Genomic DNA, 116,735 nt, shown 5'->3' with positions numbered 1-116,735 from the left:
TTCCAGACTTGATCAGGGCTTGCCACCCTGTTCCAGATGAACCACGTGTCCTCCCAGGGGAGTTCTGAGCTGGTTAACACACACGTGCCCCGTGAGGCACCAGCCAGGCTCATGCCGTTCTGCAGATCCCCTTGCAGAATCCCACGGAAATTCCTCTGGCCTAGAACGTAGCAAGAGGTACATCGTTGTTCCTGGTGTGGATTATAGAAGACAACCGAGTCTCAAGGCCGCGTTCCCCCCACCCCGGACAATCCCATTGTTACTATTTTATAAGGGCGCCCAGAGAAAAGCATTGGAGCAAATGTGGGAGCTTTTAGAGCAGGACTTCAACCTCCTCAACAAATAGGATTCTTTGTACCCTTCATAAAACCTAAGGTCTTGATTCATGGTCACCCTAGTGATCTGAGTGCCGTGGGTTGCGATACTCTCTCATTTAGATCCCGCTGACTCACAGCCGAGACCCCGGCACCGAACCCCAGTTGGACACACGCTTCTCTCCATCGGCAGGGAGAGGTGCTTAAATACTACTTGCTTCGAGGCTCCCTCGGGGAGAAACGATCTGCAGCCACTTGTCACGGTGTCGGCTTGGAGCGGCAGCCTTCGGTAGCTTGCAGGGGTGTTCCTGAGATGACCTTTCCTCAGATACTACCACTTGATCCACAGCTTTGGGTAACTTCCGGTCAGCTGGAGCATCTTGTTCAGCCTGTGCAAATCCCTACAACCCAAGAACTTGCTCTGTAACTGAACCAAGGGCCTTAAAAGGGACTCAGACGTGACTTCTAATATCCCACAACGCAAACTCCATCCAAAAGGTGCCGTTTAACTCGTAGACTCTGTGGAGGTCACAGGAACTAGTTTCCTCATAAAATACACATGGGGACAAGACAGGAAGAAGTACGCGGGTAAAGGTGTATCCTACCCTAAGAAGCCAGCAGGCTTCAATATCATGCTAACTAAGGGTATCCTCCTGCTTTAGATCCTATTTTCTTCTTTTTCTTAAAGAAGTTCCTTCTACTAAGAATCAAGACCTGTCCACTCATCCACTTGGAGTACTAACTAATCACAAAGAGTAGCTAGTTTTTAATAGTTTCCCCCTTTTGGAAAAGGCATTCTAAGCACCAGATGAGCTGTTTAGGGATTTTGCAAAGTAGGCTCTTGGCTCAGGTATCTCCAAATACTGCTTTGAATAGCAGGCAGATAATCAATTTTTTCCCTTTTTTCTGGTTGTTGTTTTCTAAACTTCTAACAGGTTCCTAGCAGCTTGGAGGTCAGGTATCCTGGTCCAGAAGTTTGTTTTCTGCTAAAATATGGTAGATTTTAAAATTCAGAATCTCTTCTTAATACCATCTTGTTTTGGGGGCGGGCGCCTGGGTGGCTCAGATGGTTAAACGTCTGACTTCCGTTCAGGTTATGGTCTCACAGGGCATTGGGCTCTGTACTGACAGCTCGGAGCCTGGAGCCTGCTTGGGATTCTGTGTCTCCCTCCCTCCCTCCCTCCCTCTCTCTCTCTCTCTCTCTCTCTCTCTCCCTCTTTTGCTGCTCTTCCCCTGCTCATGCTCTCTCTCTCCTACAGAAAAATAAATGTTAAAAAAAAAAAATGAAAAAAAAAATACCACCTAGTTTTGCCCATGCCTCTATTCTGCACCTGTTTTCAACAGTGACCGTATTATGTTGGCTGTGTTTACGCTCAGGAAGTTATCAATTTTACATAGTTTTTTGTATCCAGATAATATGGCCAAAAATACTCCATGTGTGATGCGGAAAAACTGCAGTAAGTGATATCATGGAATTCAATTTCAATTTCATTTCTAATTAATTAGATTTTTAATTGAAAAAGACAAACCTTTACGAAGTTTCTTGTGATCAGTGACACAGAGCAACTCCGTGTCCAAAGAGTAAAGCGAGACGACACGCGGCCGGTTCCCCACAGCACACAAATTTACCTGGCAAGCCAGACTTACAAAACTGAATATAAAGCTAACATAACCTGTGGTTCCCAGGACAGGGATGGCTGGCTGTTCTCGCAGAAGGTAAGGAGACGTGATGGGGTCCTTGGGGAGGACCTCAGCTGACAGGATAGCGGCCGCGGGCACTGAACAGGACTCACAGGTCTACTGACCACTCCCGAGGTCATCACGTAGGCTTACTAGTTACTGTTCTTTCTTTCTCTGGAAAACCATTTTTCTGTTCACCAGCTAAGCAATTCACTTACTGGCATATTTTACTGTAGTTCTGGGTCTATCTTAAAAAAAAAAAAAAGTAAATTACTGCACATCAGGTTCTCAGTTAAGACACCGAACCCTTCCCCAAACACTTAGAAGGCACACCCTTGCTCTCCCTAGAGGCTCTTCTTCCCACATCCAAATTAATATATTCCTGAGTATTGTGCCACACACACTCACTAAACCAACTATTTAAAGATTGTACAATTAGGACCCACGGGATGCAGAGTGAGGGCAGCACTCCTATCACTGGGCTTCCAGCTGTCCGGCAAGTGCATGGCCTCTCAGAGCAGCCCCAGGGGGGCCAGGCCACGCTACACACACGAGGCTCGATTCTGAACCGAGAGGCACAACCACGACACGTTGGACAAGATAAGGGGAAAGCTAAGGTTCCAGGGCCACAAAATTAGGATTCCTCCACTGTAAAGAAATTACACATAACAGAAGATGAAGTTTTCAGATTTCCCTCCACAATACTGATGTGTGACAGTTTAACTGAAAGATATTACTACATACACAAGCACAGAAAGAAATCATTTTCAAGGACAATCACATCTACTTCTTATTCAAAGCGCAGGACCTACCACCTAAATTTGTGAATGTTATTATTTATAAAACAGTAACTAATAATTTTCATTAACCTAAGTTTTAAATTTTGGAGACCATGAGAAAATACCGTGGAGAAAGAAAAACCAAAGGCTATTTTGAAAGACTGCATAAAGCTCCTTTCAGTTTCTTCTGAACACCACCAACAATGGCCGTGGTCCACGTGAAGAGCACACAACATCAAAGAATTACGTCCGGGGGCGCTTGGGTGGCTCAGTTAGTTAAGCGTCCGACTTCGGCTCAGGTCATGATCTCGCAGTTTGTGAGTTCGAGCCCCGTGTCGGGCTCTGTGCTGACAGCTCGGAGCCTGGAGCCTGCTTCGGATTCTGTGTCTCCCTCTCTCTCTGCCCCTCCCCTGCTCACGCTCTGTCTCTCTTGCTCTCAAAAATAAATGAAACATTAAAAAAAATTAAACAAAAACCCAAAGAATGACATCCACGCTTCAAAAGGTCCAAAAGCCAAACCAGCCTTAAGTTTAACGTGTCTACTGGTCACAAGTATAATCACTTTATATTTCCTTGTCGTTAGGACTTGCTCTATTGGAAGACCAGTAAGAAGCCAAAAGGTCTTAAATATATTAATTGTTAAAAACACCAAAGAAGAGTTTAAGGAAAGAATATATTTGAACCACATAAACAAAAAAGTATTACATAAGAAAAATGTAACAATTTATGTAAGTACCTAACATTTGAGCATGCTCTTACATCTAAAACAGATAACAAAAAGGTAATGGGTACTATATATGTACATTTCACAAGTGTGCGTTAAAGAATTCTCTAATATAAAACATTTAAATTGTGGAGAATACTTTTCATGATACAGAAGACAACTGTTAAGATAGGCACACCCACAACCCTTACAAAAACATGCTTACCGGAGATAAAATACATCTGAGTACTCACTTCTCAGATGTGAACACTCCGCACTTGTCAGTCATTGGACACCGCTTCTCGCTTTTGCACTGTGAGTGTCAACACTGGTGTGGGTTATGAATTACAATCAATTACTGTTATTTTTCAATGTTTCTGCCAAACTCCCAATAAAATGCACCTATTTAATATGAATACTTGAAACAATATTATTTGTATATAAAGTCACTTCCTTAATGCTTTTTTTTCTTTTTTAAAAAAAGACACTATATTTATTAGAAAATAGTTATGACCACACATAGTGCTTTGGAAAATCTGAAACCCCAAATCAACACGTTCCATCAAATGTGAGTAGCTCTAAGAAGCCCTAACTGAAAAGAACACAGAATGTAAAAAGCTGATAAATTTAAAGATTATAAAATTGGTTTATTGTGAAAGCAATTCAAGAATACCCAGTTAAAATCTTATCCCAACGCTACCCGATACAACCAGGAAGCACTTAAACACTTTTACGTTAGGAACGAGGACATACAACAAGAAAGGCCACATCAACGCTGTGATCAGAGGAAGGACTCCTAGGTCTCTGTCAGGTCATCAGTACAGAGGGTATAACAAGGTCAAATATGGCGGCCGTCAGGTGCCTCGGCACCAAGGTGTAACCAGGCGAGCTAAAGTCGAGGCGACAAGAACTCCTATTCCTGTTTTGTGGCTGTACTGAAGTGACTGAAACTTTAGGAACAACCACCTTTAATGACAGCGAGTTGCAGGACCAGTCTTTATGGAAGAAAAAGAAATTCATCAAGTCCTCTACCAAGGTCCCACTGAGTCCTCGAGACCCCTGCCATGCCCCCCCCCCCCCGCCCCCCGCCCCCGGGCCTAAGCCTACTCTGTGGCTGTTTCAGATGCAGCTTACTGGCAAACTGGGAGTGCCTTCCGAGTAGCTCTGACCTTCAGCACAAGAGAAAAAACAACATGCTGGATCGTCCATTTACTCAATTATGCATCCTAGGTACAATTTCATTATTGCTCTTAAAAAAAAAAAAAAATCAGTGAATCTGCACAGTGGCCATTTCCCCTCAGGTAAGTCAAGATTTACTCTTTCTGTTGTTTTCTTAATAAAACCCTTAGAACCAGTAATTGCAAATGATCAACCTAAGGATCATTATGTACAGCACAGCGACTGCATGTTTGAGCACTGGAGGTACTTAATCTAAAATGTCTCACTCCTGACTTCTGCTCTCCTCTAAACTGAAGGGTCAAAATACTCTGATTTTGTAATTAAAAAAAAAAAAAAAATCTATCTTCCCAAGCATATCTTCCATTAACAGTTTTAGCCAGGAAAATAGATTTCTATGTCTGTCATGAGCCCTTGAAAATAAGGGCTTATTCTAGAAACAACGAAAGACCCTTAATCACAGAGGCGCTAGCTGGTGCCACTATAATTCACAACCAACTATTACCTTCATAGCTTATACTGAAGAGTTGATTCATGCTCATTTTGTTCCTTTAAAAAATACTCTTTGGAAACCATTATGACTCCTGTAGACACATACTCTAGTTATATCTCTTCCTGTAAAAATAAAAGTATAATCAGGATTATCTCTATTTCTTTGCTAAACTCAACTACCGATATACATTTCTTAAATCTGATCACTTTACCAGCTAACTCACAACCTCGACAGAATTCTATGTACTGTCCAGGGTCAGTTCTCAGCATACAGAAGTAGGAGCAAGTCTTTTAAGAACTATCTTGTAGGCAATATTTCCATGTAGTCTTTAATGTGTTTGTTACAAATGAGAACTAAGGTACTAGAATTTACTCCCAAAACTAGGGCGAAGGTAAATTTCCAAAGCTAAAGGAAGGAAAACCACTATGTAAAGCTTACCTCTGTCACGTATATTATGAACCTATTCAGTGATTTCCCATCAAAGCTTAAAATTAGTCCCAGGGATTATCAAGGGGAAAATAAAGCCCTATCTTGTTTTCTTCTTTCAAATTCATCAGACAATACTGTGTGCCAGAGGGCAGACTGTGCTCCTCTCAACACTCTACGTAAAAACAGCCCTTTCTAGAATACTAAACTACCCAAATGTCTGCAGACTGCCCCAACCAGGTTTAAACTACCTCTGAAATATAAACTACTAGTCATGTATTCTAAATGCATACATTCACAACTACCATTTTAAAATAAATTGGAAAGTAGGGAAACCTTAAAAAAAAAGATACATTCTGCTATCACACTATTACAAAGATTATAAGTGTGTGTGTGTGGGTATATATAGAGAGAGCAGATAATCATGATTTAAATAAGATGTTAAAAAAATCAGGAAATGTAGATTTTTACCAAAGGCACTACAATAGCCGCCCCGAGATACAACTATAAACAGATTCTTCGCTACTATGGTAATTTGTCTAGGTTGGGGGGTGGGGGTGGGGGCAAAAACAAAAACAAAACAAAACAAAAACACAACCCAACCAATCAAAACGGAAACAAACAAACAAGAAGCAAACCCACAATAAACCCACCCAAACCTATACTAGAGTATGTGGCAATAATTAATATATTTCTATGGAAAAAACTCTCTCATGCCTTATAAGCTCCTAAAATAAAATCAAGGTCACTATGTGACTAACGAGAACACTAGGAGGGAAAAAAAAACACTGAAAGTAAAACAGTCTTCAGCCTCGGTTTCAGCTAGCTCATCAAATCTGCGCGAAGTACGTAACATCAGACCCGACATTCCTGGCCTGGCAGACGAGCCAGTTGTGGTTTTCCACTGGCCACACCACACGCAGCTGAAGAAACAACTGCCCGACAGAGTAAATGCTGTGACACGAAGCATCCAAGTTCCAAGTCTGAGTATTCGGTTAGGGTGATGGGCGAGTGTCTAACTGGGCAAAAGGAAAGGCGTCCATCGTCCAAACAGGCTCACTTCCCCCAGCCCCCAAAACGAACAGTAGTTATAGTAGCAAAAGAAACAACAAAAGTCTCGAGTCTTTAGGGCCAACTAGGATAGAGGTCAGCAATATATTAACAGCAGCAACGGACAAGGAAGAGCGAGACAGTGGGTGAGAGAATCTTGCTGGACGTCTGTTCATCGTTCTCTGTATCAGCCACAAGACTGCGACCGGCTATGCCTGGAAATTTCGGGCACATCTCCTCAGATCCTTCACAGGTTTGGAATTCGGTCTACCTGAGGGCTCTATAGCCATGTGAGAAAGCTTTCTTTGTCGAGCTTGGTGGCGGCCAGCACGGACTCCATGTCGTTGAGGATGTCTGAGCTCAGGGCTTCCTGCAGACTAGGCATCAGCTCTTCCCCCTCTATGTTCATCCCGTCCCCCTCCAGCGTCCCGAGGTCCACGTTCGTCCCAGGAATGGCTTCTAGGTAGTCTGGGAAGCGGTTCTGCTGAGAGGGGAGGGTGCTTTGGTTGATAGTGTCGCCTAATTGGGACGGAGAGGAGAGAGTCGGGTTTGAAAAAGCGGACATCAGAGCTGTGCGACGTGAGCCTTCAGACACGCCGGACTCAGCCCCGAACCGATGCCCAGAGTTTATTTCAGGCTGAACAACTCACCGAAGACAAAATAATGCCAAGTTTACTTTTGCTTCAACATGGGTTCAGATACTAAAGCCGCAGCTTGACTGCTTGTTACTATGTACTGAGCACTGAAGGGGGTCACGGGAAAAACCGAAATCCCTTGAAAAACTATCTCCAGTAAGAGAAAGAACATGTACATCACACACGTGCATCGCTACTGGATGCTCTTCTAGAGAGGAACCACTAAGTGAGATAAATGTAAAAGTGATAAATGTGGAGTGAATTTAGGCACACTTTACGGCAGGTTGAAATTGATGTTTTCCCGGTTTTACAACAGCGTGGACAGCTTAAGCGCTCTTTGACCAAAACTGGTAAGGTGACTTATTTCAGCACTTAAAATACTGAGTTAGCTGGCAAGGCACTTGAGGACCCTCTCCAATGACTTGTAATCTTAAACCTGGAGAGAGACTTCTCTCTGCGATCCTCCTGTTGTATGGGATTCGGTGTTACACCCTGGGGAGCACTAGTGTAAAAGGACTGGATGAAAACTCTATTCCGGCCTTGGAGATTCCCGTTCCTCACGGCAAAACAAGTCTCCCGGAAGCCCGTGAATAAATAACCCTCCCTTGCCTTCCCTCTAAGGGTTCCCTGATTTACCTGGCCAGGAAACCTTTTTTGGAGCATGACCACTTTCGCATTCCTTAGAGCTCCCGGGCACATACCTCCCGGGAAAGCAGCACAGAGCATGGAGGGCACAGGGGTTTGGAGAAGAGCAAAGGGGGAGGGGGAGGGGCAGGGGAAGCGTGCTGGGCATGAGATGGGTCTCAAGCGTGGGCACGGGAAGGGGGGCCAGAGTCTGAGGGAAGCAAAGAAGGTGGCAGGGCGCACTCTCAGGAGCACTGAAGCCGTGAGCTGCATGAGCGACCCGCCAGCAAGGGAACCGGCTGCTGGAGCCGCCGGGGGGCCGCTCCGTCTCTCGGCCAGTGCATGCCCTGCGCTCGCTGCCAACTCCAGGGCCATCGGTGCTCGCCAGTTCCCTGATTACCCTTCTCGGCTCCTGCAAGATGCCCCGCAGCTATTCTGACAGTAAGCAGGTGAGCCCCACAGCCTCGTCTTTCCCCCTGGTTTTTCCAACACCTAAGTTGGAGCAGAACCCTCAGGGAAGGGGCAGGCGCACACCGAGTCGCATTCGATAGAGGGCGAGCAGATCGCAGACAGAAGTCTCTCTCCAAGATTAAGAACACGAGCCATCAGGACGCCAGGAGGCTCAGTCAGTTGAGCGTCCGACTTCAGCTCAGCTCATGATCTCACAGTTCGTGGGTTTGAGACCCGCTTCCGATTCTGTGTCTCCCTCTCTGCCCCTCCTCCCTTGCTCATGCTCTGTGTCTCAAAAATGAATAAATGTTTAAAAAAAAAAAGTTTTTTAAAGGAAGGGAGGGGAGGAAAGGAAAAAAAAAGACAAGAGAAGGAAAGAAATACACTGAGTCATCAGAGAGGGTCCTCAAAGGCCTTGCCAGCTAAACTCAATATGTAAGTGCTAAGATAGGTCACATCACCAGTCGTCATCAGAGCTAAGTCGTCCAGGATATTTGAAAACTGGGAAACAGATTACAAAGTGCCATGGAGAAACAAAGCAGGCTTGACCTGAATCAAGTTTTCAGGATTTTAGCTGGTTTTACTTTTTTAAGGATATTTACTTATTTTGAGAGAGAGAACACGAGCTCTGGAGGGACAGACAGAGTGGGAGAGAGAATCCCCAGCAGACTCCATGCTGCTGGCACACAGCCCGATTCGGGGCTTGAACCCGTGAACCACGAAACCACGGCCTGAGCTGAAGTGAGATGTTACCTGACTGAGCCCCGCAGGTGCCCCTTAACCGGTTTTCTTCCGAACTGAACTGCCTTTGCTCCACAGCAGCTTGACAGAACTGCCGTGTCTTGCTGACGGATCGCTAAGAATGAAGCACACCCACCTGTGTCCATCTCATCAACACTGTTCAAGAAGTCGTCGGGGGTTCGAGGGACGCTGTAGCTGCTCATGCTCAGTCCGCTGTCTGTACTCTCATCGCGGGAGTGGTAGGTGCCACTACAAAACAGGACAGTTACAGAGCAACACGAGGGTTTCCAATGATTTCCAGGTAAACATGGAACGCCTGCTGAGGACCAACACGGTTCTCCAAGATGACGAGTAACCATCCCTGCAGCATAAGAAACGAGCCCCTCCTCCTTTGGGATCTTACACAGCCCTGGAGGGAAGGGAGGCAGACCAGTGCATCCTTTTCTTTCAAAGTCTGTTTATTTATTTGAGAGAGAGAGAGAGAGAGAGAGAGAGAGAGAGAGAGAGAGAGAGAGAGAGAAATTTCATGTGTGAGCACAAGTAGGGGAGGGACAGAGAGAATCCCAAGCAGACTGCACTACCATCAGCACACAGCCTGACATGGGGCTCAAACTCATGAACGGTGACATCATGACCTGAGCCTAAAGCAACAGTTGGATGCTCAACTGAGCCACCCAGGTGCCCCAGACAAGTTAACCCTGACTGAAGCTGGCAGCTCTAAGGAACCCAAACCACTCTGAAGGTCCTGGGTCAGGTGGCAAGAAAAGAAAAGAAGAGGGTGCCTGGTTGGTTCAGTCGGTTGAACATCCGACTTCAGTTCAGGCCATGATCCCACGGTTCGTGGGTTTGAGTCCTGCGTCAGGCTCTGTGCCGAAAGTGCCAAGTCTGCTTGGGATTCTCTCTTCCTCTCTCTCTGCCCCTCCTCTGCTCTCTTTCTCTATCTCAAAATTAAATAAGCATTAAGGAAAAGAAAAGAAAAAAACATACAGCCACAGTTTTCCTAGATGACAGAAATTCTCTGTGTAGGTATGCTCTCTGCAACACCATCTCTGTCTGGGGGGGGGGGGGGGGTGGAGTGGGTGCACACAGTCTGCTTATTTCAAGGTCTCAATCTCCCAGGTGGGACAGCACAGGCATCGAGTCAAAATGCAACTCCAGGTACTGGCGAGACAGGTTGGCACTACACTCAGATCCCCAGCCCGTGCAGAGTTCAAGCGAAGGAAACACCAACCCAAGACAAAGAACCAGAACTCCTTTTGGACTGGGCCAAAACACACGGAGTCACCGCCGACAAGGTGAGAATTTCCTTAACCAAATCTCCTTGCTTCTGTGTAGGGGAAAAAACCCCAAACACCTCAGCTTAAGACAGGAACCCTTATCGTTCCAGCTAAAGGGCTGGAAAACAACTACAGGGCACACACCCTGGGGAAAAACAAAAACATGAATCAAGATTTTAACTTTAGGCTAATGAAGTTAAACACAGTCAGTCTTCATTGCCCACATGAACACACGATCTCCCCTTACTGCCCGCATGAGCACACAGTCTAGCCTAAATATCCTCAGTGCCTGTGTGAGCACACAGTAGGAGATCTCACTGCCTGCTTGAGCACACAGTACGGTAGATCTCCTCACTGGCTGCGTGAACAGAACATCGTCCTGAGCTCGTGGCACTCCCAGCAGCTGGCATGGACAGTAAAATCTGGGACTACTAATTTTTAAAAATCTATGGTAAAGTGGGGTTCCTGATGGTCTCTGACAGGGATGCGAACCGTAACTTTTCTCAACGCCTGGACACTTGGGCAGCTCTTTAGCTCACACAAAAGTACACCAAAAAACCCACCTAAAGCTATAAAAACCAGCTTTCACAGTCACTCGGGGTTGAAAACCCAATCTCCCCACATTTCCTCCCTTATTACCTGATGCAGGTGCTCTGTCCTCCCCCCAACCCTGCACCCCCCGAAACTGCTGGATTACTCCGACGCTTCTGCCAGATTCTGGCAAGACGCGAAAGCCTCACAAAGATACAAGAAAGCACAGATGAGCGTCTGAGACCGTCTGTGTAAGATACAGCTGCCTTGGAGCAGGCCTCCCTCAGGATATGCTCGGTTTCCCTTCCACCAAAAGCGCGCGCACGCACGCACCACGCACAGGGCACTCGGGGGCAAAGGGCTGACTCACGGGGCCATGCACAACTCTTCCCGAGGAGCCCGCACTCCTGGGGCCTGCAGCCCACCACCTCACACATGCTCCCTGGGCACCTGCTCCCACGGGATGGGCCTGAGCCCAGGCCCCGAAGACAGAGAGGGAACAACAAAAACCTACGAATGATGCTTTCTGAGAGGCTCACGACATCAAGGAGGGAAGTGAACAAACACGGTGACGAATCACACTCCGGCGTTAAGTGAGCAAAGTGTTTTTAGAGCGAAGAAAGGGGTGTGGAAAAGTCTATGGAGCGGACACGAACCTGACCTCCGAGGGTGTCAGGGCAGAGGGGACACGGGATGCCACACGAGGAACAAGAGTCAGCATGGTGGCAAGGTGGGGTCCCAAGTGTTTGGAGCTAAGATACGTTTGAATTGAACACTAGACAACAGGGAAGCCATCCAGTTTCTGTAAGAGAAATGCTACAGTGAGACGGGCTTTAGAAGCTGGGGTACTTCACCGAGTGGAGAAAGGACTGCCCCCACAACAGCAGCATGGATGATCGGACACCCCGTGACCTTTACCAGGAAAGTCTCAAACTACAGCCCAGCCTTCAGTGAAGTTCTAAGAGAATCTTCACGAACAGCTGCCAGAAGGGCATGCCGTCCACCTGCATCCCTACGGTCCAATTGTACCCCGGGGCCAACACAGGTCTCCAAATGGGCCCTGGATTCTACCGATCTGGATTTTCCTTGTGGGGAAAAAACAAAGTTCTGGCTTCAACCTTTCCAAATTAACCTCGTTTAAGTTCACAACTGCAATCTTGTGTAAATACACTCAACTTCTGGCCCAACTTTAAACTGGATGTGTCAAAGGAGCCAATACAAACTTGAAATACATTCTCGATGGCCTTCGAAATCAAGCCTGGGAAGCAGGGCACCAGTGCCAATCTTACCACCAAGCAAACCATGGGATTTCTACGGTACTAAGTATTTTGGTCACATGAGAGAAATTTTGTTTTTCTAAGATCATGAAGTTTTCAGCTTAGCTGGTGCTAACTGGAAGCACGGTACAATAGCTTTCCTAAACCAAAGCATTTTTTAAATGGTTTAAAAAGTGCATTGCTTCGAACTGGTTAAACACACACACACACACACACACACACACACACACACACAAAACCAAAAGTAAAAGTACACAGACAAGACAGCGTTTGTTCCTTATTTTTAAAAACCGAAATTCCATAAATACCTTGCAACCCAGAAGAACGAACTGTAGTCAAGCCTTAGTTGTAAACGGTTTTCCTGGCACTGAGTGTGACCTGCTTTCATACACGGCACCGACATTTCTGCCGGAAACCCATCTGGGTGAACTCACTGAAAAGGACCTGTGGGCTGCGTGAGTTTGAAGCAGTATCTTTGATAGCTGTGTGTTTTTACAAAAGGCACAACCTTACGTTTCATGTCCTTGAACTTCCTGTAGCGAAAGCGCAGGGCCCACACTCATGTGGGAAACTCCTGCCCAGGATCCTTCAAACGCAGGCCTGAGTACGTTTAGGACCACGTTCGTCTGCTTTTGTGGAAGGGCACGCACGTGCCCGCCAACTCTGTGGTGTTAAGTCACCATCAGTCAACAGACAGAAGCCAACACGTGACTGGGAATGTGTCCCCAGGTCCCCACGGGCCATGTCCTCCCACGGGAGCCGGCTCTGAACCTGGAGTTCCACTGTCCTCACCATTTACAGCAATGCTGTTTGGCGTCCCCCCCGACGCTCCTGAAGCTGCTCCCCTTCTCAGTGGCCGGGAACAGCCCTCACCCACCTGTTAAGAAAGGGATCGGAGCTAGTGGTCGTCATTGTCCTCAGCTCCTGAGACATCCCAGGCGAAGGCACTGGGTTCTGAGTCCCACCTTCCTGGTCCAGTGTTGGTAACTGGCTACGAAGAGCTAATTCCTAGAGGAAAAAAAACAAACAGAATTAGTCTACTGACAACAGATGTACTGTTCGAATGAAAGGAATAAAACGCACACTAGGGGGCCAAGTACATACAAAGTTCAAGTGTTAAACTGTCTACTTCAAAGCTAACAGTTTTCCTGGTCAGAAAGACCAAGTTCTCACATGCATTTCCAATGACTAAAAATTAAGTTGCATAAATTCAAAGTTGATCTAGTCTTATTATCCCCCAAATGTACACACTTTCCTACCTAACTTCATTTTGTTATTTTTTCTTACTCTGGCAGACACTCCCAAGCCCGCCCTACCGGGCACGACGGCAACTCTGGTCTCCCGAAAAAGAATTCTTCAAGTTTACTTCTACGCGCCAACTGTCCTCTGAGTCTGCACCAGGAATAAAGTCAGAAACACGCCATCGGAGGGTTTCTGAGCAGCCGCTATTGTCTCTCTGCTGGACTTGGGGTTGCACCTGCGCACCCAGACAAGCCCGGCCGAGGCCACGCACCTCTCTCTGCTGCTCTGTCCTTTCTCCTCTACTCCCCTTGGGTCCCCGCCCTGCCTCTCAAGCTCTCCTAAAGCTCAGGTGTGCAGCTTCCTCTCTCTTGGCTTTCTGGTTTGACTTGAAATGTGGCTTTTGACTCCAAAGGACGCCGCCCCCGCAGAGCGCACCCTCCTCCCTCCTCTGCAGTCTGAGCCTGCACCACCTCCCACTGGACCAGGGCTACGCCTGCTGAATACAACAGCCTACGAACGGGGGTTTCTTAACCGGAAGATCATGACAGAATGCAGAGGGTATGTGAACTTGGGTGAAGAAAAGAAAATGCCACCTTTATTTTTCACCAACTTTCAACTGCAATTTAGCATTTTCTTCAGTTACAAATACAGGCAACTAAACAGCAGTATTTGTTATACCCTCTGACTTTCCATCAATGGAAAACATGTTCATATCATAATGTAGTTGCAAATATCTTAAATTACCACTCATGCTCATCACTACTTCAGTGCTACGTAGTTATAAGACACGCTGTTATGTCTGGTTACTTACACGTCAATTACCAAGTGAATGATTCGCTCAACAGGACTGCTCCTCAATCTTCCAGATTCCAATGACCCACACCCACCTCCGTCACCCACTTGTACAGCTGAGACTGTGTGGGTTAAGACCAAACCTACCTCTAAAACCTCGAGTCACGTTTGGGACAGTGATCACTGTGTCACTTCAGTGCACTGGCTCACCCTGGGTCACACCTGTGCACAACGCCTACCTAATCATCTGTCACCAAACTCTTGGATCTCTGAATTGCAGTAAAAGTGACCACCACTGTACTTCAACCCCTAAACCCCTCTGCATCACCCCGGAGCAGGCACGGACAGTCCTCCCTCAGAAATCTCACACACACCCCTCCTGCCTTCTGGGACCACAAGTGCTCTGCCCACCAGCTTCCTGTGTGACCTCCACCCACCTCCCCTCTCCTCCTGTTCCAGTTGAGTGGCTTCCCCTTTTTTTTCCCATTAAAAAAATCCCTCAGGTGTAAGTAACACACGACATTAATCTCCAGTGTGTAACATAAAGACTCAGCATTAGTACACATTGTGAAGTGACCCCCACAATCACCTGAGTAGATACCATCCCTAAACAGCTATGTTTTTTTTTTTCTTGTGATGAGGACGTTTAATATTTATTCTTTTAGCAACTTTTAAATATGCGATTATTATCCCGTTACTTATTAACTGTAGTCACCATGACCTATTTTATACCTGGAAGTTTGTACCTTTTGGTCCCCATCCCCCAACCCCCAATGTGTTCCCTTTATCTACAAACTTGGCTTTTGTTTTGGTTTTTAGATTCCACTTCGTAAGGAGACCATGCGGTATTTGTCTCTCTGACTGACTTCTCTCACTTAGCACAACACTTTGCAGGTGCATCCGTGCTGTCACCAATGGCAGGATTCACACACACACACACACACACACACACACACACACACACACACCCCTTCATCCACTCAACTATCAAAGGACACTCAGGTTGGCAAGTGGTGGACAGCTAAATGGACACTTCGACAGATCTCAGGTCTTGGCCACCGTGAGTAATGACGCAGGGATACAAGCCCGAGCTCTGAGCCGATCGTCTGAAATACCCAAGAGGCCCCCTCACAGCAAACTGCCACCGTGAGTACCACACACGCGCTTCCTTCATTTCCACAACAGGATTGCTAAGAAATGCCAGAGAAACACACAACTGTCCAGACTAATCTAAATCGATGGGGTCTCTGGCCTTGAACGGCCACAGTCCCACTCTGTGATGTTCTGTTTTCTCACGTCCCCACCGTCACTGCCCCACACCCGGCACACGCTCTCAAGCCCGACGCAGTCAAGGTCATCCAAACGTCGGTCCCACATCAGTAGGAACGCACAGGCCGTCCAGGCGTCTGGCTTTCTGCCTCCTCCTCTCGCAAAGCTCTCCCCAGTCGCACTCCTCTTCTTAACTCATCCCCGAGTCTCCCCTGTCCCTGCCGAAGGCCAAGCCACTCTCCCAGCAGCCTCTGGGGACTCGGTGCATCTGACTCCTGTCCATGCTCTCCACCCTCGCCAACCCCTCCCGCTGAGTGACCAGAACTTCAGAACTGCGAGGGTCTGTAGCACGGCCCTGCTGTCCACACCCGCCTTTCAACTAGAGCGCTTTGCTCTCTTCCCTGTTATCTAAGACTCTGTTCCCTTCCCCGGGGAGGGGAGCTCTCTGCCATGATCCCATCTCCATCTTCGGACAGACTGGACAGAGAGAGGTTACGTCTGTAACAGTTTGAGCACAGGTATAACATGATCTTAACACTTATCACACAATATTGTAGTTCCTCCCTCCCTCCCACCTTCCTTCCTTCCTTCCTTTCTCCTCTGTTCCTTGAGGGCACACTGAATGAATGAACGAATGGACGGTTTGGGAGCATAATACCTTAACTTCTGAGGCTCTGAAGAATTTATGCTGCCATTAAAACATGAGGATGTAAATAGGAAGAACTTTGAAAACGACTAGTATTGTAAGCTCTAGATGAAGCTGATGCTTAGAGTTCTGTGAGGGAGGGAGCTGTAGATCTGTCAGAACACGGCAGGACCTTGCAAATATTGTAAAGAGAGCCTCATTTGCTTTCTACTTCCTATCAAAGAAGGCAGGCACCAGTTTCTGCATAGCAAACACAGGACATGACACTACTCCGACTCGTTACTAAAATCATAGTGTTAACCAATTTTTATTTTACTTTTGTTTATGAAGTTCCCACTTTTTCGACAACGTTTTATGAAGCTAAAGCTAACTGTCAGGCACAGATTCTCCATGTTTTTGCTACTCTGGATTTTACCACTTTGCCGAATCTCGTCGGCTGCGGTCTCTGACAGCTGAACTGCTGTTGTCAGCGGCCACCACAGACCCGCCACCAACACTCGCAAAGAAGTTCATCTGGAGATGTGCCTGAAGCCGCCTGAGGGCTACAAGGGACCACGGAGATGCGCTTCTCATCCAATCTGGGCGGGAGCCGTGACAGGGGCCGTGTCGGGTTCATGTGAAGCGAGTCCGAGAGGCTCAGGAGAAAATGCCATTTTACTGCACTGGTGTCGGTGGGGTGGGGGCGTCAGCATTGCCAGCGGCATGAAAACAAACATAACGTGCTAAGGCCAGTGACACATATACACACAGATCACAGAAACCAAAGCAAGGTAGGAATATTCAGCCCAGTTTTGAAACTTCTAGACATAGCAAAAAGAACAGACTTGATTAAATGCCCTACGTAATTTCTGAACAGTTTTACTGAGGATAAATGATGTATAAGTACTTATACACATATTACCCAAAAATGGATAATCTTAACACAGCCTAGTATTTGCTGAAGACAAAACTGCTTTAAGTAATTAAAGTCAACTTGGTAGCCCCCTCCTCAAGTCATTAATTCTCAATGTTTGTGTTTCCATCTGCTGTTAATATAATTTATTCCACTGGGTTCAGTAAGGAAGATGGAAAAATTTTGTTGATATTTGAAACAAACTGTCAAAAACAGGGGAAGGAAACCAAACGCATTTACGCATTCACGCAGGGTAGCAGACCAACTTATTTCCCCCTTAACTTATGACTGGAGCTCAACTGAACGCAAAGAGAACAACCTATGTGCTTCCCGCACAAACACACGTGCACGCACCACACACCCACACAGAGAGTCCTGTGAAGGCAGGCCTCAGAGGTGACACGGAAATTTGGGGAAGTGGTTGACTCCAAGCTCTGCCTCGTCAGATTCTGGAGGAAAGGGCCTGTGGAGTCAGCGGGGACTGATAAATCCTGGCTTTTCACTGAAAGCAAGCTTACAACTGCTTGTACCCTTGGCCAAGAAATGGAAATGTGAAAGTGAACCAACTTAAGTAAAATTAAGAATTTTAGCGGTACAATACTGAACTGTGTTTCAGAGCCATATAGACCTTTTGCAAGTGACTTCAGAGAAAAATAATTATAACTGGATAGGTATGAAAAAAGCTACATAAGCTGAATGTTTTAGTCACAAAATATATTCCACAGAAACCTTTTGTCCATTATACGGCATTTAAAACTACGCCTGCATGCATCGATACGAACCTGTATAGAGTAAGCCTACTCTAGTGCAATAAAGTGGTTTTAGCAGAACTCACTCTGGACAAATATGGACAGTGAATCTGGCATAGACGTTTCAAAACAAGTTTGGGGACATAACTGGATCGTCTATAAAAACTGATTTCAGTTGAAACACTTCATGTTGAAAGTTATGTCTATCTCTAAGGAGTCTTTTACTGTGAACAAATGCCTAAAATTAGAATACTAAGCTAAAAATACAAGTTTGTTAAGCTTCTCTTTTTCCCAAAGGTAGTTAGAATAAATAGTTTGACAGACTTTCAAAAACGGAGAAACAAGTTATAGGAAATTTGGCCAAAATTTAATCATGCTTCTGTATTTCAAAGGTCAAAAAGTTCTTTTAGAGCATTTGACTTTTTCTAAATGAAGCAAGTATTTTTAGCTCTTTTTCTTCTGTAATAATAAAAAAATGCGGCAGCTTTTCCCAGCGAGCTTCTAAATCTTAGCTAATGTGGCACAGACACATTGGGAGTCACAGCTATCTACACTGTGAGTAACACGCATGGTCCCAGCTTGGTCCAAAGGGAACTTTCCGGGGTGGCTTGTGAGGGCAAACTCAAGTTGGCCCTCGTGACGTCGTGGACTTTTATGGACTTGGGGTCTCGCCAGAAGCCACTGGCCCTTTTTACATTTCCCTCCAGTCGCTTAAATAGCAGTATCCTTCCCCACAGGGTGAAAAAGACACTTTAAGATAATATATATCTGGTAGTTAAAGTATTTTTCCCCCATAAAAAATGAGTACTTTGCTTCACGTCATTTAGAAAAATAAGGAGAAAGGCAGCAGAAGCAGTCATCAGTCCGGAAACATTTAGAACATTTCTGGGTTACTGAATTCTTAGGGTATCCAAGAAAAATGAAAGCACATGTCTACACAAAGTCGAAATTTGGCACAACCCAAATGTCCATCAAAAAGTGAAAAGAGAAACAATCATAGGATAGCCCTACCATGGAATACTAGTTAGCAATAAAAAGAAAGAAGACAGAGGTGCCTGGGTGGCTCAGTCAGTTAAGCAACCGACTCTTGGTTTTTGGCTCAGGTCATGACCTCACAGTTCATGGGAGAGAGTCCTGTGTAAGGCTCTTCACTGACATCGCGGAACCTGCTTGGGATTCTCTCCCTCCCTCTCTCTCTGCCCCTTCCCCACTCACTCCCTCTCAAAATAAATACGTACACTTAAAAAAGTACGGACACAACATGAGTGAATCTCAAAATAATCACAGGTGAAAGGTTATGATTCCACTTAGAGAAAATTCTATAAAATATAATGTCAACTTCAATCACTTTTTTAAATCAAGTCTGTCTTTAGCAAGCAAGCACTGAGCTGTGTTAATAGTGCATCCACTTTAGGGTAACACATGGTGTGTGACTGAAGGCGTGTTTTTTTCAGGGTAATCAACTTGTTTAAGGAAGGTTAGTTTAGTGAACCAGAAACCCAAACTTAGAAATGGAGAGTAACTCTAAAAATATACATCTTATAATAGTTTGTCTTAGTGATAGCAGGTTATGTCCATAATTTTAAAAACAGAGGGTAAAAAAAGGCCATTTCTTCCACTGTTCCAGAGACCTTGCCAGACCCCGCTTCCCAACCCAGCTATAAACACAGAATATTTCCTTACATTTTAAGTGATGAAAACATTCAGTCAATGATTAGAATGCTTTTGGTGTTTTAGTATGTGTGCCATTCACCAAATTATCTTTAGCTGCAGAACATTTTTTACTAAAAAACTGTACACATGGATCTGGGGCAGTTTTGAGAACGACAGTATGATAAAAATCTGAAAGGGGTTGTCCAAAAGAGATTTGTAGTCTGGTGTTCCCAGCATTCTCCTGAGATTCAACACTTTTTCTGAAAGATCTCCAGAATTAGGTCTTCAATAATTTGTTAATTATGGTGTCAATTCAAGTAATACACATTATTTTAACATTCTTCAAATAACAGAAACCTCAGGGCGCCTGGGTGGCTCAGTTACTTAAGAAGCATCCAACTTCAGCCCAGGTCATGATCTCACGGGTCACGGGTTTGAGCCCTGAGTTGGGCCCTGTGCTGACAGCTCAGAGCCTGGAGCTTGTTTCAGATTCTGTGTCTACCGCTCCTTCCGACCCTCCCCTGCTCGCACTCTGTCTCTTTCTCTCTCTCAAAAATAAATAAACGTTAAAAAAAAAATTAAGAAAAATTATAGAGACCTTAATGAATAACACAAATGAGATAACATGTTAGAATACGCAGGTGTGAAGTATATCAGAATTTTCAACACGCTTATTAAAAATACAATCTAAAAATTGATGAGGAAACACCTAAATGAATTTGTGGTTTATTCAGTACTAGGACTTCAAAAAGAAGAGAGATCATCTTGGGCAAAGTCAACTCTGAAACAGCTTTAACAAGAAAGACAACTTGGAGAAACAAAAAGCCCAATTCTTTACCGTTCTTAAATTCTAGGAAAAAAAGACGGCCATTGTTTTCACGTGACCCTGAGCAGTGGTATTACGTTGCTCCGTGTGGCTAAAACTAGGGACATCCAACCCTCTTCACCACTGCAGGCGACCAGTGTGGCGTCACGTCCTCCACACGGACACCGTGGGTCTCACCCTCGGGTGCATCTAGCACTACCCGCAAGAAACGGCAAGTACGCCAAGTCATTAGCGGCAAACTACTTACAGCTATCATTTCTATGAAGACTGAAGCAGCTATGTGCTCAGAAATAAAGCTAAGATACCTATGCACAGCTGTCTTGTTTCCATTTCTTGAATGGTCTCGAGGACTCTGAGAAGGCCACGTAGAACGGGTTTTGACGTCCAGGCCTCGAAGAGGAACCGGACAGTCTCACCGGGCAAGAGGGAAGGGGGATCGCTCATGAGCGGGATCAGGGCCACCGGACGCAAGAGTGCACGCAGCCAGCGGGGCGGGAGTCAACGGGAGAAGGCAAAAGCGTCCACACTCGGGGCACGATCTTTCTCAAAATATGTCTTTCAAAAGACCCCGAAACAGAAATGGAACTGAAAACCACAGACAGCGCACACGGCACCGACCCTCTCGGAAGGTCTCCAACTGATGGACGAGAAAGAGACGCGGCCAGAAAAGTGAGCGTTACAGGCTCAGCCTCAGGAGCGGACGTGACGTTTGTAGTTGCAAAAAGTGTTTTCTGAGGATACAAATAGCTTTTCCAACATAAAAATAGTGGACAATCCAAATGAAATTAAAATTTTTAAGTGCTCTGAAGACCACTTTTTCCAAAATTCTGCAATCAAATCCTAAAAAATTAAGGTGGTTATTTCCCATCTTTAACTAAGATCTACCAATCCTTTTAAAGTTATCTTACTTTTTCAGAATTCTGCATTAACCTCACGCATACTGTCGTCAGTTTACACGACCAGAGAACCCTGCTGTCCAGATCTGTTTAGTTAATCCTATTTGGAAAAAATGAAAGACAGCAACACTGTGAAGTTTGGTACCTTCCCACATCCCACAGCGTCTGAACGTAGTATATGATCGTATGTAAAATTATAAAATAATGACACTGACTTCCTGTTGCTTGGGAACTCATCTGCACTTAATCTCTATTAGAAAAGTAAAAGAAAACTGTGAACAGTGACTGGCACTGAACTACTGAATAACCTGTCGCCTTTCCTCCACTATTCCTTTACAGGTCCGGTTCCTCTAGACTGGAAAGGTCTTCCTGGCTTTCTTGATCGTCCTGGAAACCCTGCAGGAAGCCATCCGCACTTAAGACAAGGCTCCTCTTTGTGAGCTTGTTCCTTGGCTCTATCAGGTCATCTAGAAAACACGCAAGAACGCACACGCCTGCCTGACACAAACACTACCATGTTCTGTGTGTTCTGAGCTATTTCAAATTTAACCCCGTGCCAAATTTCCTAACATTTATTGACATTTCCACGACTGTCAGGGAAACACAGTGACCAAAACTCCTGTAACAAATCCTGTTTGATCCTCCAGCATATCCGAGGTTGATTTTAAAACACCTCTTCCAGGTTTCTTGTTCTGGCTTAAATAAATCTCAGGCATCAGCTGGCCTTCTTTCATAAACACTCCGGAGAAAAAGCAAGGGCACGGATCTTCTCCTTTTAAAGGTCCACAACCGTGGCCTCCAGGCGCACGCGCGAGCAGCGGCTCTCCGGGCAGGATCGTGCTCCGCTGTCGAAGCAAATGTCCTGACTTACCCGCCTCACACAATCTCCTGATTCAAGAAGACATTTGTGGGCTAAGGAACCGCTTTCCCTCTCACATAGTTATCTAGTCTCTGGGAGGGTGGTATCCCACGGTCAAGGTGACAACATCCAAACCAAGAGGGGCCCTGCCAAAGCCCGCTTCTGCTGCTAATGCTGACGCAGCGGCCACACGGCGCCTCCTGGTTGCTTCTGCCCACCTGAGACACAAGCCGCGTCCCCTAGGCTTCAGTCCTTCCAACCTTGTGAACCCTGAGCACAGAGGTCTATCTTCCATGAATCAAACAAGTGCTTGCAGTCAAAGGGACACAGGGCCACAGTCCTGCCGTCCCCGTAAGATGCCTTCTCAACCAGTGCTCTCTGGGGTTCATCAGGGAGAAATGTGGATAACGTCAACAAAGAAACCCAAAACACTACCCCAGCAGACCCTCCTCTCTTCTGAGAATCGTGATCTTCTTCCTATGAAACGCCCTGCAAAAACGGTTTCTGCTAAGAGCACCATTATGACTCTTGAGATTTCTTCCAGTGGCCTAACCAGGGAAATAATCTGTGTCACCCTGTTGCTGTTCTAATGATTAATTCCTATAAATCCTAAATCATCATAAATACTATTTTAAGCTATGCGAATGAAAATCAGGCACACCTGAAGGCTGATGGGATGTGCAACTGAGACATAATACGCTTCAAATGTGGAATAAAACAAGACTTCCATGGAATGAAAATGAGAACTAGCAGCTTCCTGGGGGGAGTGAGCGGGAAGCAGGCAGCACAGACTTTCCGGGAGCGGCAATATGAACCTAAGTTATTTTGGGAGAAAGATGGCTCAAAAGTTATACCTGAGCTAACGTTCAGTGTGGACAGGCCCCTTGAGCACAAGGATCTCACTTTCCTAATTTAGTATCTTTTTTTTCTTTTTTTCAATGCTAAAACATCAGTAAGAGCCTACCTGACATTTTGGAGAATTTGCTGAGCTGGGATTGATATTCCGCATTGCCTAAGAGTAAAAGATAAGATGGATAAAAATTACTTTGAGCCGCATGGTTTGGCTGTGTAGGCTGACTTACAAATTTCATCCAGACACATGACCACAGCACAGGATTCCCAAGCCAGCCCAGGAAGCAGCAGACCGAGGAAGACAGGAGCCGACGGAGTCACAAGAAACCAAAACCTCCCCGAGGACTCAACAGCAAGGACAGGACAGCAAGGCTTGAGGTGTCAGGACCCAAATAAAATGCGAATTGGTCAGGTCGATTGTTTGCTTCTGAGAATCAGAAGCAGGAAAAAAAATATAATTTAATGTTTCAGTGATAACAGAAACTAACAAATTCATAGGAAGCCCAAAGACTTAAGACATAATGAATTTATACTGATTGCCAAAAAACAAAACCAAAAAATCCTAACAAACAGACTATTAGTATAAGAATAGAGGAGATCTGTCACTTCCACATTAAGAAAAGACAACAACACAGTCAGTAGTAAAGAAGAAACAAAGAAATTACCCATAAAGGAAGCTAAGCTATGTTGGCCAGGACCCATCACCCACAGGAAGAGTGAGAGAGAGACTTGGAAAAACTCTTTGGGAGGAAGAGTTTTATAAACAGCAGCATCGCCCATCACAAAAAAAAAAAAACAAGACAATACAACAGACAAACAAAAAGCCCAGGCTGATCTACGGAATGCAACATAATGATGGACGGCCCATTTCTAGACTTTAAAAAACTCAGGACACTTTAAAATAGTTAAGACTTTGACACTGGCAATTAACTAATTGTTCTTAGTGAGATTTCTCAGTTTTGATGGTTTTCACCCCGTGTGTGAAACTGAGCTCCGTCCTTCCTTAGACCACCTAGGACCGATCAGTGATGGAGTGAAACGCTGCGTTCTTTCTTCTAACAGAGACATAATTACATCCTTGATGGTATTCCCTTGTTCTGAGGATAAAGTTTAATTTAAAGGAAAATTATTTTCCCTTTCCAGTAATTTGTTGGAAAGAGACACAGTGAACTGCGTCGGCTTCCTTTCTGCACCCTCTCGAGGGCAGGTAAGCACTCCGTCCGTCACGACGGCTCCCTGACACCAGCCCTGGCACAGCCCTTGCCATCAGGACCCGCTGTGGGCGCCAAGCACGCTCGAGTTACACGACAGGTCGCGGGCAGCACGGCCTCAAGCTGAGTCTGTCTGGGACTTCCCCGGCTTAGGTTCCTTCCCCAGGGCTCCAGTTTCTCAAATCACGGTTTCCAGGAACACTGTGAGCGCACGGCCCTCAGAAGCGCCCGCACCCGGGTCGATGCGGTCACTTCCACACGTGGCACACTGCAACTGCGAGACAAGTAGCGGACGCACGTGTTTCACGTCTGTGAACACAGAGGATGTGTCTGGAAACACAGAATGAGAAACTGGTGGTGACTGACGCCCGAGAAGAGAACTCAGGACACAGAGGAGGAGGAGGAGGAGGAGGAGGAGGCTTTGTCTTCGCGGACCCTCGCCTCCCGCACTTCCAGAATCGGCACTCCCTGTCGTGTGGACTGTCACAACAGTTGACGTGAAACTTCAACAGTAAGTGACTCTAAGACCGCATCCCCGGTGTCTGAACCCTGTGGCCTCAGCTCGCCTTCCGGAACAAGGCGGGGGCCCAGCGCATCCTGAGGGGACGGACCGTCTGCCCCGGTGGAATACGAAGACCTGCGGCACTTTCTTAAGGGAAACTCCGGGGACAGGTCCTGACAGGTTCCCAGCCATCCAGGGGGAGGCCGCACCCGGGCCAACCTGAGAAAGCCCCCAGCGCAGGGACCTTCTCAACTGGGGGCAACGCGTATTACGTTTTAAGGCAAACACCCTGGATTCAGCCACGCCGAATCCCACGTGTCCTCTGAGAAACGCCTTAGTGACCTATCACCCCCGAGGGACTTCCGTCTCCGGGAAAAGGGGTCTCCCGAGGGACACGCCAGGGTCCCGAGGGCAAAACGGTCCGAGCCGCGCCGTCTACGGCTCCGCAGGCCAGGGGGGACAGGCGCCCACCCGCGATGGGGGCCGGGTCGGGGAAGCAGGACCAGAACGGAGCCGGCGCGTCGTCTGCGTCACCCCGGCCGTGACAGAGCGCCGAGCCCCCCGCCCCACGCGCGGCAAGCGAAGCCCGAAAAGCGAAGGCTGGCCTCTAACCTGGGGCCTCACCTGCCGGAGCAGCTCCTGCTGCTTCAGACGCAGCCTCTCCTTCTCCATCTGCAGCTGCTGCAGCCGCATCTGCTGGTTGGAGCCGCCGCTGCCAAGGACGCCCCCCGGTGGGCTCTGCGGGGCCAGGGGCGGGGGCTGCTTCGCCGGGGCGCTCTGCCCGACCCTCTGGTTCACGGCTAAAACGAAACAAAACATCGGTCCTAAAAATCTAATCGCAAATGCAAAGGACAGGTTTTCAAAAGCATCTGGGCACAGTCAGTGTAGCAGGAAAGCCACCCACAGGATGACGGTTAGGTTAATTTACTGTTCTCGCTGTCACCCCTGCTGCCGTTACAAGATGCCAGCCAGGTGAGAGCCCGAAACAAGAGGACGCTCTCACCTGCAGCGACAGGGGCAGAAGACATGCCACGTAAAAGCAAAGCATGTCACAGGAAGCACAGGACGCGTTACACGCACATCCAGAGAGGATCGAGCGCAGGCTGGGGACCTGTCATGTCCGCTGCCTCTAGAGCTGGGAGGCTGACAAAGGACTGAGCGGCAGGGACGTCTGTGGTGACTTCTGGAGTGTGAATGACGTGAGCACAGGGTTTATGACAAATATAAAGACGCAAGTCCCACAAAATGACACTCAGCATTCAGAGCAGCAAAGCCCGTTAAAATGATCAACCCTTAACACACAAGCAGATTTCCACGACGGGAGGCTCGCTCGTGATCGAACAAGCCCACGAGATCTGGACAGCAGAGGCTCATCTCCAGCAACACCGCTGTGTCCCCTCACACAGCCCAGGGAGACTCAGGAGCTGGTTCCTAGTTGAACCTGTAACCATGTGACAATCAGAAACGGGTGGATCCTTATTCTACTGGATTTCCCGAGGAGGGAAGTTTTATTATGTGAAAATGGGAAGGACACATCCCCTTTTCAGACACGTGTAGAACGGTTCAAGGTGAGATTTTGGGTCCCTGCTTCTACCAAATCGTTAATACACACTGACCAACAAAACCTCAGGCCCAAACAACTTCACAAATGTTGAATGAGAACACCAATCTCACACCACCTTCTCCAGACAACAGCAAACAAGACACACTTCACACAGCATTCACGAGGCCAACACAATCCTGACACAGGGCATTCGAAGAAAGGAACATTCAGACCAACCTCTCTTGTGACCCTCACCACCAAAACCCGACCTAACGTACGCGGACAGCTCCTGCGACCCACTGCTGCCCCGGGCAGGTACCCAACTCCTCATGACAGTTTCTCATGCATCCTCGGCTGTGCCACAGAGGCCGCCTGGTAAGTGCCAACTCTGGGAGATCTGAGGGAACTGCCCGGCATTTCGCAGCATCCACGATGCGCTAAGACCCTCGTCCCTCCAGGCGCCGGCACAGGAATGGCCTATGTATCCTCGGGGCTCTGCAGCATCTAGAACAAGGTCAGTGCTGAAAAAAACTCGAGTTGAGTATTCACTGAGGCAGAAATGTAAGTAGTGAAGACAGACAATGTGTAACTCGAGCAAATTCCACCGAAGACTGGCCACCTCTGCTGTGGCACCACGTGTGTTGATACGGAGCTGAGGACATCGCAGGAAAGACCGTTACAGGCCAAACTCATGCACAACGGCCTCGTTCAGTCCGGCCTACTGGGTGGGCAGTGTGCAGGTGATGAGGCTCCGGCCTTTTCTCTCCAGGCTTTCTCCAGTTCTTCTAACTTCTTGACTTGAAGTCGTTTAGTTTAAATCTTTTCTTGGAGGATTTAAATCAACAAATGTACCCTTAAGTCATGCTTTTCCCGAGTGTCCTACATCTTCAAATAGTGTAATTTATGACTGTTCCATTCCCAATACTTGTAGTTTCTACTGAGATTTCCATCTAACTCACGAGCTATTTACTACACTGCAATGCTTCCGAACAGGTTTCAAAGTTTCCAAATAATTTCCACAGAGAGAGAAGTAGAAAAAACACAGATGACAGATCTTCACGTGCTCATCAGGCAGCATCCTAATCCATGCACGTGGAGTCCCTTCTATCCTGCTGTCTCCCCGATTATTCTGAAGCAAACATCATAGCCTTTCATCCAGACGTAATCTCAGTACCTACCATTCGGGGTGTTTACTTGGATTCTTTGATCTTCTAAGCATTTTCTCTTATGCTGAAAAACCTGGTTCTAACAACATTAGTAGGTATTGCCCTCTCCAGACTGTTAAACGTATGCCCAACAAAATGATTATTACAAGTTTCTAATTTGTCACTGTTGACTCAAAACATTCATTAGGTACATACGGTCACATCACTGTGGGTTAGTTACCTAAGAGTCCCTCTCCCTGTCACATGGCCACCAACTCAATTTACAGATTCGCTTGGGACACCGTGCTCTTGAACTGGAGAAACCTGCCTTACTTCCCCCACCCTGACCAGCTCACAGCCAACAGTCACCAGTGTTTGCAAAATCCACGCAACCACACGCACGCTTCGTAGACACAGGGCAGCACGTACGCTAAGGCTACTTTTCTACTCGTCTCCACTTCGCCTTTTTTGTTATTTACTCACAACAACATATCCCTGGGACCACTCCAAAGCAGGATATAGGGGTTTTCTCTCATTTTCTTTTTAAAATAGCTTATTAGTATCCCGTTCAACCAATTTCCTGTTAAGTTTTCACTATCCTAGAATCAGCTCATACGCACATTATTTTGTCTCTTTGTTACTGTATCTTGGGGTGGAGCCCTAGCTGGGAGAGGTGGCTGACTTCACGTTGAAAGTGAGTACTTTTGCCAAGTCTCCCTGCGTCTTCCCTCCCACACCAGGGTTGTACCTGGCTGTATCCCTACCAGTGATGTAGGACAGTCTTTTTTCCCCATGAAATCCTTGCCAAACTTCTGGATTTCTGCCAATCTGGAAAGTGAGAAATGGTTGGTCAATGTAATTTTACTTTGCTACGTTTTATTTCAAAACTTTGATCAATTTCCCTATTTTAAAGGGCCATTTGCATTTTTCATGCCAATTGTGTCTGTACCTTTTCCAAGAGACTTGCTAGTCTTTCTTTACGTTCTCTATTTTAGATAATCTTTATATATGAGGGGGAGACAGCTGTGGTCACATATATGTTACAAATAATCTCCCTCAGTTTACCATCTCTCTTTTTAGTTTGCTTTTTCCACATAATTGTATTTTTTAAGCAGTCAAATTTATCAGTCTTTTCGAAATTTGGGCTATGTTTTCCCCACTCCCTGATGACAAAGCAATTCATCAACTTTTAATTCAAAAGCTATTCACTTTCTTTTTATGTATTTATTTGGCAATTCAATCCACTCCACTTGGAATTTATCCTGGAATATGGAGTGAATAAATCTAATTTTATATTTTCATGCCTATTTGCCCAACACCACCCACATAAAGTATATCCTTCCCCCAAAGACATCTTTATCAGACTAAATTGCCACATTACGTTGCTTCTGGACTTTCTATTCATTAATCTTATACCAGATGCCACAATTTTAATCCCAACATTAATGATATGTGTTAATGGCTGGGAGGGCACACCATATACATTTTTCGAAGCTGACTTTTTTTATCGGGACTATTTTTTTTTTTTTTTTAACACGTTCATTTATTTTTGAGAAGGGGGGTAGGGGAAGAGAGCGAGGGAGACACAGAATCTGACGCAGGCTCCAGGCTCTGAGCTGTCGGCACAGAGCCTGAGGCGGGGCTTGAACTCACAAGCCCGGAGATCATGACCTGAGCTGAAGTCGGACGCTAAACCTAGTGGACGCTAAACCTAGTGAGCCTAGGCGCCCCATAGGAATCTAATTTAACTGCACTGTAGTTAAAAGAACAGGGTCTGTGTACGGATTGCTGAGATTTGTACTTGATGCGTGGTGAGTCCTCCTCTTGGACTAGGCCAGGCCCACAGCTGTCCTGTCTCCCTTGTCCGTAACACTCTGAGCTCCTGACATCCTCAGGACCCGAGGCCCCTAAACCTGCCTGCCCTTGCTCACTGTATTATGTGGATTTTACCTTCTGACCCACAGAGATTATTTTCCCCAATTTGTGACCCTAGTCATGTCTTTCTGGTGATCTCTTTTTGGTATTCTGTCTGGCAGAGCAGAGACGGGACGTCAAAACAGGACCATGCTGTTCAAAGCCGGATTAGTTGTCTTATACTGCCCAACAAAAATCACATTTATTTATGATCTGTCTTTAGAAAGAATAAATGGCTTAAAGTTTCATAATCACGGTTGTAGTTTAGTGTTTTGTAGGGGAATGGATACAAAAAAATAAGCCCGAAATTTTAAGTGCTAAGATCTGCCACAATCTGTATTGTGATTTCCATTTAAATCATAGGCTCTTCAGGACACCGTTATGCTTCCAAACACGTTTAAGTCTGGAATCAACAATCTCATTTAATACAACTGCTTACATCTACTTGTCACCAACAGGTATTGTCACAATACCAAACACATTGCCTTTGTAGTCAAACCAACCCCACAATTCAGTCATTCCTCTAATCCTCAGCTTCTTCAACTGTGTCTGGGGATACTGTATGTCCCTTTCGGAGACACTGTGGAGATTAATCTATGCAGAGCACACACTCTGGCCCTGGGGACAAGAGGTGCTGCATAAATGCTACCTTGTTCCTTCCCTGGGGCACTTCTTCCTAAACTTTAAGATTCCTAGTCCTACAGATAATTATGCTGCCCTCTGCCTTCTCCCACTTTACCAGGCCACTCCCGGTTTGTCAGTACACTACAATTCAGAGATACGAATATTTATCTTTCCAGTAAGATCTAAGTGGAAAAATTGGGTAGTGGAGTCTTAACCCTGAGACATCCTTCTCCTTTAGTGAAACACACTCCTGGCATTCCAGTACAATACTCAGTACTCGATATATTCCCCTCAGAAATGTTCTATACATTTGCTATTTCAGTGTGGAGGAGTTGAGGGGATGATCTGAGAACCTATCACATGCAGTGAACACCTCATAAAGTGCAACTTAGAACAAACAGCTATTGGGGAAAATATGTTTTTGGTTCCAAGCAATTAAATAATTTAAACAAGAAACTGCTACGAAATAGCCCATTAATAACTTGACTGATTGCAAAACTGACTCTCGAGCTATACACTTACATATTTCATCTAGTAAGAAGCATCTGAAAATTCAGCTTTCCCCACTGGACTTTTAAGAAATACAACATTTAACAAGTTAATATAAATATGTACTGTTGTGAAAATGGACAATAACAAATTGCTTGAAAATAAAGAGGGAAGGATCCTGTGCTTCCCTTCAGTTTTCCAGAATTAAATACTGTTAGCGGTGATCATCAAGGACAGTGAGGGCTGCTGAAGGCTCCTGAATTGGTTGGTAGGATCTTTTTCAGATCTAAGCTTATTTAACTATTCAAAACCCACATAAAGGGAGAAACAGGAGAGCAAAAGATGAAGGAAAAACAACTCTGCAGAACTGAACTGAAGTTTGCACAAAACTAGCAACAGATATGGTCTCTCTGGCTGACAGTGGTGAGGACTTAATTGGGTCTGCCCAAATGCTGTTACCTGTGGGTACAAACAGTGCTACAAGCTTTCCCTATGAAGAGCGTATTTCAGTGACCAACCCAAACAACCCCGCTGATCTAAGGAAGCTGGAATGATTCCCTCCAGAAGCATCCTGCTCTTTACCTTCTCAGTATCTCACACATTTCAACAAAGCAGAGCAGCGCACCCACAAGGGCCTGGCAGAGACCTCACAAGCAGGGGAGAAACAAAACAGGCTTTGTTTCCCTGGAAAAGGGGGCAGGGCGGCTAAAAAAAAAAAAAACACACAGAACAGCAGTGCGAAGTTCTTCTCTCCGTGATCAACTACTGAAATCCCAAGGTCTCCTCCACTTTTAATAACATTTCTAGAAGGTAAAGAGAAAAAAAAGGCCTTAAGAAATATGACAGGATTTTAAAAAAATATTCTGTATTTTAAAATTCAGAGTCTGTGCAGCTTGGACTATGAAATAGTAACTGTTTCAAGTTTCACTTAAATCAGTCCTGTCAGCTTTATGGTAGCAAGCTATGGTCTCAGCAATTACTGGAAAGACACCACCTTCTCAACACACAGGAGGCCATGCCCCTGGCGGGTCTCTTCCCAGACTTCATCTTCAGGACCTGCATTTTCAAATTTCAGAATGTTTTTAAGACTTCATAATTGCTAACCTCAATCTCGAAATATTACAAAGTGTTACAGAACTGACAATCAACCATAAACTTTGGGAAAATACATTCAGTCCTAGTGATGCCTTCATTAAGCATAAATTTAAAATTGGAACCAGTGTCTGAACTTTTAAAAACGTTAACTTACACCCAGTCCCTCATGACTCCAGAAGGCACGTTTTACTTTGTCTAATATTTTATCAAGTCTCAGACACTGCATGCCTGCATATTAGTCTGTTCTTAACATTTAAAAACAAATTTTAGGTTTTGCACATACCTACAAGGATACTCAAGACTATAAAATAATAGACTTGTTAAAAGAAATGAATGCTCTTGATTAAGCTATGTACTCAAATGGCAGTGCTGTGCCAGGAATGATTTCTTAAAAAGTAAGCTTTACTGGGGTGCCTAGATGGCTCAGTCGGTAGAGCGACCAACTCTTGACCTTGGGATTATGGGTTCCAGCCCCATGTTGGGTGTAGAGATTACTTAAAAATAAAATCTCGGGGGCCTGGGTGGCTCAGTCGGTTAAGTGTCTGACTTGGTTTTGGCTCAAGTCAGGATCTCACAGTTCACGAGCTTGAGCCTCGTGTAGGGCTCTGGGCCGACAGCTCCAAGCCTGCTTGGGAATGACCCTCTCCCTCTCTCTCTGCCCCTCCCCTGCTCATGCTGTCTCTCTCTCAAAAATAAGTAGACTTACAAAAAAATAAAATCTTAAAAAATAAGTTTGACTGACCTATGTCACCCTTTTAACAGTTTGTAAAGATTCACAGAATTGTGTAGCCATCACCGATTTCAGAACATTTTCATCCCCTGAAAGAGACTGGGTATCCTCAGCACTACACTTCCCGTGCCCCCAACTCCGGGAGACAGTGACAGATTCCCGTCTGTAGATGTGCTGATCCTGGACGGAACGGGTCAACAGAGTAAAACAGTACGTGGCCTTCTGGGACTGGCGGGTTTCACGTGAACTTGCACGTGTCAAGATTCAGCCATCTTTGCAGTGTGTACCAGCATCTCCGGTCTTTTTGTTGCCAAGTAATATTCCACCATGGGATGTAGCACCCTTTCCATCCGTTCATCAACTGATGGGCACCTGTGTCATTTCCACCTCTTGGCTGCTGTGAAGGACTCTGCTGAGTACTCGTGTTCAGGTGTCTGTGCAGATGCACGGTTTCCACTTCTTTTGCATAAACACCTAGGAAAGGACCTGCGAGGCCCTAGTGCGACTGTGTGTCCAACTCAAGGATCTGCCAACACCGTTTTCCCAAACGGCTGTATCAGTTTTCAGTCCTCTCAGCACCGAGTGAGGGTTCCAACTTCTCCCTATTCCGGTCAACTCTTGCACAGTCTGTCCTTGATTTTAGCAGTCTGACTGGCTACCAGCCGGCATCTCACTGTGGTTTTTTTAGGTGACAGCAGCTCACCTCCTCCAGACCCTGGCTCCAGGCCCCAGCTCCAGGGCTTGGCTGCAGGCTCTGAGTCCCAGGGCTCAGGTCTCATCACAGGCAGCGGGTGGGGAGTCCCTCATCCCTCAGTCCCTCCCTCTCACACTCTGTACTTTGCTCCTTTCCCAAACATCAACCCACAGGCCCCCAAAACTGGGTTTAAGACTTTAAATCTTTAAACTGTTTAAAAAATACTGACAACAAGCCATTATTTAGGTCAATTCAACTTCTTTCAAACATCTACCAAGAGACTGGCATGAAAGGGGCTCCTGGGTGGCTCAGTCGGTTAAACGTTTGACTTCAGCTTGTGTCGTGATCTCACGGTTCGTGAGTTGAGCCTTGCACTGGGCTCTGTGCCGACAGCTCGAAGCCTGGAGCCTGCTTCGGATTCTGCGTCTGCCTCTCTCTCTCTGCCCCTCCTCCACTGAAGCTGTCTCTCTAGCTCTCAAAAAATGAGTAAACATTAAAAGGAAAACTTTTTTTTTTTCAAGATTTTAAGTTTTAAAAATTCCACATGGATAACTCCCGTAAAAAAAAAGACGTTTCTTCACTATGTGACTGCATCCGTAAACCACCATCAAATACAAACTACGTGTGCTCACCCTTGGTGAGACTGCTTTTATCATCAGGGATCAAGTTTTTGGGCACCATCCTCCTGAATGTAACATTAAAAAGCAAAAACCAAACATGATAAAACAAATCACACGTACACAAATAAAACAGCAAACCTCCGGTACTGAAATTATTTTGATATTCTATAATCTTCGGCGTTAGAACACTCATTTCAAAAAATAGATATTCATTTCACTAAGTGCTTACTTAAGTTAAAAAAAAGCATAAAATAAGGGTAATAATTGCTAACAATCTCGAACTGTGTTTTAAGTCAGACTTCACTACGTACACAGCCTGGGATATTACTTCACATCAGCTTCCATCAGGCTTTTGCCTTGATCAGAGCAGCTTTACAGGAGTTCTCCATTTTAGAAACAAAGCATACCAAAGATGCACCATCTTTAAGGCAGCCAAGCTGAACCCTGCTAATGTAAGCATCTTTAAACTCCTCTGCATCCAGAGACTGAGTGAGGACCAAACCGTTCGACGCAGAACGGCCCCCCCCATCAGGTCTGTTTCCTGGGCATACGCACCACGGGATCAGGCTCGTCTTTAGGTTAAGGGCTGAAAGATTTCTCTGTCTCCTCTTCAAAAGTACTTCCCAGCTGTGACCGGAGGGCCAAGGGCTAAACTGAGATGATGCAATAAAAAGTCCAAAAGTGTCTCTGAAACCTCATGGGCTCGAGTCCATAAGGCTGCTGGGGAGTAGCCTTAAGCAAGGGTCCAAAGCAGTCACTGAAGAATCCACAATCTAGCATCCTTTATTAAATTTTAATTAAGTGCCAGAAATAATCCTCAAAAAGCATCCAGTATAATCTCATCACATGTAAGTCAAGAGAAGTCAGGTACTGTTCTGAGTGAGTTGGGTTAGTCTGTGGTACCAGAAAAGCTCAGAGCTCGATTCCCGATTGAGCAGGTAACATCTTCTGCATCAGAGCTCACTTGAACTCAGCACATTACGGAATAACCACTACACAGTAAGCAGGAGGCTAGCTACCTTCTGTGGATGTGAAAACAGGATGTTTGGAAGGCATATAAAAGTTGAGACACACCCTAATTATCTTTCTCAGTGGAAAACGCACACATAAAAAAAGACTACCTTGCGTGTTACATTTAAAGAGTCAGCAGTAAAACGGTGTCCAGAGAAGGGGAGCGACCTGGTTGAGATCCCAGAACTCTTAGTGCACGAAAAGAAACAAAAAAAAAAAAAAAGGACAAGCCACAGTAGGACAGAGAATGCTTCTGGGATTGAACTGTATTCACAAATCTGACAGGAAGTAAATTTCTAGGTAATAAAGGGACACATACTTTCTGGTCATTAGAACCTTCCTTAAATAGAACCAACTGCTAAGCTCCTACTCTAGGGAAAGGTCAAAGCTGAGGCTGGAAGACAGGCTCTTAAGAACATGATAGAGGTGGCACGATAATCCATCCGGACGGCTTCACACTCCGCTGCCATCAGGCCATCTCTTCTGTAACTGGAAACCTCCGAGTAATTTCCTCAAGGTGAGTCACAATAGAAATGCATTAACCATTGTCACCTTCTTCCCTCTGAAATGTCCATGTTTCAGTGTTGATGAATTAGGGGTGTTTCTAAAACAGTAACTGCATGAAATCTAAATTTCAAAACACTTCCAGGTCTGAAAAGATCAACTTCAGATTCCAGTTCTGTCACAGAACTATAGAACCTTGGACAGGTCACGGTTTCCCTACGTCTCAGAGGAACACCTGTTTTGAGCAATTCTTCGTATGTCTTCCCCCATTATTTTTTTTTAAGCACGTATGTGTTGGTGTGGGGAGTCAACAGCGACTGAGTGGCACTGGTGAGTGAGGGCCAGGGATGCTGAGCGCCCCCAGCCCCAGAATACCACTTTTCACCGCCCTTGACACCGCCTTGACATCTTGACAAATGCGGGTTAGAGGCATTATACATTTCTTTCCAGGGCCAAATTTTGGGAGGTTTATCCATTAAAATTTTTTCATTAGCAACAGTTCTTCTTACCTAAAATACAATGAATTATCTTTTTCCCTCTCTCCTAAGGAGTGAATAATGCAGTCTACAACCCAGTATGTACAATTTGGGATCACCAGGAAAGATTTAAAAGAGTGTAAGGAAAAAAAATACTTTAACACATGATTATCCAGACACTTGTTTTAGTAAAGTTCAAATGGTTAGATGTTGACATTCTATCCACCCAAGACTCCATTCACGGAGGTACAGTTCAGTGTCCACAGCCTTCGGTGCATTTTCCTGTGTCCACTAGAGCAGACTTAGGTATTCAGTTGGTCATTAGGTACATTTTCATCAAAAGTAAAGTACTACTTCACTTATTACAACAGCTATCGAGAATATTTGGTGTTAAAAAGAAAAGGTTAATGTATATCTAAAAAGTTAAAATTTTTAATAAACCTCTCACTATTGATGCAAAGATTTAACCTTGATTAAGAAATATGTGCTTGGGGCGCCTCGGTGGCTCAGTCGGTTAAGCGTCCGACTTCGGCTCAGGTCATGATCTCGTGGCTTGTGAGTTCGAGCCCCATGTCCGGCTCTGTGCTGACAGCTCAGAGCCTGGAGCCTGCTTCAGATTCTCTGTCTCCCTCTCTCTCTGCCCCTTCCCTGCTCATGCTCTGTCTCTCTCGGTCTCAAAAATAAATAAAACATTAAAAAAAAATAAAATAAATAAAAAAGAAATATGTGCTTCACTTTGGCTATGAGTCTTAATAAATTATCTATTCTTCCTTTTTTCATTTTAGTTATCTTTGTTTTAGGAAATTCCCTCTCTCACTCACACACACACACACACACACACACACACCAAGTTTTGGGAAACTGAAACAAAGAACCAAAATCAACATCTGGGTTTTGATTACCTTTGACATTTCTGTGCACAGAATTTCTATGCACAGAACTGTTAGGAATTAAAGACTATTCTGTTTTTGCCACACCAGATTGTTCATTACATCGTTTAAGACTCAAAAGATACATTTTTTAGCCCAAATCTCTGGTTCCAATATTCCATTTACACCAAACATGTTTTTTTCCAGTGGTACCATCAGCACTTATTTCCAGAAACACAAATTGCTAACATTATTTAATATGCCCTTTTATATAAACAGTAAGGACAGTAACATTACACAAAAGATGAGTCCACTGATTATTAGTGTTTTGGAGATCTTTCATTCTAAAAAGAAATGATATTTTTGTGTGTTTTCATTAGGGCTTTTACCAGACACTATTCATAGGACTATTACATAACAAGGAAATGTTTAAAACTTGAGACTCTTCATGTTTACAATACATTTACATATTTAAAATCTCCAGGAAAGAGTCATTATATGAAGTAATGTAACAGCCTACATAATATTCAGGCACCAATTCCTAATTGGATTAATTCAAAATTCCTAACAGGAATCCTTAAAAACAAACAAAACCCCTTCTTTTCTCAAAGCCAATAAGTATCAGGGAATCCTTATTGTCAGTGATGTCACTTCATGATTTGTTACAAATTACTATAAATTCTCTAAAATAACGTAAATGTCAAAAATGTATAGTTTTTAAATGTTAAACAAGAAAATCGGATGAAAGAAAAGCAATCCACAAATTACTCTTTAATTTCCTAAAATCATATGGATAATTTATTAACTTTCTGCAGGAAGGAGGACGGACACAGGATTCTAAAATGTTAAGAGGCTGGTGTCTGAAGAAGGGAAGGGACGTCAAGCTCACACAGCTTACACAGAGGTGGAACCTTCTATTCCACAACACCACAAGAGAAGATTAACTTGACCCAAGCTAAACACAGGTAAATAATACAGATTTGGGGAGTACAGGAAAGCAACCTCACAACCACGAAAACAAGAACCCACCGTTTGTTGTATGTGCACAGCTCAAAGGGTCAGAAAGCGGACAATCTGTATTTCTCTGGCAGAGATAAAACCCACTCCCGTCTCGAACCTCAGACTTCATGAGCACCCCTGCACTCAGCAGCCTGGCTCTAACCGCCAGAGCCCCAGCCTGGAGAAGCCCCCGCCCCCCTGTTACACTGGGGCTCTGATTGAAAAGGTCTGGAACAGATTAAAAGTCAGGCCACAAAATAAAAAGCTTTGGCAGGTTATCAAGCCTGTCTGGAAGACACACACACAGTGGGCCCAAACAGGGAAACTATGGGCAGTAAGAGAATTTTATGGAACTTTTCTTTGGAATATGCAATTCAATGTGCGTATGCATGTGCTGAAGGCAGGGTGGGAGAATTGTTTTCAGTACTCTTCCTTACTCAAAACAAAAGACCAAGCTCTGTGCGTAATTAATGGATCTACCTAGGGTCACGGCCAAGTTGCTTTATTTCACTATTTTAACTGAAAGCACTTACAGAAAAAAACAAAGCAAAAACAAAAACAACAACAACTTTGTCCCAATTCCTGATTTCTGGAGTTAGCCAAGAGTTAATTATCATCTTTCATAACCTTATGTTGGGGGGGGGACCACAGACCACTTAAAAAAAAATCTCCAAAATGTGGACAAGCTGAATCCATTTCATTAAATATGACTTAAGGAAACATGGCTGTTATCGCTCCAGTCCATACAAATGGCAACATTTATTAAAATTCTCTACCTTACTTGGTTTCCTATTTCAACCACAAGGCTTACTGAAGTATTAAATAAAATCTGAAGTTGCAAATTATTAACACGCCACATTACTTTTTTAACACCCAAACAGACTTTGAAGCTCAAAAGTCTAACATTTAAGCCAAACCGGCTATCCGTCAAAAGGACGGTCTGTTCTCCGATCCACCTTGGCTTCGTGTGAACAGGGGGTCCCAACTAGCCCACCAATGACCAGTCAGCTTGGGGGAAACCCAGATGTTGGAGGTTTCTGAAGGCATACATACAGACACAGCCAAACCATTCACAATGTTTCTGCGAGGGAAGTAATTTTACCCAAGAAGCTCTGGGCAGAGTTTCTTTTCCCCCCAGGACTGTGTTTTGAAGGCATTCACAGAGTTAATTCCTCCTTCCCGTAAGAGTCCCCACAGTCGTTGTTAGGTCAACCCCGTAGAGCTTCAAAAGCCCCACACTCCTCAGTCTGACCTACTCGATGATCTGCACGTTGTTTTCATTTAGCTGTATCCAGTCCAAAATGCAAACTTCAAAACCACAAGGCTTTGCTCCTTTTTAGATTCAGTTTTCCGTGGCTTTGGGAGAGTGTCTCAGAAACCCCACTGAAATAACAGAACAGCGGAAAAACACGGGATAAAAAGGCACTAAAGAGGTTGTATATGATTATCAGAATGTGAATGTGTGCATTTGGGAGGGGCGTGTTCCTTTGTGCAGAGGGTGATTTAGAAGGGAATACGCCTTTGCTTTTTTGTTTCCCAAATAAAAAACTAAGGAACCTTCCTTTAAAAAAAGAAAGCCAGTCAGAGGAAGAAGAACAGAGAAAATGCCTTCACTGGCGCCTCCCCAGGGTGACAGCTCCAGCCCAGCGGAGGACAGAAAACCAGACGGCCTCCAGCACAGGCCACTCCTCGCTCAGGTGCACAGAAGCAGACACTGGGTCAGGACCAAAGCCGGCATCCCAGGCCCTAGAGCAGCGTGGCACCCTGACTAGCACTGCAGTTAGAAACACCGTTTTACGCACGTTCACTGCGTCGCTCAAAGGGTGAAAGGAGCAGGACTCTGGTTAGTGAGCTGCCACAAGCCGTCCCACCCCACCCCCAGCCCAGGCGCCCAGGCTGCAGAGCAGACTCACGCCTGCATGTGTCAGGTGCAGAGTGAACATATGTAGGGAGGTATAAAAGCAGGACTGGAAAAGCTGGCTGGGCAGTCCTCCTGTTCAATACTAGAAAGCAACGCAATTTTATTTCAGGGGATGTTCCCAAATTCACACACACACACACACACACACACACACAGTTATCAAAATATCTAAAAAAGGTTTTGAGTTGAACCTTTACCAAAACGAGGGTCAAGCCTCGGGTCTAGCCAAGAGGTGGTCTTGTTCTTATGGTTTATATAGTAGATTTCTCCATCCTGAGTCATGGCTTGTTCCCATCCGTCAGGCAGAGGACCTATAAATACAGAAAGAAAAAAAAAAAATCACCGTTGGTTTTTACTTGGTAGAAACAAAAAAACAAGGGGGTGGGGGTGGGGGGAGTGCATATTTAAAAACAAAACGTCGGGGCACCTGGGTGGCTTGGTCGGTTAAGCGTCCGACTTCGGCTCAGGTCACGATCTCACAGTCCGTGAGTTCGAGCCCCGCGTCGGGCTCTGTGCCGACAGCTCAGAGCCTGGAGCCTGTTTCAGATTCTGTGTCTCCCTCTCTCTGTGACCCTCCCCCGTTCATGCTCTGTCTCTCTCTGTCTCAAAAATAAATAAACGTTAAAAAAAATTAAAAAAAAAATAAAAACAATAACTTTAAAAATAAATAAATAAATAAATAAATAAAATAAAAACAAAACGTCACAGAATTGAGCATATGTTCAGAGGAGGAAAGGAAACCTGTATCCCGATTCCTGACCCGTCTCCACTTCTTTATACAAACTACTAATTAATAAAGGACTACAAGGCTCTTCGGCGAGGGGCACTGCAGTCCACAGGTGTCAGGAAAAGGTGCCATTTCAGCAACCCAGAAGTGGCTGGGGGAGGTGGGCGAAGAAGGGGGCAGGGTCCCCCATCTGAAAGCTATGGAGAGAGGGAGCAGCACCCGGGAAGGGAGCTGGGAGATTCCTGCACCTTCCTGGGGGGAGGAAGCTACCGGACGGCTGGGCTGTGAGGGCTGCAGCAGGAAGAGGGGGGCCCAGGGCAGACCTGTGAGTTCCGGGTACCTCTGGGCCCACCTGCGCGCCTACCCCAGGATCCGGGGAGGTGAGTCAGCTGGAGACGGGAGTCAGAGCGCTGGCTGGAATTCCGCGAGGTACAGGCGCAGATCGGCGGAACCGAGGGCCATTCCAAGTGGACGGTGCGTGTGCGCTCCCCGAACCCCCACGGCAGCGGCGCGGACCCCACTCCAGCGGCAACACTGAACCACGACAGGGCTCCGCGTGCTACCACATCGCACAGCTCACTCCACCCCGCACGGCCCGAGTCCTCTTTTCCTCCACGTACCAGCCCTGGCAGGTGCCGGCCAGCCCTAGGAGTGACCCTGAGGGGGCTCTGCGCATCCCCCCCGCCCACGGCCACAGGCCAGTTGGCTTCGGGTCTGATACCGGGCACTGATGGGGTCACACGCACTCCTAAACGGCCCCCCCCGCCCCGCCCACCGGCTTGGGGCACCCAGCGCCAGCCGCGTCCAGGGCTGCAGCTTGCTGGCGGGGCCGGTGTCTACCAGCAGGCGAGTGGGAAGTAACCTCGGTGAACGCGACAGACCCAACCGCTTTTCTCAGCGGCAGTCACTGTCGGGTGGGCTCGACGCCACTACTGGGAAGGCAGAACCTCCACAAATGAACCCCGATGGCTGGGCTCCACCTTTTCTTGGGAAGAGGGCCCGGTGGCAAATCGCTTTTGACATTCCAAGCTCCTGAGCAGCCGAGAGAGGAACAAGTCGGCAGCAGTCGCGGGACGGTTCCGGACACCTCCTCCAACGGGCCCTGCCGCCGTCCCCGAGCCTGCCCCCGCGCAGGTACCTCTGCCTTTTCTACTGGTTATGGCTCTCCACCAAGAGCACCATCCTGGACACACACCTGCCTCCCCTGTCCCCTCCACCCGGCAGGCAGGCGCCACTGCACTGTCTCCGCCTCGTCTGCACCGCGGTATCGCTAAGAACTCAGCCTCCAGAGGCAGCAGCTCTTCCTTCTTCACCACTGGGGAGCCTCCTCCAGAGCCCGACTTCTCACCACGCGCCCTGTTTCCAGGGTCTTCTACCGAACGGCCACCAGGCTTTCCTCCTTCAGATGTCACCCCTCCCATGAGCCTTCCCTGACCACACACACTAGTTTTCTCTTCGAGGCTGCGTTCCCACGTACGGGACAGAGCCGCCATGACCTGTCTGTCCTGCCAGCGACCTGCTCACCCAGCCTTTAGGGCACAGGCCGGCAGACCCTGCACAGTAAATACCTGAGGAAGAATGGAGGGCCTCCCTTTGAACATTCCGAACCTTCTGTAAATGAGCTTAAAACCATGTAGTACATACACTTCAATTAATAGGTTTATAAACAAAAATGACGTTATTAAATTCAGTACTTTGTGCTCCTTAAAGCAAACTTTTTCTTCCTAAGTGTATTTATTTTTACAACTCTTTTTTTTAATGTTAACAACTACAGAAAGGCAGAATGGAAAAAGACTAAGGAACGCCTGGGTGGCTCAGTCGGTTAAGCGTCCGACTCTGGATTTTGGCCCAGGTCTTGATCTCACGATTCGTGAGTCTGAGCCCAGTGTTGGGCGCCAGGCTTCACATGGATAGCATGGAGCCTGCTTGGGATTCTCTCCCCTCTCTCTCTCTGCCTCTGCCCTGCTCACTCTCTCAAAAATAAGTAAATTAAAAAAAAAAAAAAATAGGAAAGAAAAAGCCTAAGTTTTTTGTGTCCTACTCATCAGGGAAAAAACTAAACAACTTCAGTTTTCAGTTTTGTGATACGTTCTGCATTTCTTCCTCAGGCATGTGTTTTGATAACACATGTATACCCACACATGTCATACTCTACCTGTCCCATACTGGCTTTACTCACTAAATATATTATTGGCATCTCTTCTTGACACAGCACATAGATCTTTTTCTTTTTAATGCTTCATATATATTTCAGAGACGTCGTGGGCTCCATTCCAGACCACTACAATAAAGTGAGCCAAATGAATTTTTTGGTTTCTTGGTGCATGTAAAGTTATGTTTACGGTAGTGAGAAATAGCGTTATCTCTATTAAAAGTAACAATGTGCATACCTTAATTAAAAAATATTTATAGCTAAAAAAATGGCAACCATCAGCTGAGCTTTCGGCAAGTTGTGCCCTTTTTGCTTGTGGAGGTCCTGCCTCAGTGCAGAGGGCTGCTGAGTGGTCAGGGTGCTCAGCATGGCCATGGCAAGTTCTCAAAATGTTCTCAACAATGAAGTTGGCTGTATCAAGTGACTCTTCCTTTCATGAACGATTTTTCTAGAGCACAGGGGGCCGTCAGATGGCACTTTACCCACAGCAGAAGTTCTTTCGAAAGTGGAGCCCATCCTCTCAAACCCTCTGCTGCTATATTAACTAAGTTCGTGCCCTATTCTGAATCCTGTGTTGTCATCCCAACAGTCTTCGCAGAGTCTCCACCAGGAGTAGATTCCATCTCAAGAAACCACTTCCTTTGCTCGTCCGTTCGAACCAACCCGTGTACGTTTGATCCCGAAACTGCAGGTCAGTCCATCTCCAGGCTCCACTTGGGATTCAAGTCCTCTTGCTGTGTCCACCACGTCGGCAGTGACTTCCTTCCCGGAAGTTCTGGGCCCCGCGAGTCATCCCTGAGGGCTGGAATCGATGTCCTCCAAACTCACGTTAATGCTGATGCTAACTTCTTCCTATGAATCACAACTGTTCTTAAGGCATCTAGAATGGTAAAAACACTTGCCAGAGATTTTCAGTTTACTTTGCCCAGATTCAATCAGAAGAACCACTGCCTGTAGCCTTGTGAAATGTATTTCTTAAATAATAAAAGACTTGAAAGTAGAAATGACTCCTTCCCTCCTTAAACCTCATGAACCAACCTCCACTCGCTTCAGACTTTTCTTCTGAAGCTTCCTCATGTCTGTCAGCCTTCACGGAATTGAAGAGAGTCAAAGCCTTGCTCTGGATTAGGCTGTGGCTCACACGAACACTGGGAATGGTCTGATCAGCGTGGAGGCTGCTTGGCTTTCCTGTTCATGTGTTCACTGGAGAAGCACTTTTCAGGTCCTTCAAGAACTTCTTTGCACTCACAACTTGGCTGACAATTTGGCCCAAGAGTCCCGGCTACTGGCCTGTCTCAGCTTTCACGTGCCTTCCTCACGGGGCTCGATCATCTCCAGCTTCTGACTTAATGTGACAGACGTGTGACTCTTCCTTTCACTTGCACACTGGGAGGCCACTGTAGGGGCACTAATGGACCCAATGTCCCTACTGCTGTGTCTCAGGGAAGAGGAAGGCCGAGGGGGGAACTGCCGTCAGTGGGGCAGACACAACACAGGGTTTACTGATTATGTTCGCCGTCTTACGTGTGCATGGTTCACAGCACCTAAAACGGTTCCAACAGTAACATCAAAGATCACGGATTACCAATTGCCGTTAACAAATATAGTAATGAAAAAGTCTGAAATATTATGAGAACTGCCAAAATGTGACGGAGACACGATGTGAGCAAATGCTGCCGGGAAAACGTGTGACAGACTTGACTGATGCAGGGTGGCCACAAACGTTCAGTCTGTAACAAACACAGCGTGTGAGAAGCCTGATGAAGTACAACACGTTAAAATGAGGCATGCCTGCATCAGAATTCACTTCTCCCTTTTCACAAGTTTAGGGGCCACAGGCGTTTTTCAATTTTGTCAGCGTAACGCACAACCACTGGGGGCAGCTACGGCAGCGCCAGTAAGGACACGGTCACACAGATGAAACACAGGGACATTTGGAGATGTCATCCACCCAAGGTCGACCGTAAACTTGCTCAAGGTAAAATCTGAACTCAGATCTCTGACTTGAGAGCTTCCGCTTTTAAACCATACAATATGCTCCTTCCCAAAGACATACAACCTATTTCCCAAGACTTATGCATTTCCATACATTAAATTTGCAAAATGGAAATTGTGACTTTATCGCTTTATACCCAAGTTAAATCATTAAGTACTTACCATATTTATTATATCTAAATATTATTTGTTATATGTAAATCAATAAATGTTTAGTATTTCACTAAAAACAGCAAACTTCAAAAATTAAGTTCAGGAGACTTCTCACTGATACCACTCTTATGCACCATCAACAGTCCAAACCGAACCTCTGATCGCCCTCATCTTAGACACGAAGGTACAGAGGGGAAACAATCCCAGTGCAAACTACTGACTGCTGCCGATTCTCACACCTATTTCTACTTGAGGAAGGTGCATATGACATACAAGTACTGGGGGCGCCTGGGCTCAGTCAGTTAAGTGGCCGACTTCAGCTCAGGTCATGATCGCGCAGTTTGTGAGTTCGAGCCCCACATCAGGCTCGGTGCTGACAGCACGGAGCCCACTTCAGATCCTCTGTCCCCCTCTCTGCCCCCTCCCATGCAAGCGCTCTGTCTCTCAAAAATAAACATTAAAAATATTTTTTTTTAAAATTACTGTACAATTTTAGAAGCATGCTAATATGCAAAACAGAAAAGAAAACGCTTTATATATTCATCTGTATTTTTCATTTAACATTCTGGGTAAATATGATGTTACGTGGAAAGAGATGGTTCAAAATAGGATACCGAGAAAGGTACTAATCAAAGGCAAAGGCGTAGATGAGCAAAGATTACCTTCAAATAGTGTTGTACCACAACTGAATCCTTAGTAGCAGAAAAAGATAACAGACAAGAAACAGATCTTCAACCTTAAATGTGAATGAAAGAAAACAATATATCGGGGTGCTGGGTAGCCCTGTCAGTTGAACGTCCGAGTCCTGGTTTTAGCTCAAGTCATGACCCCAGAGTTGTGGGATCGGGTCCCATATTGGTCTCCATGCTGAGCATGGAGCCTGCTTGGGATTCTCTTTTTTTCTCCCTCTGCCCTTCAAATATATACAGACATATAGTCAGATCTGGGCTACACACACACATTTTTAGTTAAGTAGTCCTTAGAAGAAATCCAGTGACTTGATCCTTAATGCAGGATTCTAAGTCATTCTGCTAAACTAATAAGCTAACTGTTGAATAACCATGAAAGGGGCGCCTGGGTGGCTCAGTCGGTTGAGCGTCCGACTTCAGCTCGGGTCGTGATCTTGCGGTCCGTGAGTTCAAGCCCTGCGAGTTCGAGCCCCGCGTCGGGCTCTGTGCTGACAGCTTAGAACCTGGAGCCTGCTTCTGATTCTGTGTCTCCCTCTCTCTCTGACCCTCCCCCCATTCATGCTCTGTCTCTCTCTGTCTCAAAAATAAATAAACGTTAAAAAAAAATTAAAAAAAAAAAAGAATAACCATGAAAAGCACAGAGAGCAAGAGCAACAGACTGAGTCACTGGTTACACAGGCTCCTAAAAGTTTGACTCAAACATGTGTTTGGGCTAACCTTAAGACACAGTAAAGTACTGAGTCCAAGGGGAAATCTGGGTTTCCCACAAAACTACATTAAGAGAAAACCACAGGAATTGATCAAAATAAATTTAGAATGATCTCTGAGTTCAATTTATATTCTGATTTAATGTGTTGTAAATTTCTTCAATATGGAGCACACGAAATGAAGCAAATGTAAGTAGCCAAATTTTATTTTATTTAAATCAGATGATCTTAAATCTGTGATCAAAATCACCAGGAAAGCCCCACCCTTAGGAGTCCAGGTTCAGAAGGTTCGCCCATAGGGCACTGATGGTGACGGCCTGGGGACACTTACAACCGCTGAGGGCTGGTCAGGCGGCACCTCTACACCACAAGTGTCCACTAGCAGGTACCGTGGGCGGCTCAGAGCCCCAACCATCAAGCGCTGCAGGTCTGGGAAAGGCACCACCTTTGCCGGGAGAGGGCGACACAAGCGGCTACGTCCACCAGGACCGAACAAGTCCTGAGCGGTGCTCTTCCTGTAAACACGTGAAAAACCTGAATGGCTCCAGCAACTATTAAGGAGAAGCAGCTCACAGGTCTTCTGCCTGTGAGAACTACGTGGAACTGAAGAACGGGGACCCTGGAGGTGAAACGAGTAGATGAGATCCCCGGACTCTCACCGGTGACTTGGCCCGACACCATGTCTGGCTGAGAAAGCTTTTCTGTCCCGGTGGAAATGAGGAGCCCTCACTCGTCATCTGGCTCTAACTGGTTGTGCGTTTCTGTCCAGGCCAGACGGGGAAGTGCCTGCACACAGCAGTGTCCGTTTCTGTGCACACGGTGCATTTTTCTATTCTATTGTCTAGCAGAGGGCCGAGGGCCCTCTACTCAAAAAGGGGAATAAATGTCTGAAACTAATCAACATGGAATTCAATTAAAATCCTTGATTTACACTCATGAAACAGTGTTTTTTCCGCGTAAGTTCAACCTCCCCATTATCCAGCATGACTTAAACCAAAGACACAGAGATAGTTACCAAGGTCCTACTACATCCAGACACACTTCTGGGACTGGAGATGTACAGCGGTGAGCAGACCAATCCCTGTCTCATGGAGCTTCTGTCCTAGCCGGGAGGACAGACAGATATGGACAGAAGAGTGCTGGCTAATGAGTGCACTGAGCAAAAAGACATAAAGCAACACGGATGCAAAACACCTGGAAAGGGGCTTTTAGACACATGGGCCAACATGGGCTGCTCGGAGGAAGCAGAGAGCCCAACAGGGTGCGAGCTGAAGTCTGTCATGAGCCGGGGAGGAGCATCCCAGTCAGTGGGACCGGGTGGAGGACAGAGGTACGTGGGGCACGGTTTTGACGGTCAAGACTTGACCAAACAGCTTTCATCGTTCCAACCAGGAGGGGGCTGCACGCATAATACCTAACACAAATTACCAGTGCTCCAGGGTGATACCAATTCTCCAAGCTCAGGGAGAACCTCGAAACGAGTCTGAGTGGACAATAAACATTTTCATGCTAAGTCATGTTCACGTGTGCTAAAGACAGGCCCTCAGACACAGGGAAGATATGGGAGCTTTTCAACCTATCACACCTGACCACGGCACCGAAGTCTTTTGGGGAAGAAGGGGAAATAAAAAAAAAAATAAAGCACTAATCAAGAAGGCAGAAATATGTCAGCATTTTAATAAGATGTAAGGAGGGTGAGAATTTTTTTTTTAAATAAGCTCTACACCCAACTCACGACCCCAAGAATCAAGAGTCACGACTGAGCCAGCCGGGCGCCCTAAAGGTGAGAAATCCAAACTGGGATAAGCAAGAGGAAGAAGAGTGTTAGGCTACTGTTAAAATAATTCATAAATCAGAGTTACTTATCCTCGGGGAAAATAAATTTTTAGGTAGGATTTACTACTGGTTGAACGATAACTTATCTGCTACAGCAATATAACTTCCTGCAATATTTTAGGAATAAAACACTCCAGGTCCTAACACGGATGGTGACTCAACATCCACTTTTGCATTAGTAATGACTGCCATTTGCAATGTCTTATCAAACAAGAAAGTCTGGATAAGCCACCCCGCAAGCTGAAGAGCAACCTGTCCTACTAGCCTGCCCCACGATTCAGGGGTAGAGTCGACGCCCACGACTCAGAAAGTTCACTAAACACACCCTGATGAGTGGTTCAAAGTACAGAATTCTCAAGTCATTTCCTCAGAACGTAGGAGGAGCTGCTGTAAAAGACGCCGTGGCCTCTGCAAGGAATCTGCTGCTGACCTCTGTGAGTTCCGGATTCTGGTCCTAAGCTGGCACTTAGGACAGCTCACAAACTCTTACTTTACGTGGGGGCATTCGACGCTCTTTGCGAGTGCGTGTTAACTCCTTTACCAGCCCCGCAGTACAGGAACTATCATTTCCCCCACCTTACAGATGAGGACACGATGGCACAGACAGGCCGCCCAGGATGCGTGCCCGCCAGCACCGGTCACACGCTTTCTTCTGCAGGCGCCAGTGCCATGTGCACGATGGCTCCCACACCTTTCGCGCTTCACCCGAGGCACCAGCCTCTCTCTCTTCACCAAGTGGACACGACACACTTTACAAAACATGTTCCCATATTCTGAGTGGCTTCTACTTAAAAAAAAAAAAATTTTTTAATGTTTATTTTTGAGAGAGAGAGATAAAGGGAGACAGCGCATAAGTGGGGGAGGGGCATAGAGGGAGGGAGACACAGAATCCGAAGCAGGCTGCAGGCTCCGAGCTGTCTGCACACAGCCCGATCCGGGACTCGAACTCACAAACCGTGAGATCATGACCTGAGCCGAAGTCGGACGCTGGACCGACTGAGCCACCCAGGCGCCCCTGGATTCTACTTTAAAGTACCACCAGCTGCACTTGCCCCTGAAACCAAACTGGCATGCAGACTTTCACATCTCCGGGATGGCGTGGTATTTCAGCGGCAGCCTCCCAGCTGGCCTTCTCCCGTGTGGTGGTGCAGTGCGGAGCCTATCCGGGAGTCTCTGTCCCCCTCTCTCTCTGCCCCTCTGCCACTTGCACAGTCTCTGTCTCTCTCAAATAAACAAACTTAAAAAAAAAAAAAAAAAGAAATTGCACTTGTTTAGATGTCCTGGAGGTTTATACTGCACACTGTCTTGTATTTACTCTTTTACACTGAGTTTAACTAGAGGCCAGTCAGTGGCATGGGAAGATACATCATTCTGCCCCAGAACACAGAAAAGAGTTTTGTTTTGTTTCTATAAGCAAGTGTGCTCAATTCTGCAAGGTGGATGAGAAAAAACATGGCAACATTAGAAACTACCACTAGGCCTAGTGTGCAACACTCTGCTCTGCAGACTTGAGGTTTTCAGAATATGTGGGAACTGAAATATATTCACCCCTGACTCTTCAGCAGTTCTGTATCCAAAGGAGTCTTCCATAGACATACGCGTCTGAAATCCCTATACCTGGTCTTCTAAACCCTAGACAATCCCTCATAAAATCTTGTCCACACGAGAAAGATTCTTAGGTGGACACACTCAAAAAAACTGTCAGGTACAATCATTAAGTATTATTGTCACTAACTTTTTGTGTGCCTTCAATAATCTAAATGTGGGACAAGTATTTATAAATGTATTGCTTGAGGAAAACAGCGTATAAAATCAAGTTTTGGTAAAAGAAATATGATTTCCCTTCTGGTATCTACAGCAACAGTGGACTTAAAGCACACAGCCCTAGGTCACGCGGTCAAAACTATCATTTTTGGGTACAGGCCTAGAAGCTAAAAAGACTATAAATATACCGATTAAAATCTGTTTCACAAAAGTAAACGCAAGGGTGGTGACGAGCCATTTCTTTTTCTCCTTCAAGTTCAGATGTGCTCCTATAGGCCGCTGGAAGATTCTCGTGCCCAACGACTAGACACGCTGCCAAGCCCAAAGCCAGGCTGCTCACCTGCACGCAGTGCACCACTCACTCGCCTACCCCCCACCCCCGCCTCCCCCATCAGGCCCTGAGTCTTAAACACACACCCTGATTTCTTCGTCTTGGTATCCTCACAGCTGAGCACGGCCACACTACACAACCAAACTCTGTGGGACAAAAATGATTAAAAACCTACCTGTGGAAAGAATAATTGATTGGTCTTGATCAAGTCACAATCTCTCGGATCTTTAGTCTGTGCTTTTATCAATCATAGGTTTTTTAAAAGTTGGTACCACTGGGGTGCCTGAGTGGCTCACTTGGTGAAGCATCCAACTCTTGATCTCGGCTCAGGTCATCATCTCACAGTTCATGGGTTTGAGCCCCATATCAGGCTCTGTGCTGACGGTGTGGAGCCTGCTTGGAACTCTCTCTCTCCCTCCTCCTCCTCCTCCTCCTCCTCCTCCTCCTCCTCCTCCTCCTCCTCCTCCTCCCCCCCCCTCCTCCTCCTCCTCCTCCTCACTCTGCCCCTCCCCCACTCATACACGCTCTCTCTCTCTCTAAATAAATAAGCAAACATTAAAAAAAGTTGGTACAGGGGCGCCTGGGTGGCGCAGTCGGTTAAGCGTCCGACTTCAGCCAGGTCACAATCTCACGGTCCGTGAGTTCGAGCCCCGCGTCAGGCTCTGGGCTGATGGCTCAGAGCCTGGAGCCTGTTTCCGATTCTGTGTCTCCCTCTCTCTCTGTCCCTCCCCCGTTCATGCTCTGTCTCTCTCTGTCCCAAAAATAAATAAACGTTGAAAAAAAAAAAATTTAACAACAACAAAAAAAAGTTGGTACCATTTTTACAGAATTTTTATATTAAATAAGCTCTCATATTCCTATCTATCACTTGTGTAGCTTTTATTCCAACAGAAAGTAGGACTAATATGAACACAGAAGTAACAAAGCAGACCTTAATAATACTTCCGTGGTCTCAAGTTCACCATTCTAGAGCCTCTGTTCTGTGCAGCCCATGAACCGGCAGCATGGACACTACTTGCAAACGTGTTAGAAACGTGGAGTCTCAGGTCCAGACCTACTGGGTCACCGTCTGATTTTAACACGCCCCCAGCCGGTCCCCCCTCCCGCCACAAATTAAGAACCACTCATCCATAACACAAAAAACTAATAAGGCTCACCTGTGTTCACTAAACTCTTATAGAACGACCTACCATCAGCTCAAACATCACCAACACAGCAACAGTGCAATTCGGTTGGTTAGTAAAAAAACAAAAACAAGACACCCTTGACGCATAAAAATGCAATTAAGTATGATTTCAGCTCTATATTAACACTCTAGAAAGACAGCCTAGTTTAGAGAGAAGAATAAAAGGGTTCAAGATTCAGATGGACCTACAGTCAACCCTGCTGGATCTTGTATTAACCTTCTAACCTTGTGCAAGTTCCTTACTCTGCTTGAAACTTCCTTTCCTTATCCACAAAGTGGGAGATGAACACTCCATTCAATGGGAGAGGTTTACAAGAAGAACTTGACGTAAAGTAGGGCAGGTACTTTTTTAAAAAGTCAGTTCCCTACTCTTTCCTGGAATAGTTGTGCGATTTTGTTCCAATAATATATTTACTTTACTACAATTCATACACAATGCAAAGAGTCAGGTTGATCAGGAAATAAATCTGGGTCTCAAAGATGCAATGAAGGGCACCTGGGTGGCTCAGCTGGTGAAGCATCTAACTCTTGATCTCAGCTCAACTCACAATCTCAGGGTTAGGAGTTCAAGCCACACCCAGTGTGGAGTCTACATTAAAAAAAAAAAAAAAAAAAGTTGAAAAAAAAAACCCCAACTTTAACCTAATTGAAGTTTTGCCACCTCCTTATCTTACTGATTAAAAGAATAAATATTTTGGAAAACTCTTTATTGTTGCAGGATTCTTTTTATTTCACTGATGCTGCCTATATATGGTAGTTTATGGATATCATTTTTAAAGAATTAGCATTTTAATCTTTCACACAAATATTCCTCTTATGAGTCATAAAATTACTGTGGCAAAAGAGTAACCAGAAGTATGTAGAAATCAGTGGGAAAGACAAAAATAATATTCCAACACTTGTCAGGAGAAGAAATAAAACAGGCATTTATTTTTTTGTTAAATGTAAATAACTGAATCTCTTTCTCATCCTCTCTACTCCAAAGCCAAGCAACGTTTCCAAAATTCTACAAATAATCACTGAAAACAAAGTTGAACATGGCCGCTTCTATCTGTAAGCATCAATATCCAACAACTCATGTCACAGAGAAGCTGGCAGCAAAGACACTCACATGCCAACTTTTTCCTGTATGTTCTTTAACAATATCCTCTTACTCTACAAGTTAGTCTATTGGGTAAAATAACAGAACATTAGGCTCAGTATTTACACTAAAATCTTAGTAACTTCCAGAATTCAAATGAGCTTCACTTTCCCAAACGATTACTTCAAAAACTCCTAGTAGAATTTTAAAAATATCTGTTATTTGTGCCCTAAGACCAGGTCAAGGGAACTCAACAGCCTTGAGTTTCTGTATATTTTCCAATCATTGCACAAAGAGAACCTCTAACATGAAGCAAAGAAGACAGGAAGGAATTCCTTTATCTAAAACAGAGGCATTATAAAAACTTCTGATCCTCAAGCTATTGAAAAATGAAGAAACTCAGGGCGCCTGGGTGGCTCAGTCGGTTAAGCGTCCGACTTCGGCTCAGGTCATGATCTCGCGGTCCGTGAGTTCGAGCCCCGCGTCGGGCCTGGAGCCTGTTTCAGATTCTGTGTCTCCCTCTCTCTGACCCTCCCCCGTTCATGCTCTGTCTCTCTCTGTCTCAAAAATAAATAAACGTTAAAAAAAAAAATTTTAAAAAAGAAAAATGAAGAAACTCTATAGATCTACCTTTCAACATGATTAGCTGGGTTGTCTCCAATAAAGGAATGAAGAAATGGATACTTTGAAAATGCTACAGATTGTATAGGCAGCACATTAATATATAAACACATACCTCAATTCCAGAATAAGCGACCTCACAGTTTTGCTTCTGTATTTGGGGACTGGGAGATTCCTACACAGGGTGCTTATTTTAGACTCAACATAAAGAAAGACGATTTATCGGCCAACATCTATTGTTCCATTTGCCAAATGTTGCTGCCTTGTCCAGGTTAATTCTGAGTTTTAATATTGTTTAGAAAATAGTTTAGCTTTCCCCATCAGAGCACGACAGAGGCCATTAGCTGACTCGACACCAGTGGCACACTCCATTGAGAGCAAAGTCCCAAAGCCACCAAGACTGAGAAGTGCCCTATGTAGTACGTCACTGGGTCTAACAAGACTTCAGAAGGACAAACTACAAGACACGTGATAACTGCAAGCTATTGTCACTTGCAACCTGGTTGGACATTCACACTGAATTAACTATTCTTGTTTTTTTTTTTAACGTTTATTTATTTGAGAGAGAGCACACGTGTGCCCAAGCAGGGGAAAGGCAGAGACGGGAGAAGAGACAGAATCCCAAGCAGGCTCCGTGCTGTCAGCGCAGAGCCCGATGTGGGGCTCGAACCCACTAACCATGAGATCATGACCTCAGCCAAAATCAAGAGTCAGGCGCTCAAGCGACTGAGTCACCCAGCCTCCCCGAGTTAGTTTTTCTATTTCACAAATACTTTTATCTTCATAGTTCCCATATATTGTTTACTTGCGACTTTTAATAATATGAACTAGACAGGCCCATATTTTTAAAGCAAAAAAATGGCTGCTTCCACATTACCATTTTCTAGGAACTTCATTATCAAATCAATCAAGACATAAACTATGTACAGAAAAAAAACCCCAAGTTTCCAGAGAATTAGTTATATTGGTCTTGGATTATTATGCTTTTTTGCTTTTTACTATTCTCTTATCCTGTGGCCATCTTTTCCTAATTTACCTACATTTCCAAATGGAAAAAAAAAAAGCAATTTTGGTTTAAATAATGATAATCTGGGATAGGAGGTTGAGAGTAATGAGCGAAACACGGTCTCTGTCATTTACGCCATTCACTGCTCTGTATTTGGGCTTTGTTGCTGTTTTATTGTTTGATATATTTTAGTATACTCTCAGTCCATATATAATCACTTCAGGTTAACAAATAATTTCCATCTTATAACCGTCAAGACCTTTCAGAAGAATAAAAAAAAAAATTTCACTCTGTAAAAGAAGAAAACCTTATTTAACAGTCTACCATCTATACTAGAGAAATGTGTAAGAATCTAAAAGCCAGAAAATAACACATGACTGGGATGAGAGCCAATGACCTGTATTTGAGCACAACAAATTCTTTTAAGGGTGCCTGAGTGACTCAGTCAGTTAAGCATCTGACTTCAGCTCAGGTCATGATCTCAAGGTTTGTGGGGTAGAGCCCCATGTCGGGTTCTGTGCTGACAGCTCAGAGCCTGCTTGGACTTCTCTCTCCTCCTCCCTCTGCCCATCCCCACTTGTGCATGTGTGTGCACTCTCTCTCTCTCTCTCTCTCTCTCACTCTCTCAAATAAACTTACAAATATGTGTGTGTGTGTGTGTGTGTGTGTGTGTGTGTATTATTTTAAAGGGAGAGTGGCTACCTGTTACTATCAACTGCTTAAAATGTAAAATATCAGATCACACTTACTTACCTCTTATACACCTGACAGATATCAAGCGCGATGTATCTTGAGTAATTTTTAACTATGCACAACCACGTTACGTGGACTGTGTTAATCTTCACAGCAAGCCTACTGTAAGTTCAATGTTAACTGCTATTCCCATTTTCCAGGTGAAGACACTGGTCGCTCCCGCAGCCCATCCAAGATGGCGCAAGCAGTAAGTGACAGCGCCGGGATGCAAATCCACGTCCGCTGGACTTGAGCCCTTATTCTCCATCCCTCCGTTCACTCAGAAGGTGAAAAGCAGGATTCAAAGCTGATGAGCTACAGTCAGGAAGCAGGAAGCAGGAATTAGCGGCTCCTAAAGCTTCGGTCAGCTCTGCCCCTTGGCTCCACGCCCTTTGCTTTTTAAAGTTAAAAACCTTACACCGATCTACCCTTTACCGGTCCTTCGACCTCATCGCATCCACTCTCTGCCTGTCATTTTTCTTGGTAACCCTCTCTCTTCCCCACGGGTTAGGAGGCCCCGACAGAGACTGCGTGAGGCCGGCAAACGTGATGGCAGCTCCATGTGCCTCTCTCCGCCTGCTTCCCAACGGTCTCCCCCGCTGCCAAGAAGGGGGTCAGCACATTCCTCTAACACGTATCATCTCTGGTGATCAGGAGGCCATTTGCTCCACCCACCTCGAGGCATTTCCTAGGAGTTCCATGCAGGTTTTCATAGCAGGGAAATCTCAAAGAGCTGCACTGGTAGAGCTGGACATTAGTCAAATAAATGCCTCACTCTAAAACATACAGACAATGAATTCTTTAAAATGTACCTGTAAAATAGGACATCTGACTCTGCATGGGTACCAAAGGGACATTTTTAAAAAGCAGATAACTGGATTATTGCTTAATTTAAATCAAGGCTGATGATTTTTAATGATTCTGAACAGTCACCAGCCTCTGGCATTCAGTTATCTGTGGATCATCACATGGTATACTTGTCCTTGACTTTACCGTTACTCTGATTCCACAATCTTACCGGTTATAGTTAACGAGCTACTACTCAACATTTAATATCTTCACATAAATAAAGCTGGTTAAGGAAGTATCACGTTGTCTATCATAAAAGTCACTAATGTCCCACAAACTCTCCATATGGAGACCAATTTTACACAGATCACGAGCATGCACAAAAGGCTGTTTGCACGCTATAAACATAACACACTTGACAGAATTTCTCAAGGGCAATCATCTCAAGTAATGTTTTTAAAGTAATCTCTATGCCCAAAGTGGGGCTCAAACTCCTGACACCGAGACCAAGAGTCACCTGCTTCACTGTCTGAGCCGCTGGGCCCCCATCATCTAGAGTAATGTAAGAGAGTAGGGCTTCTACATACTTTTATATAGGTACACGTTATTATAGATTTTTACGTAAAATGAAATAGGAATATTATCTTACTGAATGGCTCCAATCTCTAGTTTTCTTTTCCTCACTTATCAAATTCCTTTCACAAAGTTCACTGCCATTTATATGCCAATTAGGTGGACACTTAAAGGATATGAATTAATCTACTTCATAGAATCTAGTTAAGTTGGGGAACCTGGGTCGCTCAGTTGGTCCGACTCTTGGTTTCAGCTCAGGTCATGATCTCACAGTTCACGAGTTCGAGCCCCATGTCAGGCTCTGTGCTGTCACTGTGGAGCCTCCTTGGGGTTCTCTGTCTCCCTCTGTTCTCTCTCTCTCGCTCTCTTTCTCAAAAATAAACAAACATTTAAAAATAAAAAAGAATCTAGTAAATCAGGTCTCTAGAACCCTCTCCCGGTGTACCATTTAACTGGCAAATCAGTGATTTCTCAATGATACATATTAAGAAATTTGGCCAATTACAAACCACGAGTAGCCAGTGTAGCAATGGAATCCATCACTTCAACCTCATATTTTGAAAAAGAACTTAGGAAAACAGAAGTAAACTGATCATTTTGCTAAACTAAATTACACTGAATGCAAAAAATAGGATTTCATCCAATCTCAGACTTGGAGAGAATTTTAAAAGATCAGTCAGTTCAGTGAACCATTAAAAAGTGATCCAGAAAACGGGTCTGGAGAGTCTAAAGAAAATGAGAGTTTTAAGGAGGTGGTCTGATTAGAAACAGACCAGAACACAAAGCTAGACTCGAATATTTGAAGGAGGAGAATTCTTTTTTAAAAAGCAAAAACGAAAAAGTTCTTGCTTTAATGATTAAGGACAAAAATGGAAGTCAAGTTGCATTTAGCACGACCGACCCAGGAAAGTGCTTCAGGAGAGACGTGCAGTGACCACTGTGTGTGCCCTGCTGAGCCGGAAGCCCCTTGCTGTTCTGTTACAGCGAACATTCTCGAATGTATTTAAATACCTACCCTCACAATTCTTCTTGCTCACCGTCTCCAGGCTCAAAACTCTCCTGAAGAAATGACCTTGGTAGCACAGGGGGGCAGATCCGGCCAGTCTCTCTTGCGGTGATCTGCGGAACCGGCACGCACCACCCCACTCCGGAAAGCACAGCCGCCAAGCACCTTGCGTGCGTCCCAACAGAGAAAGGGGAGCCCCTCGCTTAAGACCTGACTGACGTGACATGAGAGCTGTCGTTTCACAGGAAGGGAGGATGTGACATTCGTTCCAAAGCATTTCAATACCGTGTACAAGTCCCCTATTCTTAAATGTCCACTAGCTTGGAAAAAATGAAAGCCAACCATGGAGTCGTGTGAATTCAGACCATACACATGCCATCTACAGCCTCAGCACTTGACGCGGCAGTTACGCCATTTGTGTTTGTGACCAAATTCAGAAAAATCTAGATTTAAATTTGTGCCATTGTAAGAATTTTCATATCCCCTTAACATCTTGCTCTCATTCTGAAACTTTGTGTGACTCCTTTTCTTTTTTAGGATCAGTTTTTGTCTTTGAGTTAAAACAAAGCAAAACAAAACAAAACAAAACACTTTTTGGTTTTACCCTGTCTCTTCCTTTCTTAAAGCATTGTTCTGCGCCACCAGCCCACTGAAGACAATGACCTTGCATGCCCTCCATAAATGTTCTCTCTTCTTAAGGTGCAGTATGTACTGGGCGGCGTGCGGTGCGGAGCCTTGTTCGGCGAGCCCCCCACACCCACCACCTTCTGGAGAAGAGCTGTCCCGTGAGCCGGGCGCACTGACAGACCGCCTCCGGCTGCGTGAAGGCTTTCCTCGGACACTGACTCTAAGCCTGGTTCACATGTAGATTAAGAGGATGGGCTCTGGGCCTCCACCAGCAAACCCTGAATCCTGGCTTCTACCGCTTATCAACTGTGTGATTTGGGGACAATTATGTAAGTTTCCTCATATGGGAAGGGAGTCTAGTGAAAGCACCTAACTTAAGTGGCCACTGTGAGAATTAAGGGAGATGGTACAAAAGGACCCCAGAACCCTTCACATGTCTTCCTACCATTCTCTCCGACACATGCCCACATCTCTCTCGGGGGCTTGTCCCATTTCAGGTCAACTCTGTTCCCCCCACTCGTAACCCAGCACGCCACTTGGCTGGACGCCACTTGGCCCCAACAGTCCCTGCCAGAGTCACTCTGTTCACCAAACAAAGCTACGGGCAAGCGTGCCTACTGGTTTATGTGCGGTATATAAAACATACTTTACAACCAAAACACGGAGCTAAAAAAATACATGCAAATATTCTAAAACCCACTATAACCAATTTGATATATACTTTTGAATTTAAACACAAATTTGAATACAAATTCTCCCTACTTGCTCAGGCCGTTATCATTAGAAAATGTTAATAGGAAAAAATTAAACCCATGTTCTAAAGAATCACAATCAAACTTGTTACATGCAAAATGCCTAAATCTTCCAAAATAAACTTTAAATTAATAACCTACTTATTACTGGCTTCCAGGGCATGGTTTTAGGTGGAACATGACAAAATGAATAATGTGAGTCATCTTCTTTGGACTATAAATACAAGGCAGCTTTCACAACTTTTATTTGGAAATTTGATAAAACAGAACTAGATGTCAAGTAAAAATATTAGTCAAATACATACATAATATTTTGCCTTAAGACTTAAATATCACACATAAGTTTCTGCAGAATAAGTAAATGTATTCACATTAAAACAAGCTAAATGGAAGATTAAGGGAATGAATTTTTCAACAGTTTATATAAACAAAGTTTACGACAAGAAAAGCTTCGTCATGAATCTTTCTTCATGTTTGTTTTCAGCACGTAACTCTTCAGAATTCAAGTGTCTGGCCCAGCAAGGGCAAGGACAGACCAGAGACCCCACACGCCAGCCCCGCCTTCCGGGGCAGAAGGACGATTCCAGTCCTGGGCTCTCCTGGGCCCAGAGCCGGTTGGCTGGCCTGCTGTCCCCACAGGCCAGCAGTCCTTTCCAAAGCCTGCTGCCGAAGACAGTCTACACTGCAGCCACCCACGTGGGCTGGTCAGTCTGCCGGGTGAGCAAGAGGAAGGGGCCGTGACAAACACACTGTCACGGCCCTGAAGGTGGCCCATTACGGCCGCTGCCTTCTGTGCTCCGAACCGGGGCCGAGGCAGAAACCCAACCCGAAGGCTCCAATCCCAGATGCAAACACGGAGCCGTGTCTTCCCGGGACACCCCTTCCCCCTCTGAACGAAGAGGCCCAAGGGGGTAGCTATGGGCTGGGGCCCACACAGCAGAGGTACCTGACTGACTAGGAAGTCACTAAACCTTCACTCAGTACCTATTCTGCACTAGAACTGTAAATAAAAGCTTTGTATGTATTATTTCCTTTAATATCTCCCCCTCTGTAGTAATGGGCAACAGAATCCCCATTTTGTAGATGAGAAAACCAGCATGTTTCAACACACTGCCAACCAAGAGAAAAGAGCCATCCTCAGGTCTATCATGAGTGAAAAGGGCAGACTGCGTTCAGTAACACATACTAGTGGTTTCTACATCGCGACCTTCCGGTTACTTTCAAGGTAGAACAAATACGCTCGTTAAAAGGTAGTTAAGAACACCACAGCTTGGCTTCCCACGCAAACCACTAAGAGAAAAAAGAAACCTCCAACTTTAAGACCTCAGACAGAAAAAAGCAGTGGGTCACAGTCGACTCAAACACAAGTGTGTCAAAATTAACCAAACTAAGAATCGGGAGACACTGACTTCAGAACTGAAACTGTAAGAATGGTGCCTTCTGGTTGCAGCCCTTCTATATATTAGTAACTGAACAAGGCTTGGGTAAAGCATGCGATTTTGAAATAAAGGACGAAGTCTCCCACAAAAAAACCAAGTAGAAACGGGGCGCCTGGGTGGCTCAGTCGGTTGAGCGTCCGACTTCAGCTCAGGTCATGATCTCGCGGTCCGTGATTTCGAGCCCCACATTGGGTGCTGTGCTGACAGCTCAGAGACTGAAGCCTGCTGCGGATTCTGTGTCTCCCTGTCTCTCTGCCCCTATCCCCCTTCTCAAAAATAAATGAACGGGTTAAAAAAACAAAAACAAAAAACGGGTAGAAATTAACAGTCGCCCATGCTCCAGTTTTCTTACAAGGATAATGACTATTTTCCATGGAAGGTCCTTGTGGTGCGCAAGCCTTTCCTCCACGTGCTCTAACGACAGGGTCTCACTCACCTGAGGCCGAGTTCATCATGTTCTGCTGCACCGGTGGGCTGGTGGGTGCCGTGACGCTCATCTGGGAGAGCATGGCCTTCCTGGGGTCCTGCCATGTTGTTGTCTGATCGATGTGACTGGGACGAAACAAACCACCGCGTTAGACAACGAACACCAGGTCCTCAAAGCAACAACCCCACCTCCCAAAGCAGAGGAGATCTATGTGCACCCACGGAAGGCCTCTCACACGGTCACCTGCCCGCCCGTCCTCTGTGAGAACCTTCCTCGGCCTGTGCCCACTGCACTTTCACCACCCAGATCCTACAGGAACAAGATGTGAAAAACCATGCCTGGAACTTAGGGAAGGGAACACCATTTTCACCTAGGAGACTATTACTGGCTGCTTCTAATTTACACATAAAAGGCGATTTGTAAATTAATCACCTATGACGCAGTCACGTGACCAGAACCCAAAATTCACAAGAGAACCACCCACTTTTTCCTCTGGGAACTAAGAATGCCAGTTAACATATACTTTTTTTAGACCGTCAGGTTTTTAATGTATGTTGAAATATATATTATATATTAAAATATATATTAAATATTTAAGTTAAATATTAAATTAAAATATATATTAAATATTTAAATAAATATTAAATATATATTAAAATATATATTAAATAAAACTTATATATTATAAATATATATTCCAAAGCCAAAACAGAAGTAAAACCTAGATCTATTAAGTTTTCAGTGTCTCGTGACCATCAAAGGCCTTTGTTAGTTGCTAAAGAAAACATTTAAACGTTTTCTGCATACTGTTAACTTACTGCAAAATATCTTATTACATATGCACGTGGATATTTTTAATCTGTAAAACTGAGGGTGCAAAGGGTCGAAGATTCTGCGAACTAGAAGACTCCAACGTGTCTAGCACGGTATCCGACGTAGGATGGTTCAAGTTTTCTTCTTCCAGCAAAGTCCGTTTCAGTGAAACAGTAACTAGAATCACTATGAACATAAAACTACCTAAGAAATTATGTTTAAAGAATACCCAGAGAAGTATCCAAACATGTATGCAAAGTGCTCTCTGTAAAATTTATAAAAGCAAAAATTTGAAAGCCAGCTAACATCTAATGAAAGGGACTGGCTAACTAAATGTTATATCGTACAGTAGACTACTACAGGTATTGAAAATATTTTAGAAGAACATTTAATAACGAAAATGTTTGTAGTACTGCTTTTTAAAGGAGGTTGTAAAACAGTATGCACAGTGTGAGGCTAACTTTAAATGTGCTGAAAACATGAGAAGGACAGACATCAACAAGTTTTAGTGTTTATTTCTGGATGGCAAAATTACAGAACTCTGCTTCGCTAATGCTAGGTTTTCCTACCATCAAACAATCATTTACAAACATTGTTTTTGAATGGGAGGTGGCCAAAAAAAAGGGCTATTTTTAAAAGGTACCCCCCTCAATCATTTTTTGTGCAGCTGTTTAAATTTCATATCCGAGTCGTCTCTTCTTCAATCATCTCAAGATGAGCTGCCGCGTCAACGGTAAGGAAATGATACGCGGTCGTTAACTTTTCTGAAATGGAGCTAGAACAGATCTCCTCAATAACGTGATCTTGCCGGGGCGCCCGGGGGTGGTTCAGTCCGTGAAGCATCCAACTTCGGCTCAGGTCACGACCTCACGGCTCGTGAGTTCGAGTCCTACGTCAGGCTCTGTGCTAACAGCTCAGAGCCCGGAGCCTGCTTCGGATCCTGTGTCTCCCTCTCTCTCTCTGCCTCTCCCCTGTTCAAGCTATGTCTCCCTCCCCCCCCCCCTTAAAAATGAATAAACATTAAAAAAAACAAAAACAAAATCTTACTGACAAGACAGGAAAAAAGGATCATTCCACTCTGGCTAGAATGAACCTTAGGTATTACCTACTGGCAATGGGAGGAGGGGATGAAGCACACGGAGTCTGCACAGTTCAGAGTGACAGTGGCACCTGTCAAGTGGAGGCCACTGCAGGCCAACCATCAGCAGAGGGAGTGTTTGTCTATCTGGTGGAGCACACGGTTTCTCAAACCGCAACCTCCCACGCAGCACTCCTTTCCCCAGCAGTTGTAGGCTGTTCAGCAGCAGCACTACGCTTGCTCAGGTGCAGACAATACAGGCCCAGCCTGCTCTCTGTCCTGCCAGGGAAGCACCCCATTCCAGAAGACCAAGTCCTCAGCAAACCCAGTAACAGCTTACTCCTCCTCCTCTTCAAGCCTCCCTAGGAGCCACGCAACAAATTAAAGTGTAAAATGTCTGGATGTGCAGTGCTCCTCACACTTACAGATCTCACACGTGGTAATGCATGTAGTCATACTGGAAACAAGCTTAACATCCACAAGAACAAAATGGAGAGAAATGTTTCTCACCGCCCGTTTAATGTGAAGCAAGCAGGAAAGGAAATGGCCAAGTGATTACTACGGGCCGTTAAATTTCAAAGTATGTGTCACTGCATACTCCTGGTCTCCAGGCTTCCTAAAGGCCCTCCACTTGCGAGGACCAAGGAGAAGAGTGGGGGGCACTGGAAGCAGGCTCAGGATGTGGACTGCTCCAAGTTTCTGAATACTCAGCAGTTGGGTTTCTCTCAAAACTAATCAATGACACAAACCGTCTTAACCGACTTATAACTAAATTGGCCTCTATGTGAGAGCTGAGAAGACCCTGTTCTGATGGCCAACCATAACCACCACATGAACATTCTGGAATGTGGGCACCAATGTGTAAATATGCTCTCAATGCATCTTTCTCCTTAAAATAAATTATGGTTTTGAATATAATACAGAGAATGTATACTTTTACTGCTGTCAAAAGATCAATTACTTTGCTGAAATGTTATGTAAGCACACAAATGCTAAAATTTCTCTTCCTGAAAAAGCTCTTAAACCCCAGTCAGTTAATTCAGAGCCCTATCAAGCTGTACTATGTTACCTCAGCTAATGTCCCATTTGCTTAAAAAGTATCTACATCTTCGGGGCGCCTGGGTGGCTCAGTCAGTTAAGCATCTGACTCTCGGTTTCTGCTCAGGTCATGATCTCATGGTTCATGGGATTGAGCCCCTCCCTTCCCTGCCCCGTCAGGCTCTGTGCTGACAGTGCAGAGCCTGCTTGCTATTCACTCTCTCCCTCTCTCTCTGCCCATCCTCCACTCTCTCTCAAAATAAATAAATTAAAAAAAAAAAAAAGACCATCTAAATCTCCTTAAGAAATAAAGATGTCATTATCTAAATTGCCCGACCATAAAAGCGTGTAATCATTTAGATGCCAAAGAAAATATAAAATAAAATTTACCTTCGAATTTGCTTTCGCTTAGTCTGTAAGATTAAATCATGAAAAATACTGTTTTATCCTAATAAGTCAACTTGAAACAGTATACCCCAAAATATCCAGCCTTCCTTTTTATCATAAGAACAAGAATCTTTACCAAAACATTTCATACCACACAGAAGTATTCTTGAAAACTCCAAGCAAACAGTTTGCAAGCCTCCCGTCCCCCCGGACACGCGCGCGGCATCCCCCCTCACCTCCGCCGGTCCCTGGGCCGGAGCCGTGTTCTCTGAGGCCCTCCCTGTCCACGCCACCTAAAATGTGTCCTGTCAAAACCCAGTCTGCTTCTTTGCTCTATTTTTTTCCTGATAATCTGACATATGTTACTTATTTTGTTTGCCTGTCCCCTCCAACGAACAAAAAGCTCCAGGGAAATAGGGACTTTTATCCGTTTTATCAACTGCAATTATCTTCGGTGGTTAGAAGCGTGACAGGTATTTGTCAGTGAATGAATGAAAAGAAAGCTTTTTTTCTTTTTTGCCCCAAGAACATCAAACTTTCTCTCAAGGTCACCCACCCACCTCCTCCAGAAAAGAAACCACTCGGGATGAGAGATCCAGCAGAACGAGCAGCAAGGAGGGCACGGGCCACGCTGGCAAGAGGGGCGGGGGCAGCAGGAAGAGGGCACGGTAAACGGGGGTGAGGCGGCCGAGCGAGCTGTGCCCAGGGAGGCAAGCGGAGCTGCGACCCGATGCGGAAGAGGTTTGGTGTTTAAGAGGAAAACAGACACACTTAAACGCGGACAGAAAGAGACGAGCTGAAGATGTGCCAAGGGGTCACTGCACACGGTGGGAAGGAACGGACTGTGGGCCCGGCTTCCGCTGCATCAGCCGGGGGACGGGGCGGAGGAAGGAATCCGGCTGGCGGGAGCAGGGGTTCTGGTGTAAAGATTTCCGTTCTCCTGATTAAGAAACAGCAAGACGGCGGATGAGGCCGGTATTACCGGTAGTCCCACTACGCAAACGAAGACTCGGGGACTGGCACGAGGTCGCACGTCCAGTGCACAAGAGGACTGCACGTGGTACCCAGGAATTCTGAAAACAATTTATGTACCGAGTAGATATATGAAAAGGACAACACTCAAAAAGGTGAAGTTCTGGGTCATACATACCAAATAACAAAAATATTGTATAAATGCTAAGAGGGTAGAACAAAAAGACATGGGTACTGAAGATTCAATGAAAGACGCCACGATGTTAAAAAACGCAACTGTTATCACCACTAGGACGTGAGCTGCTTGGAGGAGGTGCACCCGGAAGAGCGCGGGGACCTAGCGCAGCTCGGCACGTCCCCGGGGGAATGCACACTAAAGCAGCGTGCGCTACTTAAGAACATGGCTGACGAAGAGTCCACGTAAATGCTACTATGAAAAGGGTTTGAAAAGAACTGTCGCTCAAACTACACCGATTCTAAAAACCGTCAAATTATAAATAACCACCAAAATATATCAACCAAGAAAACCAAATCAAGGGAAACTCCTAGAACAGTATTTTCCCAGTTTTAAAATATGCGTGGTTATACACCGCATAGAAACAAAGGTTCAGTTCATCATGTTTCTAAAAAGTCTGGATGCTGAACTTATTACAGGAAACAGGAAGTGTGAAATCTTATAGCACCTTAAAAATATGTAAATAACCTACTTCCAATTCTGTGTCTCCCTCTCTCTCTGCCCCTCCCCCGTTCATGCTCTCTCTCTGTCTCAAAAATAAATAAATGTTAAAAAAAAAAAAATTAAAAAAAAAAAAAAAGGGGGGGCGCCTGGGTGGCTCAGTCGGTTGAGCGTCCGACTTCAGCTCAGGTCACGATCTCGCGGTCCGTGAGTTCGAGCCCCGCGTCAGGCTCTGGGATGGCCCAGAGCCTGGAGCCTACTTCCAATTCTGTGTCTCCCTCTCTCTCTGCCCCTCCCCCGTTCATGCTCTCTCTCTGTCTCAAAAATAAATAAATGTTAAAAAAAAAAAAACATTAAAAAAAAAAATGTAAATAAACCTTTGCTATTATTTTGGAACAGAAAAGCAACTGGATTTAGGACCAAGATAAACCCTATGATCTCACCCTGGAGCAGCAAAAGCCGGCAGACAATGAACTTGTCAACTTTGGGACTGAAGAAATGTAAGCGGCTGTACTTGACGGAGGTCCACGCCTGACAACGGTCTCTCCCGCATACACAGTGGCTTCTCGGTCTTACTTTACACGGCACAGTCTGGTCTCACGTACCAGATGACTTAGCAAAATGTATACACAACCAAAAAAGGGGCAGAAATACTGAAGTAAATAAACCACTAGAAAACGGACGTTCTGCATAGTCCCACAAGTTCATCGCAGCTATGGTATTTACAAATATTTATGGAGCTCAGGGCGCCTGGGTGGCTCAGTTGGTTAAGCATCTGACTCTTGGTTTCTGCTCAGTTCATGATCTTGAGGCTCGTGAGATCGAGCCCCACGTCGGGGCTTGGGATTCTCTCTCTCTCTCCCTCTCTGCCCCACTCCTGCTTGCACTCACTCACTCTACCTCAAAATAAAATAAACTTAAAAAAAAAAAAAATCTGTAAGGAGCTTTGCATTTACACTCTCCCGTCCGGAGTACACCTTAAGAAGCTCAAACCTGGGCCTTGAAGATGCAGGGACTCTGACCTTAAAAAGAATAACACTATCATTGCCACACCTCCAAATTACTGGGGAAACCATAAGAACAGGAAGCTATGACGGGAGGGCCCAAGCCCTCATTCCCCCAGGACCGCTGTTCAGCAAGGAGGATGACAGTGTGCCATTGTGTTTGGACTCTCTCAGAAAGGTTGTTAAAAACACTAACAATAACAACAACAAAACAATAAAGACAACAACCTACAGTTTATTAAGATTAAGAGACTTGTCCAAGGGCAGATGAGCTGGGATGTACTCAGAACTGGTATGAAATCTCCAGTCTCTGTACTATCGACGCTTCCTCTTATGACGTGAGAGCATCTGGGGTGCTGTTTAGATGCCTTAAGACAACCTCGCCATCACCACCTCCGTCCTCCAGTCCTCGCAGAATTAAGCGTGAGTAGACAGAAATATCTGTAACGACACCCAGCACAGAAACCCAGGATCACATTCTTCTGAATCTCTCCCGCTCACATACGACAGGACTGTGGTAGATGAGAGCAGTTGCCAGGATTTCGGAGGATGGGATCAGTGACACACAAACATGACCTCTCCCAGACCCCTTGGATACTACGGGAAGAGGGGAGGAGAAACCCTCCATATAGGTTCTGAATGTCAAATGTCCCACAGGAGTGCCCAGCTGCCTCAGTCAGAGGAGCAAAATCTCGGGGTTGTGAGTTTGAGCCCCACGCTGGGCATAGAGATTACTTAAAATGAGTAAAATCTGAAAGAAGAGAAGAGGAGAGAAGAGACGAGACGAGACGAGACGACACGACACGACACCCACCGACACTTTCCCACACGTCAGATACCATGCTGGCTCCCCACAGAAGCCCTAGGATTTACTGTGCAGAGGAAAGTTGCCAACCTCTGCTGACTTCTCCCAGGATGCTGTAGCTCTTCCATGGAGACAGTGACCACAGTGACAGGGACCGCAGAGACAGAAGAGACAGCAGAGACAGGGACTGCACAGACAGGGACCGCACGGGAGAACCCGGTGCTGAGAAGCAGGCAGCGGGCCCGATCAGGACTTCCCTAGCTGAGAACGGAACCCCCCACATCTGCCCTCGCCCACAGCTCAAGAACAGTCCTTCCTTAACAAAGAGGACAGCAGAGCTGGCCCTCAGTCACACTGCTGGCAAGCAGCAGAGCCAGGATTAAAACGTCTTCTACCTTCTGGCTCAGTGCTCTTTCCGCCTCATCTTACTGGTCTCTAAGTAGAAAAGGGTTTTCTAAAATGCTAAACTGCCACTCTAGCACAAGAGAATTTCTTCAAGGAACGTAATTAAAAGAGAGACTCGGGCGCCTGGGTGGCTCAGGTGACCGAGCATCCAACTCTTGGTTTTGGCTCAGGTTACAATGTCCCAGTCATGGGATTGAGCCCCACAGCGGGCTCCGACCTGCCAGTGCAGAGACTGCCTGGGAGTCTCTCTCTCTCCTTCTGTCCCTCCCCCACTAGCACTCTGCCTCAAAATAAATAAAACTTAAAAAGAGGGAGAGAGAGAGAGACTCAGAATCCTTTTATTTGTTTTTTAATATTTAATTTTTTTTTTTTTTTGAGAGAGACTGAGTGTAAGGGGGGGGGGGGCAGAGAGAGAGGGAGACACAGAATCTGAAGCAGGCTCCAGGCTCTCAGCACACAGCTGGTGTGGGGCTCGAACCCACCCTGAGATCATGACCTGAGCCAAAGTCGGACGTTTAACCGACTGAGCCACCCAGGTGCCTCTCGGAATCCTTTTAAATGCTTTCTTTTCACGGCCCACCTTTGGTTCAGTCAAGTGACCAACTCTCGGTATTGGCTCAGATCACAATCTCATGGTTCGTGAGTTTGAGCCTCGCGTCCAGCTCTGTGTTGACAGCGCAGAGCCCATTGAAGATTCCCTCCCTCTCTCTGCTCCTACCCTGCTGGCTCTCTCTCTGAATTTTTAGGACTAGCAAATGAGTTCTGCCATCAGAAGAGAAGGTGACCTTTATTACACAGAATGTACGATCATCATTAAAGAATGTTAACGATCAGTTAATTGGTAAAGACATAAATTGGTTTTGGGGTACTATGTGTTTCCATTCCTTTAAATTGGTGGTTCGTACTCTAAAAATTTATGCTGGTTTTGTTTCCCCTGCTGTGTTTCTTACTTCAAAACAAGCTTTCTGGCACTGGTATAACCTGAGATACGTGCTAACACACACGGTGCTTCCGTCTCCAGGCACGGTCTTCTTGTTACATGGCAGTGTCTGAGCGCCAGTGAAAACACTGGCGTCAAAGACTCCGGTTAAATCGTCCTCAGAATCTACCAAAAGTAACTCTTCCTAGTGTTTACCTCAACAACACAAACGCGTTCCATGATGAGCCGTGAGCCACACACAATGGCTTAGACGACACATATTTCTTTAAAAACCCCTCATGCAAACCAGGTGCTGTCAGCACCATATAATCAGCAGCCATCTAGCCTAACAGGAATCTCTTACTCTTTTGAAACATCTGGGGGCAGGGCCTGGGTGGCTCAGGCGGTTGAGTGTCCGACTTCGGCTCAGGTCATGACCTCACCACTCGAGAGTTCGAGCACCAAGTCAGGCTCTGTGCTGACGGCTCAGAGCCTGGAGCCTGCTTCCGATTCTGTGTCCCCGTCTCTCTCTGCCCCTCCCTCGCTCATGCTCTCTCTCAAGAAAAAATAAAACATTAAAAAAAAAAAAAAATGAAACATCTGCTACATTTCTCCACACTACTTCAGGCCATCTTTTCCCCAACTGGACTATAAAACACCTAACTTCCATCTACCCTTTCAGAGACCCAAATCCCTCCTTCTAGAAACCTCTCTGTGGAACAGCAAGAAAAGTTAAAACAGACATGGATTGAAATCCCAGGTCTGACAATGATAATCTGGGTTGTACAGGCAGGTCACTTTTTTTTTTTTAAGTTTATTCACTTATTTTGAGAGAGAGAGAGAGAGAAAGAGAGAGAGAGGGAAAAAGAGAGAGAGAGAGAGAGGGAAAAAGAGAGAGAGAGAGAGAGAGAGAGAGAGAGAGAGAGAGAGAGAAAATCCCAAGCAGGCTCCGTGCTCTCAGTGAAGAGCCCGAAGTGGGGCTTGAACTCATGAACTGCAAGATCATGACCTGGGCCGAAATCAGAAGCTTAACTGCCTGAGCCCACCAGGTGCCCCAAAGGCATGTCATTTTATCAAAATGTTTCATCTTCACTAAAACGGGAATGATTTACTTACTTCCTAGGGCTGCAAGGATTAAATTCAGTTATATAAAAGCAGTAGTAATGTGGCCTCTCCAACACAAAGGCATCAAATATCTTTCTTGGCTTTGTTCCTGTGCTAGCCCACTACTTAAAATAGGAAAAACTCGGGGAACCGGGGTGGCTCAGTTGGTCAAGCGTCCATCTGACTCTTGATTTCAGATCAGGTCACCGAGTCGGGACTTTGGACCCCAGGTCAGGCTCTGCACTAATAGTGCTTGAGTTCTCTTTCTCTCTCTGTCCCTCCCCTACTCACACTCTCTCTGTTTAAAATAAATTAAAAAGAAAAACAAAAGATGCTTTTCTAAAAATAATAATAATAATAAAATAAAATAGGAAAAACTTCATAATGGATGGGCCAAGTCAAGAACGTTTAAGCACCTGGGAAAAAGTCTGGTTTTCACCTGATGGCGACAAAGAGACACAGCAGGGAGACAGGACAACTTTCAGGGAAGGAAACAGAAATGACCGAAATGTTTCTGGACCATTAGTTCAATTTGCACACACCCCCAGCTACGAATAGGAAGGAACCAGAACTGTAACGACCCAGGTGTAGACAGACTGACTCCTGGGACAAGAGCAACAACGGAATTTGGGGATAAAGGAGAAATCTCAGTCCTGTAACCAAACGTCTCAGAATGTTCACTGTTGAAAATCTCTTCATACAATCATTTTTTCACATAGGCTGTAAGAGGCTCAACTCTGTTCATCTAAATTCCAAGACAAAAGGGGGAGAGGCAACATTTCTTAAGTAGCAAAGCCCACCCCAACAAATTCTAAAATGCTCTTCCAATTCGTGCTCGTATGCTGTTATCAAACACTGAACACCTAACCCCGTAAGGGATAACTGAGCCAACATCACGGGAAACGGGTTTTACAGTAACGAAAACACGGAGGAGTTCCTTACATCTATTCCCAACGCTTGGGATGAACTTGATGCTGCTCACGAATAAAAGTACTGGAAAAGTAAGCCAGTGAGGCTCCATGCAGCAACTTCAGCAGAAGACACAGATGCTGATGCAGGGGTCCCGGTCAGAAGCCGCCCCCCCCCCCCCGCCCCCACAAAGGGTGGCCTCAGGCCAGCTACGGGGGGGGGGGGGGGGTGAGGAGCGGGGGACAGAGCTGCTGCTGCAGTAAATCCGAAGCTTCCCAAGCCGCCTGGAGAGCAGCCTGCACAGTCAAGGGTGAGACCCCGACCCCATCACCATTGAAAGGGCGGGCCTACGCCGGCCGACTCCATCTTGTTCTGTGCCCTTCACCTTGACCACACCTCCTCCCCTTGAGTAACCCCCCCCTCACCTGCCTAACAGGACTCGGACCCTTCCCCAGCCAATCGGCTGAGGCCACAGCCGTTACCTCACCAACTGCCCCTAAGGCCCCAATAAAACCTTTGTCCTTTTGAAACTCGCTCTCTCTCCCTGGTATCTCACCGCTGCGTCGGTGCAGGTAGGGGACTGAGCTCGAGCTAGCTCGAATAAAGGCTCTTTTGCTTTTACATCGGACTCGGCTCCCTGGTGGTATTTGGGGATCACGAATTCTGGGCATAACAACCATCACCATCACCTCTGCTGAGGGGCTCACGCCTGCAGGGTTAACTCTTCCGTGTCCGTGAAGAACTACACGGTTCAGATGCCAGACTTCAGGAAAGCAAAATTCAACAACCTGCAGGGAAAACTCGAAGTTTTTCCCCGTTCGTGCAAAAGGGCACGGCGAACTCCGCGAGTCCCGCCCGCCTCCCGCTGGCTGGCTGGCCACTCTGCTCTGCGTCCCACTGTCCCATCGTGCCTGCCCGTGACGGGGACCAAAGCCAGAACCACTGCAGTCTTTCTACCTCCCGTCTGACTCCGCACCAGCATTTTACTGGGGGCAGCGGGGGTGGTGGTGGGTGGCATCCTCGGCTATCGCATTCCTGCAAACGTTTGATTTGGGGAGGGGGTGCCGGACGCCAGGTTTCCCGCAACGCCCGCCGTCTCCAACAACTGTAGCGTCTGACGAGCCATCCATGAGGTAAATCCGCACCTACTAGAAAGCTCCACTTTATACTTCAAGAGCACATTTTGCACAATTTTAATTATATGCCGAAGTTGTCTGGAAGGCAATCAACCACACCTACTTTTGTTTGGAACACTGTTAATGGTATATCCTTCTTGGATGATCACATTATTGAGAGTAATGCCCCCTTGGTACTTGTAGTTACTAACTCATCACACTTGGTCCTTATTCAGAACTGTCATGTTCATGGTGCCCATAGGTAGAGACACAAGCACGAGACTCCTGACACACTCATGCCCAAGCATTTATATGTTAACACATATATTATTTTACCCTAAGTTACTTTATTTCTCCTCCGTATTATATAGATGCTGATTTTTTTAATTATGTATATAGTTAATTCCATATGAATCTGACTATCACCTATGAATTTTATTTTAAAATAATACACCCTCTCCAGAATATCTTCTGCTACAAGAGGCTGACGCGGATTGGCAGCGAGAAGGACCACCAGCTACAAACAAGAGAACAAGTGTCTCTACACCACCAGGTTATAACTGATCTCTCCTATGAGATCATGAACTTCTCTGCAGGGTAAACCGCCTCACACTCCATTTCTATTTCAGATGTGAACACGGCGCTCAATAAGCATGTGAGAAACAGAAAGCTTATTCCATTGGCTGTTTGGTCCCCAAGTAATACTGTGACCTAAACCCTAAATGGGGTCAACTGTCCCAGAGGGCGTGGCCACTGTGAGCAATGAGTCAGCAAGATTTTGAGAATGAAGACAAATGAAGAGAATGAAGAGAGTAAGAGTATCTTCTGTTTTGTTCCCCTCCCTGTTTTTATATTATTTTTGCACCCCCTCCCTATGTTCATCTGTTCTGTGTCTTAAAGTCTTCATATGAGTGAAATCATATGACATTTGTCTTTCTCTAATTTTGCTTAGTGTAACACCTTCTGGTTCCATCCACGTAGTTGCAAATGGCAAGATTTCATTCTTTTTGATTGCCAAGTCATACTCCATTGTGTATATATATATATACGTACATACATACACACTACACCTTCTTTACCCATTCATCCATCGATGGACATTTGGGCTCATTCCATACTTTGGCTATTGTCGATAGTGCTGCTATAAACATGGGGATGCCTGTGCCCCTTTGAAACAGCACACCTGTATCCCTTGGATAAATGCCTAGTAGTGCACTTGCTGGGTCGTAGGGTAGTTCTGTTTTTAATTTTTTGAGAAACCTCCAGACAGTTTTCCAGAGTGGCTGCACCAGCTTCCATTCCCACCAACAATGCAAAAGAGGTCCTCTTTCTCTGCATCCTTGCCAACATCTGCTGTTTCCTGAGTTGTTAATGTTAGTCATTCTGACAGGTGTCAGGTGTTACCTCATTGTGGTTTTGATTTGTATTTCCCTGACGATGAGTGCTGTTGAGCATTTTTTCATGCCTCAGTTGCCCATCTGGATGTCTCCTTTGGAGAAGTGTCTATTCGTATCTTTTGCCCATTTGTTCACTGGATTATTTGGTTTTTGGGTGTTGAGTTTGACAAGTTCTTTACAGATCTTGGATACTAACCCTTTATCTGATATGTCATTTGCAAATATCTTCTCCCATTCCGGTGGTTGCCTTTTAGGTTTGCTGATTGTTTCCTTGGCTGTGCAGAAGCTTTTTATTTTGATGAGGTCCCAATAGTTCATTTTTGCTTTTGTTTCCCTTCTCTCTGGAGACGTGTTGAGTAAGAAGTTGCTGCGGCCAAGGTCAAAGAGATTTTTGCCTGCTTTCTCCTCCAGAATTTTGATGGCTTCCTGTCTTACATTGAGGTCTTTCATCCACTTTGAGTTTATTTTTGTGTGTGGTGTAAGAAAGTGGTCCAGGTTCATTCTTCTGCATGTCGCTGTCCAGTTTTCCCAGCACCACTTGCTGAAGAGACTGTCTTTATTCCATTGGATATTCTTTCCTGCTTTGTCAAAGATTAGTTGGCCATACATTTGTGGGTCCATTTCTGGGTTCTCTATTCTGTTCCATTGATCTGAGTATCTGTTCTTGTGCCAGTACCACACTGTCTTGATGATTACAGCTTGTAATACAGCTTGAAGTCCGGGATTGTGATGCCTCCTGCTTTGGTGTTCTTTTTCAACATTGCTTTGGCTATTCAGGGTCTTTTCTGGTTCCATACAAACTTAAGGATCGTTTGTTCTAGCTCTGTGAACAATGTTGGTGTTATTTTGATAGAGATTGCATTGAATATGTAGACTGCTTTGGGTCGTATTGACATGTTAACAATATTTGTTCTTCCTATTCAGGAGCATGGAATATTTTTCCATTTTTTTGTGTCTTCTTCAATTTCTTTCATAAGCTTTCTACAGTTTTCAGTGTATAGATTTTTTCACCTCTTTGGCTAGATTTATTTCTAGGTATTTTATGGTTTTTGGTGTAATTGTAATGGGATCAATTCCTTGATTTCTCTTTCTGTTGCTTCATTGTTGGTGTATAGGAATGCAATCATTTTCTGTGCATTGATTTTATATCCTGCCACTTTGCTGAATTCATAGATCAGTTCTAGCAGTTTTTTGGTGGAATCTTTTGGGTTTTCCATATAGAGTATCATGTCATCTGCGAAGAGTGAAAGGTTGACCTCCTCCTAGAGGATCTGGATGCCTTTTATTTCTTTGTGTTGTCTGATCACTAAGGCTAAGTAACTTCCAATACTATGTTGAATAACGGTGGCTAGAGTGGACATCCCTGTCTTGTTCCGGACTTAAAAAAACTGAGAGCTTTCCCCCATTGAGGATGATATTAGCGTTGGGTCTTTCATATATGGCTTTTATGGTCTTGAGGTATAAGACCCCTATATCTATCCCTACTTTCTTGAGGGTTTTTATCAAGAAACGATGCTGTATTTTGTCAAATGCTTTCTCTGCATCTACTGAGAGGATCATGTGGTTCTGGTCCTTTCTTTTATTGATGTGATGAATCACATTGATTGTTTTACGGATATTCAACCAGCCCTGCATCCCAGGCATAAATCCCACTTGGTCGTGGTAATTTTTTTAATGTATTGTTGGATCCGGTTGGCTAGTATCTTGTTGAGATTTTTGCATCCATGTTCATCAGGGAAATTGGTCCATACTTTTTAGTGGAGTCTTTGTGTGGTTTTGGAATTGAGATAATGCTGGCTTCACAGAAAGAGTTTGGAAGCTTTCCTTCCATTTCTATTTTCTGGAACAGCTTCAAGAGAATAGCTCTTCCTTAAGAGCTATTAACTCTTCCTTAAGAGCTATTAACTCTTCCTTAAATGTTTGGTAGAATTCCCCTGGAAAGCCATCCGTCCCTGGACTCTTGTTTTTGGGGAGATTTTGATTACTAATTTGAAATGTTTTTCTTCTAAACCAGTAAAACCTACCTTTCACAAAAGCCAGTCTCATTAAACTGTACCTGGCTGACTGGTTCTTTCCAACTCAGCCAAGATTCTGTGGTGTTTGATTGATGGCACAAATCAATTTTAAGAATTTAACAACATAATAAACTATATGAACAGAAACTATCTAAAAATACATCTGACAAGTGTTTAAACTCCTCAAACACCTTTCAGACCTTCTTCATTGTGTAGGGGAAAACCAAAAAATTTGGCAGGCATGTAGTGACCCTTGATAAAATGCACCTTTGTCAAATCATCTTTGCTGCATGGGCTTGTAATGCAACCATGCCATGGGCACTGTTAGAAATTCCTAATTTTCTGGGACACCTGGCTCAGTCACTAGGGTATACAACTCTCGATCTCGGGGTTTTGAGTTCGAGCCCTACCCTGGGGTAGAGAGACTTTAATAAATAAAAGTTAAAAAAAAAAAAAAAAAGGTTGAAGACAAAGAAAAAACAACCAGTCTTATTAAAACAAAATTGTTGATTTTTCCCAATAAAGGTGAACAAAAATGAAATGACAGAACTATGCTCTGCTTTTATGTTAGAAATATCTAGGCAACCAAATCACTGCCATTCCTAAAGAAAGTAAGCCCGTTTGTACATATATATGAGAAGCCAAGCAACCAAACTAAAGGATTCTTGTTACTAAGAAAAGTTGAACAACAAAATAAGATTATAACCAGAAACCCAGGAATAACACAAAATGGATACGAGGAACGTTTTAATTTTAAAAGTTGTACTGCTGCTTTCAAGCCCTCAAAGTATTACGACAGCAGGACTGGCTCTAAAATTTGGAGAAGTGGGCAGTCGGCCCAGATTTATTGCTCACTTATCAAGCCCTGTTTGTTGTGCAAGTGTTATTTATAGAGTCACATGCTGGAGGCCGTTCCCAAGCTAAACCTACACGCTTAATTGACTCAGGAACAATGATACATTCTTCAATCTAATCCTTCTCTGAGCTACGATTCCTAAGCCACAACCATACGCTTTTTATAACTGTGCGTACCTACCATGGACTATTTTTAGAACCCTCAAAAGTTCAGAGATATACACATATTATAATTTCTTGATAAGGATGAGAATTTGCCCTTACGATAACACAGGTTTTACATTACCAGAAATCAGAATCTTCAATTGAAACTTAAATAACTGGGCTGTCACTAAGGCATTAAAAATGGGTTAAAATATGAGCAAGTGTGGGCAGAAACACATAAAACAAACCAGACCACTGATCACACTGTATAAACTGTAATCAGACCCTATACCTTTAGGTTAAACAAAATTAACATTTGCTCCCAAGTATGAAATCAACTTATGCAGCCTCAGCACATGGCCGTGTGAGAGTAACTTAAGCGTGTCCCTTTCCAAATGGTTGTTCCTCAAGGAAGGGGGGAGAATCTGGCCAGAGCTTGAGCATTCGCTTCCTGAAACAAGCACACCTCTCTGAACCCTCATCCCAGGCAGCTTTTCTCTGTATTCTGTTCACAACGCCACAGGGACTGAAAACATCTTCCCAAAAGTTCAAGGAGTATTTCTGTGTCCCCATTTTATTCCGCAGACAGTGAAGATTGTCACCGTACACGCGGAGACTCACAGATGTGGTACAAGAGCGAAGACCAGAAGTCAAGTCTCTCTAAATTGTAAGGGCTACCTAGGTCCTTTCTTAAGAATCACTGTAAAAAAAGAGAGAGAGAGAAAAGAAAAAAAAGGGAGAAGAATGCCACAATTTAAAAAAAAAAAAAAAAAAAAGCTAAGAAATTTAAAGGTCCAGAACACACACAAATATTGTTCAAAGTACAGTCCTGAAACCACTTACATGAGAATTAGTGCAAGACTTAAGGGCTCCTCAGTATTTTTAAACACAGTGAGATTGGACAATAAGTGATCTAGCCCCATACATATTCTTTCATAATCTGAGATCCTTACATAGAATAGTAATGCGGTTATTTACCCAGAAGATCCAATCTCTTTAACAGATGACTGTCCTACTCCCCTGTTTTGCTTATATTGATATTCCTGAGCAAATCCTGTTTTAAATGAAACTACCACATATATGCCAGAGGTCAAAAAAGAAGTCAACTTTCTCACCACACGTTAGAGACCCTGGCAGTGTTACCGTTTCATTCGAGAACTGTCCGTCTGGAGCTGGGAAAAGCCCCGTGCAGATCAGCAAACAAATGGTTGTGCACCAACTCTGACTTCATTTGCAGCGAGGTGACTCAGAGGCCTGCGGCCTCAACCAAAGACCGAGAAGGGAGACAGGTTTAGGCATCCAACAAAGCTATAATCAGCCTTCTGTGTTTCTTCAGACACCAGTGGCTTCCAAATAAGGACCTATTCCCTCTGCTGGCTCACGTGTCTCCTGTGAGAGCCACATTCACTTGGTATCTACAGCTATGTTCAAGTTTTCAGCTATTCACATGCTTTCAGCCACCCAAAATATGAGCACAGGACGAGTACAGCAGCCCCACACACATTAACCAGCTGAAAACCCGCAATAAACCCTTCTAAGCAGAGCAGGCAGATAGCCCCACCGAACAGACATACGGGGAACTTCTAAAAGACTGCTGGTCCCCCGGCCCCGGATACTAGAGTCAGCTGAAGAATCCTGCACATCTGTCTTTAATCCCCGTGTGCCATGAACACTTTGACGACACTGCAGGATGTCTTCAATTGCCTGAATTAGCACCCTAACTTGGCGAGGGACCCCAAAACCTGAACATTAACTTGTACTACTCTATGCTGCACTCTCGGGATGAACAGGACGAACAGTGCAAGATGGTTTCTACGGAAATAAGCAGTAAGCACGATCTTACTTAGCCTTAATTGCAATCCATTACAAGTTACATAAAAAGTATTTTATTTTGATGTTTTGTTATTTAATAGATGTCACATTAGAAGCTGTTACTTGGATAACTCTGAAATCCTGTTAATCACATATGAGTGAGATCATATGATGTCTCTTTCCCTGACTTATTTCACTTAGCAAAATATCCTCTAGCTCCATCCATGTTGTTGCAAACGGCAGGATTTCATCCTTTTTGACAGCTGAGTAATATTCCATTGTGTGTGTGTGTGTGTGTGTGTGTGTGTGTGTGTGTGTGTATCACGTCTTCTTTATCCACTCATCAGTAGGTGGACACTTAGAAAAAATTTATCTTGAATGCAGTGATACAACCACTTAGCTCAACTAGTTATTGGTATTAATCATAAATGAATTAATAAATTTTACATGAAGCACTGTTACAGATGATAATAGGGTGGTTTGCCAGACCTGTGTATTTTGAATGTGACAAAGGGAGAATAGGATTCTTATTTATGGCCAAGTAGTCCACATCCTCCCTCTATCCATTACGTTTGTGTCATCATGCCATGCTGCTATTTTTTTATTTTGATTTTTTTAAAGAAATCGAATGCTAGACACTTGTTCAAACCAAGCTTATCTTATTACATAGGGCTGGCTCACAGAGACTACTCGGCAATCTATCGACAATGAATTATAAATACAGATTAAATGTCTCTCTTCTGTCTTCTCTGGGCTTAACATGTTCATTAAAAAGAGAAAAATCACTCTGTAAATTCCCCAGTTCAGCAGAATCAGAATATCTGTTCACACTAGAAACTAGCATTCAAACAAAAAAAAAAAAACAAAAAAAACAAAACAAAAAACAGCAGGGGTTGGGGCACATGGGTGGCCCAGCCCATTAGGCATCTGACTCTGGATCTTGGCTCAGGTCATGACCTCACACTTCGTGAGATCAAGCCCTGCATCAGGCTGTGCACTGATAGCACGGAACCTGCTTGGGATTCTCTCTCTTCCTCTACCCCTCTCCCCCGCTCACACTGGTGTGCACTCGTGCTCTCTAAAAAAACACAAACAGAACACCTAGCATTCAACTTGCAAGTGAAGTATGATCCTGTCACTGAAAATAGTTTTCCTGGGGCGCCTGGGTGGCTCAGTCGGTTAAGCGTCCGACTTCAGCTCAGGTCATGATCTCACGGTCCGTGAGTTCGAGCCCCGCGTCGGCCTCTGTGCTGACAGCTCAGAGCCTGGAGCCTGTTTCAGATTCTGTGTCTCCCTCTCTCTCTGACCCTCCCCCGTTCATGCTGTCTCTCCCTGTCTCAAAAATAAATAAACGTTAAAAAAAAAAATTAAAAAAAAAAAAAAGAAAATAGTTTTCTTCTTTGAACTTTACAAATTAAATGACTCTGGAATTCAGTTATACTATAAAATACATTAACACCTTATTGAAGGGATTTTTTTTGCATATAGGTAGGATGTCCTAAAAAGTCACAGTCATGGTCATTAAAAGGAAACTAACAAAACGGTTATACTGTTTTGTTAACAAAGTACCAAGAGCAAGTAGGAACTGCTTCAACCTCTGGCAGCCTGTTAGTAGGAAGACACACTGCTCAAGGGACAGTTCCCAAGAGTGTGTCGTCATTAAGAGTTCTTGTGTCTGAAGAGGGCATGGCTCCAATCTCTGGATGCCTACCAATTTACTGAGAACAAATCCAAGCTCTAGGAATCTAAAACATTAACGAAGACACTACTAGATTGCGAGTTTCAATGAAATTCTCTTTAAAATTCTCTTTTGTTAACTAAAATGATTAATAACTCAAAGAGGTTCCCAAAAGCAGAAACTTTATTTGGTTACTGGTGGAATTCATTTTGTTAAAGTGTAATTCACATATCATGTACTTACATAAAAACAATGGCTTCTTTAACATAGTGTCAGTGGGTGTCTGGGTGGCTCAGTCAGTTAAGCGTCCAAGGCCTAACCAGAATGCCCCAGTCCAAAAAGTTCAAGTCCCAAGTGGAGACAGGACTACAACACCAAAAGAAAGGCAGATTCTAAAGTTCTTAAACTATGAAAAAACACTTTAGGGGCACCTGAGTGGCTCAGTCGGTTAAGCGTCCGACTTCGGCTCAGGTTATGATCTCACAGTTCATGGGTTCGAGCCCCGCTACAGGCTCTGTGCTGACAGCTCAGAGCCTGGAGTCTGCTTCTGATTCTGTGCCTTCTCTCTCCGCCCCTCCCCTGCTCACACGGTCTCTCTCTGCTTCAAAATAAATAAACATTAAAACAAACACTTTACACCGGAAGGAAAACTTCAGCCACTGATCACTCCTTCATGTCTCCAAGCCATCAAAAGCCTGAGGCCAGCTGAAGTGCCCATACCTAGGAAGGCTCCCCCTAGGAAGCCTAGGAGGCCCCTATCTCCTTGAAAACTTCTACAGAGGTGCCACCACAACGACCGAGGGACATGCACGTCCAACCCCCACCGTACCGCATGCCCAGTGGAGGCTCAGGACCTTCGACACACGTGCACGAACGTCTTCAGGAGCCAAGAGAACACGTGTGCAATTGCGTAGATTTGGGAAGCTCTATGGAAGTGGGAGGCACTGTGGGGAAGTAGAACCATGCCACCATAACAAATCTAGCAGAGAAGAAATCTGAGGATCTGAGAATTTGTTTCGCTAGTAAGTATTAGGCTAAACCCTGACTCTATTACACAAATCGTTTCAGATGCACGAGTTAAAGTAGAAACACATCTGTATCAAGAGAATTTTTATGTGATCAGACAAGTACATCAGGGAGAAGACCCAGTATTTGTTAGAAGAGCCTCTCAAGATCTCAGAATTTCCTAATCCAACACAATCAGGTCACAGACTGGGAAAATGCCCAATCAGTGGTAAAACGGACTTGTTCTTCTATAACCAAAGTCCAAATAAGCAACCTTGGTGGCTTCCGTGGGCAGGGAAGTTGAGGTAGGACAGCGAAACAAAAACGACCTGCCGGTTTAAGCAACCTCCAAAACAACTCAAAAAAAGCCCTGATAAAACCACCAATATTGGGGACCATAAAGATCCCAAATTTGCACAGTAAAGAAACAATGAACAAAAAGACCAAACCTATGGATTAGGAAAAAATATTTGCTAGACTACACCTCGGATAAGGAGCTAACAGCCAAAATATGCAGGGAATTCACACAACTTCACAGGAAAAAAACGCAATTAATCCAACTGAAAATAGAGGACCTAAACAGGCATTTATCCAAAGATCTACATACCGCCAGCGGGTACGTGAAAAGGGGCTCAATATCACTGGTCATTAGAGAAAGCAAACCACAAGGAGTTACCACCTCGCACCTGGTAGCATGGCCATCGACAACAGACAAGATGTGACAAACACAAGCAGGGACAGAGTAAGGGACCCTCGTGTCCCACTGGTGGGACTGCAGACAGGTGCAGCCACCGTGAGGAGCCGTGTGCGGGTTCCTCAAGATATTAAAAATAAAACTACCCTACAGTCCAGCAATTCCACCTCTGGGTATTTGCCCGAAGGAATCAAAAACACAAATTCAGAAGATCTGTGCATCCCCAAGCTCCCACTGGTATTGTTTACAGTAGTCAAGACAAAGAAACCACCTGAATATCCATCTACAGATCAACATATCCATACACATACAAGGGAATATCATTCAGCCACCAAACAACCAAGGAAATCCTGCCATTTGCAACTACAGGGATGCAACGTGAGGGCGTCATGCTAAGTGAAGTCGGTCAGGCAAAGGACAAGACTACAGGAGCTCACACAGTAAGATGTGTAAGATTTTGAGATGTGCAATTTTGAAACGAAAAAACTAAAGTCCTAGGAAAAGAAATCAGACCTGGGCCACTAGAGGTGGGGGGTGAAGGGAGGGTAAGGGGAGGAAAGTGGCCAGAAGGTATAGATGTCTGGTGATAAGATCAGGAGTCCTGGGGGCATAACGCATGCTGCTCTGGGACATGCGTGAAAGCTGTTGGGAGAGTAAGTTTCTAAGACTTCTTTGTTTTTTTTAAATTTCTTTTAATGTTTATTTATCTTTGAGAGGGAGAGACCGAGACAGAGCATGAGTGGAAGAGGGGAAGAGAGAGAGGGAGACACAGATTCCGAAACAGGCTCCAGGCTCCAAGCTGTCAGCACAGAGCCTGACGCGGGGCTCAAACCCACAAACCACGAGATCATGACCTAAGCCAAAGTCAGACGCTTAACCAACTGAGCCACCCAGGCGCCCCTCTAAGAGTTCTTATCACAAGGAAAACATTCCTTTTCTATCCCCCGCCCCAACCCCTCTCACAGAAATTGTGTGGCTGAGGTCAAGTTGTGGTTTGGGGAAACCACACAACACCAGTGTGGCCTCGCCCTGGGAGAACCACCCTGCAGCACAGTGGATAGGCCTCCGCCCTGGGAGAACCACCTTCGGGATCCAGGCATCTCCCCCGCCTGGTGGTTTTTCTTTTCCTTTCGTTTTGTGTCTACATAAGAGGATGGGTGTTAACTACACTTATTATGGCGATCATCTCACAATGTACATAAGTCAAAGCATGATGCTGCACACCTTGACCTTGTACGGGGCTGTATGCGAGTTCGAGCTCAATAAAACTGGTGGGAAAGCCCCAAATCTGTGTGTTCTTTCAGTAACCTGTTTAGGTCTCGTGGAGCTGTCTTAATCACTTCAACCCTAATGATCTTTCCCAAAATCTTAGAGTAGTTACAGTGTTTTACTTATCGTCCAGTCCTTTACCCATTCAAGGTCCTAACACTGACCACGGTATCAGGTACAGGGGAAACAAAGATGGACAAAAATGCTTCAGTTGTGAGAGACTTTAATTCTACAAAAGGCTTCTAAGTATTTGCTTATTATTCATAAGCAAATGTTTATTTTCCTTTTTTGTACAGACTAAGGCACAGAATAACAAATTCGAGTTACTGAATGGGAGGAAACCCTGAATATGCACGATCTATTCCAGGATGGCTGATCAAGTTACCCTCCAATCACTTCATCACGACACAACTGACTTCTACCAATTAAAGCAGATGCTAAATTATATTCAGACCATTTGCTTATGTTCCAGGCAGAACCTGAATCTTCTGAATCACTAACTGGTGATTAGGTCAATACATATAAAAGAATCACTGAAATCAAAAGGGAAACCTACACAGAACAGTACAATGTTAGACCCAGAAGGAAGCTTGCAGACCAACTGTTCCATTTTATAGATGACGAAATGGAAAGACAGAGTCATTAAGTGCTTGCAACGGGGCTGCAGCACAGACTTGCAGACTCCGAGCACTGTGGCCTCTGGAGGCAACACCAAGACTGATCTCTTAAAGCGAGACGCTTGGTTTAGAGAAGCCAGGATGAAAGGTGCGGGCCCTGCCCACCTGTCCCAACATCTGCTGACATCAAGGTCACTGGTAGAAGCACCATCCACGACTGCTTTGATGCCAATGACTCAGAGTTTGAAAAACAACTCACGGCCAAGCCATGTCGTCAGCATCTTGAAGCTCTTCATTACCAGGTGAGCAGCGCTCAATGAAGACCGTATGTGACCCACACTGAATAGAACACTTCGCTTACCCAGGTCATCAATACAGCAGAAAGCACACCCTAAGCTTTCCTATACTGGTAACAGGAGGGGCCTCCTTATTTGGATTCCGAGTGTTTGGTATTTCCTTACTGTTGACTACTGTTTCTAATCCCCCGCCTTAAACTACAGGGAAAATACCTGGAAGTTACACGAAGGCCTGCTCTGTGCCCTTGTGGACACACAGCTGTGTTCAATAAGGCTGCCTGGCCTCTGGCTCTGTGGGTTGTGATACCATGTTTACAGGCTGAGCATTACTCTTGACCTGCGAAGTCCAATCTTCCCTCACTTCACAGAGAACAGAATGGAGATCCATGATGGACTCAACCCCCTGCCAGAGATCATGACAGAGTACCCAGCAGAGGGAGAGCTAGAATCCAAGTCCCCTTTCAATCAGAGTTTTCTTCTGCAACCCCAAAACTCTCCCATACCAAATGAGAAAACTAAACCCAAAGCCAACAGTAGTATCTGAGTTATGGGCCATTTAAAACACTTGCTGAATACGTACCAAGTGCCAAGTACTGCTGACGTGAAAATAAAGAAGACGTGGTCCCTGATGTAGAGAGGTTTCCTACCGGAGGGGAGGAGCCACAACAAACAAATTTTCATAAACAAGATAGAGAGTGGGGGATGCCTGGGTGGCTCAGTCATTTGAGCATCCGACTTCGGCTCAGGTCACCATCTCGCAATTCATGGGTTCTAGCCCCACATCACGTTCTGTGCTGACAGCTCAGAGCCTGGAGCCTGCTTCCGATTCTGTGTCTGTCTGTCTGACTGTCTCCCTCTCTCTCAAAAATAAATATAACATTAAAAAAAATGTTTTTAAAATACACATAGGGAGATTCGCAGTGCTTGTGGAGAGGTTCCTGGCCCACCGGAGGGACACAGAGGACACGCAGAGGAGGCAACCTCTGACCTGTGCCAGGAGCTGGTCAGCGCGGGATCTTGTCCACTTCAATAAAGGAGCCCTTGTAGGTTCCCACTAACCACCCCCCTGGCTGAAAAAGACTACCACGATTCTAGCAATCAAGCTGGTCTCTAGACATTACCAAATGCCTCCAGGGAGCAAGCAGACTAAACCGATCCTGATTAAGTCTTAACAGAGGTCACATTCGACTCCCAAGAGTCCCTTATTACAGAACTAAGGTGCTACATTAAAACATTACCATTTAACAAATACGAGGTTAATAAAACAGGAACATTTTTAAGTGAGAACAGATCTAGGAACACAGGAATCAGCAGGATAAGGACGGCTACGCGGCTGCAAAGAGAGCGTTCACGACAGCAATAGGCACGGATACCGTGGCGGAGACCGTCAGAAAACACCCGTCATGTCAGTCTTTACTTACTAAGAATCAAACACCACAACTCTGATTCCAAATTTACAAGTCTCTATTATCTCTACGTGGCAGATACTTTTACTGATTATCAAAAACCCACCGAAGGCTCCTGTGCGTTTCTTACGCTCTTTCCAAGCGAGGGGTCTAGGGGCTCGTTCCTGCCAACGGGCTGGAATAAATTCTGTCTCTCTTTCAGGCAAAGCACTGAACAACAGGTGTGAATTTTCCATGTTTCTTTCCCCTTTGTGTGGTGACAATAAAGGCACCGTGTGAGATGGCAAAGTCACGTGAGAGAGACGTATGGCATGGACGCCCGAAACACCACAGGGAAGGGAGCACCCTGCAGAGCTACCAGAGCACAAAATGCATTCTGTGAGTGAGAAATCGAGTGTTTAGTCACTGAGGTTTCTGGGCTGTTTGTTACCCGGCAGAACCTAGCCTGTCATAATACAAAGTACAGGGAAGTGCTGCCAGTATCTGACACGTCCACTCGCACGTTTAAGACACGAGAGCACTTCCTGAGGAGTCTGCATAGGCTCTGAACTCACCTTGCACACAGAAAAAATAAGGATTCAGAATTTTCAGTGTGATTACGATCTTGGATCAACAAGGTGAGCAAGGACTTAAGTGAGCACTTCTCCAAAGAAGACGCAAAACGTCAACAGGCACACGAAACGACGCTCCACACACCCACTGTTGAGAAAGTACAAATCAAACCACAACGAGCGACCACCTCACACACACCAAGGACGTCTACTACCAAAACCACAAGTGTCGGCAGGGATGTGGCACGGTAGGGACCCTCCTGCGACGCTAACGCGAACGTGAGGTGGTGCCGCTATCACAGGAACAGGCCGCAGTTCCTCAAAAAATTAAACCTGCACTTACCGTATGACCTAGCAGTCCCACTTCTGGACACACACCCAACAGATACACATACAGCAACACTCAGCAGCATCATTCACAACAGCACAAAGGGGAAACCCGCCAAGTGCCCTCAACACTGAACAAAAGGACATACACACAGTGAGTATTGCTCGGCCGTAAGAATCAAAGTCTGACACACCAAAGGACAAATATTGTATTTTTTACTTCTATGAAGTGCAGAGAACAGCCAAGTGTATAGAGACAGAAGAACAGGTTTCCACCAGGGGCTGGGGGAAAGGAGAATGGAGTTGCTGTTTAACATGCACAGTTTGTGGGGTTACCAACAAACTGGAAATGGACACTGGTGATGGCTGCACAAACTCATGAACATACTTAATGGCTCCAAACTGTACACTTAAAAATGTATATAAAAATGGGAAATTTTAGGGGCACCTGGGTGGCTCAGTCGGTTAAGCGTCCGACTTCAGCTCAGGTCATGATCTCACAGTTCGTGAGTTCGAGCCCCGCGTCGGGCTCTGTGCTGACAGCTCAGAGCCTGGAGCCTGTTTCACATTCTGTGTCTCCCTCTCTCTCTCTCTGCCCCTTCCCTGCTCATGCTGTGTCTCTCTCTGTCTCAAAAATAAACAAACATTAAAAAAAAAAAATGGGAAATTTTATGGTATGTATCTATGTGTTTTGTACCACAGTCAAAAAAAAAATGATTTCACAGGCAAGTAAGTTAATCATGCAGAATACTGGATGTTTCTCTTTCACAGCCGAAGACCTGGTGAAACTCCTAATACTCTCTTGAATCACATTTTCAATTCTGTCTCCCAACAACTGCAACCAACTTCATCTCAAAGAAGTTCAGCAGTGAGCCTGCAAACAAGGAAAATTCAAAGAAAAGATCTCTGTGCGACTCAGCGGACTCTCCAGATCCACAAACGCCGCAGGCAGAGCCAGGCTCTGACAGCCGGCACACAAGCGTGGCAGCCAAGAAAGGGGCAGGGGCTCCTCCGGAGAAGCCACTCGTGGAGACCGGCGCTCGGCCAGGAGATAACTCCTCTCGGGGAAAGGTTCCCAGGTTCATTTCATAGCAACGGCATAATTTAGGGGGCTCTGAAAATAGCGGGTTTGGATACAAGTCCAAGCAGAACGTCAAGGTGTGTAGGGTGAAGTGCTGGGGGCAGCGGTGTAGAACCTCCCCACACAATCCTCAAAATCCCAGCTACGTCTCCCAAGTGAATCCCAAAGCATTAAGAGGGGCAACATAAAGACTCTACGTGGACTGAAAAATGTTTCATAATCTCATCAAGGGAGAGAAAATGAAATTTCACACTATGATCACAAGCACATGAAAGAAAATACAGTTTGGATAGATGTATATCCGTAAGAAAATAATACAAAAAAAGATTTGCATGTATAAGAATTTGTCACCCTTTAAAGGTTCTATCAGTAGGGAGCCCAGCCCCAGTCCAACGCGCAGAGTACATGACTCTTGATTTCAGGAATCTGAGCTCCAGCTCCAGGGTGGGTGTAGATGTTAAAAGTAAAATCTTTCCGGGGTGCCTGCGTGGCTCAATCGGTTGGGCGACTGACTTCAGCTCAGGTCATGATCTGACGGTTCGTGGGTTCGAGCCCCACATCGAGCTCTGTGCTGACAGCTCAGAGCCTGGAGCCTGCTTCAAGTTCTGTGTCTCCCTCTCTCTCTATGCACCTCCCTCACTCACACTCTGTCTCTCTCTCTCTCTCAAAAATAATTAAAAAAAATTTTTTTTTAAAGTAAAATCTTTCTGGAACGCCTGGGTGGCTCAGATGGTTAAGCATTCGCCTTCAGCTCAAGTCATTATCTCGTGGTCCATGAGTTCAAACCCTGCGTCGGGCTCTGTGCTGACAGCTCAGAGCCTGGAGCCTGCTTCATATTCTGTCTCCCTCTCTCCTGGCCCCTCCTCCACTCGCAGTCTGTCTCTCTCTCTCTCTCTCTCTCTCTCTTGCAAAAATAAACTTAAAATTTTTTTAAAAATAAAGTAAAAATCTTTCTAAAATAATAAATAAATAGGGGCTCTTGGGTGGCCCAGTTGATTAACTGTCCAACTCTGGATCTCAGCTCAAGGTCATGATCTCAGGGTCGTAAGATCAGGCCCGGCATCTGGCTCTGTGCTCACAGTGCAGAGGCTGCTTGGGAATCTCTCCCTCTCTCTGCCCCTCCCCTGCTTGTTCTCTCTCAAAATAAACGTTTACAAATAAATACATACATGCACACATAAATGTTCTATCAACATTCTGAATCTGATGAAATAAAAATAGCCAAGGGAACCCCTACTCTCGGGAACGCCATCTCAAAGGAGGAAGAGAGGAGGATCAAACCGTCAATAACCAAATACATCATCTAACTCAGGCTTCATCAGATTCTACATCCACAAACTGCCACGCAAGATAAGTGAGCACTGACCCATCATTTCAAAGTTGCCAAAATGCCGGTGGACACTACTTCAGTTGGCCGAAGACCAAAACATCTGAGACTTATTGACAGACACGAGACGAGGGACGCTACAGTGACACTGCCAAGCTCTGTGAAAGGACGTGGGCACACTGCTTCTCCTTCTCGGCAAGTGGCTGCAGGGGAACCGACCCCACGCGGCCCCTCTGCCCTCACTTTCCTGCATATTTAGCCCGGAGAAGGTACGTGCAGTGAGAGCCTCAGGTCCCTGCACAGGACCGTCGTGGTGTTGAACTATCCCCCAGAAAGGTGCATTCTCTCGCTCACGCAATTAGTCCAAAAGCGTCCCTTCAAGTCCTACAGGACCATGTTCTGCCCACAGTGGTCACTTGGACAACTTAAAAAAAACTCACTTCAAAATGTAATAAAAACTACATAGCAATATATGGAGACACACCAGGCAATCCACGAAAATGCCACAAACAGCAGTGAAAATGTCCTGTTCAAACAGGTTCTATCTTCTGCCACCAGGGCAAGCCCAATAGTTGTATCTTTACTGGGCAGCCATCTGATCACGTCCAAGGACTAGACACAGTACAGAGAGTCTGAAAATACAGAAAAATGTTATCAGTGGGTAGTGAGATCATAAGTAACTTACTTGAGGGGTTTTTTTTTTGCCTGTTTTTCTAATTTTCCCGACTTTATTGAACCTCCACCACTTGTGCAATAAAAAATACAACTTTTATTTGTTTTTAAAAGTGGACTGTTCTTAAGTGGGGACCTGGCAAATGCTGAATACAGACGTTGCAGGCACTGGTGAGCAGAATAGTATCCAGAGAGTAGCAAGGTAGCATTTGTTTTTAAAGTTTATTTAGACAGAGAGAGAGAGCGCACAAGCAGGAGAGGGGCAGAGAGAGAGTCCCAAGCAGGGTCTGCACTGTCAGCGTGGAGCCGAACACGGGGCTCAATCTCAAAAACCGTGAGATGGAAACCAAGAGCTGGACGCTTAACTGACTGAGCCACCAGGCGCCCGGGGAGAACAGTAAGACAGTAGTGAAAAGGGCAAACCAAATACACCTGTGATGGTTCCAGTACTGTCTGGCAACCCCAAATCTGATACCAACTAGGTCTCGTCACCCTCATGGGATCCTTAAACCTGGCAGCAATGGCATCCAGAAACCCTAACGTGTGGTGCTCGGGAAGCACACAGGACCCACTGCATCATACCGACCACCGCTGAACCACGGAGGACTGAGTTGTAGGCCTGGTTTGTTCGGTTCTTATCTATTACACCAGATTTTCCAGACAGATAAAAGTGAATCCAAACCTGTCCGCTCTCTGCAGAAACACAGGTGGATATAAACCTACACTTAAGTTCCGCTTTCAAACCAGTGGTGCTCTTAGACTCCTAAAAAGCCACGAACCAGGTATTTACAGGTAACTCAGGATATTTCCTTGCAGTGTAGAGATCAAAGCTGCGATCTCTCTTACACATAAACTAAGAAACGACACAGTGTCCCGAGTGCATGCACGCCCCATTACTTTCTTTTGTCACAAAATGGCTAGAACTTACAACAAACTAAAAAACATTCCAAATTCTCATTTCTGATGTACACTCTGTATTACTTATTCTAAATAAACACTTGGAAAACTCACAAGGATGCTTTCAAAGCTTTTTAAACTTTTCTAAAGCTTTATTTTACCCCAATTCCACAAGATATTCAAAGTAACTTCTAAAACCTTAACAGTCAATGGTTTCCTTCTCTTTTTTCATGACTATTATTCTCCTTTCTTTTACTTAAAATATCAGGTTTTTAAAGCCCATGCTGTGACCGGCAGAGAAACTAATGTTAAATATAAACACAAGGTTATAAAATTTTTAACGGCTATTGAATGATTTCTAGAGTAATTCTCTGGTAGAATAAAAGGATGGTGAGGAAAAAAAGACCTCTCCAAAAGCCTAAAACTGAGAATACAACAGCACCACAAGGGACCTGCTTCCTTCAAGGTCCTTCCCAGGGGCAGAGACCCAGCCCTGTCCTGGACTCTGCCTGGCTTCCTGTCCACCAGGGCCCCAGTCACTCGGTCTGGAGTCCCTCATTTGTGAACAGGGGCGCTGCTGTCTTTCTTTAGTACAGAGGGTGTAGCTCATGTCCTTGAGCACTAGATTCATTTCAGCAAGTGAATTTAATGATTTCAAAAGGTAGGGGCACCTGGGTGGCTCAGTCCGTTAACTATCTGACCTCAGGTGAGGTCATGATGTCATGGTATGTGAGCTCGAGCCCCACGTTGGGTTCTGTGCTGACAGCTCGAGCCTGGAGCTGCACCATGGAACCTCACCTGTCTGCAGTAGGTCCCAATACACGGGGACCTTATTTCACCCAACCTAGCAGTTCGTAAACTGTAAGAAGTACCCTCATTTCAGAGGCTCACATGTGAAAACTACATGAGAATCGAAGAAATGCTATAGAGATAAAAATGAGTGCAGTTAATGTTCCAGAATTTGAGAAAGGAGGTTCCAACACGGTCAGTAAAAGCTATGGAAAAAATCAGTGCCGCATCTGAGCCTTACAACAGGAAGCAGCTGAGGAGACCGCCGATGGCAGCAGAGGGAACGTGCCATGCGAAGTCACAAATGCACACGTGCGCCTCTCTGGTGGCGCACGCTGGGGGCAGTGAGGCCAGAAAGGAGACTGGGCCAGGCCGCAGGCCCCAATCTCTAGGCGAGCGGTCGCACAGACATGTACAAGAACATCACTTACATGCGTCTTAAACTGATTTAACTAAGCAAACTAGCTCCTTGATGTAACTGACTGGACTAAGCCAACCTAACCACATTTCTATTAAGTGACCTGTCTTAACTACCTGGGGGAGTTTCTCTTCTAGATCTCCCCAGTGGACCACTGATTTTGTAACCACTTTTGTCCTGAAAGACTCCAAAATATTCGGGCATCCAAACGCTGCCAATTTTAAAAAGCATAAAGAACAAAATGAATAAGCAAACGAGTAGAAAACGTAGAAAAACAGAGAAGGCAGCCTGGAACAGAGAACGAGAATCCTGAATTTCTGAGGTAGGACTCGTCTTGTCCATCAGATGCAGACCTAGGAGGCTGTCTTCACTGTCAACATTTCAAACTAACAGGTTCAAGTTTTCGGCCAGGTTTTCACGCCTCACAGACAAACCCACTTCTTGATGCTTTCCAGTAACCTTTCTGTACTGTTCTCTCAGTTCAATACTACGGTTTCTAGGGCTTGTGTTCCCAAGCCCGGAAAGACTTAACGTGGTATATACATATGACACGTTTCCTTTCAAGTGGTTACAGTTCACATAAATACGGACACTTCTTTCCGCACCTGAAGGTGCCTTCTATGGGGTGAGGACAGGGGTCTCAGGTACGGGCTCCACTGGTCCTCTGGAACTCTTCCCGAGCTCTCTGAAGAATCCTGCACATTCTGTCCCTCTTCCTACAGACACAGTTGCGAGTCCACTCAAAAGACATACAAAACCAGCCAGTGTATCTGAGAATCTGACCGATTCTTGGAGGACGTCATAAGCACAGATTCGAACTCCAATCATTCTATTCTTAGGAAACGGCAGGCGTTGGATCCGCTGCCAACACTCCTGGATCAAGAGGCCACAGCCTCACATTTCACATCAGAACTCCAGTTCACACCCCGTGCTGGCCCTCCTGCAGAATAATTCAAGAAGCATTAGATGACAGTCCCATCAAAAACAAATATCCAGCAAAACTTCAAACATCAAAATACAATGGAAGCAGAATGGACATACTAATTCCTTTTTTAAATAAAAGCCCGTGTGCTTAAAAAAAATCGGAGACACAAAGAGAAAGAGAAAGAGAAAGTGAGTGAGCAGTTTTCAGCCAAAGGTAGAGCCAAAGAGTACAGCAACATGTGCAATAAAGATTTTATTGAAAGTAAGCTTCTGGTGTCTAAATATTTCTATGAAACAATTCAGCTTCACACTAGCATAGTGGGCTAAAAATATAGGAAAAACTTCTGCAGTCTAGAGGCTGTATCAAGAGACTTCATGGAGACCATCCACAGCACACAACTCAGACCGGGCGGCACCAAGTGATTAACAGCTCTTTACAAAAATAGATGAAATCATGTTGCAATACACACGCTCTCATGTGAAACACTAGGCTGAATTCCTGAAAGCAGAAGCTTATTCTGTATTTTAAAAATAGGCATCCTAGTAAAATCAGTACACCTCATTTCAAATTCACACAACAGGTGTCTTAACATACAGAATACCAGAGTTCCTAAAATGTCAATAGGTAAATTCCCTAAATAAAAGCGTTCTTTCTGTGCTTAAAATTATATAATAAAATATTGCCCTGCCATGGAAATAAATCAACCCTAAGATCATGACAAAACTATAGAACTTGAACTAATTTGGGGCAGAGCTGGGGGAAAAAAAAAATCATCTGTGTGTGGGTGTGAAAAATTTTTATAATGCCATGAATTTTCAGTTTTTATTTCAAATTGACTCGTCTGGTATCATTGCTTTCAGCGTTCAAACAGCGTTAGTTACCACTCTTGATCACAGATCTGGAGCCGGAAGGTGCCCAGGAGGCCACGCAGTCTCTCAACGGGAACGCAGTCTCTCAAGGGACCACCAGTGCTGGGGTGCCCTCCGCCACGTGCCTGCCAACCTACCCATGTGCTTAGTCGTGTGCTCATCTTTACGAAGAAGGTCACTCTATCTTAACCATTCCTGCTACTTAACATTCCCAGAAACAGGAAATCCCAACGAGGACAGATCCACTGGGGAAGTCATCATAAATAGTGTAATTTGAATTTGCTACTGTTTTCAGTTATTTTATAAGAGCAGAGCAACACAAGCCTAAATGAAATCCTTATCAAACTCTAATCCGACGCATAAGCACTGACAAGCAACTTGTTTGACAAAAACACTGATCTTCAGATAAAGCAAGAGGTCTATGCAACCTCCTCCCCCAACGCCTCCTACGTGACCTGCTCTTAGCGATCAACAAAGCAGGGAATAAAAGAGAACTTACATGCCCCTCCACAATTTATGCAGCACTCTCACATACGCTATCACAAATACACATGAAACAATAAAAGGAACGTGTAAATCAGCAGCAGAGGTGGTGGCAAGAGAGGAGGAAGGGCTAACTTCCACGTGCGTAAAATGAAAACTCACCCATTTCACAGTGTGACGTCTGTGTTTAATAACATGAAAGAATATGTAAGTACACGCTAAACCTAAATATTCTTTTCAGGGGCACCTGGTGGCTCAGTGGGTTGAGCATCTAACTCTTGGTTTCAGCTCAGGTCAAGATCCCAGGGTCGTGGGATGGAGCCCCATGTGCAGCTCGGTGCTGAGCACAGAGCCTGCTTGGGATTGGGATTCCCTCTCTCTCTCTTTCTCTCTGCCTCTACGCCTCCCCAACTCACATGCTCTCATTCTCTCTCTAAAATAAATAAATAATTTTTTCAATTCATTTAACTATTTGATAAGTAGATGTACACATCAGAATCACTCGGGAAGCAGTTGTATACTAGTAATTCATCCTTACTGGTGTCATTTCTTTTAAGGAACACGGTAAAGAAACCGAAGCATGCTGGTGTGTACTTCAAGGGCAGATTAAACATGGGCGCCTGGGTGGCTCAGTCGGTTAAGCATCCGACTGCGGCTCAGGTCATGATCTCATGGTCCGTGGGTTCAAGCCCTGCATCGGGCTCTGGGCTGACAGCTTAGAGCCTGGAGCCTGCTTCAGATTCTGTGTCTCCCTGGCTCTCTGCCCTTCCCCCACTAGCGCTCTCTCTCTCGAAAATAAGTAAACATTAAAAAAAACAGATTAAACATCTCTTTCTCTAGGGAAATATATATACATATGTATATTTGTTCAACAAGTTATTAGTCCCCAAACGAGTACTCAATATTGAATGAGACTGTATGGGAAATACAGTGTAGATTTAACCCAGTCTACAAAAAAACTTGTAGGACAAAAACAAAAAAACTTTATGATCATAAAGAGAGAGACATAGATTTAACAGAAATAGTTCATGCAATGGAATGACAGGCCAGGATGGGTGAATCTGTGTTTCCTCACCTCTTCGAGGAAGACCTCCCATCCCTAAAACCGGTAATACCTACACCTGCAAGACTACACAGAAGATTAAAGGAGTTAAGGCATGGTAAGTGTTCTTGTTGAATATTCACACAGCAAGTATTCAAGAAAGGACTACTGTAACTTTAAAGCAGTAAGAGCAGCAATATCAAAGGTAGTACATAAACCAAATTTCATACACTCAAAAAGACAATTCTCTGAATGTTTTTCTTTCAAATTCAAACTTAGTACAAATCAGTATCCAACTCACAAACTATTAACATTCTTCCACACCCTGGAATGGACAAAGCCCCTAAATAACACCAGCAGTCTGTATTCCTGCCTACAATGGGCATTAAAAAAAAAAAAAAAAAAAAAAAAAAACAACAAAAAACTAAGTTACACTTGACAATCAAAACAGTCCTAAATTAAAACGGACTGTGAAGAAGAGATCCCCAAAGACATGGGAAATGTCTGATACTGCTATGCTGTGGCTCTGACAACAATTAAAAGCACTTCCCTCAGAAAGCTCTACAAAGCCCTTTTCTAGCTCTAAGGAATAATGACAGAACTCTCCCAGTTTGTGCTAGAAGACACACATGAAAAAGAGCTGGAAGCTTAAATCTCCAAATCCTTCTCTAGTATCTTTTTTACAGTTCAACAGATAATACACAAGTAGTGAAATGTTAGTATTTCCTCAAAGAGAACCAGGATTTCTCAAAATCAGTTTGCATTCTTACCAAAACCATACCCCAAAACTAATCACTGATTCTTTATCTAGAAAAGTCAGCCTTCTTGTGTCCAACTCCTTCATCTGCAAATATCAATTTTCCACCTTAATTTCTACTTAAATCCCTTCATGTCAGTGTTTAAGCTTTTTTACTTTCCATTTTCCTCCAGTTAAGTCACAATAAGAAAAATCCCTCCTCTAAGTATATCCCTCTTGTTTCCCACATTACTAAGTGTTTTGCTTAGTGGTGGCAATTTATATAGTAAACTTAGTACACTTTATGCTAAATGGAGAATCACTGTAACTACATCACGTCGGAAAATACTTGACTTGATATTTATATAAAGACCTGAGAATTCACATGAATTTTCTCATTTATCTTCACAGAATTTGAAAGCTGGGCAACTTCTTACAAATCACACATTCCAATCCACTACTGGTACAGAGGAGGAAACCAAGGTTCCGGGAGTGGGTGACTCGAGCGGCCACTGGCCCATCACCGGGCCCCTCTGGGTGTCTGAGACAGAGAGCTGCACTGACAGGCCTTTGCCTGGCAATATTGCGGGGGGGGTGCAGAGTGGCAGGCGATCAGGGAACTGAAGGAAGGGGGAAAGGCTGTTAAACCAGAAGCAGGATTTTACTAAACTCACACACTGTAAAGTTACCAAACCATTCACAAATAGAGCGAAGTCAGCAAAAGGATTCGGGACTTAGTACAGAATAAAAACCTGTCCGTCCTTGCAAATAACCAAAGACCATGCTGCCCCACAAACCCCCAACACGGCAACCTCTTCTCTTCCTGGGTGCCTGGCATGGCCTAGTCGGGGAGCTCGCGCTGTCCGAGGGTCAAGGAGATACCGGCTCACGCCTTCTCTAACTGCTCCCACACGCCTGCCTGCTCACAGAGGAGAGACCACGGGGCTCGAGATTCTTTTGTCACCGGAGCTGGAGCCTCCAGAAGGCAGCCGAACAGAGGAAACAGAGTCAGTATTTCTGAAACGACTAGGGAAAACAGTTACAAGACATTCCCAACACTGGGTGGTGAGCAGTTTGTGTGTGCTGGCGATGTGGCCGCTCAGCGGGGGACCCGGTGAGGCTGTGACACCCCACTCCCTGAGCGCAAGGCCCACAGGAGGCCGAAGAGGGGACTCCACTTCACACTTGGGGCCAGGAAAAATCTGGAAGACACTCTAGGAGAATTTGTATTTCATCTAAATAAATTCTGAAAAGAGAGGTGCACAGGTGACGAAATCCAAAAAGCAGTTCCCAAAAGTCACCGTTGAGCGAAAGACAGAAATGTCTAAAATCTCAGTTTAGGCTGAAAACTAAGATATTTCTCTGAATTCTAACTGCCACAGCTCTGAAGCTCACTGCTTCACACAATCTAACTGTGAAACTCAAAAGGATTATTCAGCGATTAGGGAGCCATTTTTAACAGGCCTAATAATGTGGGGGACATCCTGCCACAACACTGTTCTTTTTCCTTTTAGTCTGTGTTGTCGACAGTCATGGGCTGTTTTGCGTAAAGGGTTGGGGGAAGGGGAGACTGACAGAGACCCTAAGTTAGGAAATACTTATCTCTTATTATGTCCATGATAGAAAACCATCTCAAATATCCCACATTATTATAGCTCCAAATGTCAACACTTTCAAAGAATTTGAATTCAAAGAAGATTTCAATTCTTGTAACAATAATCCTGATTTTATCAGATGATGCTTTCTTGAAATTAAAATTACAGGTATTGCAAAAATAAATAAAATAAAATTACAGGTAGGACTAAAATCCATTTTTCTCCATGATTGAAAATTTTCCTGAAACTGAATCCAGAACAGTGGGAAAATGTTTTTTTATAAGGTGGAGAATATTGTGGAACAATGCCTAAATTTTTTAAGACATCGTGCTATAATACAGAAAACCTACTAAGTTTTAAAAGTTTGACACCAAAGAGCAGAAAGGATGTAAGAATCACAAATTAGAAATGCCCTGACGATAAAACCGCTATTAATTTTATCCCGAGCAGAATGAAGTTCACTCGTCCTCACTTCATTACTGCTGTTATCTAATCAAATATAATTTCCAACATCCAATTAACTCAGTTTCACACAGATGACCAAAAAACACAAATGAGTCCATTTTACTTTCTATCACCATTAAAAAAAACCCCAACACTCTAGAGAAACAAAAGAGGTTTTCCCAGGTAAGCCATGAATTTATGTAAATCCCCAAAAGGAACTCCTGTCAAACACAGACTACAGGTGTCAGGGTCGTACACACTGAACCGCAGTTCCTTTGACAGACGGCTGCCAGCATCTGCTCCCTGGAGCCTGAGCAACAGGTCTGGAGTCCTGCCTCTAAGACTGACCCGATTGTGCGCAACTACAAGGGGCCGGGGACTGGGGGAGTCACCGTATTCTTGGATGCTGAACAGTTTCCTGAAAACCCCGAAACCAGCTTCTATCGTGTATCCGGTCTTGGGTTTGCACGGACAGCAGTCCTGAACGCTCACTGCGTGCAGGGCGGGGGCCGCAGTGAGCGCTGGCCTGTCATCACCAACTCACTCAGCAACTCTGCCATGATGGCTTCAAATTGCAGGCCTGAGGAAATGCTCCAGAAATAGCTGCTCTTTTTTCTTGTAAGCCTCATCACAGACCTAATACAACTCCACTACCAAAAATGGAGGGATCACCATGGACCTTTTTCCTTTTTTTTCCAAGTCCAGAGAACAACTAGGGATATCCTGCTAACCACATTACTCATTTTGGGAGCATGAATCACAGGGCTAAGATCTGATTCACTGTTTCAATTCAACTTTTAGATAACATAGATTACAATGGATTAAACCCATTTTTATAACTACTCAATTTCACGAAGAGGAAGAAGAGCAGCTATGTTTATAGGCCTTTCAAGAAAGAGATACAGACTCGGTTCTCAAGTTAAATTGTTTGAGAACGTTTTCGTGAACTCCCAGTGAGGCAGTGCTCCCCAAGTGTTCGTTCATATGCTACCTGGAGCCTACACGATACACTGTGGTCACAGATCATCAACGTTCTGACGTCGCTGTGAGGACTTGCCTCCCTCGCTGCCTTGTTTATGCATTTTTACACACATACCCACGTTTTAACTTGATAGTTCAGACAACTCACCAGTCGGTAAATTCGACCAACGAAAACTCAACCAACAGCCAATTACTAAAGTCAGATGCATGGGCTGTAACAATGGAGACTGCATTCGGGTAGGGAAAGGAAGCAACGCTGTAATTAAGCCAAACACAAGGCAGTGCGAGGAAATCCAGGCTCCGCTTCATCTGCGGCCGTTCTCCACATGGGTTCACACCTAAGTTCATCTAAAGCTCAGTAACTCCGAATGAGACGGCTTTTTGATAAAATACAAGAGGCAAGTTTTAGAGGATGAGAAGTATTACACTTTAATTGGAATCCATGGTCTTGAACACAAACCCTCAAGTGGAACCAAAAAGCCCATGTTCTAACCCACTGGATGGTTTCAAAATAAGGGCTGATCTGATGGTATCCCAAAAGGAAACACCTATCACCTCGTATTATTCACAAAACATGACATTTTATTGAACAGTATAAACTTTTCCCGTGAAATTATGTTCCACCCTCAGCTGTGGTTTTGTTGGTTGGTTGGGTGGTTGGGTGGTTGGTTGGTTGGTTGGGGTTTTTTTGGCCTCAGATGATAATTCACCCATCCTGAAGATTATTTTTTAAAACGTCCGATCAAGTGTGGCAGACGGGAAGGGCCGGCGGCAACACCCCGCGGCGCCTCCCAAGTAGCAGTCTCCTCCCCACACCCCCGGTCTAGGCTGACCTTGTCCAGAGCTTAGGCGACAGCACGCAACCTGGCAACGCTATGGGAGCGGACACCTTCGCCCTGCGGGTTCCCACTCACCTGGAAGGAGAGCTCTGGGCGCCAGGACGGCACGTGAGCCCGGCGACGGCCCTCGACCCTAGGGCACACACCTCGGCAGGAAGACCGCCGTGCTGGCCCCTTGCTCCTGGACTTCAAGCCACCACGACCGCGGGAAACCCTAGACGACTGCTCCCGCTCGCACGCCGCGACGGCGTCTGCGTGGCCGACCGGCGGAGCTGCGCCGCGGGCCCCGTTCCGGCTCCTTCCTCCCAAAGCGCGGCGAGCGCGGTTTCCGGGTGGAACTCCGAGCACGGCGCTCCAGCAGAACTGCCGCTAACGACGTGAACATCCGGCAGGGCAGCCCCCTGAACGCCCACTGCGGCTCCGCCGCGATCTCCCGGGTTGGTGGTTTCGAGCCCCGCGTCCGGCTCTGCGTGTCTGGTTCTGCGCTGAGAGCGGGGGTGGGGGGGGAGGCCTGTCTGGGATTCTCTCTGCCCCTCCCCCACTCGTGCGTGCTTTCTCGCCCCCTCTCTCAAAATACATAAACATTTAAAAAAATAAAACGCTAGAGTGTTTTAAAAAACAAAACTTAGTTTCCACACTAACTTAAAATGATGATAGGCAGAATATTAGATTTTATCATTTATTTTAATGAAGTCGATTGGTAAACAAGTACTCAAATGTTTATTTGGATTTGGTAACATAAAAGAGATGCAACCATCTGATTCTGCTTGTCTAAAATGAAGTCTAAAGTTTAATTTAAAAAAATTCTTGGGGCACCTGGGTGGCCTTGGGTAAGCGGCCAAATCTTAGTTCTAGCTCAGGCGGTGCTCTCATGGTGTCATGAGTTCGAGCCCCAGGCTGGGCTCTGTGCTGACAGCGTGGAGCCCTTGGGATTCTCTAGCTCTCTCTCTCTCCGCCCCTGCCCCCACTCTCTCAAAATAAATAAAATTAAAAAAAAATTTTTTTAATTCTTTAAATCTCTGAAAGAACATGTTTCATTTCTCAGCAGCTTCCCTATGCAACTTTATGAAGTAAACAAATTGGGGGCACCTGGCTGGCTCCGTCGGAAGAGCATGCAACTCTCCATCTCGGGGTCTAAATTCGAGCCCCACATGGGGTATAAAGATTACTTAAATTTTAAAAAATTGTAACTTCTTACACCATATTTTACTAGTAATTGTATTTGTGCAGCATATAAAATAATGTACGAAAAAGGGTTTGTATTCACTTTGCATGATGCTAGTAAAGTTTACTTGGTAAACAAATGAACAGGAAGCTAAATTTAAACAGTATGAGAAAAATGAAAACAAACCCTTTCAACTAGCATTTTCTCAGTGTCAAAAAAAACAAATCTTAAGATACCGTGCAACATCAAAATAAACTTTCAAAATGCATACAGAATAGAATTGTACTAGAAAACATTCACATAATGGGCAATCCTCACTTTTAAAGCATTTTTTTTTCAAGCAGTGAATAAAACCAAACCTTTTTTTTAAATTATCTTTTTAATGTTTATTTATTTGAAGGAGAGAGAGAGAGAAAGAGAGAGAGAGAGACAGCGTGAGCAGGTGAGGGGCAGAGGAGACAGAGAATCTGAAGCGGGCTTCAGGCTCTGAGCTGTGAGCACAGAGCCAGACATGGGGTTTGAACCCACAATCCTGGTGTGTGAGATCATAACCTGAGCTGAAGTCAGACCATTAAACTGACTGAGCCACCCAGGCACCCCTAGAACGAAACCATTTAATGGTTTTTCAAGTGTTATGATATTGGAACTGGGTTGTTTTTTTTTAATGCCCAAAGTCAGAGTACAGATTTAACCACCATCACTAGGTTCATTTTGATGAAGGGGGGGGGGGGGAAGTCTTTTTTTTTTTTTTAATGTTTAGTTTTGAGAGAGAGAGAGAGAGAGAGAGAGAGTGTGTGTGTGTGTGTGTGTGTGTGTGTGTGTGAGAGAGAGAGAGAGAGAGAGAGAGAGAGCGCGCGCGTGCAGGGGTGGGGCAGAGAGAGAGAGAGAGAGACAAAGATCAGAAGCAGGCTCCAAGCTCTGAGCTGTCAGCACAGAGCCCAACACAGGGCTCGAACCCACGATCCTGATGTATGAGATCATGAACTGAGCTGAAGTCCCACACTGAACTGAGCCCCCCAGGTGCCCCAGGAGGGAGTCTCTTAAAGATGCAAAGGTCATTCAAGAGAAGGGCAAACCTTTTGGCTGCTCCCAGAAAACCTGTCTGCAGCTCAGTGTGGACTCCGCAGGCCTACGCACGGAGTTGAAAACGCTAACTGCGTTGAGCACAACACGAGTATGCCTCTTCAGGGCCTCACTGCCTATTACCTCTCCCCTGGACCCCCCAGAGCAGTCTTCCCACTGGGATCACTTTTCCAACAACGGAATTTTATTTCTTCATCACTGAATTCTAAACCAGTCAACTCTTCATTGTCCATGGAACAAACTTGTAATAACCCGAAGTAGAACCATTATTCATTCATATCCAGAAAACATGCAGAATTTTTTTAGGAGTCCTAGTTATTTGAGTTTAAGAAGAGCCTCAACGTTACAAAATTAACTTCAGAATATAGAAACTAAATGCTCTGGCATCTTGTGAAGATGGAGTTGAAAAGCCACTGTAATTATGCAGGGAGCACAGACACCAATGAAGCCACGGAGCAGCAGACTCTGCGATCCAGGAGCAGTCTAAGTGAGGCCATCTGTCAGCAAACACATCAAGAGCTATATGCATAGTGCTGACCAAAGAGGCAAGGTCCACCCTCAGTGAGCCTCCGAGCAGGTAGCCTCAGCGGTTTCTCCAGTGAGAGAGTTAGCAGCGAAAGGGCAAACAGGATCCCTTTCAAGAAAGGGGAGACTTGAGACCCACCCTGTCCCAACCCCAGAGCGGGACCCAGCGAACCCTCAAAAACGACGCCTGCTACATAAAACCACTCGGCGGGTGTTTACGAAATCAAGAGACCTCTGAGCGCATAAACTGAATTCAAAGACAAGAGCAGGAGAAAGAAACTATTAACTATGTGAACACACGCGCCCCAACACACACCATCCAGAACCAAGCGGGTCTGTTCTGGGAAAAGAAGTGGAGGTAATCAGACTACTGAGAGATGACGCTGTGCAAATTGCTACCCACGGCGTGACGGACACTAACTGGAAACTTCATAGACAGGTACGCAAGAGCGGGGCTCTGTCTTCGTACACAGAAGACAGTACTGTTAATTTTCCACATTACCGTCTAGTAACCGTGTTTATTCTGCCCCCAATAAGAAGAGATCTGTACCAGTCCTAACAGGAAAGTCTGCACACCCTCTACCTGGGAGGGGTTAAAAGTGATCCTGTTACATCATCTGGAGCCCATCCAAACTACACGATTTCGGAAACAGAACCTGTATCAGTCTGAACATGTGTAGAGGAAAAACAGAAACATCTGTATTTTGGCCAACTCTTCCCCAGAGGTTTGTTTTTTTGTTTTGTTTTGTTTTTTTTAATTGGGGAAAAGAAAGTTATGCAAGAGAGTTCAGTAAATTTTAACTGTGACCCCCACCAATGCTAAGGATTAGTTCCACGCAGGTCTCAGAAATCTCATTTAGCTCATTTCCCACCTTAACATATGGCTTAATGTACTTCCTCAGTCTACGTATTTAACTAACATGTAATGATTCTGTTCCATTCTTCTGTATCATTCATTTTAAGACCTTTTACTACCCAGAACTGCCCATTTTTTTGGTATCATTATAACTCTCTTCTCTGATAGCTAGAGGGCTCTGGTCTGGTTTTGCATTGGTCATTTATGATTTTATGTGGTTTTATTAAACATAAATGAAACTTAAAAAGGGACACCTGGGTGGCACAGTCAGTTGAGCGTCCGACTTCCGCTCAGGTAATGACCTCACGGTTTGTGGGTTTAAGCCCCACAGTGGGCTTTGTGCTGACAGCGCAGACCTGCTTCAGCTTCTGTCTCTCCCTCTCTCTCTGCCCCTTCCCACTTGTACGCCATGTGCTCTCTCAAAATAAACATTTAAAAAAAAAAAGATTTTATGCAGTTTTTTAAAAAAGTTTGCTTCCTCTTTTTCCACTAAGGACTTCTATATGTAATCAAGGCAGAGGCCGTTGAAATTCCATCAACGCCTCAGACACTACTGTGGGTGAATCCATTCAAAATTAAATCCCGTTGGGGCGCCTGGGTGGCTCAGTAGGTTGAGCGCCCAACTTCACCTCAGGTCACGATCTCACGGCTTGTGAGTTCGAGCCCCGCACCTGGCTCTGTGCTGACAGCTCAGAGCTGGGAGCCTGCTTCAGATTCTGTGTCCCTCTCTCACTCTGCCCCTCCCCCGCTCATGCGTGTGCACACACACGCTCGCTCTCTCTCATAAACATTAAAAAAATAAAAATAAACCCAGTTTTCATGAAATTATAACTACTTACACTCCCATGGTTATATCACAAGTAGAAAATATTCTATGTTGTTTTAGGACATATACAATGGTCTACTGAAGAATGAGCACTTAGGCAAAGCTAACACCCAAACTAACTCAAAGCCAAGTTATGTACGTCTGGGGCTAACCTACATAAGTACACCAAGAACATCTAATCAATCTAGATATGCACAAATATTCCCATTATCCTATCACTGTCTACACCAATGCAAACCAGGCGTGGCCCCACTGTCACATACAGGAATAGGAAATCAGGCCTCCAGTGCTTCTGCCCCACACATTATTTCAGAATCCAAGCCTCTGAACAAAATTCACACAATGCGCGACGCCAACTCTGCTGTCAAAAGTATACAGTCCCACCTTTAGGAAAATCTAACACATTAGGATGTAAACTAGCAAAACCATCATTAAACGAGACAAAGGCAATTGATCACATGCCTAGTAAAAGCATGTAATTAAGTATTCACTAAAAAGTGATCCGGGATATTGAGGTCAAATCATATGAAACTGTCAGTCATCATGTTCTGGGCTTAGAAACGTGGCACCTTTACAGAGTCGACCTAATAATTACAAATTGGATTCACAAAACTTCATTTTACATACAACTTTTTACTTTTTCATTATTATTTTTTATTTTAGAGAGAGTGGGTGTGCAAGCATGAGCAGCAGAGGGGCAGAGAGACAGAGAGAGAATTCCAAGCATGCTCCACGCTGTCAGCACAGAGCCTGACACGGGGCTCGATCCCACGAACCGTGAGATCATGACCTGAGCCGAAATCAAGAGTCTGACGCTCAACCGAATGAGCCACCCAGGCACCCCAACATAAAACTTTAAAAAAAACTACTGCACGCTCCCCTCCCTGGCCCAAGCAGGAGATGGAAAATTTATGTTACAGAGAGAGGGACCCAGAGGCTCTGGATTCAGACACTCGCAAAGCACAACCAAGAAGGGAGAAAACCCCGCAGGCCCCAAACTGTTCTGTCCTCAAATGCTGGTGGTGGGCATTCGCATGCATCACCATCAACTGTCTGCTGGGGAGGGACTGGCAGATGTTTATCTGGAGAAACCAGCCACCACAGGAGAACCTAACTAGATACTGACAGGCAGGCCCAGGTGGTCCCAGCTCTCTCCGTCTACAGTGAAGCCCACTTAAGAAATAAAAGCAGATGAAAATTTAAAAAGAAACATCCACCATACTCAGACAAAAAAAGAAAAAAAAAGAAAAAACCACACCCACTATAAAATCATCAGAGAGATATTACTACACGCATGAAATTAAGAATGGCATGTCATTACAAACAACAAAGGAACAATGAGTGCAGCAAAAGAATCTCTGGAAATTAAGAATGATAAAGAGCTTTTTGGGAAAAGACAAAACAATGATTAAAAAATTAAAAGCTAAGTGAAAAGGAATCCTCCAGAAGACATAACTAAAGGATAAGTGAAGAAATACAGAGAAAAGACAAGACAATTAAAGAGTTATTTTGATTAGCAGGAATTCCAGAAAAAGAAAACAGAACCGACTGGAAGAAGTTATCCAAGAACTAATAAGAGAAAGCTTTCCCAGGACCAGAGGGCAGTTCAGACAATTCACCACACATCTTCAAGGGGCACATTCACACTGGAGACGGACTTTCCAAGCCATGAAATATTTACAGTGAATAAAAAAAGGCACATACCAAGGCATAGCTTGAAGTTCAAGATTCCCCCCCACCCCAGGCAAAAACAAAAAAAAACAACAAAAACTAAAATCCCTGCATTGGGCTCCGCACTGAGTGTGGAGCGTGCTTAAGATTCTCTCTTTCTCCCTGTGCCCCTCTCCCCAGCTCTCATTCTCTCTAAAATAAAAACTAAAAAATAAAACACACACACACCACTGAAATCCCCAAAGGAGGCAAAATGGGTTGAACTGTTCAATAACAAAACAGGAAGCTGAACTAAAATGGAGCCTGGCCTTCAAAACTCCAAGAGAAAATACCTTACCTACAGCCTAACTGCCCACCAAATGTTGACAGAAATATTTTTACACATAAAGGATCTCAATGCAGTTACTTACCATGTACCCCTTTCCTCAGGAAACTCCTCAAGGATGAGCCAATTCTAGCAGTGAGCAAACAAAGGAAAGTGGGAAAGAGAGAACCCAACCATGAAGGGCAATACGGGAACCTCAGGAGGACAGGATGGAGCAGCCAGTCCAGAGCAGGGGCACGGAGCACTCAGGTCTGTTTCCAATGGGGCAAAACACCAGCGAAAAAACTAATGAAGAAACCAGGCAATGAACAGTTCCAAGAAAATATCAAAGGTGTTCAGAAACTCATATACAGCACAGAGGGTCTTAAGAAAAAACTTACACAGGGGCGCCTGGGTGGCTCAGTCGGTTAAGCATCCGACTTTGGCTCAGGCCACAATCTCACCGTCCGTGCGTGAGTTTGAGCCCCTCGTTGGGCTCTGTGCCGACGGCTCGGAGCAGCCCGGAGCCTGCTTGAGATTCTGTGTCTCTTCTCTCTCTCTGCCCCTGCCCCTCTCGTGTTCTGTCTCTCGCTCGTTCTCTCTCTCAAAAATAAACATTTAAAAAAAAAAATTTTTTTTAAGAAAAAGAAAAAAGTTACACAAATGACTGTGAGGATTAAGCAACGGATTTTAGGGGAGGCAGAAATTTTAAGGACAGCAGTGGGCACATTATATAAGTAAGGAGTTTTCTTACATATGTGAGGAGGGAACAGATCTCTAAGGAGTTCCAAGTGTTTGCCTCTGGAGAATGCAAGCCAGAGATAAAGAAAAGTGGGCTAAGGCGCCTGGGCGGCTCCCTCTAAGCGTCTGATTCTTGGTTTCAGCTCAAGTTCGTGGGTTTGAGACCCTCATTGGGCTCTGAGCTCACAGTGTGGAAGCTGCTTGGGATTCTCTCTCCTTCTCTCTCTCTCTCTCTCTGCCCCTCCCCCACTTGAGCTCTCTCATAAATAAATAAATAAATAAATAAATAAATACTTAAAAAAAGAAAAGTGGGCAAGAAATGCCTTTTTTTCTTTATTAGCCTTATATTACTAGGAGATTTTCTAATTCTACGTACATGTTCCTTCACTAAAAATTAAATATCAAAATATATACTTAGATATGAGACTCCCCGTGGTAGAATCTAGGAGTTTCCGCCCCTACTTTCCCCTTTCCTGAATTTTCCAATTCTCTCTAATGAACACGCATTACTTTTATAATAAAACAAACACCTTGCTAAAAATCCACAAAATCAGACGCACGGGTAAGAAGAGGAAGGACAGTTTTGTAAGTATAAAAGAAAACCCCACACTCCTGCTCGCGCGGAGAGGGAGAGGAGTCCCCACGTCCCCTCCTCCTGGGTGGCAGGGTTTAGTTCAGCTCATCCCCAGGAGTCCACCAGCCATTACAGGCACTTCAGCACACGTGATGAGGTCAATTCCAAACAACTCTGTGGTCCACGCTCAGTTCTATGGGAGCACGTGGGAGCACCCTGAATAAAAAAAGCCACCTTTACTCCAAACCCCACACCAAAAGATCTACGCCAAAAAGCACACCTCTCTTAATGTACTTATTGGTCTCATACAGCCTTTACCTTAAAAACAAACAAAAACCCTGCTCACTGTAGGTTAAGCCAGCAACTGCAAGAGGAAAAATAGAGCTTCTAACAAAACGTACCCTCAGGGCTCCCCAATCAGAACGCCACTGAAGAATTTGCTAAGTCCAGTGATACAGCACCCGCGCAGAGGGAGACGTGCCAGCCGCAGCCGGATAAAGCTGAAAATGTCGGTATTTTCAGACATCCCTAGCTGCATTATTTTGTTAAGTTTCCACATTATTCAGAGAAACATCCGATCAACTGATGCTATGAAAGGTTATGATTCTTCTCATGCTAAGAGCCAAACGAGGATTAAACTACTGACCACTTTTTCTGGTCTAAAACATTAAAGGGAAAAAGCAAAAGGACCATTGTGATTTAAACCAAACTTCTTTGTTTGCTCTTAGCGGGGGTCAAGCCCTCCGCAGACAGAAGTGCTCCCCCCCACCCCCCACCACCGTACTTGTTCCCGGGGACACCTGGTGCCACAGGACCAGGACACAATTCTTCTCCCTAACAACAGCGACGTCCCTTCAGGGCCTGAAGTTCCAGTTCACCCCAGAACCCGGGGCCCCTTCTGTAAGAACCGCTGGCGAACCGCACAGCTCGTCAGGCCTCTCGCCTCCCTTTAGCCAATGCCACCCAACCATTATTCAACTTTCGAGCCGTAATTAATGACTAAACTATAATATTAAGTATAAATAATCTTAAATCTTAAACTGATTTTTAAAAGGACTTCACTTGGTTTTGCTTTAAGTCTAAACTTCAGTTTTTGACAACTAAAAGGTCAACTTAAAATGTGCCTGTCTCCAAAAACCTTAAGGTAAAAAGCAATTCAGATTTATGCTAGCAATAGTATTTTACGTTACACTGTGTTCCTAACTATCAAGTGAAACTTATCACTCTACGTTACTTATGGGGACTGATCTCAAGATTTCAAAAACACTTTTTCTTAAGTTTCAACTATTCAAATGCTACCTACCTTTTTTTTCTTAAGTTAATTAATACGAGGCTTTTGGCAAGGAGTATTTTTTTGAATGCTATTTTTTATAGAAAATTAGCCTACCATCTTGCAGCCAATTGGGAGTTTGCTGTATTTCACAGCTGGTTTGTTAATGATCTTTCTTAGTTCACACAAAAACTGCTCATTATTCTCCTCAGGAAATAAACTAATCTCTATGTTCTATTTACTCTGTCACATCCGCTACCTCCAAAGTGTTTTTCTTCTGCCCCTGTACTCAACAAGGTCTCCAGTTTTTCCACGTAAATCCCACGGCCTTTCTTCCCTGGATGGCTACCTACTGAGCAGAGGGTGGGGGCACACTCCCGTCTCCCCCCTCCCCCCTCCACCACCAGGGAGCAGGACAGAGAAGCAGGACAGAGGGATGGGCAGCCCTCCCCTCACAGAGAAAACACTCTGTGACTGCAATTTGAGGGCTTTGTTTTTGTTTTGTTTTTGCAGCTCCATTGACATTTAATGGCAATATTCCAAGCTCTTCATTTTTAATGGGAAATCATTGGGTCACACTTAACATATCAAGAAACCAGAAAACAGAACAGCCTTATTCTTTATGAAGCTGTTCCTTTGAAAAACATCTCAGCTTTATTATGGTAACCATATATATTATGCTTTTAGTCTTCTACTGGGCGAGGGTGCCCAGTAGAAAGTAGGGAAGCAAACGTCAAATTATAGTAGGAAAGGGTTTAATTCATCTCATTTAACTGATACATTTCTGAGGTAGCTTTAAATAGGGCAGTGGAACATTCACTCCTGAAATAACACGTAGCTAAAAAAAAAAAAAAAAAAAAAAAAAAAAAAAAACCGGAAGAAAAAGAAAAAAAGGAACAAACCAATTACAGTTACCAATAACATCTGCAAGGCAAGTTCATTTAATCTTGGAATACTGGCTGTTTGAAGATCTCCGGAAAAATGCCTTCTTAAAACTGTGGGTTAAGATACTCAATATAACTTTTGGGGCACCTGGGTGGCTCAGGGCGTTGAGTGTTAGACTCTTGACTTCGGCTCAGGTGATGATCTCTTGGGTTCGTTGGTTCAAGGCCCACTTCGGGCTCTGAGCTGAGTGTGGAGCCTGCTTGGGATTCTGTCTCTACCTCTCTCTGGCCCTCCCCTCGCATGTTCGTTTTCTCTCTCTCTCTCACTAAATAAATAAATACATACATACATACTTAAAAAACCAGATAATATAACTTTTAATCAAATCACAGCCACAAGAAACCTTGAACCTTCAAGGACTAAAAACACTGTCCAATTATTCAGAAAATGACAAGTAATATAAATGAAACAAAATGACCTTTAAAAATTAGAACGTTATTAAAACAATGAAATACACAAACTTTTACGATCACTTTATCAAATTTCTAAAATCGTAATTCCACGCGGTACATTATATATAAGAAATTTTTTGTAACTATTACCATTAATAGTTACACGGTATCAGATTCAATAAAATAAAATCTGAGAAGTAAAAACACTCCTTGTGACCAGACATGTTATAGAATACTAATTCAGGAAGTTATTCAGCAGCTTATAAAGAAATAGGAAGTTGTTGACCACCTACTTGAAGAACCATTTCCTGTAGGAAAACTCTAAGACAGCTGAAGAAGGCAGTAATTCTCAGAGTAACACAGACCAACGATTCCTGTACAATAAAAGCTCAATATACAATGTTGAAGAAATTAGTTTTAAAACCGTTACCTCGGCAGCACAAATATTACATGAAACATAGACTGAGTTTTCCCACCATCCTCACAATCACGCCAGAGCCCCAACGCGTGTTGCTGCTAAGAGTAGCAGCTACTGCACTGGTCGCACTTGTCGAGCGAAGATCGCTCTTCTCCGGAACAGCTCATGTGCCATGGGGGGGGGGGGGGGGGTCGGGGGGCTCAAATCTGCAATGATCAATCTTTCGGTAATTATCCTGCCTTGAGACTAAAGGCCAAGTGACTTCAAAAAGTCATTCATCTATGATCACAAGGCAACAATTAGTTTCCAAAGTCAACACTTCTAAGTTTTCAACCAGATTACATCACCTTCCATGTTTGAACCATTCATAGTCAGATTTCTTTATGCCAAGTATAAATCTCAATCAATTATGTACTTTGTAACTTGAAAACAACAAAACTAGGATAAAAATGAACTTGGACAACAGCAACTTAGCTCCAAAAGCTTCATTTATCATCATCTTTGACTCACAGGACAGATTAATCCCTTTACCTGCACGGTACACCAAAGTAAGTTGTTTATTATGGCAACTCATCCAACCCAGGACATCATGAAAGGAGCTAACAACTGGATGTGAACTAACTTTTTATAACTTCTTCAAATTACATATTGGTGTAAGCAGACACTCTTTAAAAGAATATAAAATTTTATAAGCCCACAGGACCTATCTTCCACAAACCAATGCTTAGGGGCCCTCGATACAATTCCTGACAAGTACCAATTAATTCATGATTTGCCTGCTTTTACTGGGAAAGATCTACCTCTCAGAAAAAATCCTGTATTTCTGAAAGGTTTGATAGGAGAAAATTATTCCATGGAGTCCCAAACGCTCATGTTTCGTATCATATAATAAGCCCGAGTTCACTTCCATGGGAGAGACCCTCAAAAACCTTGAACAATCATGTTTGTTTGTTTTTTAATTTTTTTTTTTTTTCCATTCAAGAACAATCATGTTTTCTCTCTCTTTTTTTTCTTTTCCAGGTAAGCTTCTCTCCACTCCTACAACCATGTTTCATACGGCATACCTTTCCATATTATTTTGGACTGGTTTACCATCCCTACAGACCCATTCAATTGTGGTATTTAGGGTGGTGTGGTGTATTTGTGTATATCCCTCCTTATCATATCTTTATCAATATCGTTAAGAGACGTATTTCTTCCCAAAGAAAAATACATTGGAAACTTTTAAAAATAAATGTACAGAATAATTCTTCCAGCTCAAAGTAACTGAAAATGTAGGCAGATGTCACCTATAAGCAATTACTACAAGATACAAAAGACTAAGATGAGCATAAATGTTGCTCTTTAAAAAAAACCTTACACTTTTAGCTACAGCATCAATTAAAGACAGGAGACAAGCAGGCCATTAAGTGCTGGGAAAAAAAACCAAAAAAAAAACAAAAAACAACAACTCCCCAGGTCAGCACATGACCCAGCAGGGAGAGGTTCAGAAAGTATAGCTTTTCTGTTTCCTTGTAACAACTTGGTTTGTTTCCATTCCTTTTCCCTTCAAGATGCATCCCTCCCAGCTAGCAGCTCTTTCAATCATTTACTTTGGTCGTCCATCTTGCTCATGCAGATGAGTTTGCCAGACTTGTGTGTACTTTCCAGTCTCAGGCCCTTTATTGTTCTGGTTGAAACCTAACGCTTTGAAATGGATACCAGGACACCAGAAAACGAATTTTAAAAGGAAATATATTACAGGAAAGGGGGGCAAAAAAAGAGTAGAAACTCTCAAGATCTAACTTCTTTCTCTGCTCTTCTAAATAAGCAGGTCTCAAAACCCTATCTTACATTACCAACAACCCCACCCTGAAAGACAAACAACATAAAATACTAAAACTCACACAATAAAACAGTATCACTAATTGTATTATCTGAGCTAATAAATAAATGTTACACTTGCCTTAGGAGGAGGTCGTCAAGACAGATCTCCATCAAAACTTAAAGGATCGTTTCTCACTTTATTATGTCAATCTGATCAACAACTTTTTTAAAAACATCGATTTCAGTTTATAACATGCACCAATAAGCCAGATAAAAATAGAAGGTTTTACCTACAAATTCAAAGCGAAAAAGGATAAAATTCTATTTTGACCTCTTCAGACTTAATGAAATATTGCCATTCTGTTAATGACAAAAGGCTCATAAAAATAAATAGTAGCCTTGTTTTTGTTTTCCCAGAAGAGAAGGATTTTGTTTTGAGGATCTGCTACCTTGAATGAAGTTTGCCACGGAGTGACTGTGTCCAACAGGAAAAAGTGAACTTCTCTTTACATTTGGGGGGGGGGGGGGGGCTGGAGGAGGAGAAATAAATCACATCAAACTGCAGCTAAAGGGTCTGTCGTGTCTCCATCTAAAGTGCTGTGCGATCTGACTCCCGAAGTCCTACTACACCAGTGAGAGGTGCACGTGAAACTCGGAGTCGTGCCCTCCATCTCCCTAGACTTTGCCAGCCTGTAAATCTCACCATTTGAAAATTTTCAGAGTATTGTTTCAGTTTTAAGCCAAGGTCATTAATAGGTTTGGAACAAAGGCAAAATGAGAACACCCAAACTGCCACAAAAGAAAAGATTATTAAAAGTCTCCAAACCAAGAATCAATCGAGTTTTCAAAATATTACCCAAGCTCAAGAATGCAATTAGGTCATATCCAACTGAAAAATACACGTATATAAAACTAAGCCTGACATAAATATAAAGTAAAATAAACATAAGTGACATTCTACATCCCGATATCACCTTACTGTGTTTTCCAAAATATGTTCTTCTTAGAAAACTCTCCCGCCATCATTGCCACTTACTTTAAGAAGTATCTCTGACCAGAAGAGGTCTTTGCCATCTCCCAGCCCGCGGGCAGAGGGACATCGTCGGGTATCTCAAAAGAAGACTGTCGCAGGTGCTGAGCAGCGGGTGAAGCCGCGGGACCCGAGACCACTCCAGTGGGGGTCAGTGTCCCAGGAGACACGGCCCCCAGTTGCAGGGAAGCTGGGGAGGAATGAGCTCGAACGTGCTGGGGAGCCAGCGCTCCGGCACTGCCTGCATCAGTACTGGCCTACGAGGAAGATTAAAACGAAAATTTCTTAAAAATGGTTTTTAAAGGGGTCCCTTTAAATTTCCTTGACAAGATTTTCATTGCAACCAAGTATCTAAGCACCAAGGCAAAATTTAAAAGTCAACACAGAGGAATGTAGGTTTATAGTTGTGTATTTTTCAATGGTTTATGTGATTTTAATGTGCACTTTTACAAACATTTGTCACTTTACTGATTAGCAGTCCATCTAACTTAATTTCCACCTAGTATACATTACATGTACCTTCTGCAGATTTTAGAGGAGAATAGTACAAAATGGATGGAACATTCCTAAGATATGTTGAATTTTAAAAGTCCTAAAATTTCTAAATTTCTAAATTCTCAAATTTCTAAAAGAGCAAGGCAGCATGGGTGCTCTTCTGAGTTCTAAAATGTTCCCGGTAGAGCACAACCCAAAGAGTAACAACTATGCGTTCTTTTTCTTTTCTTTTTCAACTGGGTTTTAAGCAATGTTTTTTTCCTAAGCCAAGCCCTAAACGCAGGACAACTGTCATTTTTTTCTCCCTATGGACAAAGGCCATCAGTAAAACCATCACAAACTATACAACTTTTAATGAATGTGAAAGATTCAGAATCTTTCAAATGTTCTTACAGACACCTAACGAAATGAAAACAACAGCGCAGTTGTACCCAGACGATAAAAATGTCAACAATTTAACTGCAATGTAGTAAGAATATACACACTTACATGTTTACAAGTATATAATGGCAGGAAAAAACTTTCCAAGCGGACCCCAAAGATCTGAGTTCCAGTCCAAACTGGCCAGTGTGACAGAGATCAAATCTCAGTCTCCGCAAGCCTCAGTTTTCTCATTTGCAAACAGCTTCTCGCATACGTGTATACATCTATAGATATATGTGTATATACATACATACATATATACATCTATATATCTACAGATATGTATATACACATATATATACACAAATGAACTTATATCCAATAGTTTGTGAACAGTACTGTTTACGATCCACATTCATACTTTTCATAATCTAGCATAGCTAATTCCTGATTAGAATTTGGGTTTGGTTATTAAAGTAAGAATTTCCTAGATTCATATGGGAAAGACTGGAAGCAATCAGCTGAGGCATTTATGCCTTAAAATCAGCTGGGCTGCTGAGTTCTTGATCAGCATAAACTCGAATTAGGAAATCCCTAGCAGAAATAAAAATCAAATTTGCAGATGCACAACACTTGGTTAAGAAACTTATCTAAACCAAACAAAACTATAGATTACGAATAGTATGAATCCATAAACTTGCCGACGGAAATTCTCGTAGTCATTTACTAAAAAATTGTGGTGTTTTTTTTTTTTTTTGCAACTTTTCCGTTGCAATTCTTTGTGGCCTACAGATGCCACAAAATGGGAAGTTCATCCTCCTGCGTGGGTTACGCTTTCCAAGCGCAGGAAGTAACCTGCATCGGAGCACACCTCTACCCACACGAGGCTCGGAGGAGGGGGCACGGCACACCTGGGCCGACCTCTCACAAAGGAAGCGGCGGTTCCCAGCTCCGGCCTAACCCGGGGCTTTGCCAGCAACTCAAGGGAGTTTCTCTGGGCCCTGAACCCCGAGCTGTGCGGCAGGAGAGCGCCAACGGGGGGACCGGAGGCCAGAACCCTTCCTCCCGATCGAGTTACTGCACCAACTACGTCGCAGTATTTGGAAAACCAATTAACGTTTGGGCAAAGTTCCTACGCTGAAGCTTACCCTGCAGCAAGTTCTTTAAAAAAAAAAAAAAAAAAAAAAAGAAAAGAAAAGACGTGACCAAACCGGAGGACCCAGACCGTCGGAATGCGAACACTCTCCCGGCGGCGTGTCCCCGGCCTCCGGCTGGTCACCGCCGCTCCGCACAGAGCGCCCGGGGTCCCGGGCGGGAGAGTGGGGGGGAGAGAGAGCCCGTCCCCCGCCCGCCGAGGCGCCCCCCGGCCCCGCAGGCCCCCCCCCAGGCCCCCCGTGCCCTCTCCAGAGTCCCGCACGGCCCCCCTGGGTCCCCACGCCGGCCGCCCCCGCGCTAAGCCCGCAGCGCCTTCCAGGAAAGCCTGGACGCCGCCGGGCGCTCTCGGGAGCGGGCGGGAGAAAGAGCCAGAAACCAGGCGCCCAGCTCCAACCCCCACCCCGAGCAACAGGGCAAAACAAGAGAACAATTATCCGACTCCCCCGGAGACGCGGGTGGCCCGAGGTGCCCCGCAGGACAGGGGCCCGCGCTCCACGCCGCCACCTCGGCCGCTCACCGCGGGGACGCCAGCGCCCCCCACCCCCGTTCCCTCGGGAGCCCACCTCTCCCCTCTTCCGCCGGACTCCCCCGGACCCTCTTCCCCTTCCCCCTCCCCTCCCAGGCCGGACTTCCCCGGACCCTCCTACCCCCGCCCCCCCCCCCGCCCCGGCCAGGCTCCCCCCGCCCCCCCCCCCACGACCCCCCCACCCAGGCCTGTACACTCGGCCGCCTCCGCCCGCCCTGGCCCCTCTCTGCTCTCTTCTCCCCGTTCCCTCCCCGCGGCTGTCCCGGCCGGCCCCTCCCCCCCTCCAGGGCCCGTCTCCTCTCCCCCTCCCTCCCGTCTAGGCCAGCCCCTCTCCTGTCCCCCCAGCCCGTCGCGGCCCCCCCTCTCCTCTCCTCGTACCCTGTCCTGGCCGCCTCCACCACTGACCCACTCTGCTCTCCCCCTCCCCCCATCCCGGCCCCCTCTCTCCCGACCCCCCCCCCGTCCCGTCCCGTCCTGGCCGCCCCTCCCCCCGGCCCCCCTCGGTTCTCCCCTCCCCCATCCCGGCCCCATCTCCCCCCCCCCCCCCCCCGCCCGCTCTCCTCTCTCCCTCCCGTCCAGTCCTAGCCGGCCCCCCTCCAGGTCCCCCTCTCCTCTTCCCCTCCCCCTCTCCCGGCCCCCTCTCTCCCTCGCATTCCCGTCCTGACCGGGTACCCCCCCCCCCCGGCCCCCTCTCCTCTCTCCCTCCGCCGCCCCCCCGCCCGCGTCCCAGCGACCGAGATGCGGGGCGCGGACGCGCGCGCATTGTGCGAACCCACCGCGGCCTGGCCGCCGCCGCCGCCCCCCACCCTTTCCTTCCTCCCCCTCCCCCGCCCGTCCCGCCAACCCCCCGGGAGTCCCAGGGAGGAAGAAAAGAAGAAAGGAAGAGGGGGCGCACGGCCCCCGAGGCCGCCGCCACGCCGCGAACCTCGGAGGGACGGCAAACCTCGGCGCCGAACTCGGGGAGGGGGCCCCCCCGGTTTCCCCCGCCCCCCCCATCCCCGGTTACCTGCCGCGAGTGGGACTTGGGCTCCGGCGGCTTGAAGAAGGAGTCCGGCAGCTTCCGCAGCCTCATGGGCACCGTCTGCGGCACGTTGGCCGTCTTGGGGTTCATGACGGCGTTGAAGAGCGCCTCCAGGTCGGTCTCCGAGTCCCCCCCGGACGTGCACGATTTGGTGGCCGGCGGGGGGGGGTTGTGGCCCCGGGGGTGCGGCCGGCCCGGGCGCGGGCGGTGGGCCCTGCCCCGGCGGGGGCTGCGCGGGCGGCGGGCCCGGGGGGCCGGGGGCGGCCGGGGGCTGTGCGGGCGGCGGCCCGGGGTCCATGCTCGGCGCCGGCCCGACGACGCGGCCGAGGGCTCCGCCCGGGGTGGGGGCGGAGGGGGGACGGCGGCGGCGGCCCTCTGGGCGCTCGCGGGGCCGGGGGGGGACAGGCCGCGACCCCGCGCCCCCCGCCCGCGCCCCCGCCGGCTGCGCTCGGGAGGGGCGGCGGGGGCTCCCCTCCCCCGCTGCCCGCTCTGCTCCCGGAGTTCCTTCCTTCCTTCCTCCCTCTCTCTCCCCCGGCGGCGGCTGCGCCCGACTGAGACAGAAACTCGCCGCCGACGCCAAAACTAAAGTTGAGAGAGCCGCCCGCCCGAGCGGCGCGTCGGCCCCGCCTCCTCGCGGCCCTTCCTTCCTCTGCGCGCCCGCCCGCCCCGGGTCCGCGGCCGGCGCGCGCAGGAACTTTCGCCCGCGAGTTGCCGCATTCCTGCAGACGCCCGGCCCGCCCCGCCGGCCCGCCGCACGTGACCCACCCGCGCGCGCGGCCCCCGGGGAGGCGGGGCGGGCGGCGCCCAGGTGCGGGTGCGGGGGCACCCCGGGGGCCCGGGTGCGGGGGAATCCGGGGGGCGCGGAGGCGGAGGTGGGAGGAATCCGAGGGGCGCGGGGGCCCGCGTGCCGGGGAATCCAAGGCGCAGGGGCCGGTGCGCGGACCCAGGTGCGGATGCGGGAGGGCCCAGGTGGGGGGGCGGGCGGGGGCCCAAGGGCAGGATCGGGGGGATCCAGGGGGAGGAGGGACAGGGGCCCAGGTGTGGGGTCGACCCGGGGGCCCAGGTGCGGGTGCTGGAGCCCGGCTACGCGGGTTGTGGGGGGATGGCGTGGGGGCAGGGGGACCCCGGGGACCTAGGTGGGGGGCGGGGAGGGGATGGGGGGGAGGGGCGGCGGCAGCCCGGGTGCGGGAAGTCGGGGGGAGGGGGACTGCGGGGGAGTGGCTGTATGCCCCCGGATGGGAGGAGTTTTGGAGACTCAGTGTTTATTTTTTTTTAAGTGAAAACTTTTTTTTAATTTGCATTCAAGCTTGGAACCTAGTCATGACATCCTGGGCCGCAGAAAAAATCAGGGCTGAACTCAGGTTACACGCGTTCTTCCCTACGCCAGGCACAGGGGGCTCTGGATGCC

The 116,735-nt window shown here is 45.4% G+C and overlaps 1 protein-coding gene across 1 annotated transcript; it reads right to left on the bottom strand.

The window, feature by feature from the left end:
* Positions 1-3,427: 3,427 nt before the first annotated feature.
* Positions 3,428-115,625, bottom strand: YAP1 (Yes1 associated transcriptional regulator). Its single transcript, XM_042957812.1, is given in 10 exon segments — positions 3,428-7,140; positions 9,208-9,320; positions 13,034-13,164; positions 22,945-22,992; positions 25,170-25,345; positions 39,377-39,490; positions 59,782-59,897; positions 111,774-112,024; positions 115,313-115,459; positions 115,461-115,625. Coding segments are annotated over 10 exon segments (1,500 nt in total). The 3' UTR covers positions 3,428-6,901.
* Between the last annotated feature and the right edge of the window lie 1,110 nt (positions 115,626-116,735).

This window comes from Panthera tigris, chromosome D1, assembly GCF_018350195.1.
Source record: "Panthera tigris isolate Pti1 chromosome D1, P.tigris_Pti1_mat1.1, whole genome shotgun sequence".
Taxonomy (NCBI): Eukaryota; Metazoa; Chordata; class Mammalia; order Carnivora; family Felidae; genus Panthera; species Panthera tigris.
Note: the sequence above shows the minus strand (reverse complement) of the source record. Positions and strands in the feature narration are given on the sequence as shown.